At 35.0% G+C, this 144,179-nt stretch overlaps 1 pseudogene; it reads left to right on the top strand.

The window, feature by feature from the left end:
* The first annotated feature begins 49,815 nt into the window (after window positions 1–49,815).
* LOC123940609 lies at window positions 49,816–50,467 on the top strand (annotated as a pseudogene).
* The last annotated feature ends 93,712 nt before the right edge of the window (window positions 50,468–144,179 follow it).

Here is a 144,179-nt window from a genome sequence, read left to right as displayed (position 1 = left end):
ATTATTTGTTCCATTTTAATGGAATTTAGAAGTTATGATTTTAAATGTTCAAAACCATATAATCTATATTATTTTGAGAACTAAACTGCTTTCCTCCCCCCAGTCCCAGGGCAATTTTATATTCATAGCAACAGTCTGTGGAAGGTATAGAGATTTCTCATATACCCTCAGATCCCACAAAAAAAATGGCCTCTCACATTATCAACATCCCCCTCCAGAGTGGTACATTTAGTATAATCAATGAACCTACACTGACACATCAGCCCAAAGTCCAGTCTGCATTACTCTTCACTATTGGTGCTGTACATTTTATGGGTTTGGCTGAACGTACAATGACATGTATATACCATATGGTAACATACAGAGTAGTTTCACTGCCCTAAAAAATCCTTGGGTTCCACCTATTCAAACCTCTCTCTCCTCTAACTCCTGGCAACCACTGATCTTTTTACTGTTTTCATAGTTTTGCCTTTTCTAAAATGTTATATAGTTGAAATCTTGCACCATGTAGCCTTTTCAGATTGGCTTCTTACAATTAGTAATATGCATATAATGTCCCTCCATGTTTTCTTCGAGGTTTGACAGCTCATTTCTTTTTAGTGTTTAATAATATTCCAGGGTATGGAGGCCACAGTTTATTTATCCACTCATCTACCAAAGGACATCTTGGTTGCTTCCAAATTTTGGCAACTGTGAATAAAGCTGATATAAACATCTGTGTGTAAGTTTTCATAAGTTTTCAACTTTTTTGAGTAGATACCAAGGAACATGATTGCTGGTTTGTATCGTAAGATTAGGTTTAGTTTAAGAAGAGACTGTTAAACTATATTCCAAGTGTTTGTACCATTCGTACTTCTACCAGCTATGAATGAGAGTTCCTGTTGTTCTATATCCTGGCCTGTATTTGGTGCTGTTAAGATTTGGGATTTTGGCTATCTTAATCAATGCATAATGGTAACACATTGTGGTCTAATTTGTAATTCCTTAATGACATTTAATTTGGAAATCTTTTTATATGGTTACTTGTGATCTATATATCTTCTTCAGTTAGGCATCTACTGAGATCTTTGGCCCATTTTTTAATAAGGTTGTTTGTGTTTTTATTTTCATCTCTAAGACTTCTTTATATATTTCAGATAACAATTCTTTATCAAATATACCTTTTCAAAATACTTTTTTTTCCTAACCTGTGGTTTGTCTCTTTATCCTCTTGACATTGTTTATTACAGAGCAAAAATTTTTAATTTCAATGAAGTCTAGCTTATCAATTCTTCCTGTTATGGATCATGGTACCTTAAAATTATAGTATTTTAAAAATCATTGCCAGGGGTGCCTGTGTAGTTCAGCCATTAAGCATCTGCCTTTGGCTCAAGTCATGATCCCAGGGTGCTGGGATTGAACCTCACATCTGGCTTCCTACTGAGTGGGAAGCCTGCTCCCTCTGCCACTACCCATGCTTGTATTCCCTTTCTCACTGTCTCTCTCTGTCAAATAAATAAATAATATCTTTTTTTTTAATATTTTATTTATTTGACAGAGAGAAATCACAAGCAGGCAGAGAGGCAGGCAGGGAGAGAGGAGGAAGCAGGCTCCCTGCGGAGCAGAGAGCCCGATGCGGGGCTCGATCCCAGGACCCTGGGATCATGACCTGAGCCGAAGGCAGAGGCTTAATCCACTGAGCCACCCAGGCGCCCCAATAAATAATATCTTTAAAAAAAAAAGTCATTGCCATAAGCCAAGGTCACCTAAATTTTCCCTTTTGTTTTCTTCTAGGAGTTTTTTACTTTTGTCTCTTATACCTAGTTCTATGTCCATTATGATTTAATATTTGTGACAACTGTAAGGCTTGTGTCTAGGTTCATTTTTTTGCATGAGCATGTCCAGTTTTTCTAGTATTATTTATTAAAAAGACTATCTTTGCTTCATTGTCTTACCTTTGCCTCATTGCCAAAGATCAGTCAATTAAATTTATATGAGACCTTACATCTTTAATTTTTTTGAGTATAGTTGTCATGTAATATTATATTAGTTTCAGGTGTACAACAGAGTGATTTAACTTCTCTCTATGCTATGCTGTGCTCACCCCAAGTGTAGCTGCCATCAGTCACAATACAATTCTATTACTGTATCATCAACTATATTTTCTACACTGTACCTTTTATTTATATGGGACCTTACATTAAAACAAAAACAAAAATAAAAACAAAAGCAAAATAAGTTCTGGTGGTTGTCCTCCCCAAAGCATGTAATCACAACATTGACTTATGACATTTAAAACTTTATTTTAAACTTTAAAAATTTAAACATTTAAAAGGTAACATTTTGAACCATTTTTATATAAAATAACACATTTATTGAAGAAATATTATAAAATGTAGATTCAAGATTGAGGAAAAATGTTATGACACCCTCACCCAGAGATTATTTTGACATATGTTGGTACACATATTTCTTACCATTTTCCACTTATTTTGTCATTTATTTTTTCAAAAAATTAGGAACTAATCTTATGATCCTTTCACTAATATGCGTATTGGAATATCTTTCCATACAAATAAATATACTTCTGCAAAATGGTATTTGATGGCAGGCTATATTTAGTTTATTTTGATATTTTACTTCTTTAGTTAATTAATTTTAAGGCTAAATCTTTTTATAAGCATTTGATTATTTGATTTGATTATTCTTTTTTAATACTTTTTTTTAAAGATTTTATTTTTTATTTGTCAGAGAGAAAGAGAGAGGGAGCACAAGCAGATGGAGTAGCAGGCAGAGGGAGAAGCAGGCTCCCTACTGAGCAAGTAACCCAATGCAGGAATAGATCCCAGGACCCTGGGATCATGACCTGAGCTAAAGGAAACACTTAACCTACTGAGCCACCCAGGCATCCCATGATTTGATTCTTCTTTTTTTTTTTTTTTAAGATTTTATTTATTTATTTGACAGAGACAGAGAGAGATCACAAGTAGGCAGAGAGGCAGGCAGAGAGAGAGAGGAGAAGCAGGCTCCCTGTTGAGCAGAGAGCCCGATACGGGGCTCGATCCCAGGATCCTGTGATCATGACACAAGCCGAAGGCAGAGGCTTAACCACTGAGCCACCCAGGTGCCCCACCATGATTTGATTATTCCTAATATAAGATCTTCAAAATGACATCTTGGTTCAAATGCCCCTCTCTTTATGTCCTCATACTTTAGGGTTTAGTTGTGTCTATCTAAATTTCTTTCCTGAATCTCCAGGTCTGGATCATTAGAGAACTGGAAGCCTTTGGTGCCATACTGATTAAGGCAAATAAGATAACCAAAAGAGACCTCTGCAAATTATGTTGTCAGGTCACTTACCTATGATACTGAAAGACACTTCTTAACTAATTGCCAATGTGGTCTTTCTTTCTTCCTTTTTCTTTCTTTTTTAAGATTTTACTTATTTATTTGACAGAGAGAGAGAAAGCTCACAAGCAGGGGGAGCATCAGGCAGAGAGAAAGGGAGAAACAGGCTCACTGAGCAGAATGCCCGATGTGGGCTTTGGCTCATAACTTGAGCCGAAGGCAGTCCACCCAACTGAACCACGCAGGTGCCCTTGTGGTCCTTCTTTTCTACTTGAATTTGGACTCAATCATTAAAGTTAAGCTTCTCGGGATTTAAAACAAAAACAAAATGTACTTTCTCTCTCTCCTTTTATTTTTTTAATTTTAATTTTTTTTTTTTTTAATGCTTGTACCAACATAATACCATAGACTGGGAATTTATTTGCTTGCAGTTCTGGAGGCCAGAAGTCCAAGTTGAAGGTGCCAGGAGGGTTGGTTTCTTCTGGGAGGCGGCTCTCTCCTCCTTGTAAATGGCTGCCTTCTTCCAGTATCTTCACCTGGTCTTCCCTCAATGTCTATTTCCAAATTCCCTTTTCTTTTAAGGTCACCAGTCATATTGGATTAGAGCCCTCTCTAATGTCCTCATTTAACGTTCCCTCTCTAAAGACTCGGTCCCCAAAACCAGTGACATTCTGAGGTAGTGAGGGACAGAACTTCGGCATATGAATTGTGAGGGAATACAGTTCAGCCCATAACATTTACGTACTTTTATATCTTTTCTTCTAGAAAGAGAATAGTAATCTTCTTATTTTTCTAAGCTATAATGTTGAGGATTTAAGGCAACTGATGTTGCCAATCAGTAAACAAATCCTTCCTCATTTAATCATTAAGATTCATGACAGTTGGTACTAGGTCTGTCTTGTTCATCTTTATCCTCACTGACTAGTATGTTATCTAAAATAGAGCAGGTACATAGTAAAGATCTGTGGATTAGATGAATAAATGAAAGAAATATCCATTTACTTAAGAAACTGTGATAATTGGTGCTAGGAAAAGTCAAGGAAGTACTGTGCTGCTTTCAAAGAGTGTGTGATATCAAGGGAAGGATTATAACATTTGAAGTCTGAAAATAAAGCCATATTGCAAACTCAAATGCCCTCAAGTGTTAGGGAAGTAATTTAAATGTGTGAAGCAGCTACAAATAAGAAAATAAGCGAAGATACAGCCTTCTAAAAAAACAAAATCAATGCTAAACCTAATGCAAGTATACTTTCTTAAAACAACCACAACCATACTATGATACCAAACAAAATGTGTCTGAGGTTTATTTAGGACCACAGGATATCAGTTCTCCCTTCTTCTTTAGAATATGCAGTTGCATTATTTTATAGACTTATAAAAAGATAATTAAAAGTAAACAGCCAATGAATAGCATAGACTCTTCAATATACACGGTATGTACTCTCAAATCTGAAAAGCACTGTAGGCCTGATAATTCAATTTATACATCAAACCATTGCCAGACAGCAATATGATCTAGGCAATCTCTAAATGTCTTTACTGGTTTAAAATATGTAATTCCATAAAAATATGTAGAAATTTTTATCAATTTATAGTGTATATTAACTAATAATAATAAACTTAGTTTTTCCCAAGTATAGTAATATATGTTTCCTTGAATATATATGATCAGCTAATTGTATTTAGATTTTATTGAAACAATTTTTAAAATGAGTTTCTGTTGTTCTGCAGTGGCTTATAGGTTATTTACAGAGATTCTGCACAGATTCAAATCACTTTGGATTCATTCCCATGAAGTAATGTTATGTCTTTGTTTTTTTCATAACCACTATCAATTCCTTCCCTGTTGAGCTATTCACATGTCTCAAATAAAGGAGTATATTATCAAATCTTGAATGAATTCCTCTACCAAAACATATTCTCTCATAAAAAGAAAGTAAATGATGAGTATTTTATATTCTACATTAAGCCCAGCACTTGATTTAATCTAGAGCTATACGTACATATAAATTTTCATAGACACAGTTAATATGTTTCAATTTTTATAGCCCTCTCAAACTTTTCAGATAGAGGTGAAGGGCTGTTTAATCTCTTCTCTTTGATTTATGAACAGAATATACGTTTACAGAGCTTGACTTGCTGGTTCAACTGTTGGCTTTTTGTTGTTGTTTTGGAATCAGATATTAATTTGGGAAGACATTTTAAGATTTTAATAAATATTACATGTTGCTGTTTAACACAAGAGGGATTTTCTCTCTCTGAAGGAATTTAGTATTCCTGAAAGGTTTCTGTAGGGCATTCTTTGAGATGCAAAATTACAAGATGCAGCCAGAAGCAATGGAAACTTCTCTAAAACGCCCAGTTGAGCACCCTGCTGAGCTAAAATGTCTCCACACGTTTTCCTGCTCATATTTAGAAGAACTGTAAATCGCTGGAAACAGCTACTTCATTTCTGTTCTCCAGCCAGTGCTTGAGTCCTAGGAGACATTCCAGGGGATATGGGCTTGATAGCTTCAGCATATCCTGCAGAGAGCTCCCCACACAAAGCCCAGCTGAGGTGACCACCTTTGGAAAGGACATGTTTCCAGCCGGCAAGAAGACTGCATTATCTCTTCTCCCTACGGAGCAAGATCCCTTTTGATCAAGTTTGCAGTTACTTCAGGGTCAGAAAGGAGTACCTTGTACTAGTCTTGCTGGCTTCTTCCCAGCCTCTGACTGGAGTCCATCTGCTTTTCCCCAGCACGTGTTTAAACCTGAGCAGCGGCATTAAGAAGGGAGGGGTCAGGAGAGGGATAAAACTTAAAGAAATCCAGGTATACATTGGTGACCATATGTTTCAGTTAGAGGGGGAAATCCCACAATCTAGTTTGCGTTGCTGAACTACACTATCAGCACCCCAAGTTTTTGTGCTCTCTCAGATTTAGGGTTCATTAACGTCCCCCCCTTTAGAAGCACATTTGCAGGACAACAGGTGAAGGAAGTTTTCCTGCCTGATCAGATCAGAGTACTTTGCCTCCAGAAATAGTCTATCCATTATTAAAACAAATTTTAAACTACAACTTTGAATTCAGTTATCTTTAAAAGGAAAAAAAAGACTTTATTTTATAGGTATTTTTCTAATAGTGTGAAACCATATTCTATGAAGCACTTACTTTACCTATGGAAATTTGTTACATGTACATGTTCAAAGGTTTAACAAATCACCACACGGTGTCATAGGTGATTAGCAAAATAGTAGGTAATTGACTTTTAATTAGCAACAAAACTCCAAAATATTAGCAAATATGGATCTCATCACCTTTTTTTGAAGAGAATTTTTTTTTCCCCTTTGGTGAGTACCAGAGAGTTTCTCTAGATTCCAAAATGGGGTGTAGACATTACTGATGTTTGAGGATCGGCTAGAGGGAAATATTGCTGATTGTGGCCCAGAGGACAAAGGGGTGAGATTTAGGGAAGTTGAGTCTTCTAATCTGTCACTAACTGAATATATCAGCAACATGGAATGCATTGCCTTGCAGTAAATTAATGCTTGTGATTTCTTTTCTTCATCCCTACTCTGAGGGAACGTTGCTTCTCCAAGCGCGGGCTGCAGACCAGCAACCTCCAAACCACTCCAGAGTTTTTAGAAATGCAAGCTCAGAGTCCTGGCAACAGAATCATGAATTCAGAATCTGCATTTAACAGGTGTCCCCGTGTTTCATACATACATTAGAGAAGGCACCATGTGTAAATTAACTGCAAGGATCCCCTCTTCTATAATCCATGATTACATGGAATAAAAATCCCATATGGTGTTGATACTTCAGCATGGTTTCCAAATTTAGCTTAAAGGAAGATTCATGTCCTTGCCCTTTGCAGAACTGGAAAACAGGTGACCACTGTGGACATTTGTATTTTTTCATGTGAGCATATGTGTATGGTTTTTTTGTGTTTTAAGCTGGAAAGAAGGAAAGTCAAAGTCACCAGGGGACATCAAAGACAATGGAGGGAGTGAGACGATATTTGTTCTCCATCTGTCTTCATCTAGTTTTGAAATTCTAACAAAGAAGGCATATAGCCAGAAATTGAATAGCATCATTATAATTCATGATGATTTGGCCTTTGGCAACAATTCAGAGCAGAAGCACCCTTCCCCTTTTCTTCAGAAAGAGCCAGGAGCAGCACCCACGGGCATCATAGAGCAACAGAAGTTAACTGCTATGCCCAGAAGACTATTCAGGGAGTCATCATGGTTAGGGGATATGGCACTGGGAGTGAGCCTCCCTCAGATTGCCTTTAATTATCTTATGGATGTTATAGAAGAGATGAAAATGCATAGACTGCTTGGAAACCCATAAACACATTGGGGATGCCTAGAAATAATTGCCCTATAATCAAGATCTAAGAGTAAGCCCATCTTTCCCTTCACACCTGCTAATGTTTTAGTGGATCATACTCCTATCCAACCAATTGCTCAAGCCAGGAACTAGGAATAATCTTTGACTTCTTTCTCTACTATTTCCACATTAGTCAATGAGTAAGGATAATCAATTAAAAATCCTAAATATTCCTTACCTCTGGGTAGAGGGAAGAGAGAGCTTCCCTCTAATCTTACTGTTATACTTCCCCACTTGGGGCAACATCATGTCCCAGGACCAACCCTGCAACTAGCCTCCTTAAAATCTGTTTTCTTTTCTTCTAATCCATTTGTCATGGTTTGGAAGTCCATTTTTTATCTTGTCTCTGCATAGCTAACTAGTTCCATCTCCTTCCATTCCCCTACCACTTATGTACTATTTATGTATATGAATTTTAGTTTTCAGATGTAGTATGCTTTAGTTTCCATTCTTAGTCTTTCTACATGTTTTCCCCAGTTTGGTGGGCTATCCCTTTTCAATTGAGCCAAAGTATTACTCATCCTGCAAATGCTAACTTAGATTAAATCTAAATAAAATAATTGATTTAGACTCCTAAAATGTATAGATTCTTATGGATCACACAACAGGTGGAGGTTGCCTCCTTTCAGAGATCACAGGGAGGGTCCTGGAGGTTTACTGGGACCTTGTTTTTCACAGTAAACTAGCTAATGGATTTTAAAATTGACACTGCTCTATCAGAGCAATAAGTGGGCGATACATTTCCTTCACAGAACAATTCCTCAACAGCATCATCTCAACAACCGCTTTTGTTCTTTCAGGCAAACAGAACATAAGCTGGGACTAATTATAAGAAAATCTGAGTGACTAAACAGATGGACTATAATACTATTTCTAGTTAATCATGTTCCGTATAGTAATTGTGTATACATGGCTTTGAGCACATAATATCACAAAACAATAATCCCATTAAGAGTTATCAGGATGGCTTTGTATTAGCTATTTCTGGTTCTAGCGGACAGCTTTATGTCACAGAAAAAAGCATGGTGAATTATAGCAGCTTGGTTCTCCATGCTGATCCTCTTTACCACCCGTTACAGAACAAGTCTAGCAAGTGGATTAGTAGGCTTCTCTCCACCTTGCATTCTGGACTTTATTCTAAAAGGGAAACTTTTAACCCCCAGAGCTAAAGCTCTGCACAGATCCATGGTCTCACTTCACATAAGCTGCATGTGACCAGTTCTCTCTGATATTTATCACATGATTGTATACATAGACTTGTCTAAAGATCCAACAATACCACCAGAATGAAGTAAATTCCTCTGAGATAGCTGAAATTCTGTTCTTCCCACTCCAGGAAAAGTGTTATTTTTGTCCTTTTCAGGAACAAAATTATACCAGGGAGTACATGAGCAATTTAAAAGACTGTGAAAAAGACTTACAGACCTTCTGCAAAACATTCTCTCCCTCAGTGGACTCACAATTTGAATTATTTGAAGAAAGATAGGAAAAAAATGAAAAAGGCAATACAGAAATTCGGAGTACTACATCTGTAGTACTTTTGGGGTGGGGGTAGGGAGGATGGTCCTGATTGACTCCCAGGTGTGTTTTTACCATAAACAGATATCAATTCTAACTCTTCTAACATGCATACGGTTTTTAATACACAGGAAAATCTGAAGCGAAGCGAGCTTTTTCGTCTTTCTTCTGGTGAACATTTTACATAGCTATTGTAGATGGTGTCTTCAGGAATTCCTCTCTCTGAGATTCCTTTTACTGGACATAATATCCCTCCCAACTTGGAAATGTGAGCAGGCCTATATATTTCCCATTTCTTGACTGTTCTGGCAATTTTCTCTGAAAGGGAGGAAAAGCCCTATAAAATTTCTTTGGGCCTCCAAAGCAGAAACATCTGCTGGAGCCATGAGCAGCTTGTTGGCGCTGCTACTCAGTCCCAGCCTGGAGTTGATTATCTCCCTGTTTCACCAGTGTCCATGCACTCAGTGAGGAACGCAGAGAGAGGTTTCTGGGAAGACTCATTATAAATAATGAGAACACGGAAGAAGAAAGAGGGAAAAGGTTCAAGCTACTTTGGCCTATGCATTTTGTGAGTTTCACAAACTAAAATCATTAGACCACCAAACTATTCAATCAGGAATTGAGATTTAAGAAATCGGGCCATTGCTTTCTGTAAATACAGCTGCTTGGCAAACACAAAGAAAAAGAGTGACAGATTTTTTGCTTGATCCTTTTTCCTTCCAGAAAAGGGGAAAAAAAAATGTTAGTTATTTTAAGTGACACTCTGGGGAAAACACTGGTTTTTGACCTGTCTGGAAGTTGCCAGTTGCATGCTACCTCACAGTGGACCTGGCAGGGAGTAGCATTTTCTGTCTTGAGTGTGCAGGCATTTTTGTCCTTTGAAATAGTCTAACAGGTGCAAGTCAAGTCCTGCTAGAAATGCTTATGTATGGCAATGTACTGAGCTCTTCCCTAAATTAATTCACTCCATCCAATGTGCTATATAACTTGTTGCAAAATTTTTGGTGGGCTGTCAATTCAATCAGTTACTTAACAGATGAAAATAGCCCCAGTTCTTTGCATCTTCTAGCAACTGACAATTTTGTTACTTTTCTACCATCAGTTTTTCTAATGTTAACAACTGATAGGGTCAAAATGCTCTCTGTCATTCTGGTAGGATTTGCAGGGAAAGCCATGTGAACTTACTGGATTTTAAAAGATTCACATTTTAAGGTAGACCTAATAGGTACAGAAGGGAAGTTAAAATTGAGTGAGCTATGACTGTGGAGTCAAGTTCATTGGTTGTAAGTGCAGGTGACTTATTGTCTGAGACAGAAGTTCTCATACTTACCAGAAAACCCTGGTGGGCTTGTTAAGGCACATTGTGCTGAGTCCCACTCCAGAGTTTTTCATCCAGGAGGTCTTGGGTGGTGCATTTCTTATAGGTTGTCAGGTATAGGATGTGGAGCTGGCCTGGGGCCACACTTTGTGAACAAATGTTCTAAGAGACAGTGGGAGGAGCCAAGTCAAAATTCCGGGATGCGTATCTCTAAGAGTTAGGCTTCCCAGATTTCCAGGTAATGAATTACCAACCAGTTTTCAAGATCACAGGCTTACTTTCTTCTAACCTTGGGTGCCAAGTGTATCTTTACCGATAGTCCACCTAGTAAGGGTCTTATTTTCATGCTAGGATAGTCTAAGCTGATTATTTGACCCAAGCATTCTCCTTGTCACATCTATATGTCTATATGCTATATATATATATGCATAATTATTATTATATGTAATTATATATATATATATATAAAATTTTCTTCAGTTGTGGCTTTTGGACAATTAATTGTTGTGATAACATTGAATTTTAATTCTTTTCATATTAAAGTCAATTCTACCCCAAAACCCATCCCTCCCTCCCTCCGTAAACACCTAGAGTCATAAACACCACCAGCAAGTCTCTCCTTACAAATGAGTTTGATTTCCCATCACATACTGCTATCAACTACTACACCTGGAGGCAAATGTCAGCCTCCCCCATAGAGCAGAGTGCCCTCTGTCCTCTTCTCCACGGGTACTCACCTGCCTCTGAAACCTTCCCTTACAAATTCCTCGTTTCTCTACCTCTTTAGTAAACCTCTCTACTTCTTTTAATAAACCAACAGCTCTGCTCAACAGACACAACATACACAAACACCTGATTTGCCTGGAGTCTTTGTTAATGTAGTTTTGTTAATTTTTCACAGGATACCTTTTAAAACAATTTTCATGATAATGTTTTTGCTAATAAAGAAGTTTAACAAAAAGCATTTTTGAGAACTCAGGTCCACCCTAATAAACCCATATATAGTTTATTATAAATAAAGACCAAAAAGACTTTGAGATTTTTAAGATGTTGTAAACCAAATGGTTCCCAGGCTAAGACTGATATCTGAGGACTTGCATCTTTTAACTTTTAACATTTTATTTTGAACTCATTTCAGAGGCCTCCAGTGCCCACTGCATGCCTAACGGATACATGGAGGACAAAGCTCAAGCTTGTAGGGGCAATGCATGGGCACAGAGTTCTTTGTGCAGGTTGGGGGCAGCATTACTGCAAGTCCAGACTTCTACAGGCACCTTGTAGCTATAGCTCTGTACACTCCTGTCACCTCTCACCTGGGTGCCACGAGGAGGTGGGGCACTACTCAGGACAGGAGCTACTCAGCTCCTGCATCCTTACCACATGGATGGATCTCCCCTTCTGTCAGCTCCAGTCACTCTCTCTTCTCCTTCTCTGACTATCCCTTTTTATCTTCTCATTTTCACAAAACATCTCCCATCTTAAGGACCATTGAGATCTGTCTGTTTCAATAAACTAAAACATGAAGCTATTCCTTGTCTTCCAGGGTGTGGTTGGAGAATGATATGCTAACCTCAACACATTTTCTCCTTCATAACATAGTCCGTAATATGTATATCTTCAAAGCCTACAGTATAATATTAGGAATGTTAAGTATATTGAATTGCTTTAGTCCTTGATAGAGTCCATAAGTAAATACTTTGTAAAAAAAAAAAAAAAAAAAAAGTTCTGGGTACCTGGCTGTCTCATTTGGTAGAGCATGTAACTCTTGATCTCAGGGCCATGAGTTTGAGCCCTGCGCTGGGCAGAGAGAATACTTTGAAAAAAATTCTGAATTTAATATTATTAAAACTATATAGAAGGAAAAGAGAACTCATATTAAATTTCCAAACTTTTTGTTTGGGGTAAAGAGGGAAGAAGGAAAGCAGGCATGGTAGTATAGGAAGGGAAGTTAATATGGGTGTCACTATTGCAAAGATGATCAAATATTTAAAAAAATGAAGAAACCGTTCCCTATTGAATATTGCTGTGCATTATATTTAATAATGGTTTAATTTTATTGATAAGGCAGGTTCTAATTCATTTAAATCAGGTTTGGCAAATATATGAAACACTTGCAACCATTTTGTACTCATTTGCCATGACATATATGCTAAGTGATTACAGCAGTCTGTAGTCCTGAATCCTAAGAAATTCTCAGAACCTTTTACCATAATGCTCCAAACTTCTATCTGTGTACTGGAGTTAATAAATGGCCCTGCTGAATCTCCATGTTTGCTTTGGGGAAGGCTTTATCATTTTAGTCTATGTTTCATACGTTGGCATTGTGATACTTAAGTTAAATTGAAATGCTATAATAAATGCAGTAGATTTATATTATATATTAAATGAGGTAATAAATATAACACAAAAATTTGGGAATACATATTGCTGGAATGCAATGGGTGTTTGCTTTCTAGGTAACAGTCAAAGGTGTTTATTTCTGGTTCATAAGAGATGCATTAATATTAATATTAATATTCAATGACCCAGGCTCCTTACACCTTGAGGCTCCTTACACCTTGAGGCTCCTTACACCTTGAGTCTCCTTTTCAATTGCTCCATCCAGCCAGCAAAAGAGAAGAAAGGACATGGATGAGACAAACATTCATCTTAAAAGCCTTGCCTTGAAGGTGACTCATATCACTGCCTCTCTCATTCTATTGATGAGATCTAGTCTTATGGACTCATTGACCTTTAAGAGAGGCTGTAAAATGTATTTTTAGCCATGATCCCAACTGCAATCCAACCACTGTGGATGGTGAGGGTGGGTTTTGGTAAGGGCCAGCAATCCCTGAAACAGGTATCCCTGTCCTCTGATGGCAGTTGGTGGAATTACAAGCAGTGATTTCTCAAGACAGCAAGCCGACTCCATCTTCTTGAATGTATCATGAAAATGTAGATGTCAATTTGGACAGTCGGAAAGCAAGCACAGGGACATACTTGAAGACAGGCCAAAAAATAAGGATGAATTAAACTTTTAATGCACCTAAATATATCAATGTTCACTGGGTCAAAATCTCACACTTGAATATATGTGAACAACAATGATTTATTTTCTAAAAATTATATTGAAACTAAACTGCTAAATTTGCATTAGAATGTTTAGACACTTGCAAAAACTAGAAAAAGTGATGTTTTCCATGACTTCTAAAAGATTTTCTATTTTTATACATTCTAATAAATTGCTATATTTCATCTCATTACCTCCAATAACAGGAGTAAATCCAAAGAAAAAAATGATTTCATATTTATGTTAATGCATTCTAGAAACTCCAGAAGTAAAATATTGATTATTTTCCACTTTGAATCTCACATATTCTAATAGTTGCACCTCAGGATATTAGAATGATGTAGATGTAGTGATATTTCCAATGCCAAGAAAGCCATTATCTGAGAAACAATCTCATGGAAGTCCAAACATAATTACATAAATAAATGGGTCACCTGGCCTACATGGGAAGAAAAGGACTGGGAAGCAATATGGGAACGGAATATTATTTTTTTCAGGTTCATCGAGATCTCTGCAGTTTCGGGCTACACATGTGTGCACAGCATTATACATCATATGAATAACATCTCACAATGTCCCTTCTTGTTTTCTTCTCCCAGATCTTCTGTGAGTTTTATAAAATACAAAAACACATGGAAATACACACAGGAAAATGTGGTCCAAGTTTCACAACAGAATCAGAATGTACACTGGAAAATTCAGCTATGACTAATGGCTGGACATAGAACTAGACAACTACCAAAAACTTCCAAAATTGAACCCTGGCCTCTGTCTTCTATTTACCTATAACTATAAGAGGCTTCTTCATCCAATAAGATAATCAAATTAAACTTTTAAGTCTCCCAAGAAGAAAAAGGAACGGTGCCTGGGTGGCTCAGTGTGTTGGTTAAGTGTCTGCTTTAGGCTCCGGTCATGATCCTGGGGTCCTGGGTTCGAGCCCCACATCTGGAAGCTCGTTAGGCGACCTCCATCTCCCTCTCTCTCTCTGCTGCTCCCCCCACCTCCCAACTCATGCTCTTTCTCATACTCTTTGTTTCTCTCTATCTCTCAAATAAATAAAAGTAAAATCTTAAGAAGAAAAAGGGCAAACATTTTAAACATGTTATTCTTCCATATTTGATTAAAATTATAAACAATGGTAATATTGATTATAATAAAACGATCCACACAAAAGGACTGCTGTGAAAACTATATGTATATAAAAGCCTAGATCATATCTGGCTAGCATACAAAAAGGATCTGACAAATATCAACAACTGTTAAATATGGGGAAACATTTTTAAAAATTGAATGAATATATTTGTTTTTATTTTCAAAATCAGATGAGAAACCTAAAGACAAATCTTAATATTTGTTCACGGAAGAGCAACATGAATCATTACTCACAAGTGGTCCCCATATCTGATTGCTACACCATTGTCTCATTAGAAAATGAAACACATACACACCCTACACTTAGCACATGAGAACGCTGCCAGCATGAACACATTAAGCTTCATCAAAATGCTTTTGGAGTCCATGAAATGCTCTGCTCTACGGAAGCCACCAGAAGCAATTATTAAGTGACTGGGGAGATAAATGTAGCTATTAATACTGCACACCTGCCGTTCTCCCCTCTGCACTTTGATCTAACAGATGATGATTTGTAATGGCACAACCTCAACACCCGCCCACCTGTAGTTTATTAGGAAATCAGCCAAGTAACAGTATTGCTTAGTTACTAGGAGCAGGGAGCTAGACACACACCATGAATTTTTGTCATTTCATAGGTGATACTCTCCTCCCGAAATCGCCCTTAGCACCTGTGCTGCCCTTTGGCAAGTGATATGCAAATTAAATATCCCAGTGGGCATATATGCCTCTTCCTATTCAAAAATCTGGCTTTATGAATTATTGTATTGTTTTTAAAATAGATGTGAGTATATATTATTTTTGCAGTGTGTTTTCCCAGTTTATGCCCCAGGAAAGTAAACCACATTATGTATTTTTTCCTTGGTTAGTGTTTTTTTACACACTAGTGAAACTTCATCTACAGGTGCAGCCTTTAAAGATATTTTAAAACACGAGAATAACCACATAACTGCTTCATCAGCTGCAGGAGAAAAGCTATTAGGTTATTTTTGCATTGAACAGTATGGGAAAAAAATCGTTGCATGACAGAAAGTTCAGTTGTCATGGAGCCTTTGAATTGACTTGGCAGGTTGATCTATTGGATTATAGTTAGGTTTTATTTGCCTCAAAATACCCTCACCATAACAAGCACTGTAGAAGCAGAGGCTTTTATTTATGGCTTTATCTTTGATATTTTGTTATCATAGGATGAGCATAAGAATCCAGGAGCAATAGACAGAGAAACACCAGGAGCAACAGGAAACTAAGCCATTCCAAACCCAAAGACTTCAAAGCCCAGGTATGCCTGCTAACATTTTGTGAAAATTTATCACACACCTAATGTCTCAAGGATGAATAAAACAGATATAAACCAACTGATACTTTTTAAAAAGCATCTAAGATACATGTGATTGTATTTTTTGACATATCTTTTCATTTGTAGATATGCTCTTGTCATTATCATTAAAATTCTAAAATTGTGAGGTGAGTTATATTGTGGTGTGTATGGGTATATGTTTGAAAGACACTTCATCCAGATTTATTGCCAATGTCATTCGGAAACTTTTTTTTTTGGAAACTTTTAATACTTCTACATCTTTTTCTTCCTAGAGTCATTTAACTTTTTTTTCATTTAAAAAAGGCAATAATTCTTTAATCCACTTTACAAATGATTTATCTGGTCATTTCCCTTTTAATGTGAAGTTACTTAAGTGGCAAGTTCTTCATAACTTGGTATTTGTATGCTTCCATGGAAATCTCAATAGCTTCGTGGAAAAAAAAAAAAAACCTCTAAGTACAGGGATTTGAGTGATTTAGTCTGATTTGAGTGTGATCAACTTCACATATGAAATAAATCTACATAGTCTAAATTGAGTTTGGGAGAGTAATTTTTGATATATAATCACAATTCTCAGTCCCCAAGGAAACTATAACATTACAGTCGCTAAAGTAACATAAAGATTTATTTCTGCATGCCCATCACAGGTCAGCTGGGGTCCTATACTGAGCAATGTTTTTATCAGAGATCAAACGATCCGGGCAAGGAGGTGTAACTTTTCCTTAGGAAGGGTCTGTGAATGATGATAACCTTTACTAAATGTATTTGCTTTGCTACAGCTTCATAAAGAACAAATGCATATATTTATAAACAAATACATGGATTATTCCTATTTGAGAAACTTGCTAGTTGATCATTTAAAAACTCATCTAAATTATCTATAGAAAATGTACTAAGAATATGTAGTGCTGGGGCACCTGGGTGGCTCAGTGGATTAAGCCGCTGCCTTCGGCTCAGGTCATGATCTCAGGGTCCTGGGATCGAGCCCCACATCGGGCTCTCTGCTCCGCAGGGAGCCTGCTTCCTCCTCTCTCTCTGCCTACCTCTCTGCCTACTTGTGATCTCTCTGTCAAATGAATAAATAAAATCTTTAAAAAAAAAAATATGTAGTGCTGATGTACTTGTTCACTATAGAAATGATGTATTAAAAAGGCAGAGATAAATGCATTAAAAATTTTGAAAGAGCAGAAAAGTTTGTAAGTATATAAAGCAGTGAGAATATATGTATGAAATGATGGATTTAAATTAAAATAGCAATATAAAAAGTAAATTCCAATTTATGATTAATGTTTTTAAAATTCCAAGACACACTTGACTTTATATCCAAACATTTTCTTTAAATGTAACAATCAGCTATCTCCAATCTAGTCAATAAGGAGGTGGGAAGTTGCCACTCTGTCCTAAGAACAAATAAGAAGCTGAACAACTAAAACATCAACAACTCTTCTTAGATTGTCAGAGAAGTGACTGGTCAAGTTGTTTCCCCCAAAATCAGAGAGACAGAGAAGCAGATAGGGAGAAGCATGTCAAAGCAGAACCTCCCAAGCAGACACCACCACTGCAACCAATATGAGGTAACAAAACATGAACTATAGGAGCACCTGGGTGGCTCAGTCGGTTAAGCTTCTGCCTTCTGCTCAGGTTATGATCCCAGGGTCCTGGGATCAAGCCCTGCATTGGGTACTCTGCTCAGCAGGGAACTGCTTCCCCTGTCTCTCTGCCTGTTTTTCTGCCTACTTGTGATCTCTGTCAAATAAATAAATAAAATCTTAAAAAAAAAAGAAAACAAGCAAACAAACACACAAAACATGAACTAAAACTGATGAATTGCTGCAGGTTTAATGAGGACAAGATAGAGAGGTAAAAACCCCATGGAGACCCAAACGCAGGAGACCCCTCATGTTTTTGTAATTCTTACCTCCAGAATTTGGAACAGGTAATCGCAATGAATTTCAGAGGAAAAAAAAAATCCTTTCATGCTTCTGTTAGGGGGAGGAGAAAAAGAATCATTTTGAAGTACCCTAGAGCATTCTGTTATTAATAAGACCTGCCTTCAAGGACACTAGTTTGCCAGACACGAAACTCTTGGTTCTATCAAAGCCTAATTGACTTGAGGAAGGAAAATATCAAACTCCAGCCCACTCTACCATCTTGTCTCACTTAAAGGGTGGAAAAATGAGAAGCATTTGTGAACTTCACAATCCAGAGGCATGGGTTTACTAAAAAAACTAATTATAGGACTAGAGAGTGCTTTCCCTCCCTCCATACCTCACCACCACATTCCTTAAGGATTTTTTAGCACAGTACATTTTACCCAGTATATCATGTCTGGCCATTGAGAAAAAACTACATGCACACTAAAAGGCAAACAAACAAACAAACAAACAAAAACAAAAACAAAAAGCACAGTATGAAGAAACAGCGCATGCATCAGAATCAGACATGCTAGAGATATTAGAATTATAAGCCTGGGAATTTAAGGTAACTATGATGAATATGGTAAGGGCTCTATAGATAAAGAAGACAGAATAGAAGAACAAGTGGACAATGTAAAGAGAGAGAGAAATTCTAAGAAAATTAAAAAGAAGTACTGGAGGCGAACCATAAGAGACTATGGACTCTGAAAAACAACCTGAGGGTTTTGAATGGGCGGGGGTGGGAGGTTGGGGGAACCAGGTGATGGGTAATAGGGAGGGCACGTATTGCATGGAGCACTGGGTGTTGTGCAAAAACAATGAATACTGTTACGCTGAAAAAAATAAATAAATTAATTAAAAACAAAACAAAACAAAACAAAATAAAACAAAAAAACACAACTTCTGCAAAGCACCATACAGCAAAGGCAATCAAACAAGCTCTGCCTATAGTCTTAGCACTATTATTAGATCATTAATGTCCCTGCCAAAAGACATACAAAAAAAAAAAAAAAGAAGTACTGGAAATTAAAAGACATTGTAACAGAAATGAAAAAAAGCCTTTAATGCACTCATTAGTAGATTCAGTATGGCTGAAAAGGAATCTTTGAGCTTTAGAATATGTCAATAGAAACCCTCAAACTGAAAATTCAAATAGAACACATACTAAAAGAAACAGGAGATTATGTCCAGACATGTGGAAGAACTACAAAAGGTGGGTCATACATGTAACAGAAATGTCAGGAGAAATAAGAGAGGGAAGAAAAAAAGCAGAAGAAATATTTGAAACAATAATGATGAAGAATCCTCCTTTTTTCAATTAATGTCAGCCATGAAACCACAGTTCTGGTAGCTCAGAAACTTCAAGCAAGATAAATTCCAGAAAAACTACACCTAGGGATCCCATATGCAAACTGCAGAAGATCAAAGATTTATTAAACATCTTGAAAGAAACAAAAAGAAAAAAATTACTGATACAGATAAAAGATAAGAAATGTCTCTGACTGCTCAGAAACCATGAAAGCAAGCAAGCAAGAAGAAAGTTGACTGAAATATTTAAAGTGTTTAGAGGGAAAAACAACAATAACAACAACAACAACAATAAACCACCAACCTAGAATTCTGTATCCTGGGAAATTATCTTTGAAAAGTGGAGGATTAAAGACTTTCACACACAAAAATTGAAAGGATTTGTTGCCCGTAGACGCGCCTCACAAGAATGTTAAAAGAAGTTCTTTAGAGAGAAGAATGATACAGTTCAGAAATTCAGATCTATAAAAAGAAAGGAAGAGAATTGAAAAAAAAAAAGTGAATGTAAATTAATTTTTAATATTTCTCGTTCTTAATTGAGCTAACAAAGAAGACTGAAATAATAATAATACCAACAACATATCTGATTGTGTGTGTTTTTGTGTATTGTATACATATATACAGGTTTAAGTATATTTATTTGGAAGTGAAATGAATCACCAAGGAAGGGACAGAGGAATTAAGGTGTTTTGTTTTTTTTTTTTAATGATAAGGTACTCGTCCTACTTGTAATGTGCTACTGTGTTATTTGAATGTAGACTTGGATTAACGGTAAATATACACTGTAAACAATGAAGCAATCACTAGAAAAAAATTCTTTTAATAACATATAACTAGAAAGAAGAGAAAGGAAAGAAAATGGAACCACATAAAATACTTTATACAAATAAAGGCAGAAAAAATGAGTGGAAGGCAAAAATAGGAGTAAAAAATAGGGTAACAAATAGAAAACAGAGACAAATATGATACATATTAACCAAACTGTATCAAATAATCACTTTGAACACCAATGGACCAAAGGCACCAATTGAAAGAAATTGTTGGAGTGAATCAAAAAAGCAAGATCCAACTATATGTTATTTACAACAAACCCACTTTAAATATAAAGACATATATAGATTAGATGTAAATGGATGGAGAAAAATATACCATATTAACACTAATCAAAAGAGAGAAGGAGTGGCTATATCAAATTAAGAGAGAGCAGGCATCATCGGGGATAGTGGAGAGCAGGATGTAATAATTAAAAGGTCAATTCTCCAAGAAGACATAATAATCCCTAACAAGTAAGCACTTAACAAAAGAGTGTCAAACTATATGAGGGAAAAACTAATAGAACTGCTAGGAGAAACAGATGAATCCATTACCATTGTTGGAAACTTCAACACCCCTCTCTCAGAAATGGACATATTCAGGAGACAGAAAATCAGTAAGGGCATAGTTCAACTCAACACCACCATCAGTCAACTTGATATAAGTGAAATCTATAGACTTTCACACCCAACAATGGCAGAATACACATTTTCCCCCAAACTTACATGGAATATTCACTGAGATAGATCACAGTCTAGGCCATAAACCATACTTAACAAATTTAGAAAGATAAAAATCATACAATGTCTGCTCTCAGACCACAATAAAATTAAACCTGAACTCAACTACAGAAAGATAGGTGGAAAATCTCAGAATGTATGAGGATTAAACAACACACTCTTAAACAGCACATGAGTCAAAGATTTCAAGAGAAATTTAAAAATATTTTGAACTAAATATAAATGTAAATATAACTTATAAAAATTTGTGGGATGTAGTGAAAGTGGTACTTAGAGAAATAGTGATAGCATTGAATGCATGTCTTAGAAAGGAAGAAAGATGTAAAATCAATAATCTAAGTTTCCACCTTAGGTAACTAGAAAGAGAGCAAATTAAATACAAAGTAAGCCGAAAAAAATAAATAATAAAAATTAGTGAAAAAATTGATTTCTAACTTGATTTGTAAAAAAAAAGTCTATTTAAAAAAGTAATGATCACATACAGTTGTTTTCTAAAGAATTTGTAGATATTTCTAAAGGTAAAGACAAGACTCTTCTTATGTTTGATACAACTTTTTCATTTGAAAATCCAAAATACTCATTTAAATTAACTTTCATGTAGAAACGTTAAATTTAATATTTAAATACTAAGAAAAGCAATATAAGATATGTAAACCTTCTTCCTAAGATGTGTGATTTATGTCTAATTAAGTTTGGACATGATTAATATTTAAAATTAGAACTTGGTACAATTACATGTAAATATGCTTGATTTCATTCAGGTCTTGCTGCCTACCAATTCACCCCATGTTAATTTTCAAACCCCTCAGGAGCTTCCCAAGTATAATCTGAAGCCAGCTCCCTGACCCCATCATAGCTGGTCGGCAGAGAAAGATGGAAGAAAGAGGCAGACCAGTCCAGATTCATTGTTGGCATGTTTCATAAGCAAGGGAACTTACAGGTTCATCTTGGGTGGCCACAACATAAGAAGTTCTCTGCACTCACCTGTCAAATCTTGAGGCCTCATGACCTCATTCACATGCTTAGAAGCTTGTTATTGGCTGTCATCCTGGTTCTTCCATTTATTTCCATGTGGCTTGTCTCTGTGTTCTCATTCTCCAGGGCCTCTTTCTCCAAGAGGTTAGCCCATATATCTCAATATGAAAGCTCAAAGTAGCAGTAAGAAAAAGTGGAACCGACTGGGTCTCTTATTTGAGACTGGCACAATGTCACCTCTACCAAATTTTATTGACCAAAAGGAGACAAAAGTCCAGCTTAGAACAGAGTGGAAGGAAAGTTGTCCTCTTGATAGAGAAAGAGGCATGCACACACAGGCATGCACACACAGGAAGAGAAGGAATTAACAGCCTTGGCGTATAATAGTTATCATACATTGAATCTCAGACTGTCTTTGCTTTGCTCCAAGGACTCCTTACCCTGGACAAGAAAAGGACAAGTTGCGTTAGCTACTGACTTATAGTCTGCTGCTTAAATTGCAAAACTCCTCTAGCAGCATGTGGGTCTAACTTGTCTATACTGCTTAGGAATCTACAGAGATAGAGTTTACACCCAGTTAAACCTACTAAAACTGGTATGGTTATATGACCAGTGTGGTGTAAGAGACCCTGCTGGAAACTTTTGCCCAAGCTATCCTGAAACCAAGATTCCTCACAAATATCTCCATGGTTCACAATCGAGAGACAAAGTACATCCTGTGTGACCAAGGAGGGAACCTGGGAGCTGCACCTGGAAGTTTCTGGGGCCCCGGATGCGTGCCTGTGTTTTCTTCCCCCTTCTTTACCCTATTATTCATTTTTATTAAACTTTTACGTTAGTATACTCAGTGGAATCTTCTGAGTTCATTCAACTATCTAACCCTGTGTAATTGATTTCACCATTATTTAAGGCAATATATTAAAATTCACTCTAAAAAATTGAAACAATATATTCCTTCACTAAAATAAAACATACACAAAAAGTCCCCAGTGAACCATTTATAACCTAACAACAAATTTTTAATTTAAAACTAAACTTTTCATTTTCTATTAGATGGAAAGTACAGAAATACCTGCTTTTTTGTGAATAGCAGTTTTGCTCCTTCTGATAATAATAGTAATAATAATGCCTAAGATGTATTGTTTACCATAGGCCCAGCATTTAAATCCATTATATCATGTATTTGTCATGAAAATATTATTACAATCCCAATACTAGCATTATTTATAAAGTTCATATATATACACACAAATAGAGAGACACCTTACCTGGGCATATATTTATGAAGTTTGCAAACACATCAATTCTGGAACTACATTTTTCAGTATACCTATATTTGCTAACTATATTATCTCCTCACTTTCCTTTGATACTGTTTCCATTTATCAGCCTAAAAAACTTTGTAAACTTTTTTTCAGACCATGTTATGATGGGATATTTCTGAAACATGTTTCTTTATAGGCAGATTATAAGGGTAATTAAATTGTTCCTTAAGAATATATTTCTGCATAATTATTTCTTTCCAAAATATATTTCATCCTAAGTGTTTTCTTTCACATTTGTCATTAAGGAGTCTTCATTAGAATATTAATATTAAGTTATCAACTGATTTGGAGCCCTAATTTTATGAACACAAGGAAGGGTCCATATCTCTAGAAAATCAAATTCCCTTAGTTTCTATCCTTTCTTACCCAAGGGCTATCTCTCTTTTACATTGTCCTTAAACTAAAATCCTTATTTTCTTTCTTGATCATAAAAGGAATACTTTTATTACCCCATTTCTCAACACATTTTGAATTGAATCTGTGAAAAAGATTCATTCAGAGGTGCATATTTTTGCCTCCATTTGAACTCTCAGGCACTCTGTTTTCCATGACTTTATAGTAATAAGGGTTTTTTCTTATATTCCTGAGAGGCATTTGTGTATCCTGGAATTGACAACAATAGTCCCAACTCAAAAGTATATCAGAAAGAGCAGATCAGGTCACACATTACAGACATTACACAGAAAAAGCATGAAACTGAGGACTGAATCCATCAACAATAAGTCCAGATCAACGAAAGGAACAAGAGCTTCTTGGAGAAATAAATGGTTCTAGGACTAGGGCAAGGAATATATAGGACGAACCTGGAGCATCTTGCAGTGCCATAAAATAAGAAACTTTCAACACACACACCACATTCATGACGGTATGTCAAAAGGACACAGGAGCCAACTTCTCAGTTGGCTTTCTCAATGGCCAAAGCTGAAACAATGTGAGCAAAAAAACAAATAAATATGAATGTGTTTAAATAAATGATGAATGATGGACACCTAGGTGTCTCAGATGTTAAATGTTTGCCTTTGGCTCAGGTCATGATCCCAGGGTCCTGGAACTGATCTTCCACTGGGCTCCCTGCTCAGAGGGAAGCCTGCTTCTCCCTCTCCCACTCCCCCTGCTTGTGTTCCCTCTCTCGCTGTGTCTCTCTCTGTCAAGTAAATGAATAAAATCTTTAAAAAAATAAATGATGAATAAATACATAAAGGGAGAAGAGACAAATCTCACATGCAGACAAATTCCAAATAATTTATGTAGATACTCCATGCTCAAAGAGGTTGAGCATAACTTCCCACTTCTTAAATGTGGGCTATGTCAAAGTGTCATTTTTCAAAAGAATATAGTATGGAAATTTGGAGTGGAGGGTGATGGATAACTTTATAGTGGAGAAATCTGACAGATACTACCTTGGCTAAGAGACAAAGATTAAAATAAACGAGGGTAAGTTATAAGTCATGTTGATAACATGCACATAAGATGTGATAAAAATCACATTTCATTCATGGTCCTGCTTCCCCAAACCCATACCTCAATCTAAACATGAGAAAAACATCAATTGAATCTCAGTAGAAAGGGATTTTACAATATACCCATTCCATACTCTTCAAAACTATTTTTTTTACTTTTTTAAATTTTATTTTATTTTTTTCAGTGTTCCAAGATTCATTGTTTATGCACCACACCCAGTGCTTCATGCAATACATGCCCTCCTTAATACCCACCAGCAGGCTCACTCATCCCTCCTAGCCCCTCCCTTCCAAAACTGTCAGTTTGTTCCTCAGAGTTCACAGTCTCTCATGGTTCATCTCTCCCTCTGATTACCCCCAATTCGCTTTTCCTTTCTTTCTTTTAATGTCCTCCTAAGTGAAACCACATGATAATGGACTTTCTCTGCTTGACTTATTTCACTCCACATAATCTCCTCCAGTCCCATCCATGTTAAGGCAAAAGTTGGGTATTCTTCCTTTCTGATGCAGGCATAATACTCCATTGTATATATGGACCGTATTTTCTTTATCCGTTCATCTGTTGACGGGAGTCTTGGCTCTTTCCACAGTTTGGTGACTGTGGCCATTGCTGCTATGAACAATGGGGTACAGATGGCCCTTCTTTTCACTACATCTGTATCTTTGGGGTAAATACCCAGTAGTGCAATTGCAGGGTAGCTCTACTTTTAATTTCTTAAGGTATCTCCACACTGTTTTCCAAAGTGGCTGCACCAACTTGCAATCCCACCAACAGTGTAAAAGGGTTCCCCTTTCTCCAAATCCTCTCCGACACTTGTTTCCTGTCTTGTTAATTTTGGCCATTCTAACTGGTGTAAGGTGGTATCTCAATGTGGTTTTGATTTGAATCTCCCTGATGGCTAATGATGAGAAACAGTTTTTCATGTGTCCATTAGCCATTTGTATATCTTCTTTGTAGAAGTGTCTGTTCATGTCTTCTGCCTCTTTTTTGATGTGATTATCTGTTTTTTGAGTGTTGAGTTCGAGGAGGAAGGCTTTATAGATTTTGGATATCAGCCCTTTGTCTGTAGTGTTATTTGTGAATATCTTTTCCCATTCCGTGGGTTGCCTCTGCTTTGTTGACTGTTTCCTTTGTGTGCAGAAGCTTTTGATCTTGATGAAGTCCCAAAAGTTCAATTTTCACTTTTGTTCCCTTTGCCTTTGGAGACATGTCTTGAAAGAAGTTGCTGAGGCCAATGTCAAAGAGGTTACTGTTGATGTTCTCCCCTAGGATTTTGATTCCTACCTCACAATGAGGTCTTTTATCCATTTCAAGTTTATCTTTGTGTATTGTGTAAAATGGTCAAGTTTCATTCCTCTATACATAGCTGTCCAATTTTCCCAGCACCATTTATTGAAGAGACTGTCTTCTTTCCACTGGATATTTTTCCGGCTTTTTTGAAGATTATTTGACCAGAGTTGTTGGTCTATATCTGGACTCTCTACTCTGTTCCACTGTCTATGTGTCTGTCTATGTACCAGTGCCATGGTGTCTTGGTGATCACACTTGGTAGTAAAGCTTGAAATTGGGCAATGTGATGCCCTCAGTTTTGTTTTTCTTTTCCAACATTTTCCATTTCATTTTTCAACATTTCCTTAGCAATTTGGGATCTTTTCTGGTTCCATACAAATTTTAGGATTGTTTGTTCCAGCACTTTGAAAAATTTCAGTGGAATTTTGATCGAGATGGCATTAAAAGCATCGATTGCTCTGGGCAGTATAGATATTTTAACAATGTTTATTCTTCTGATCCATGAGCATGGAATGGTCTTACATCTTTTTATGTCTTCTTCAACTACTTTCATGAGTGTTCTGCAGTTCCTTGAGTATAGATCCTTTACCTATTTGGTTAGGTTAATTCCAAAACTACTAATGTCATGAAAATCAAGGAAAGTTGGAGAAATTCTCATGGCCAAGAGTCATCTAAGAAATAAAGACAACATGTAAACATGCAATATCCTGGATGATATCCTGAAACGGAGAGGAATAGTAGGTAAAAATTAAGGAAATCTGAATAAAATATGGACTTTACCTAATTATAATGCATCAATATTGGTTTGTTAATTGTAATAAATATATCATACTAATATAAGATATTAATAGTAAGGGAAACCTCATGTAAAGATTATGGGAAGTCTGTACTATTTTTTCTGTAAAATTTAAAATATTCTAAAAATTTAAGTTTATTAAAAAGTCAAAACTCTAACACTGAAGTGCTTAGAACAGGAGAGAATCAATACATATTCCTAAAGACAAACTAAACAATGAATAAATAAAAAATCATAAGATTAATGCAAAATTAACAAGATCCAAAAGTATCTAACTATCTATGTCTGTGAATAAAAGTTTGGAGACATTTCAATTATTGTAGTCCATGACTTTGTGAATACTGCAACTCAAAACCCTGCCAATACTTATAAACAGTCAATAAATTTATAAAGAATTGTATTATGGTCATTATAAAACAGGGCTATTTCACTAAGACCTAGTAGTTAGGGTTAAGTGCCTTTTACTAGATGCATTTGAGGAAAAAAATGATTGCTAAAAAGGACATCAATTGCTTGAAAAAAATAAGAGTTTAAAAACATAAGCAACATGGAGGGGTAGGGGGATTGGAGAAGAATAAATGAAACAAGATGGGATTGGGAGGGAAACAAACCATAAATGACTCTTAATCTCACAAAACAAACTGGGGGTTGCTGGGGGGAGGTGGGATTGGGAGAAGGGGAGCGGGCTATGGACATTGGGGAGGGGAGGTGAACCATAAGAGACTATGGACTCTGAAAAACAACCTGAGGGTTTTGAAGGGTCAGGGGTGGGAGGTTGGGGCAACCTGAGGGTTTTGAAGGGTCAGGGGTGGGAGGTTGGGGGAACAGGTGGTGGGTAATGGGGAGGGCACGTTTTGCATGGAGCACTGGGTGTTGTGCAAAAAGAATGAATACTGTTACGCTGAAAAAATAAATAAAATGGGGGAAAAAAAAGAAAAAAAAAACATTGAATAAATAAAAATTCTCAAATCCATAGTAATATTTCGAGAGAACAATAAAAGGAAGGTAAAAAAGAAGGGAAGACATTGACATAAAAATCATATTATACAAAGACATAAAAATCATATTATATTAACAGTGAAACAGTTAAAGTAAAATGTGTGTGTATATATATATACTAGTATACATACTTGCATATATAAACTAAATACAGAAAAAATAAAATCCATTAAGCAAAAATTATTAGAAATCTAAGGGTGCATTAGTAGACAAAATAATAAAAAAAGTCTTAAAAATAAGTATGAGGTTATAGCACAACCTGCATAAAAACATTAAGACCACAGAAGACATAAATAGAAAAGCAATAACTAGTAAAATGTTATTGCAAAAATAAAAAAAAATCTAGAAAAGATTTTTAGAAAAATTGGTCATGGACTCAACCATAAAAACACAAAAATCATAAAAAACATTGTAATGTTCAAAGTCAATGATCATGCACAATAAAAAATAACAACAAAAGTATAAATGAGAAACTCACAGTTACTTCAAAATTTCAAAACAATTTTTCTTAATGTTTTTGAATCATGGTAAAATTTTAAAAACCCAAATCACTATACTCTGAAAATAACAAATTGTGAAGACTCACACAATTGATTTTGGTCAAAGTTGTATTTAGAGCTTAAGTGATAGCATTTACATGCCATAATTACTAAAAGTTAAAATTAATTAACTTTAGTTTTAGCATTTGAAAAAAACAAATAAAATGAAATAACCCACTAAAGTGAATTTCAAAACATAAAAACAAAAACAAATAAAAGATTTTAAAGGGAAACAAAAATTGATAACAAAATTCCCATACTGTTTTTTAATACATGATTAAAATAGATCTCATTATGCCATACTTTAAAAAAAGATATTTTTTATAAAACACACACTCAACATTTGTAAATTATAAGAACATAAATAACTTTATGCTTTAAAAAGCCCTCAATAAAAAGCACAATATATGGAAAAAGTAAAAAATAACAACATTCAGTTTCTTGTTAATAAAGTGGAAAATGTGAGCAGTAGGCACAGATAAAAATTTATCAAAGTATTGGGGCACTTGGGTAGCTCAGTTGGCTGAGCGCCCACCTCTTGCTTTCATGTCAGGTCATGATCTCAGAATCCTGAGATCCAGCACCCATAATGGGCTCTGGACCCAACATTGGAATCTTTCCTTCTCCCTCTTCCCTTCCTCCCATCTCAGGGTGTGCTCTTTCCCTCTAAAATAAATAAATAAACCTTTTAAAAATTATCAATGTATTAAGAGAAGAGACTTTGAATGTAAAGTACTTTACTCTTGAATTTGTATAAGCATTCAAGAAAAAAATTAATTCCTGTAATAAAAATCATGGGAAGTTTCTGAAATTATCTCATAAATCTATTTGAACCTACTATTTGTATATATAAATACAGTAGTTACATCAATATCTATTCTAAATACTTATGGTAACCCCCCGCAAAAAAAGAAATTCCATGTAGTAATTTTAAATGATTTTATATCCGGAAAACAAAGATGATTTTATTAGGAAATTAATAGATAATATTAAATTTAAGTTAAGAAAAAAATCCGATCATTCTAAATAAAAAATAAAAATCATAACGAGTAACTCATTGGATGCTAATAATGTGTTACAAATATAATCTATAAAATCTATATAATCTATAAAAATAATATAATCTACAAGATTTAGAGAAATTATTTATGCATTAAGATACAGAAATATTGTTAACATAACTCTCTCCAAAATCAATAACCAGCTTCATTCTTAGTACTTATCTCCATAATAAACCAAGATGCATTCATTTAACATTACTTAATATCATTCTATTAATTTTGATGACTAAATTAAGACTCCAAATAGATATACGGAATATGGATATTGGGAGAGTGGAGGAAAAGTTACCAATATTTGCAGATGTGATACATTTTGACAAAACTTGGCTTTTTAAAAGTCATCTCAAACTTAGTATCTACAAAACTGAATTCTTTCCTAGCATATGTTCTAAGTGTTTTTCCATGTCTTCCAAATTTAGGAAAATGATATCACATCTAGCCACTAGTTCAAACCGGAAACCAAGGAGGAATTTTGATTCCTTCATTTCCCTTATTATGTCATCCAATGCATTAAGTACTTGGGGACCTACTTGTCACTACATTCATCCTTTATCTCTTACTTGGTCATTATGATAATTTCCAAAATTGGTCTACCTACTTCTACCCTAAAATTCTTCCCTACTGAGCACTCCAGTGTTTTTTTCTTTTATGTGGATTTTTTTATTAAGTTTTTAAATTTTAATTCCAGTATAGTTAACATATAGTGTTATATTAGGTTTATGTGTACAGTATAGTTATTTAACAATTCTATGCTTCGTTATTTGGTGCTTATCACAATAAATGTACTCTTAATCTCCTTCACCTATTTCACCAATCCCCCCACCCATTTCCCTTCCCCTCTGATATGCTTGATTTTAAACTTGAAGTTCTAGTGATTTTTAAGTCAGTTATAAGTCACTCACTTAACACTCCCCATTGTATTTATAAGAACATATAAAACCCCAAGTACATAATATGGTCTGCCTTAATATTCCTTCACTGGATACATAATCTAGAGGAACACTTCTGGTTTAAGTTATTCTTGAACACAACAATCTGAAAGAATCTATTGAAAAAACATTGAATTAAATTAATTATACAAGGGGTGCCTGGGTGGCTCAGTGGGTTAAAGCATCTGTCTTTGGCTGGGGTCATGGTCCCAGGGTCCTGGGATCAAGACCCGCATGGGGTTCCCTGCTCAGTGGGGAGTCTGGTTCTCCCACTTCCTCTGCTCCCCTCCCACACTTGTGCTCTCTCTCTCTCTCAGATAAATAAAATATTTAGAAAGAAAATTCTTTAAATAACAGCAACTATGGAAATAGGATTACAAAACAGATACTATGTTCTAAGAACAATACAATAAGGGAAAGGTATTCTTTTTTTTTCCATTTTATTTATTTTTTCAGCGTAACAGTATTCATTCTTTTTGCACAACACCCAGTGCTCCATGCAAAACGTGCCCTCCCCATTACCCACCACCTGTTCCCCCAACCTCCCACCCCTGACCCTTCAAAACCCTCAGGTTGCCCCAACCTCCAAAACAACCTGAGGGTTTTGAAGGGTCAGGGGAGGGAAAGGTATTCTTAAATTCACAAGGACTTAGAGATAAAAATATAAATTTGAAAAATAAGAGTAATTTAAAATATAAACAAAAATGAATATATATAAACTACCAAAAAATTCTTACCTGATTTCAGATTACAAAAGTCTTTTAAAAAACATATTACCTAATGACTGAAAACAGCACCATAAATTGATCTACCTATTTTTTTTTTAAGATTTTATTTATTTATTTGACAGAGAGAGATCACAAGTAGGCAGAGAGGCAGGCAGAGAGAAAGGAGGAAGCAGGATCCCCACTGAGCAGAGAGCCAGATGTGGGGCTCGCTCCCAGGACCCTGGGGTCATGACCCGAGCCAAAGGCAGAGGCTTTAACCCACTGAGGCACCCAGGCGCCCCTGATCTACCTATTTTTAAAGTAAAATTTTGAAACACACTGAAGCCTTAAAATTGTCTAATTTTTGACTCAGTGAGTTAATTTTAAAATATTGATATTTGTCTTTAGGAAATAATCCTTAGTGAAATGGAAAAAATGTCTATGATACATTATCTTGATAAATTTTAGTAATGCAATATGTAACAATATAAACACTTTAAATAAATATGTAGTAATGAGGAAAAAAATCTTATAGTATCAAGAAGAAAGCTAAATAGAAAATCGTACTTTCAGAATGGTTATAAGGATCTATTAATCGTATGCATTTGAAAATGAAAGGCAACACCAGCAATTCAATAATTATTTTACACTGAAATTATCTGTTAGAGATTTTTTAAAATGTGCTTTTCTAAAACTTGTTAAATTTAAATATTTATTATATTCATATAAGGTAAGCAACCTTTAAAATCATCAGTATGACCTGATAATGTATATTTATGAATATAACCTAAAATAGTGCAGAAATTATTTAACTGACTTGCTCTTAAAAAAGGAAAATTTAAAGAAGAGTAAAAACCAAATTGAGCAAATCAAAGAAAAAAGATATTCTCCTAATTAGAAAAAATTCCTTTGTTCTTTTTTTTTTCTCACATACAATATAAAAATATGATGTCAGATTCTGGGTAAAAAAGGAAAAACTACAAATATTTCAGAAGCACAAAATAGTAAATCCATTTCTATCCCCTCAATCATACTCCAAAGAAAGGAAAAAAATGATGAAGTAGATACTGATCACTGAAAAAGGAATAATCCAGACTGGCATTACTCCAATATCCTAATAGAAAATTAAACTCCTAAAAGATTACTGCATTGAATGAGCATGCACCTGAAAATACTTGGACAAACATATAGTGATAATCAGTCAACAAGGAAATGTGTTTTCTAAGAATCATTTATAACTTGTTAAATACTCAAACTGAGGAATTAGTATGTATACAAATGAAGCAGTTTGAACAAGTTTTACTTCTGAAGATCATGCGCATGGATGAGTGGGTGGATGGATGGATGGACTGATGGATAGAGGGAGGAAGGAATGAATGGAGGGAAGGAGGGATGGATAGAAGGATGGAGATACAGATAATAGAAATAAAAAGAAAATATATTAATTGACATGGAAACAAGCGAGGGTTTCTTTTTAGAAAACAATATGTAACAGTCATCTTAAGAGTCACAAAGAAAACATCAAATCAGGGAAAAGCGTGTAAATAAATAACATTTTTTTCTTTGAGTTAAATATAGCAAAAATGAGAGTTGCAGACTAGAAAGGAAATTACATTTTTTCCTTGAAGAGTGTGTTATAACTTTTTCTTTTAAAACACCAATTTAGTTTTGCAAATTGCAGTGTACATAATAATACTAATGCAATAAAAAGTTCTATAGAAATTTCACATAGAAAATGTGAGAAAATGCAATTAGAACCAAATAGTAAAAGTGATAATAATATGAGGTTGTACTAATAAGAATACATGAAAGCAGGCTTGTACACCTGACTGTAATTACATCACTAACACCTGAGGAAATGAAAGTTGATTAATGAGAAACAGATGCTAATTTTGAAGCCTGCAAATTCAAATATGTTCAATAAGGTAAAAAAATGGTATGCAAATGAAGTATAGAATGCCTCATATACCATAAATTATTAAAAAAAATTTTTAAAAGAAGAAGTTTTAAAGATTTGTGTAAAATACAGCATAGATGGGAATATGGATTGAAACTAACATAAATTAAAATGTGGAAGGTTTTTTTAGTTGTTTGAATACTCTATAATGATGATAATTAAACTAACAATTTCATAGCTGTAAGAAATGTTATTGTGGTTCATTTTGTTATTTCCATTTTACTAATTACATATTTGTTCAAAAATTAATCTGAATCTTAGTCTATAAGCAGAAACTAAAGTAAGAAATATGAAATAAACATTTTTTAGAAAGTACATATTCTGCATGTGACTGAAGCTCCAATAAGCCACATCAACATTGATAGAAAAAAAAAAAAAAACATGTCTTAGTAATTCAACATTAATATAGTGAGAATTCCCATTTGGATTAAAGAAGACATCACGAGTTGATTTTCTTGATTTTTTAATCACTCAACAAAGTTGCTTTTTAAAGGCAAAGTCCCTCCACTTCTCCAAGATCTAGAGGTAGATGGCAGTGACCTACTTTTCAACCTCAGAATAACATCTGCAATTAAGATGTGAGTCTGCATCATCTCCATCATTACATTATGCAGATGAGCTTTCAGAATGCTAACAAGGATTTTACTCCTTGAGCACCTGCACTACAGTTTTATTCTTTGTATCAGGAATTGAAGCACCTGCACTTCAGTGAACCAATAGTATTTGAGAAAAACAGAACTACCAAATTATAATAATCCAGAAAAATCTCCAAAATTATGACATTTGGGAAATTTGACTCACTAAGACAGGAAATATTTCATCCTAATTGAGTCAACTAAAGGGAAAAACAGTGTTGAAAATGTGTTCAACTTGTCTAATGCATTGAGTGGTCAACCTCTATTAAAGAGCCAGAGACTGTCCTTCAAATCAAGGTCTTTGCTTTCCTGGAGGCAATAAAATACACAACACACAGGCATGATGAATTTCTGAGGCTCTTGGAAAACACCAAGTCCTTGTAGTCTGTTCACATTTTGTCCTTTAAAACATTAGCTCTGCGTTTATATCCATTTCCTTGAGAGCTTAGTGAGGCTATTAAAGAAAATCTGAAGTATTTAATATGAGACTAAAATAATAAAATATATTTCCTTGGAAAACAAGTTTAGTGATAGAAAGGGAGGCTTAGTCTATTAAGAATTTTTCAATCCAAAGGTTATTAGAAAAAAGCATGCTATTTACTTGGAAGAAATATGACTTTCAAGAAAATAAAAACAATTGCTTTATCAATAAATGTAGTTGCTTTATCCTTTTCTTTGGCCATTTGAAGTTTCATATACTTTTGCCCAGAGCAGTAGCATACATCAAGGATTTAAAAAATTGAATAAAAGTACAATATACCCAAACCAGTCCATTTCTACAAAGGCAATAAATATAAAAGGAAGTATAGTTTTTCTTTTTTCCTGACATCATAAAAGCAATGGACCGGTTTCTAATATACCAGGAAAAATTCTAAATGAATTTGCGTTTTCGAAATAAGGAAAAAAGGACTTTTAAAAATTAAATATATCATAAACAAGGCAGAAAAATATTTTTTCTGCAATTCCAACTGCTATACTAAATAAACAATCTAAGAATTTTAAGTGCTATAGAACACTGTCAGAATAATAACTGGAGATGGGAGTGCATGGGTCACGCCTGGGTGGTGCTGTCAATTAAGCACCGGGCTCTTGGTTTCCACTCTGCTATGATCTCAGATCAAGACCCACTTCAGGCTCCATGCTCAGTGCAGACTCTGTTTAAGACTCTCTCTCCTTCTCCCTCTGTCTCAGGTTAGCAGGATGTCAGGGATATACTGTAATCCTAGCCCTGACCTCTAAACTCTAATCCTAAACCTAACCCTCTGGAGAAGTATTTGAACAGCAGGATACCTGGCATTTACCCCTACTCTGGCCTTAACCCTTAGCCTAGTCCTAACTCTGGCCCTAAACCTAACAACCCTAGATTGGGGGTGAGATGGGGGAGCATATATAAAACTCAGCCATAAAAAAGAATAAAATCTTTCTATTTACAATAACGTGGATGGAGCTAGAGTGTATTATGCTAAGCAAAATAAGTCAGTCAGAAAAAGACAAATACTATATGATTTCAGTCATTGTGGAATTCAAGAAACAATATGAGCAAGGGGAAAAAAAGAGGCAAAACAAGAAATGGACTCTTAACTACAGAGAACAAGTGATCATTACCAGGGGGGAGGTTGGTTGGGGGATGGGTTTAATAGGTAATAGGAATTAAGGAGTGTACTTGTCATAATGAGCACTGGGTGATATATGAAAATGTTGAATCACTACGTTGTACACGTGAAACTAATATTACACTGTATGTTAATTAACTAGAATTTAAATTCAAACTTTAAAATAAAAGAATGATTTGGTCTAGTTGTCAGTTGACACAGAAATAAAATGGGCAGTAATTAAGTGTAAAGCACGGAGTTCATCAGTGGTGTCTTATCTGCCATTGTGCATCCTTAGTGTAAGAACCAATATCTACCTACACTTTTAACAGCATATATCGTATAGAAGATGAAAATAAATATTTCTGGATTGCAAAGTGAATGAATGAAGGAATTAGGGGCTAAAATATATAAAGTGTTTCCTTAAAAAAAGAATTAATAAGGGATGCATGAATGTGCATTCATTTTATGCACCTGCTTTTTTCTCCTATATTTGCTATGCCTTTGTCCTCTCAATTTCCAAAACTGATTCTCTTGAATATTCCCTGAGCTTCTAAAAATAGTTGAAGCAAGAGTAGAACTGAAGCCAGTAGTAATGACAAGTTTGAAATGTAAGTTGTTGTAGCTATATCCTTTTAGAAATTTTTCAAATAAATATTTTCATACAACAGTTTCCCTATGTTTTACATATATGTACTTAAAGAAGATTTCTTTTAAAAGGTTATTTAATTCACCAGATAATTATGAGTGAAATTTATAAATATGTAATAAGATAATGGGATATTCTCTCTCAAAAGAATTAAAAGACAAATTTGAATCTCTAAGATAGGCACAAGAATTTTTTTTTAAATTCAAACATTATTTTCCTTATAATGGAAATGACTAATCTATATTTCTGCTTGAAATACTTTAATTTGTCTGAATTACTTTTGTGTGCTCTGAGCTAATTTACATATAATGCCAATAAACCATGTTTATACAGAATGACATATCAGGAAAGGGATTATCTATCAGCACTTGCAAAGATTTTTAATGACTGCATACTTCCCTCAGTAAAGGATAATTGACATTTGATATCTAGACAATAAAATATCAAGCCTTAAGTATAACTATGAATGTAAAATAGAAACTTTAAGATCCATGTAGTAAAAAACGGTGTGTATATATATGAATCCCATTATCCTCTACTAGAAAGGAGATCTGGGAATGGTAACACCCTGGACACTACATTTTTAAAATTTTGTTTTATTTCTACTTACCTGCTTATCAAAATATTCATAATGCAATTAACAACACAGGAAACAATAGTTGTTAGTGAGGAGGCAGAGAAAGGGAATCCTCTTATGTAGTTGGTATGAATGCAAACTGGTAGAGCCACTCTGGAGAACATTATGGAGGTTCTTCAAAAAGTTAAAAATAGAACTACCCTAAAATCAAGCAATTAGACTACTAGGTATTACCAAAAGATACAAAATACTTATTTGAAGGGGCACATGTACCCTGATGTTTATAGCAGCAATGTCAATAATAGCTAAATTATGGAAAGATCCCAAATGTCCATTGACTGTTGAATGAATAAAGAAGTTGTTGTATATACATACATGGAATATTGGAATATTACTCAGCCATAAAAAAGAATGAAATCTTGCCATTTGCAATGATCTGGATGGAGCTAGAGAGTATTATGCTAAGTGAAATAAGTCAGTCAGAGAAAGATAAGTACTATATGATTTCTCTTATATGTGGAATTTAAGAAATGAAATAAATGAACAAGAGGTGCAAGAGAAAAAAGACAGAGGTGAACCATAAAACAGACTATTAGCTATAAAGAATGAACAGAAGGTTGCCAGAGGGAAGGTGGGCAATGGGCTAAATGGGATGGGCATTTAGGAGGGTACTTGTCCTGATAAACACTGGGTGTTATATGTAAGTGATGAATCACTGAATTCTAGATAAAACAGATATAAATCTTGAATCTTCAAAGAGTAGCAAAATACCTGTACATTCACAGCTTTTGCAGATGTAACTGTACTAAAGACCTATTTAGAGGAAAGAAAAGTTTGGGGGTTGTTTTCTATGTAATAATGATGCATACAAAATGAAAATATGCTTTACTCTTTTTTTTTTTCCAAATGTGTGCATACTATTTTAAAGCGAGTTTTAGAACAGACTGAGATACCATGGACTCCTAGATAGATTGTGCAGTAATACTGGGAAAGTTTAATTTACAGTTTATGAAATACACAAAGAAATGTTCAAAAGTCTAAAACACAGACAAAAGTATGTGTGATTTGATTGGTGCTGTCAGGAAATAATCTTTTGAAGAAGGTTAAGCTCAGATACAGTTTAATCAAAAAAAATATTGAACTAATTAGTACCACGAAGCTCAGATACAGAAAAAAATCTGCCATCATATCTTGCATGAACATCTACAGAAATTAGAGACTAGTATCTTTCTACTTGATTTCCTATCTTATTAATAGAACTCTGGCTGTTTTAAAAATTATTATGTTTTATCCAATTTTTTTGTAGCCCACATGGTTTTTTCCTATCTGCATTTTATAAAATTTTATTCTTTCCAGTTGGTTTTTAAAATACATATAGTACGTTGATAGGGTAGCAACAGTCAGTGAAATATATAATGGCTGCAAAGTTTCAGAACAGATACAAAACATGAATCTGCAGATTCAGGGAGGCTCAAAGAATTTCACTTAGAATAAAAAAAAGCAATCCATATCTAAATTTCTTGAAAATAAAATAGCTTATTACCAAAACAAAAAATAGATCTTTAAAGTAGCCAGAGGAAAAAAACAAATTTTTGCAAAGAAGCAACAATAAGACTGATTTGTTAACAACACTGAAGACAGAAGATTGGAAAACAACATTTTGAGTATGCTGGGGAAAACAAAAACAAAAACAAAAACACTGTACACCTAGAATATATTCTCATGGAAACGTCCTTTCAAAAATGGGGATGAAATAGAGGGTCACCTGGTGGCTCAGTCAGTTAAGCATTTCCCTTCCACTCAGGTCAGGATCCCAGAGTCCTGAGATTCAGCCCTGCATCAGGCTCCCTGTTCAGCGGGTAGTCTGCCTCTCCCTTTCTGTCTGCCCCTTCCCTCACCCGTGTGAGAGAGCTTGCATGCTCTCGTTCTCTCTCTCTCTCAAATAAAGAAATAAAAATCTTTAAAAAAAAAAAAAAACAAGGGTGAAATAGACATATTTTTAGACAAAAAAAAAAAAGGCAGCAAAATGCCTCACTAAGCAAAATTCTAAAGGATGTCCTTAAAACAGAAGAAAAATGACCAGGAAGGAAGGTCTGAGATATAAGACAAATGATAAGTAAAGAAACCGTTAAACCCCTGAGCAAATCTAAGCAAATATTAGATATAGATATTAGATATATCTAATATATATAATTATATAACATAAAATATATAATTATATAATAAAATATAATATAATAGTCTACACATTGGAAGGAATGTCATCTTAGTTACACTATTCCAAAGAAAAGAAAGGAAACTTGTTAATTTTAAGATTCATTTAAAATTTGTTAACATCATTAGACCCATTAAAATTTCTATGTTCTAAAATATTATAGAGACGCCTGGGTAGCTCAGGCAGTTGAGCATCAGACTCTTGATTTCAGCTCAGGTTCTGATCTCAGGGTCCTGAGAAAAAGCCCCACACCCAGCTCCCTGCTCAGCACAGAGTCTGCTTTTCCCTCTTTCTTTGCTCCTCTTCCTGCTCTCTCTTTCTCAAATAGATAAATGAATCTTTAAAAAGCCTTTAAAATAAAATATTATAAATATCATATATAATATCTAAACCAGCAGAGGAAAAACCTTGAAATAAAAGAAAAGTAAATAATACAGTTAATTCAAAATAAGGTAAAGAAGTAAAAGACATACAAAGAGCCCACAAAGAGCAGCACAAGAGAAAAACATGAAACAGTAAGTATGACTAAATTCAGTAAATATGATAAATGTAAATGAGTTACAACTTCAAATAAAATACAGGATTTAAGACAAGATGGGATTGGGAGGGAGACAAACCATAAATGACTCTTAATCTCACAAAACAAACTGGGGGTTGCTGGGGGGAGGTGGGATTGGGAGAGGGGGAGGGGGCTATGGACATTGGGGAGGGTAAGTGCTATCGTGAGTGCTGTGAAGTGTGTAAACCTGGCGATTCACAGACCTGTACCCCTGGGGATAAAAATACATTATATGTTTATTAAAAAAAAAAAAATTTGGAAGGGGAGGCGAACCATAAGAGACTATGGACTCTGAAAAACAACCTGAGGGTTTTGAAGGGTCAGGGGTGGGAGGTCGGGGGAACAGGTGGTGGGTAATGGGGAGGGCACGTTTTGCATGGAGCACTGGGTGTTGTGCAAAAAGAATGAATACTGTTACGCTGAAAAATAAAAAAAAAGATTATATACATGTATTTGATTAAATTTCTTTGTAGTATTAACAAAAAAAAAAAAAAAGACTGTAGTTGGTAAATCAGAAATACACTCATTACCTGAAACATGTCTACAATATAAAGATACAGACTTTTTTTTTTTAATTTTATTTATTTATTTGACAGAGATCACAAGTAGGGAGAGAGGCAGGCGTAGAGAGAGAGAGAGAGAGGAGGAGGAAGCAGGCCCCCTGCCAAGCAGAGAGCCCGATGCGGGGCTCGATCCCAGGATCCTGGGATCATGACCTGAGCGAAAGGCAGAGGCTTAACCCACTGAGCCACCCGGGCGCCCCAAGATACAGACTTTTTAAGATGGGAGAAAACATATACAATAAGTTCTAATAAAAAAATGATGGTATAATTATCTTACCAAAAGCATATATAATATTAAATTGTCTTTGTTTGATGTAAAGTCACTATAATGACTAATTATTAGAAAGTGAAGAAAAAAGTGAAGAACAAATAAAGTGGATTCCTACCTCACACTGTAAAAATTCTTCATGGATTAAGGATCTAAGTATAAAAACAAAAACATTAATCTTTCTAACCAATATAACTGTAAACTTTGGAGTAAAGGAAGATTTTCTACACAAAAAGTCTAAATTATAGAGGAAAGATTTATGAATTTGAATGTACTGAAACTATGGATTTCTATTAATTAAAGAACACCATAAAATATGAAAAAAAATCTTAAAAATGAGAAAATATTTGCAATACATAAAATTTACAAAGGAGTAAGTATCATATATATATGTATATGTGTATATACACACACACACACACACACACACACATATATGTTTTAGACTACTAAATTCATATAGAAAGAGACCAAAAAAATTAAAAGGTGAGTAGGCAAATAAATTTAATAAGCACTTCGTAAAAAAGAAAAAATAATGTACAATAAACATACCAAAAAGTACTCAAATGCAATAGAAACAAGGGAAAAGCAAAATGACTGAGATACAATTTTAATTTCATAAGAATAGCAAAAATTGAAGTCAGTATGAAATATTTGCAAAGGGTAAGCAATCAGAACTCACTTACGATTTATAGTGAGGAAACATTGATACAATAGGATATACATGTAATAAACCAAAAAGAAACATTTTTAAAATAATGGACCACTGATGAGAGAATTCTACACTAAGATGTAATCAACTATAATAACTGAGTGAACTTAAACTGTGTATGAAAAATCATAGAGTTGCTAAAGTATAAACTCTAGAAGAGAAATAAAATAAAAATAGGACTCTTATAATTTACACTCATACAAAAAAAAAAAAAACTACCTATTGTAAAATGATGAGTAGGTAAAGACGGTACAAATATTCATACCCTTACACAATTACAGCTATTATGAGCATTGGAAACCAAATTTGGTTTGAATGAAGGATGAAGGATGCAAAGATATCAATAGTCCAGTTAAGAAGAAAAACGATAAATTCTTTTTTTTTTTTTTTTTAAAGATTTTATTTATTTGACAGAGAGAGATCGCAAGTAGGCAGAGAGGCAGGCAGAGAGAGAGGAGGAAGCAAGCTCCCTGCTGAGCAGAGAGCCCGATGCGGGACTCGATCCCAGCACCCTGGGATCATGACCTGAGCTGAAGGCAGCGGCTTAACCCACTGAGCCACCCAGGCGCCCGATAAATTCTTAAATCGTCCTCAAAATCTTTCGTTCTGTTTCTATACTTTAAAACAGCTTCAGGAGAATAGGTACTATCTCTTCTTTGAATGTTTGGTAGAATTCCCCAGGGACTCCATCAGGTCCTGGACTCTTGTTTTTTAGGAGGTTTTTGATCACTGCTTCAACCTTCTTACTGGTTATTGGTCTATTCAGGCTATCAATTTCTTCCTGTTTCAGTGTTGGTAGTTTATGGGTTTCCAGGAATGCATCCATTTCTTCCAGGTTTCTTAATTTATTAGCATAGAGTTGTTGATAATAATCTCTGATAATTGTTCCTATTTCCCTAGTGTTAGTTGTGATCTCTCCCCTTTCATTCATAATTTTATTAATTTGGGTCTTCTCTCTTTTCTTTTGGATAAGTCTGACCAGTGGTTTATTGATATTATTAATTCTTTCAAAGAACCATCTTCCAGTTTTGTTTATCTGTATTTCTGGTTTCTAATTCATTGATCTCTGCTCTAATCTTAAGTATGTTTGTTCTCATGTATTGGTTAGGCTTAATTTGTTGTTGATTCTCCAGTTCTTTAAGGTGTAAAAATTGTTTGTGTAATCTGGATTTTTCTATTTTTTTGAGTGAGGCTTGTATGGTATATGGTATATTCCCCAGTTAGGACCACCTTTGCTATAACCCATAGGTTTTGGAGTGATGGATTTTCATTCTCATTGGTTTCCATGAATTGTTTAAATTCTTCTTTCATTTCCTGGCTGACTCAAACATTCTTGAGCAGGGTGGTCTTTAGTTTCCTACTGTTTGAATTTCTCCCAAACTTTTTCTTCTGATTGAGTTCCAGTTTCAAAGTATTGTGGTCTGAGAATATACAGGGAGTAATCTCAGTCTTTTAGTGTCAGTTGAGACCTGATTTGTGACCCAGTATGTGGTCTATTCTGAAGGAAGTTTTATGTGCACTCGAGAAGAATGAGTATTCTGGTGTTTTAGGGTAGAATGTCCTGTATATATCTATGAGGTCCATCCGGTCCAGCACGTCACTTAAAACTCTTGTTTCTTTGTTGGTTTTCTGCTTAGATGATCTGCCTACTGCTGAGGGTGGAGCGTTGAGGTCTCCTACTATTAAGGTATTATTATCAATATGTCTCTTTGTTTTGATTAACGGTTGGTTTATGTAGTTGGCTGCTCCCATATTGGGCTGATATCCAAGACCTGTAAAGAATTTCTCAAATTCAACACCCAAAAAACAAATAATCAAGTGAAAAAATGGGCAGAAGACATGAACAGACACTTATCAAAAGAAGACATACTAATGGCTAATATAGACACATGATAAAATGTTCATCATCATTAGACATCAGGGAAATTCAAATCAAAACCACATTGAGATATCACCTTACACCAGTCAGAATGGCAAAAATTGGCAAGACAAAAAATAACAAATGTTAGAGAGGTTGTGGAGCAAGGGGAACTTACACTATTGGTCGGAATGCAAGTTTGTGCAGCCACTTTGGAAAACAGCGTGGAGGTTCCTCAAAAAACTAAAAACAGAACTACCCTATGACCCGGCAAATGCACTACTGGGTATTTACCTCAAAAATACAGATGTAGTGAAAAGAAAGGCCATATGCATTCCAATATTCATAGCAGCCATGTCCACAATAACCAAACTGTGGAAAGAACCAAGATGCCCTTCAACAGATGAATGGATAAAGAGGATGTGGTCCATATGTACAATAAAATACTACTCAGCCATCAGAAAGGATGAATATCCAACTTTTGCATCAACATGAATGGGACTGGAGGAGATTATGCTAAGTGAAATAAGTCAAGCAGAAAAAATGGATTATCATATTGTTTCACTTATTTGTGGAACATAATAGATAGCATGGAGGACATTAGGAGAAGGAAAGGAAAAATGAAGAAGGGGGAATCAGAGGACAAGATGAACAATGAGAGACTCCAGACTCCAAAAAAAATCTGACAGTTTTAGAGGGGAGGTAGGCAGAGGGATGGGTTAGCCCAGTGATGGGTATTAAGGAGAGCATGGATTGCATGGAGCACTGGGTGTTATACACAAACAATGAACTATGGAACACTACATCAAAAGTTAACTATGTACTGTATGGTGACTAACATAACATAATTTTAAAAAATCAGCCTCAAAAGATGACTATGTTCCAGATGTTTTTGAAAGTATGGGTAAAAACCTATCCTGTAACTAAGTCTGTAAGTATTAATTAATAAGGAAGAAATGTTATTTTCCCCATTCAATAGGTTTCATATGTTTATTTTTACAGCTATGACTCTGACTATGCAGATCTTACTAATGAAGGTCTATGTCTCCATACAATTGTGAATATATATTATAGAATCCAAATTAACCTTAAATGGACATAAAAAACTTTTCCTTTAGTAAAATCGCTTAAGGTGCAATATATTGAAAAATCTTCAAAATTAACAATTAGTCATTTTATATGTGTCTTTCAAAAAAGATTTCAAGATTGTATCAAAATTTAAACATTTCAGAATTATTAGATATTTATCAATAGTTTACTTATGTTCAATTGTCGGTGACTATAACTTTAGCTTCTTATCTGTTCATTCTCTTCAGCAGTAAAACTCAGGTCTATTAGGTTTATGATACTAAAATATTGTCCTCCTCATCAAGTTATTATTTAATTATACATATTCTTGTCCACAATTATTTCCATATACTTGTACAGAAATATTAATGTGTAAAGTATATAGTGTTAATCAGCAATGAATTAATAACACAATTAGATCAAAGTTATATTAATTAAATAATGATATTTTTCACCAATTCTCTGGTTAATCATATTGATATAAGAGAACCATTATCCATGTCCCAAAATTAGAACTCCAGAAAGAAAGTGACCTAATATGACATGATTCTCAATAAGTCTGGCCAAAGTCAGGAATTATATAATATTATAAGAAATTTATATAAGAAAGACATGGTGACTATCACACAATTGAAAGAGTCTTGAGCTGGTGGAACCAGTCTTTGTAAGGATAGTGAGTATGAAGACTAGCAAGATGTACAAAGTACAATCAACATGATTTGGATAATATGAGAAGTATGAGAGAAGAGAAAGCTGTCAAGGTGATCCAAAGTTTTCTGATTTAAGAAGCTGGGTAAAGGGCGCTTGGATGGCTCAGTGGTTTGAGCTGCTGCCTTCAGCTCAGGTCATGATCTCAGGGTTCTGGGATCGAGTCCCACATCGGGCTCTCTGCTCAGCGGGGAGCCTGCTTCCGTCTCACTCTCTGTCTGCCTCTCTGCCTACTTATGATCTCTCTCTGTCAAATAAATAAAATCTTTAAAAAAAAAAAAAGAAGCTGGGTAAAAAGAAAACTTACAACATACCAAAGGAAGAAAACATTGGGGGATAAGAAAAATTATGAATTCATTTTTAGATTATGAATTCATTTACATATGAAGTTAAGATGTCAGAATATTATTTAAATCAACATGTCTAGTAGGCAACTAAATATATGGCATCAAAATGCAAAACAGAAATTGGAACCAGAAATACAAATTTTAATGGGATCTGAAGCCTCAGTGTTAAATCTGCTTGTGTGAGTAAACAAAACATTGATGGGAGCTAATAGAAAAGAGTGTGTCAAAGACAGAGTTATAAAAAATGACAAAATTTTAGAGGCAGGCAAAAGAAGACAATATATAAAAAGAGAGATCAGAGAAAACATTATGTCAGTTAGGCAAGAGGTAAATATTATTGCTATGGCCAGTGGTCCAGTTGGAATAGATTGACCAAAACTTATTAAGCATGAAATAGTGTGGATAGCCAAAAAGTCAGAATTCACAAGAGGAGGAAATCATGGCAGGCTGATATAGTTGAAAATGTCTTTATAAAAACCTAAAATATGGCTTGAATTTAACATAAACAATACATGACAAAGAACTGTAGAGGGAACAAAGAACAAAGAACTGTAGCAGGAATAAACATGGTTCTTATAATACAAGGAATACTACAGGTTTTCATTGTGTGAAAGTATTGGCTAGGTATGGGCTAGGTTGGAAGAAATGGGATGACTGGGAGAGAAAGTTTATAATTAACATCATGGAGAGGCACCTGGGTGGCTCAGTTGGTTAAAGTCACTGCCCTTGGCTCAGGTTATGACCCCGGAGTTCTGGGATGGAGTCCCGCGTTGGCCTTCCAGCTCCACGGGGAGTCTGATCCTCTCCCCTCTCACGCTCTCTCTCATTCTCTCAAATAAATAGATAAAATCTTTAAAAATAAAAAATAAAAAATAAATAAAATATGATTAACATCATGGAGAAAAGAAAAGTTAATGGAGGCTTTTGTGTAGGGAAGCAATGTATATAACTGGCATCCAATTATGGATTTTCTAGAAGTAATGAATAGATAGGAGTTCAAAAAGCAAGCTAGGGACCTACTCTTATAAACCAGGAATGAGTGGTAATGAGTTTGACTAGGGTGGTAGGACAAGAAAAAAAAGGAGAGTGAGCTCCAGAAACGGAAACATTTTAAAATAAAAAGTAAATAAACTTAGTGCCTGATCTCTATTTCCCAAAAATTATATGAAAGAAATGAATAAGTCAAAGATGATTCCAAGATTTAATCCTTAAGTGACTGGGAACTTAATCAGGAGAGGAGATCGGATATGAAGCACTAATTTAGAAAGGGAAGTATATGTTTGTTTTGGTATCTGTTAAGCTTATAGTGATGGAATCCATCCAAGAAAATAATGTTCATTGGGCAACTGGTGAAAGAGTTGGAACTCAAGTAAATGGACTTGAATTATATTATCAGAAATATAAACATGTGACAACTGATGATAGCTTGCTAAAATTTTATAGCCATTTGATTATTTTTATATATTTTAACCATTTTGAAAATATTATCAGGTATATAATAAAAATATGAAGATTCCAGGGAATATATTTATCTCTTTGTCATTTAAGCTATTTTTCTTTTTTTAAATTTAAATTCAATTAGCCAAGGTATAGTATGTCATTAGTTTTTGATATAATGTTTAATGATTCATTAGTTAAGTATATTATCCAGTGCTCATCACATCACATGTCATCTAATCTTTACAATAAAACTTCAGTCTAGATATTGTTGTTATTAACTGTACTGCAAATATGAAACCACTGTGAGATACAGAGCAGTTAAGTGACTTGAGCAAGTTCATATAGCAACTGAGTAGGAATAAACGTGGTTCTCTGAATACAGAGCTTGATTAATAGGCATCACACAGTATTTACGCAGATGCTAAGGGTAAAGAGGTTCCAAATATTCATAGAATGGAAATTAGTTGATTCTGCTGAAACTGAAGGACTGAATAATTTATTTCAAATTTATCTGGAAACACCATGAAATAAAATCTGTAAGATAATTGGCAAATAATGTATGATAAAATTGACTTTCTTCTTCCAGAAAGAGGAAACACTTCATTTCTCACTGTATATGCATTAAAGAAAATGTATCTTAAGCAAAAAGTATATAAATATTATCTGTGATTGTGTAGATTTAATTTTTATAAATTTTAGTAACTTCTTCATATGTTTTCAAAGACAAAAACAATGGTTTTAGCTTTGTATTGAACTATATGCAAATTTTCCAGTTACTGATTTAGAAGTAGTGTTTAAAAACTATACATCACCTGGAAATTTTGAATATAACAATCTGCCCTTTGTATATAATGGTTGTTATGACAAGACAGTACAACTGAAGATAAGGCTGCATAGTAACAGTGGATATTTGAAACTAGAAAAATGAGCTTTCTCAAGATAAATTTTTCAATACACTCCTACAATTCTGAAAGTAACTATGGGTCATGCACTATAATTATGTGTTATAGAAAATGAATAAAAGATGTTCTTCAAAAACAAATAAAAAGTAATATTAAAACTCCTTCTTTGTTCTAATTTGAGAAAAATGCTACCACACATTTAATCCAAAATAAATTTTACTTTATAGCATTCAGGATCATATGCAAATTAATATTAAAGCTCAAATGTATCACACACACACACACACACACACACACATAACACAATAAGATATGGCGTCAACTGGTCTTGATTTTTTTTTTAATTTTATAAGCAAAGTTAAACTGGGGCACCTGGGTGGCTCAGTGGGTTAAGCCTCTGCCTTCAGCCCAGGTCATGATCTCAGGGTCCTGGGACTGAGCCCAGCATTGGGCTCTTTGCTCCACAGGGAGCCTGCTTCCCCCTCTCTCTCTGCCTGCCTCTCTGCCTGCTTGTGCTCGCTCTCTCTCGCTCTCTCTCTGTCAAATGAATAAAATCTTTAAAAAAATAAGCAAAGTTAAACTAGCAATATTTTCTTCATTTTTTCTACTGTGGAAACAAGACTCATTTCAAATATTTATATCCTATAGGCAACATATTAGCAAATTCTCATAAAAAAGAAAAAGGCAAGACATTTTGTGCCTAGTAATGAATTCCAACTAGTCTTTTGTAAGGAAATTATATACTTTATTTCTTAAGGTATCTCTAATAAATAGTATGCTTTAAATATTTAAATTGAATAAATAGTAAATATGCTTTTGAAATAAAGATATTTATTTCTTAGATTAGCAGGATTTGTCCATAGGACTTAGCAAAAACTAGAGCAAAATCTATCAAAGATAAGATTCAGTTAGAAATTTAAATGAGTTTCTGGCATTGATAAATTGAATAGTCAGGGTAGTTGGTAGAAATGTGCATGCTGCTTACTGAAGATACTTTATTACTGCCTAGAAAAACTAAGGCTTGCTTATCCCTGACTAGATTAAAATAGAACCTGTAAGAGGTTAAATGCATACCTGAGACAGTAGCCATCATCTTACCTTTACTGGATTTAATATTAACTAAGTGCTGCTGGTCTTATCTCTAAGGAACTTCTGACCCTGATCCTGGAATGTAGGCCAGATTTAAAAAAGAAAAAAACAAAATCCAGTGTTATGCAATTAGATTTTTTTTTTTTTTAACTCTAGCATCCCAGCGGAGCTCCTAGATTAAAAATAATAGATTTGGGGCACCTGGGTGGCTCAGTGGGTTAAAGCCTCTGCCTTCAGCTCAGGTCATGATCCCAGGGTCCTGGGATCGAGCCCTACATAGGGCTTTCTACTCAGCAGGGAGCTTGCTTCCCCTTCTCTCTCTCTGCCTGCCTCTCTGCCTACTTGTTGTTTCTATCTGTCAAATAAACAAAATCTTAAAAAAAAATAATAGACTTAACAAAATCATTTCTCAACAATTTGGGTTAATATCAGTTTCTCTTGTCAAAGAAAAGTTGTCTACTTCTATACTAGTGATGTAGAAAATATTTTGGTCATTACATAGTTTCTTGGGTTAAACAAAAGGGCATTATGCATTATTTAATTAATAATTAATCTTTATCCAAACCCTCATAATTCAAAGTGAAAGATATACCAGCCAGGAAACTGAGTGATGTCATAACTACAAAACTTCTTTGCCCACCTTGCCTGAATTGGCACTATGTCCTGCTAAGTACACTTCTGAATACCAACATGAGAAAAATTTGTTCCTTTTCCCAACTACCCACCAAGCTACATAACACACTACTCTAATTCAGGCCTTCATTTTGTTTTACTTATTATAATATTATTTTAAAAGTTATTTTTATGGACAGCCTGTGTGACTCAGTCAGTTAAATTTCAACTCTTGATTTCGCCTCAGGTCATGATGTCAAGGTCATGAGATCAAGCCCCACCTTGCACTCTTCACTGGTCATGGGGCCTGCTTAAGATTCCCTTTCTCCCTTTCCCTCTGACCACCCCCCAACACATGTTTTCTCTTTCTCCCCCAAAAAGGAAAAAAAGTTATTTTTACTGATATATTTATTTGGGCTCATTATGTTTATTATTAAATATAATGTCTAAAACAAAAATAGGAAACCTCTTTATCTAATTCTCCAGAAAATGTAACCTGGTTTCATAACTTTATAGACATTTTCAATATAAGCACAAACATATATGTATTTGCATTCAAATTTTACAAAAATTAATCAATGCTTTATTCATTATTTTCTATTATGTGTGCATGCATGGGTGCATGTGTGGGTTGTTAATATTAGATTGTAATTTTATTATGGTCTTCGGATAAGTCTTTTTTTTTTTCGGATAAGTCTTTGTATCAGCACTCAGTGCTACAAAATTATAATCCTGTTTCCTATTTAGATATTCCTTAATAACTAAAATTATGGATTTATTTCTGAAATTTATTATATCCACTTAAAACAGATAATTTGGCAAATTGGATTTTGGATAAATTTTAAAGCAAATAATAAAACATTTGCATAAATTAAAATAAGCTACTTCTGCACACAAATTGACATTCTGTGGTATTATAAGATCACCACAGAAAATACACTTGAGGGGCACGTGGGTGGCTCAGATGGTTAAGCATCTGCCTTCAGCTTAGGTCATGATCCTAGGGTCCTGGGATCAAGCCCAAGGCTGGCTCCCAGCTCAGCAAGGATCCTGTCTCTGCCTCTGTCTGTCTGTCTCCCTCTCAAATGAATAAATAAAATCTTTAAAATATAAATACAAATATATATATATATATATACGACTTCATCTGGGCTGCCAACATGCCTACATGCCTTTCAGACTGAGGAAGACTTAGAAACTTCATGGCTATGTGAGCCACAGTCAGGGCTCCATCAGCAAGCATGGGAAATTCCTAGGAGGCTGAGGTAATGCTGGTGGCATTCATCACCACAGGATCGGCTTCAACAAACACCCAGGTTACTTTGGATAAGTTGATAGGAGACATTACCACCTAAAGAGGAACTAATGCTTCTACCCAACTGTCAACCTTGATAAACTGTGGACCTCAGTCAGTGAGCAGACACTGGGAAATTCCGCCAAAAACAAGACTGGAGTTGCTCCTATCATGGATGTGGTGCAATGGGGCTACTACAAACTTTTGGAAAAGGGAAAACTCCCCAAACAGCCTGTTATCAAGAAGGCTAAATCCTGGGGTGCCTGGGTGGCTCAGTGGGTTAAAGCCTCTGCCTTCAGCTCAGGTTATGATCCCAGGGACCTGGGATCGAGCCCCACATCAGGCTCTCTGCTCCGCGGGGAGCCTACTTCCTCCTCTCTCTCTCTGCCTGCCTCTCTGCCTAGTTGTGATTTCTCTCTGTCAAATAAATAAAATATTAAAAAAAAAAAAAAGGCCAAACCCTTCAGTAGAAGAGCAGAGGAGAAGATTAAGGGCATAGGGGGATGCCTGCGTTCTAGTGGCTTGAAACCATGGCGGGGGGGGGGGGGTGCTAATTAAATGTTAACGAGTGCTCCCCCCCACAAAAAAAAAGAAGAAAAGAAAAGAAAATATACTTGAAAATACTTTTGGGGGAGATGGATGTTCACCATTTATATCCTTTAACATGGAACATAGTTTTGTTGAAAACCAAAGGGAGACCATAACTGGTCTTCCTGGTTGGACCTGGGTGGAAACCAGGGTCAGGATCAATAATATTTTCTTATGTGTCCATGATGTATTTCAGACAGAGAAGTTCCCCAAAAACTAAATATCTAAGGACTGATAGCATGAAAAGCTTTTTACTTCCACCTGCCTGATGACATACAATATTATGTACATATTATGTATAATATTAAAATTCTTAAATATTATGGATATAGGAAAACTTTGAAGATATTGCAGGTTTATTTCCAGACCACCACAATACAGCAAATAATGCAATAAAGTGAGTCAAATTTTCCTGTTTCTCAACACATGAAAAAGTTAGATGTACACTATACTGTAGTCTATTAAGTGTACAATAGCATTATGGTTGAAAACAATGTACATATCTTAGTTAAAAAATACTTTTCCAAAAAGGGGGCTTTACTAAAGGCTGAGGTAGTCATGGCAATTTCTTAAAATAAGACAACAATGAAGTTTCCCATATAGATGGACTCTTCCTTTCACAAACGATTTCTATGTAGCACGTGCTGCTGTTTGATAGCTTTCTACCCAAGGTAAAATTTCTTTCAAAGTCGGAGTCAGTCCTCTTCAATCCTGCCACTGCTTCATCAGCTAAGCTTATGTAATATTCTTTTTTTTAATTTAATTTAATTTTATTTCTCTTCAGCTTTCCAGCATTCATTGTTTATGCACCACACCTAGTTCTCCATGCAATGCATACCCTCCATAATACCCACCACCAGGTTCATCTAACCGCCAAACCCCTCCCCTCCAAAACGCTCAGTTTGTTTCTCAGAGTCCACAGTCTCTCATGCTTTGTTTCCCCCTCTGATTTCCCCCAACTCACTTCTCCTCTCCATCTTCCAATGTCCTCCTTGTTATTCCTTATGCTCCACAAGTAAGTGAAACCACATAATAATTGACTGTCTCTGCTTGACTTATTTCACTCAGCATAATCTCTTCCGGTCCTGCCCATGTTGATACAAAAGTTGGGTGTTCATCCTTTCTGATGGAGGCATAATAGTTCATATTATATATGAACCATATCTTCCTTATACATTTGTCCGTTGAAGGGCATCTTGGTTCTTACCAGTTTGGCAACTGTGGCCATTGCTGCTATGAACATTGGGGTGCATATGGCCCTTCTTTTCACTACATCAGTATCTTTGGGGTAAATACCCAGTAGTGCAATTGCAAGGTCATAGGGAAGCTCTATTTTTAATTTCTTAAGGAATCTCCGCACTGTTTTCCAAAGTGGCTGCACCAACTTGCATTCCCACCAACAGTGTAAGAGAGTTCCCCTTTCTCTACATCCTCTCCAACACACGTTGTTTACTGTGGTGTTAATTTTGGCCATTCTAATTGGTATAAGGTGGTATCTCAATTTTTGATTTGAATCTCCGTGATGGTTAATGATGAGGAACATTTTTTCATGTGTCTGTTAGCCATTTGTAAGTCTTCTTTGGAGAAGTGTCTGTTCATGTCTTCTGCCCATTTTTTTGATGTGATTATCTGTTTTGTGTGTGTTGAGTTTGAGGAGTTCTTTATAGATCTTGGATATCAGCCCTTTGTCTGTAGTGTCATTTGCGAATATCTTCTCCCATTTTTCATTTCATGGGTTGCCTCTTTGTTTTGTTGACTGTTTCCTTTGCTGGGTAGGAACATTTGATCTTGATGAAGTCCCAAAAGGTCATTTTTGCTTTTGTTTCCTTTGCCTTTGGAGACATATCTTGAAAGAAGTTGCTGTAGCTGATGTTGAAGAGGTTACTGCTTATGTTCTCCTCTAGGATTTTGATAGATTTCTGCCTCACATTTATGTAATATTCTTAATACTTTACTGTCATCACTGCAATCTTTAGAGCATCTTCACCAGGAATAGATTCTATCTCAAGAAACTACTTTCTTTGCTCACCCATAAGAAAGAAATTCTCATCCATTAAAGTTTTATCATGCAAGTATAGTCACATATGTAGGCTCTACTTCTGATTCTAGTTCTCCCCCTATTCCCACCACATTTGTAGTTACCTCTTCCACTGAAGTCTTGAACCCTTCCAAGTCCTGAGGATTGGAATTCACTTCTTCCAAACTCTTGTGAATGTTGCTATTTTGACCTCTTTTCATGAATCACAAATATTTTTAATGGAATCTAGAATGGTGAATCCTTTCCAGAAGGTTTTCAGTTTACTTTTCCCAAATCCATAAGCAGAATCTGTATGGAAGCCGTAGCTTTACAAAATGTATTTCTTAAATAATGAGAGTTGAAAGTCAAAATTACTCCTGTATCCATGGGTTGCAGAATAGATGTCTTAGCAGGCATGAAAACAACATTCATCTTACTGTCCATCTCTATCAGAGCTCTTGAGTGACCAGGAGCATTATCAATAAGCAGTCATATTTTGAAAGGAATCTTTTCTTCTGAGTAATGGGTCTCAACAGTGAATTTAAAGTATTGAGTAAACCATGTTTTAAACAGATGTGCTGTGATCCAGACTTTGTTGTTCCATTTACAGAGCACAGGCAGAGTAGATATAATGTAATTCTTAAGGGCCAAGATCCAGAAAAGAACTTAACCTAGTTAACACCTTGAATTTAGTCTATGAGACTGTGAGTAGAGGACCTTGTAACCGTGACCACATGCTTGATCCATTAGAACTATGAGATTATAAATGTGTTTTACTCCACTAGGTATGTGGTAGTTTGTTGCACCGCAATAGAAAACTAATGCAGACACTGATGTCTTTTGTTCAGGACTATATTTTCCAGAATGACTGTCTGGAAAGTGGTGCTGGAATATTAGTCTCTCTGCATAAATTTGGAGACAGGGTTGCTTACTAACCAGTATAATTAATATCTCCTCTTGAGCAAAGGGCAAATTTACCTACTGACAATAATAAAATATTCAGGGTCCCTAAGCCCAGGATTCCTCAGCCATGATGCAAAGCCACTACCTATGAAGTGTCTACCTAGCCCCCTCCACGTCACCCCTGTGGGATATGGAGTACAAGGAAAACTAACTCATACATGAAGATCCTTCTTGCTGTTCTGTTAAGTATAAAGACTTCTGAACAGGAGGCTCATATCCTCTACCATTATCCATGAAACTGGCAGGCTGACTTATCAGTTTGTGCATAGGGTAAAATCTCAGAACCTTCACAGTTCGTGACAAGTTCTGCCTATTCACTTTTGTATTTCCAACCTCTAATACAAGGCCTTGCATAATGCCTAACATATAGCAGGAGAGCAACATAAAAAAATTAAAGTGATAAATTAACTAATGAATCCAATACAACTTCTATAGTATAAAGGAACTTTTCCTCATAAAATATTATGTCTTTTATAATCTGTATAATTTATTTAAAATTCAATTTTCTATAATACCTTTATTAATAAATTTTAAATAAGGAAATTTTATATTTGTTTTTTTATTCCCCAACAGATCATATGCTATTTGAGAACATAGATTTTTCCTAGTTTTTATATCTAGTGGCTACAAAATATATCATTTAATATATTGTAAGTATCTAATAAATGTATCCATTGAGGGGTACCTGGGTGGCTCAGTGGGTTAAAGCCTCTGCCTTCAGCTCAGGTCATGGTCCCAGGGTCCTGGGATCGAGCCCCACATTGGGCTTCCCTTCCTCTCTCTCTGCCTGCATCTCTGTCTACTTGTAATCTGTCTGTCAAATAAATAAATAAAATCTTTAAAAAAAATGTATCCATTGACTTATTAAATTTTATTTTTACTGTAGTCACACAATTTCAGAAGCAGATCTTTCCACATCATTTGCAACTGATTTCCTAACTAACCTGCCCATTTTAAAATAATGAATACAATGCAATCACTAGCTATTTGAATAATATTCAACCTTTTTAATATAAAGACTTCTGGTGCTAAGTGATTTCTTTGGAAGTATTTGGATTATCAATGTGAGGTCATTAATAATATCTTCATGCTTTACCTATGGTGAACAGGCCTGGGATGCTATATTCTCAAGAAGGCTAATATGACAATGCTACTATGTTAGAAAAAATTATAAAAAGTTTAAAAATACTTTTTCTCCCTTTGTGTGTATTGAATGTCATTCATATTAATTATCTAATATTCACTAGGTAAGATAAGTAATGTGCTGTGAAGGAGGAAAGTAAAACATATGAATTGCCTATGTTACACACAAACACACACACTAATGAAAGACTACTACTAAAATGTAGGTCTCTTGGGTCACTGCCCAGAGAATCTTTAGGTATGTTGTCTATTTTATAAGCTGCATGAGATAAAGGAGAACCCATGGAAATCTTAATTGCAAAGTTAGAGAAATATATACTTTGGCTTAAAAATCCCCAAGACTTTTCAGTTGGGCAAAATAAACTCTCTTGGATTTGGTAATGGTCTTGGTATTTTCTATCTTCATTTCAATAGTTCAGTTTAATTTGGAATCCCCTGAGATGAAGCTGTGAAGGAAAATTTGTTTCAGTATGCACCTGTCTCTACAGAAAATTCTCATCAGGCAAAAGACAGCCTAAGTATAGCAATTTGTCTAATTTGAAAGTTTCCTCTAATAAGTGCTTTTGTCATTTACACCTGATACTTAAAATTCAAAATTGAAGTTTCAGCAGCAGCTTGAAGCTACTAGAAAAATAAGAACCTGGGCATCTTTACCCTAACACCCCAATACTGCTATCCTAAAAGTATCCAGTGATAAACTTCAGGAGGCATTTGAATACCCTGAAATTTTGTGTAGGTGCTTATTTTGTATTATGAGCATATTTTTAAGAGGAAGTTTATACAGGTTTGGTCAGATTCTCATGGCCTAAGGAAAGAAATTGAAGAGATTATAAGCATAGACTGGTTATTCTAGAATCTAGATTAGTTTTAATGAATAGTTTTCATTCTTGTTATAAAACAGGGTGTAATTTATTATATCATTTTTCACTGAGAAAAACTTACTTATAAATCAAGTTATTTAATCAATAAGAAAGTGTCCATTCACCAATACTTTCCTAAGATTACACACTGTACTTTATTAATGATAACCATCTCCAAAACCTTGATTTCAGGCTTCCAATTCTTTCACTCATCCTCGGAGTACACTGAATACACTGCCTGTACTCTAAAAATTCTTCAGTTCTTCTGGATCTCCAATGCATATATTCACTCTCCATCTCCCACCTCATGTTCATGTTTCCCTTTGCAATCAATTCAATTCCATGGCCCATTATTATAACCATTTCTGTACATGTACTCACAACTCTTTTGCTCCTTTCTCTCATAATTTATATTTACTTGATCAAAGCCTCACCCCTGAAGATGCTAAAGCTCAAGATGCCTGTTTCAAGGATGGACTGTTTAAAAGTTATCTCAAGTCCACTCTCCCAATTGTGCATGATCCTGTCATCCGTCACCTCTCACCTAATCTAAGAATTTGTTCTTGAATTCTTCCCTTTCTCTCCTGTGTCATGGTTTTCCATATTTATTAGGTAATTTTTATATCTATATAGACATGCTTTGAAGTAATATTGGAGATTTTTCAGTAGAGGTATTTAGGATAGAGTGGAACAAGGGAAGAGCACATTTGTAAAAGGTACTTTCACTGGCGATACTTTAGTAGTATATCACAGATTATAAGCTGGCTAAGAAGGGAAACACAAAGGAGGAGCTTGTGCAGTGAAAAGGTGATAAAATCAAATGATCTCTACTCTTGATAAAGTTTGAAGAATTGTTGGATACTGTAAAAATGTAGAAGCATTGGAATTTGGTGGCCAGAGACTAGAATGACTAAAACTGAGATATGAGCTGGAATAGAATTATTTTTAATGTGAATATCTTGAGTTGTGAAGAAGTTGAGTGGAAGAAAAGCAACTGAGGGAATTAGAGTATTGGTGGATAATTAACATGATTACTACCGAAGACACTAAAAATCAAAGCAAGAGTATGATGGAAAGAAAGGCAATGATCTAGGCATTAAAACCTTGCATAAATGTGGTGTGAGGGTGAGAATAAGTAGATGGGGAAATAAGTAGATGACATCAACAAAAAGAGTTTAATTTGGAGGTTTAGTCCGATAGCATGAACTTCAGAGAAATACACATAATTTGGGAGACAAAGGAGCATTTGTTTGGAGAAACAGCAAATGGAAGCACGAAAGACACCACCCACCACAGGACATGAAGTCACATGTGAGAGAGAGAGAAAAAGAGAGAGAGGGAAAAACTTCCCCACTTGACAAAACTTTAGGGGAAGTGTGTCCTCAGGGAACAGTTAAATTTACAGAAGAAGAAATAGAAGGGACACTCAAAATTAGGTTGACAAAGACAAGATTACTAGTCCTCCAGATTTCAAGGTGCTCTGGGGGTTAAAGTGTCATGAAATCCTTGGGTGTTTATTAACATGAGCTATTCTAAGTGGATATTAAAATTATCCCTCATTTATATTCACTAGCCCCGGGAATATAGGCTAGTCTTTTTAGTGCATTCATAAACCATTTAATAATTTTACCTGATTAAATATATTTATGTTTGAATCTCAGCCAAGAGAGTGAATCAAAACTTATTCATTTGTGTGATAACACACTTACAAGGAAAATAGAGCTATCCTGTGGGTTCAGTTGGATTTATCCTTTATAGATTCAACATGAGGTTATTAAGTTTTTATCCAATCTGAATAACAAATCCAAAATATCATTATCAAAAATATGTAAAGGTTTTGCAGACTTGCTTTTGTCTTGAATAACTTACTAGTCGCTTAATAATAAACTTGAATCAAAAACAAATTTTTCATTGTTTCAAGAAATCTACTTAGCATTTCATGTACCAAAAATCTGTTTTATAATTGGTACCCAGCACTAGGAATCAAGAGTACTTAACCAAGGAAATGTGTAATTACCAATTCATGTTTTTTTACAACTGAAAAGTCATTTGTGAAATTGGTTAATGTCAGAAAGTGCAGGATGAATGAAGAACTGGAATAAATGGAACTATATATATATATATATATATATATTTTTTTTTTTTTTTTTTTGCATAACTGTGTCATTGCACTCTGGCAACCTTATGGCCATCTTCCCACAATAGTATGTATCTGTCAAGGGACTTTGAGTAAAAGGTTCAGCTGGTCAGTATGACTTCTAGTAATTTTATAGTTTAAGAAGGATAACAAAATAATGTCACTAAACAAAAGAAAATATTCTTAACTTAGTTTTGGTGAAAAAAGAAAAAAAACCCAAAGCCTATTAATTTTATGTTTATTTTTAGTTAAAACATTTCCTATGGCCAATGCCAACTTTTGATTCATCTAGAGAATGAGCATATAAAAAGATAAGAGTAAGAATAGTAAAAAATTGCATAGTAATAATAGAAAACTGTATTAATATATTTTCTAAGGGAGGAATTATTATCTCCTTTATTTTACACATGAGGATAAAGAGGAATAAAGAAATTAAGTTATTTGTTCAAAACCTTAATAGCCAATAACAAGCTTTTCTGATGCTATGCCTTCTCATATCATGAGAACTTAATGTTTATATATCTCACCCTACAGTTTTTCTTAAAGCCACTTATTTAAAATATTAATATGGTTCTTGAAAATGAGAGGCTAAATGTGATATATAAAAAATGAGAGATCAAAAAAGAGAAAGAAGACATTACACAAAAGGGTTTTTTAACAATGAGAGAAACTTGAAGAATGCATACTGGAGAAAACAGATTGGTTCAGTTTGAAAGCTATGCAAAGACAATGGGGTTTAAAAGGATTTAGTGGGATAAAGAAATTGTTTAGTGGAATAATCTGGAAAAGAAACATAAAGAGTAGCAAGAGGAAGCCAAAAGCTTTCTTTATTCTGTCAGTTTTTATTTTTGGCTGTGTAAAATTAGGGCTATGCTCTGCTGACTCACCTTGCATATGGGCTGACTTCATTTGGTACGTCCAGAAAGGACCTTCTGACTTTCAGCACTCAGTTCTGAAAGAACAATTCAAAAGCCAATAACTGGAGTTTTCCATTTTTTGACTGGCCATTTCATGTTTTTAATGGATTGAGCTGAAATAGAGCCAAGTAATTTCCAAATGACAAGTTATTTCCCTAGAAGAGAAATAATTTATTCTGAGGACAGGGCCTGGCAACTATGAATCTTAACAATAAAACCATTTTTCTTTTTTTTTAAATTGTCTTTCAAATGAGTTTTAGGGTTGAGAGGTTACTTTTCAGATTTTTTTAAAAGTAATACAAGTAGGAAAAATGAATAATTTATATTACGGGTTATAAAAAAACTTAATACATAGTTATCTGCCCTAGATTATTAGCTCAGCTTATGCTAAAAATAATTAAAGCATGTATAGAAAGCTTATTACAAACAATGTTATGTACCTATCTTGATATTAAGAGAAATTTATATTTTAAAAGACATATTCACATCTGAAAAGTATCGGATTTTGGATTAAATGATTGACAATAAATTCTGTAGCAATGAATTATGGAAGAAGTAATGTTCAAATTATTACTAAATAACAATGCTACAAAGATAGAGAGGACGTTTTGTAAAGTATAAAGTGTTCAGGTCAATGTTATTATTATCGCAATCAACTGTTCAGAAAATCACAGTTCAATTTAAGAAACAAATGCATATAAGAAAAAAAAAGAGAGTGAGGCAAATCAAGAAACAGACTCTTAACTCTAGAGAACAAACTGATGGTTGCCAGAGGGGAGATCGGAGGGGGGACAGATTAAATAGGTGATGGGGATTAAGGAGGGCACTTGTGATGAGCACCTGGTACTGTATGTTAAATATTGAATCACTAAATTGTACACCTGAAACTAATATTACATGGTATGTTAACTAACTGGAAGTTAAATAAAATAAATTTAAATAAATTTAAATAAATAAAATAAATTTTTAAAAATAAATAAATAAACATAAGTATAGTTTCATATTTGGGGGAGGGGAGACCACATTTCACTTATATTTATTTTTTCATTCTTAATATTTGAGGGTATACATCTTTTTCTGGTTTATTTTCTTAATACAGCAATAACATTTCTTAAAGTTTTATTTATATAACGATTTTTGTTTTACTTCTCAAGATTTATAATAGAAAAAGAATAGTTTTGTACCCATTAAGCCTAACTACCCAGGTAAATGCTTTAACAAAAGTCTATTGCATTGATTTGCTTTTTTGACACCTCAAACCTACATGAAAAATAGTAAATATAAAAAATCAGTAAAATATAATATTCTGTACTGAAGAGATGCAAATAGCTCAGAATTACTTTTCAAAAATTACCTATAATGAGTTAACCAAATATATTATTTAATGCAAACAAGTAGTTGATTGATAATTTTTTAAACTGATTAAACTACCACACATTCAAAGTTGGAACAGTGATTTTTGTCTGTCTGTTTTTTTTTTTTCTTTTGTGATCTACCAAGGATCCACAACTTTGTTTTGTATCATAGTCTCCAAAGTATTTAATTAGGCTTTTGGTTACAGTTTAGTAAGCAGCTAGAAAACTGTTTTAGAATTGCCCTTATGCAGTGATGCTTTTAGCTGTTTCATTTTTCTCATATATAAGAGAAAGCAAGAAAGTTTGTGTATGCATACATTTTCAGAAACTGCTTCAGAATATACACTATAATTGCTTTGCACAGGAAGAATTGACTGAATGTTTTGCTTTTGTTGTTATCCAAAAGACAGTTTTACTTTCTCCCTGTAAAACTTTAGATCTGAAATAATTGCAAAAATCTCTTTTGAAGTTGGTCAGTTCTGAGCTGAAGTAAGTTCTCCTGGGAAAAGACCAAAAAACAACACAAAACAAAACAAAACCCCTCCAGAATGATTTCTAGAATTGTTTTGTTTTGTTATATGCTCAGCATCCAAAATTCTATCCAATTTTTAATGATATTATTGACATGGAGATACTTTTGAAACTTTTATCAATTTAGATCCGTATTACATAGCTAGACCAAGTATTCATTAAAATATTTAGAAGGCCTAAACTTTGAAGATTATTAATATTTTGAGAATGGCTGTTCTGCCATTTACACAGCAAACCACAATCTCTGATAATCTTTGACATATTGCCAACCAGTATGTATTCTGCAAATTACTTCAATATGTTCACCCAAAATATGCATTTAACTGGAAATGTTGTAACACAGACAATACTTAGAACTATACGAAGTGAAAATGAGTTCTTTTTTCTTTACTGTTCATATGTAGAGAGAGTCATTAATTTGTACTATTGGTTGGTACAATCATATTGTTGATAAAATGTACAGTTACTCTCATATTTCCCTTCATTGTGAATCTTGAGCTTTATACTAGTGGTCATTTAAATAGAAGTAACAATTGTTTTCCCTGTTTATTGTGATGACTCTTCTTTTTTTCTTTCTTTCTTTTTTTTTTTTTTAACAGTGGCCCTTTTTTCCTTTTGAACTTCAGTGAATAAATACAAGAAACAATCTAAATGGAACAATTAATTTAATAGTAACGTCATCTAGGCATTAGATCTTTTTGCTCTGTTGAATAGGAAGTACACATTAAAGGCAAATGAACACGAAAATACTGTATCATCATTCTGTTTGACCCTAGAGGTACTAAAGGTAATAAACCAAGGGGGAAAGAGATGGAATCAAAATGTACAAGTGACTGTAGTATTTTTTTATGTCCCTTTGCTCTTTGGCGGTTCTGCTTATGCTCAGAGAGAGCGAATTCTTTCAAAGCATGAAAGTTGAGCTTTATTTTGTGATATTGTTTTAATGGGGACTCTTCTAACAAAGCATACTAGACTTTCAAACTATTGAAGTTGCTTTAAAAAGCAATAGGGTTTATCCTGGGGCCAACAGGTAAAAATCTATAAAGACAAGCTAAAAAAGATTAAGTGCCCTCTTGGGAAGAACATAATTAAGAAAGATTTCACTGAATTACACAGAACTGAACATGATAGAAATAATGTCAAGCAGACTATTTTCCACTTAAAGAAGATAACAAGATGAGGGTTCAAGAATGGGACTGGGGGAAAAAGGAAATTCAAGGCAGATGTCAGGAAGTACTTTTTCATAAAATGGATCACAAGTACTTGGGAAAGAAGTCTAAATGGAAAAACTAAAGGTATAGTGAAATTGCCTGTAGGGGTTGAAGAAACTTTAATACACATTTTAAATGTAGAATATAAAATAAGAGAATACGTAATTATTTTTATAGTTTGACACACTTATTTTTAACTTCAGTTAAACAGATCCAAAATAAAGTCATGCAAATCAAACTAATAAAAAATTATTAAAAAGCAAAAAAAAAAAGGCAACACTAGTTTTACTAAATAAACTCTTTGACCTACTACATGTAAATCATTAACTCATCAAAGTGACTGGATTTGACACTGTCCTTTTTATTTCAAATGATTATGACAGTGCCTCTCATCAGGCATCAAAGTTCTGAGTTTTCTTAAATATAATCATTTAGAGTCACAGAATCATACTTTTGAGAACTGTCAGTATCATAAAGATCATTATATCTAATTCTTTATATTCTTTATTAAATATTTATGGAAATTTAATGAATACAAATTACACTGCAGAGCTAGTGTTCAAAATCAGAACTTCTAACAACTCCTTATAATTTCACATCCGCGGGAACTCAGAAACAACAGGTCCAAGGCTCTTTTCTTCCTTCCTCTCCCAGTCTTGATGTACTATTTTGCACATTTCTATCCCCAGACCCAGAATCTTCAGTTGTTCCTGGAAGCCCTTGTTCTCTTCCATGCAGAAGAGTTTATTTTTTTTCTCTCTCTTTATAATTAATTTACAATGTGATATTGGCTTCAGGTGTACAACATATTGATCCAACAATTCTATGCATTACTCAGTGTTCATGTGATAAATGGAGTCACTGTGTGTCACCATACAACATGATTACAATATTATTGACTATACTTCCTGTGTTGTACTTTGGGGAATAATTTTTGCAAAACATAATCTGGGTTTTCTCATTAGACAGAATTAGAAACTATTAATTTTAAAAAATTATGAAATCATGCTGGACTTCCTTTTCATAATAAATATCATATAATCATTTTGATTTTGAGATTATATCTCTTTTTTTACACTAAAAAATTTGGTTCCTGACAATATTAGCAAAATTATTTATATGCTTTTTTCTCATCACACACACACAAATTTTCAAAGGAAAAATATCAATATTGCAGCTAACAATGAGTCTTTTTTTTTTTTTTAGAATACATTCCATTAACTATGAGTTATTTTCTCTATGCAGTATGTCAACACCTCGAGAAATATACATTTTTCCAGTTGGCTTACTACTTTTAGGAAATTTCTTCCAAGGAATTATCCTTTTCCATTCCATTTAATTTTTTGAATATTTAGAATGTTTTATTATATGAAAGTCAATATTAAATAACAAGAAATAGAGAAATTTTCCCATCCTGCTTTCTCTCCCATGATCTCTCTTTACAAGGATAATGATTTATATTAATTAATTTCTACTTAAATGTATTTGAAAACTATATGTATTTGTGGAAATATATAAAGTTTGTGGAAATATATATTTGTGGAAACACATATAGTATTGTGGTAACTCTACCTATCGGGTTGTGAAAACCTGAAACCAGAGAATCATTTTGTCCTCTTGTTTTGGTTTCTTCTCACAGATTTTTTAAAATCTTTTCTCTCTAAAATGTATGCAATAGTGGGTTTTTTCACATCTAACAGCCATCAAACTATTATCCTAGCAACAATCATTTCTGTTTCCAAAACATCATCCATAGAACCTAAAGTCATTTTTTTATTCAAATACGTACTGTGATACCTTTCATTAATTCCACATTGCCTCCAGAGCTAGGATTTAAATTCAGATTTTCACACCAAAATTAAAATCTTTTTTCTATTACAAATAATTGCCTAAGTCTAGGATCTCTATTTTTTAATTAATAAATTAATTAGATTTTGATGATTAACATACAGTGTAATATTGGTTTCTGGAGAATTCAGTGGTTTATCACTTACATATAACATTCAGTGCTCATCACAACAAATGCTCTCTGTAATACCCGTCATCCTTCTAGCCCATACCCCACCTGCCTACCTCCATCAACCCTGTTTGTTTTCTTTTATTAAGAGTCTCTTATGACTTGTTTCCTTCTCTTCTCCTTTTTTTCTTTCCCCTTTTCCATATGTTCATCTGTTTTCTTTCTTAAATTCTACACAGGAGTGAGATTATATGGTATTAGTCTTTCTCTGACTGACTTATTTTGCTCAGCATAATACATTCTAGCTCCATCCATTGTCATTGCAAATGGCAAAATTTCATTATTTTTAATGGCTGAGTAATATTCCTGTGTGTGTGTGTGTGTGTGTGTGTGTGTGTGTGTGTGTGTACACACTACATCTTCTTTATCCATTCATCAGTTGATGGACATTTGGGCTCTCTCCATAGTTTGACTATTATTGATAATGCTGTTATAAACATTAGAATGCATGTATCCCTTTAAACCTGTATTTTTGTATCCTTTGGGTAAATACCTCTAGTAGTACAATTGCAGGATCACAGGGTAGTTCCATTTTTAATATTTTGAGGAAACCCCATGGTGTTCTCGAAAGTGGCTGTATCAGTTTTCAAACCCACTGACAGTGCAAGTTTCCCCTTCCTCTGCATCCTTGCCAATACCTATTGTTTCTTGTGTTGTTAATTTTATCCATCCTGATAGGTGTGAGATGGTATCTCATCATGGTTTTGATTTGTATTTCTCTGATGATGCATGACATTGAGCATATTTTCATGTGTCTGTTAACCATCTGGATGTCTTTTTGGGGAAAGCATTATTCAGTTTTTTCTGCCCATTTCTTAACTAAATTATTTGTTTTTTGGTGTTGAGTGTGATAAGTTCTTTGTAGATTTTGGATACTAACTATCAAATATGTTGATTTACAAATATCTTCTCCCATTGCATAGAGTACCTATTAGTTTTGTTGATTTTTTCCTTTGCTGAGCAAAAGTTTTGTCTTTTATTTTTTTTTTTCATCTTGATGAAGTTTGTATGGAACCACAAAAGACCCTGAATAGCTAAAGCAATTCTGAAAAAAAAGAAAAACAAAACTAGAGACATCACAAGTTCAGATTTTGAGGTATATTACAAAGCTGTAGTCATCAAGAGAGTATGGTACTGGCACAAAACAGATATATGGACCAGTGGAACAGAACAGAGAACCCAAAAATGGACTCACAACTATATGGCCAGCTGATCTTTAACAAAGCAAGAAAGAATGTCCAATGGAAAAAGATAGTCTTTTCAACAAATGGTGTTGGGAAAACTGGACAGTACCATGCAGTAGAATGAAACTGGACCACTTTCTTACACCATACACAAAAATTCAGAATGGATGAAGGACCTTAATACCTTCATGTGAGACAGGAAACCATCAAAATCTTGGAGTGGAACACAGGCAGAAACCTCTTTGACCATGTCTGTAGCAACTCCTTACTAGACACATCACCACAGGCAAAGGAAACAAAAGCAAAAATGAACTAAAGATGTCTTAATGCATTTCTAAATCACCTTCCTTTACTACCAGTCTACCTGTATTCATAAAAGACTTTCATACTACATAAAATTACATAATTATGAGCCTCAATAAAGTGATTTTTAAATGTGCATTGTGTAATACATATTTAATGATAAGCCCCCCAAATTCAGCATTATTTGTTAGCCACTGGTCTACAGAGCTGTCTAAATCCCTAGTATAGCACATTTTAATTCAGATGCTTTGGATTCTAGATCGAATACCTTAAGCAACATTCAGAAAACCTGAACTTTCAGGTAAAGGTAGAGATATATAATAGGATACATGGAATTCAGCAAGAAACATCTTCCTGTGAATCGCCAGGTTTACACACTTCACAGCACTCACGAGGGTTTTGAAGGGTCAGGGGTGGGAGGTTGGGGGAACAGGTGGTGGGTAATGGGGAGGGCACGTTTTGCATGGAGCACTGGGTGTTGTGCAAAAAGAATGAATACTGTTATGCTGAAAAAATAAATAAAATGGAAAAAAAAAAGAAACATCTTCCTACAAACTTCCTACGTACTCCTTTATATATTTCATGCCTTGTCATTGAAGACTTTTTTTAAAGGTTTCATTGTTTTAAGTAAACTCTGCACCCAACATGGGGCTCATACTCACAACCCCAAGATCAAAAGTCATGTGTTCCACCTACTGAGCCAGCCAGGCACCCCTTGTCATTGAAGTTTTGAACAAGGGGTTTCCTAGTGAGCAGAACTATCAGTGATTTCATATAACTGTTCTGATCCATAAAACCAAATATTTGTGGATCCTTGCTTTAAGGTTTTAGCCTAAAGCAATGTCTTTAATGGGGCATAATTAAGTTTGATTATTTGTGGTATGTTTATCTTCCTAATACTCATTTTATTATTAATGAAACTTCCAAATTGAAACACAGGATATACACACTTAGCCTAAAATAAAAAACCTATTGATATTTTATTCTAACTGTACTAACTTGGCAAATAAAAACCCTTGGACAACAATCTAGTTATGTACCAATTTCCCTCTGTAAGTACAAACCATGTTCATCTAATGTATTTTTGGCTTATAAAAAGTAGTAAAGTGCCTACATTGAAATCATATTACACACTTGGTGAATGTGCAATAATGAGGTTAATTACGTACTTAAAATTTATTCATTCATAAAGGGTTTTACTAACCATTAAATTCACATAATTATGCCAGGCCATGGGGAATGAGGGCATCAAAATGAGTAAAACTTGCATTACTATTCCTTTTTGTTTGTTTGTTTGCTTTACTATTCTTAAGGAGTTTATAATACAGAAAGGGAGAAAGCGTAATAGTAACTGTTCTGTAAAATAGTATAAAACAAATACTATAAAATTGCTTTTCCCCTCCCTACTAAGAACCAACACCAAGGAGGAGAAAACAAAATCACTAAGAGTTTTGTGGTGGGATTTTAGTTCTTAGAAGGGAGAGCTTGCGAGAAGCAACATAGGTAACAGTGTCCAAGGGAAGGCTAAAGGATGGTGGAGGGATTGCTAAGTCTGGATAACAATGTAATGGGAGGGGATTGCAGGTCAAAGGGACTTATGCCAAGGATAATGATTGTGGGTGACTGGAGTTTAAATGGTACAGTTAATAGAATAAGAGATGTTTTGGGGTAAAATGTTAACTTAGAGAGTAGACTAATTATGGGTCAACCAGTCTTTATATCTCACGTGAAATCTCAATATGTTATTCTGGGTCTTATTAAAGATTGAATCAAATGAGAATGTTTACTGATTGATGAGCCTCTCAGAACTAAAGTGCATCAGTAACTGTGAAGGGTCTGAGATTTATCTTATTTGCAAGTTAACAATTTAGCCTGGCACAGTTTCATGGATTCTGACAGAAAACACAGGACTCCGTGGCCAAAGACAAAAGACATTATGATTCCCTGTAATAGCAGTAGGAAGAGTGTCAGTATTTCCTTGAATTGGTTTCTCAAACCCTAATTCCTACTGGAAGATCAAACTTTTAGTAATTGAGTGTTTGGATCCAAGATGATACCTATCAAAGAAATCTCAGCACTAAGTCCAATTATGTGTATTGAGAAAAAAGTCCCACAGATAATTTTGATTTACATTCTTTGCTAAAAATAATTTAATAAAGGGTAAATTTGAAAAATGTTTATAAGCTTAAATAGCATTGCAAATAAATCAATTCATAGTCAAGACTTTATTGTAAGTAAACTTTGTATGTGTCCAACACCATACCAGAAATAGAAAAAGAAATCTTAAGTGAAGCCTGTGTTTTCTAAGAATTTATACCTTAACTTGGAATATGAAAATATAAGTCATAAATAAATTAGATAATTGTAATATAGATAAAAAGTTTAGTAAGTATATAAAGAGAAAAATTTCAAAATAATATATCAAATTATGGTTTATTATTAAGAATTGGGGGCGCCTGGGTGGCTCAATGGGTTAAGCCTCCACTTTCAGCACAGGTCATGATCTCAGGGTCCTGGGATCAAGCCCCGTGTTGCGCTCTCTGCTCAGCAGGGAGCCTGCTTCCCTCTCTCTCTCTCTGCCTACTTGTGATCTCTGTTTGTCAAATAAATAAATAAAATCTTAAAAAAAAAAGAATTGGTTACCATATGTGAAAAAGAAACTATTTCAACATTCAATATTTATGTATTTCAACCCTACATGTAATGAAAGGCAATAGACATAGTCATTAACAATATGCACCCCAGAATCAAAGCACATTAATTGTAATCCACCTTTTTGTCCCTAGGCCTCCCTAGGCCTTTAAGTCCTCATTCATAAAATGAGTATAATAATTGCATCAAAATTCATGGACTGATATCAAGATTAAAATGTTAAAGTTTTTATTTATTTTTTTAAAGATTTTATTTATTTATTTGACAGACAGAAATTACAAGTGGGCAGAGAGGCAGACAGAGAGAGAGAGGGAAGCAGACTTCCTGTCGAGTAGAGAGCCCATCGAGGGGCTCAATCCCAGGACCCTGAGACCATGACCTGAGCCGAAGGCAGAGGCTTACCCACTGAGCCACCCAGACACCCCAATGTTAAAGCTTTTAATATATCTTCCTTCTCCAGAAGATATATAAATAGCCAATAAACACATGAGAAGATGCTCAAAGTTATTAATCACTAGGGAAATGCAAATCAAACCCATAATGAGACACCAGTTCTTCACACCATTCAGATGACTATTATTAAAAAAGCATAAAGTAGCAAGTATTGAGGAGGATGTGGAGAAATGGGAACTTTCATACATTGCTAGTGGGAATGTAAACAATACCACCACTCTGAAAAAGCGTTGGCAGTACTTCAAAATATTATACCTGAGGTTGCTGTATAACCTAGCATTTTCACTACAAGGATGTGCATGTGAAATTTATTTTATTTTTAAAGATTTTATTTATTTATTTGAGAGAGAGGGAATGAGAGAGAGAGAGCATGAGAAGGGGAAGGTCAGAGAGAGGAGCAGACTCCCTGCTGAGCAAGGAACCGAATGCGGGATTTGATCCCAGAACCCCAGGATCATGACCTGAGCTGAAGGCAGTCGCTTAACCAACTGAGCCACCCAGGTGCCCTGTACATGTAAAATTTATGAAAGCTTATACACACACACACACACACACACACAACTTAATACATGAGTAGTGGAAACAATCCAGGGCGCCTGGGTGGCTCAGTGGTTTAAGCCGCTGCCTTCGGCTCAGGTCATGATCTCAGGGTCCTGGGATCGAGTCCCACGTCGGGCTCTCTGCACTGAAGGGAGCCTGCTTCCCTCTCACTCTCTCTGCCTGCCTCTCTGCCTACTTGTGATCTCTCTCTGTCAAAATTAATAATAAAAAAAAAAAAAAAAAGAGGAAACAATCCAAATGTTTATTAACTGATCAAAGAACAAAATGTGATTTATCTATAAGATGCAATATTTGGCAATAACATAGAATTAAATACTGACACATGCTATAAGGATGAATGTTGAAATTGTTGTGTTAACTGAAGAAAGCCAGACAAAAAAAAAGGATACATATTGTATGATTCCATTTATATGAAATGTCCAGAAGAACCCACAGAAATTGAAAGTAGATTCATGGTTGCCAAGGACTGAGGTAAGATGTGAGGCAGTAAGGAGTAAAGAGTGACTATTTGTGGGTATAGAGTTTCCTCTTGGCATGAGGAAAAATTCTAAAGTTAGTTTTTGGTGATGTTTTCACAATTTTATAAATACAATAAAAATCATTGAACTGCTTGTACATTTTAAGTGAGGGAAATTTATAATATGTAAATTTCATATCAATAAAGGTTTTTATGAAGATTAGAAAGTAAGTATAAGGAAAATTCTTATACGTGTCTGTGACACAGTAACTAGTCAGTATATCTTAGCTTTCAGGGTTATTGCTAAGTACTAAGTGCTTGTCCCCTATAAGACACACATAAATAATTGCTCATTTACTTGACTCTATTTCTGGTGAGATGGTAAATACCATTAGATTAGGTATGATATTGGATTTATCATATATGCAATATCCACACAACTAAGATCTATCATAGCTATGTTATAGTTACTTTAAAAGAGTGGGTGAGGGGAGGACAGAGGGAAAGGAATGGAGGAAGGCAGGCAGGAAAGCAAGAGAATTCCAAAAAGAGCAAATGAAAATTGTCCCTTCCCTTAAAAAATTCACATTTCACCAGGGAAAGAGCTATGCATGCTTTAATTAAAATACAGTTGAAACATTTTGTTGAGGAGTAATAAGGGGAGATAAATATTGAAGAAGGAGAGGTTTACAGACTTCTGGGGAGGTCATAGCGGGGAGAGTATTCTGTGCAAAGGAAATAGCAAAAACAAAAACATAGATGTCGAAATGTTAAAAAGCATAGAATCTATAAGGAAAAATATGTCACTGAGGCCTCAGTATTTCGTTCATGAAGAAAACTGAACAACATGAACCTGTAGTGGGAAATTCAATTCAGATTTAGTGAAGACTTAGTATGTCATTATATTTTTTATATCAAACGAGATGAACTCAAGTTTCTTTCTTTCTGTTTTTGTTTTATTGTTGTTATTGTTTTTATTTATTTACATATATATCTTACATGTCGGGCATTTTTACAGTTGTTGGGAGGAAAAAGAAAGATAAAAGACTTTGCTTTAATTTTTCTAGCTTTGGTGATTTGGTATGGTGGCTATTTGTGTAAAAATGATGGCGTGTAACATGTTTAATCACTCTGCTCTGGGAAATCTGAGCCAGTGTCCATGCTATAAGGCCCTCTGAATAATTAAGACATAGAACTGAGATTCAGTAAATCACATGCTAGCTCCTGGGTTGGAAAGGGCCTTGGGTTTTTCTACCCCCATCAGTATTGAATCCCCTCTACAACATCGCCACCAAGTGGTCATCATAGTCCTGCAGGAGGAGCTGGTCCGGGTTTACAAATAAAACTAGGTGAGCTAAGTCTTAATCAGTAAAACAGCATGTTTAGGTTAAAACACGGACGGTACCTAAATTCAATGCCCCCAATTTTTAAAGAAGACTCATCTCTTTCCCAGGTAGAGAATATTTGAAATAGCTGCTTTCTGTTAAAAATACTCATTTTTAAGTATTTCAGTGTGTTTTGGACGGAAGACAGGAAAGAAAAAGAAGCCAGGAATTAATGAACACGGACGGAAGTACAACACAAGGAAAACAGGAAAGAAGGAAAATGAACAGACAACACACTGAAAGTGGCATAGTGTCCTCTTCTATTTGCCTTTGCATTTGATTTTTACTTAAGGGACCGAGCACACTGTATTATAAAAGATTTATTTATTCTTCTCCTATCCCCCTACCCCCCCATGTTGCTTCTCCATGTCCTCATATCAGGGAGATCATATGATAGTTGTCTTTCTCCGATTGACTTATTTCACTAAGCATGATACGCTCTAGTTCCATCCACGTCGTCGCAAATGGCAAGATTTCATTTCTTTTGATGGCTGCATAGTATTGGGAGGGAGACAAACCATAAATGACTCTTAATCTCACAAAACAAACTGGGGGTTGCTGGGGGGAGGTGGGATTGGGAGAGGGGGAGCGGGCTATGGACATTGGGGAGGGGAGGCGAACCATAAGAGACTATGGACTCTGAAAAACAACCTGAGGGTTTTGAAGGGTCAGGGGTGGGAGGTTGGGGGAACAGGTGGTGGGTAATGGGGAGGGCACGTTTTGCATGGAGCACTGGGTGTTGTGCAAAAAGAATGAATACTGTTACACTGAAAAAATAAATAAAATGGAAAAAAAAAAGATTTATTAGTGTCACAAATAATGTTAGATCAGCTAGTGTTCTTATCAATCCAAGAAATCAACATTTCAAAGTTTAAAACACTTGGCAGGACAGAGGCAGAGTTTGAAATGAGTTGAAAGGAACAATCACAAGCAATGAGGTATGTTCTGCTTGCTCCTAAACATAGAGAGTTCTGGCTTCTTCTGCCAACTCAGTGTTTGGGAGGTGACTGTGTTAAGCCAATGCTACAAATCCTTATTTCTTCGTAAAAGAACTATGATGGCAAAAACAAAAGTAAATAAAATACCTGACCCATTTCTGAACCAAAACACAACTTTCTGTGGAAAAAAAGAATATAAACCCTTTACCCTATGAGAATAGCAGGTAACAGTACTCATTCCTTATCTCAATAAAGACAAAATTATTTATGAATCAAAAGTAATATTCCCTTTCACTGAATAATGTACAGAATTGTTGAATCACTATCTTGTACACCTGAAACTAATATATCACTGTATATGAACTACACTGGAATTGAAATTTTTAAAAAATTGAGAGTCTGTAACTCTACATCCCTCATTTCTAAAGTAATTCTGCTATTCAAGGGGAAACCATCATACTCTAGGTAACATAAATGTGGCAGCAAGATAGGTCATGTCCACATACTAGTGCCAAAATTTTATTCCTTTACACATTGTAACATTATTTCTGTTCGTTTATATATTTTTAATTCTGCTTTGTTCCAAACACGTGCCCTAAAAGGATTTAGTGCATAGTCGAGTGACTTAGACTGAAGAGAAAATAGGAGAAGGGAAATTATAAAACTGGGCCAACAAACCATACCAGGTGGTCCAGCGAAGTTGCTAAAAGCAAGAGATGACCATTACATAAACCTAAAAATAGCCCTAAAACCTTTCTTCTCAGCCTCATTGGACCATAATTATTGTCATTTCAAAACTGCTCATCACATTGACAGTGTCTCCACTCTCCGTGGCTGCCATCCGATGTCATTAAGAGTCTTTTACAGCAGTTTGTCAGAATTATTGAACCTTGCTCTTGGGTACCCCTGCTGATGGGGAAAGCCAGTATAGCTTTTAGGACTGGGTGTGGGAAAGTGCCCTGAAAATGATTGACTCATGTTTCCCTTTGAAACTAGGTAAAGAATATATCTCCTATCACAGCCTTCTCTCTGGAAAACCAGTCTTCATCTGAAGTTAGTGAGTTCAGCACCCCAACTTTCACAGCTGCCTTCGAAGCATTCCTTTGTCTTTTGGTGGGGTGGGATCTTCATTTTTATAACTCGATTAGCATGCATTCTGGGATATTACTACACAACTACAAACCAGTTCAGTTTTGTTTTGTTTTGTTTTGTGTCATTATAGTCAAGGACTAGAGCAGATACTCAACCAAATAGAATGAAAAGAAAATTTGAAATATAAATCCCCCCATGCAATTTTCAACTCACTTGATTAAATGGAAAGGTATTTTAAATGTAGCCTGTGGTTAAACACGATTGAAGATTTGCTAAAATTTATCAAAAACAAAAAATGCAGTCTTCTCCATATGACAGGAATCACAGCACCTCATCTAAATATAGTTCCTAAAAATACCTACAAAGAGTAAACACCTACAAATCGTAAAAGTCAACTATACAGCATGTACATCTGCATAGCACTTACATTATGCTGTTTGAGAAGGGTAGACAGAATAATCCATTTGCTCTTGCAAAGACCTTGAGATAGGAATTATCCTTAAGTGACAAATGAGGAAACTGAGGCACAGAAAAATTAAGTAACTTGCCTAGAGTCACACACTTGGTTAATGGCAGAGCCATCATCCACATATACCCTGAACTCTGGTTCCCAAGCCCCTGATCTTGTCGCCTAGACTATTCTGCCTCTTAGGTATGAAGTTTCTGTGCTGACTTATCTTCCAGCATGGTTTTGTCTTATCATGATTTATTTGACTGCCGAGCAAGACCACCATAACTTTACTTGGATAGCATTTAGATAATCTGAGATTATTTGGGTAGACTGACAAAACAATAAACCAGAATTAATCTGGGTGCTGTATGTCTCTTTCATAGAATTAGTGAAGCCATTTTAACATTCTGTGGACTGTTTTTTCATTTATAAAGTTAGAGTTTTGCATAATATGTTTTCCAATCATAAATGGAAACTGAGCATGAATGTGATTATATAAGCCAAGAAAGTTCAACTCCCTGCAAGATCAGTGTTGTATGAAGTGGTACTCGAATTGGTAGGACATGTCCCTAAGGATTCAGCTTAATTTATTCTCAACTAATATAGTACATAGACCATGGGTATAGGATCCCCTGGGATGCTTGCAAAAATGTGATTATGGGATTTTCACTGAGACATACTCTATCAAAATTTCTGGAAGTTTAGCACCAGAATACACATTTTATTAAACTCTCATGTGATTCTTATATACTAGAATTTGTTAATCATTATTCTTGAATAAGCCTTGTTCTCCAATGCCTGGCACGTTTAATTCACTGGGGAGCTTTGAAAAAGTTAAACCAAATGAATCAGAATCTTAGGTAGGCATGGGACCTGAGCACCTGATATCGTTAAAGGTTGCCAGCTCCTCGGGGCCACAGGCACTCAGCCTAAGAAAGACACCTGCCTTCAAGTTCATAGAAAGCAATGGAAAGAGAAGCACACCCTTTCTGATTTCAATAATCTAGAAATTATTATTAAATCACTAACTCTTTAAAAATGAACATCTTTTCCAGACTATTCTTTCCAATTTGTGAAGATATTAATGTCGAAATGCATATTCCAACCTTACTTTCACAAGAATAAGTGACCCGGAAGCTACTGTATTGATTTCCTTTTTTACTATTACAGTGGGAGTCTCCATGGTCCAAAGAGATCGTGTAATGGTAGGCTTGATTACATGGCTTTTGGGGTTGTTTATAATTGTGTTTGTGGAGTTTCCTGCCCTGACAGTATATGAACATACTAGGGAATGAAATGCTTTTATAGACCCTAATCTTCAAGCCCAGCTATGCTCTTGAGACTATTCATGAGTGATGCTATACAGCCCGTTAAATCTCCTCACTCTTTCCATATGGAAATGCTTTGCTTGAAACTGTTCCCTAGGGACAGAGCGGGGGAAAAAAGACATTATTTTTAAAAATATGTTGGGATTTTTACAGGGTCATGCTATATACTGCATACTCAAGTGACAATTCTGAATGGACCATGATGACCCAAGACTTTAATTTTGTGATTTAGTCTGACATTAACATCTTAACTTCCCAGTTCAACAAATTCAAGTTCAACGGCATAATGAAGGTGGATGCCACACTTAATGCTGCTTTCAGAATGTACTTTAGGGAAATTGATTTAGGCCCTTTTTATCCTTGGGAAATATGATTTTATGCTCCTAACTTTGAAAATGAAAACAATATGTAATAAGATGAACACAGAAATACACAACAAAATGAATGGGGCTTAAGAACCAATTGACTAGAGACAAGTGCCTGAGTCACTCAGGTTAGCAAGAGCAATAGATTTCTAGAAAGAAAAGCTGATGATCAATAGAGAAAAGTAAATATGGCATTGCGTAGAGAAATATCACTGCAGTTTCTGATAGTTGTCTTAGCTTAAAAGCTTTAAGAAACATGTCATACTTCATGATAAGCCAGAGGAGGAGTTGCATTGCCTTGCGCACAACTGAGGACAAATCAAGTTTTCTTAGCCAACAGAGACACCCATGGATTTGAAAAGGCTTGCAGATGGTGTTCACAAATGACACCTCGGAGATGATGACATCAGCTTTATAGGCGAGGTAAAAATCCAGTGGCTGGGATTTTGACAACATGTGTTCAATTTAATGACAACAAAACAACTTTACATACTGTATTGCACATTGTACTTACTATTCTGTGAGAAATAATATGATATAGGAAACAAACAAACCACGTATGGTTAGACAATGATACGTTTCCAGGAGCTCCTGGGTGCCTCAGTTGGATGAGCATCTGCCTTCAGCTCAGGCTATGATCCCAGGGTTCTGGGATTGAGCCCTTCTTCGGGGCTCCTTGCTTAGCAGGAAATCCCTTCTCCCTTTCCTGCACCCCTGCTTGGGCTCTCTCTCTCTCCATCTGTCAAATAAATAAATAAATCTTTTTATAAAGACGATATGTCTCCAAACACTTTGATGTTAATTTTTCTTCATTTAAATTACATTACGTTGTTCCATGCCACCTAGTATGAACCTATCTAACACTAATAAATCAGTGATTTCTGCGATGACCAATTTCTGCAATGAACTGATATCTTATCTAATTACCCCACTCCCAACAAGCAGAAGCTTTCAATAGTGACTATATTAGACTCACAGTCTAATAAAACTACACTGGACACAACAATGTAGAATCAATTTCGCCATCATATTTTAGAACTGTACAACTCAAAAGGTGCTGGTCCATGATGCCATAAGGAGCTTGCTCTAGAAAATAAATCAGTATACAATTTCTGTCATCAAAAAAATCTTTTCCAAAAAATGTGAGCTGAATCTATTGGTGTGCTCTGTAACAAAGTTGATGGGCTTCCTGGTGTGAGCTCCTTCTCTTGTTGCAGACCAATAGCAAATAGTTTACAAACTTGGTAGCCATCTGAGGACTAGGTCTTGAGAAGCATTGTTTAAAATACCTATTTACGTCTATTATGTCTGTTGTGAGTTGAATGATAGAGCCCTCAAAGTTATGTCCATATCCTATCCCCCAGACCTGTGAAAATGTCACCTTATTTGGAAAAAGGACTTTTGCAAATGCAATTAATTATCTCAAGATGAGGTCATGCTGGATTACCTAGGTGGGTCCTAAATTCATTGTCAAGTGTCCTTATAAGAGACACAGGAGGAGAAAACACAGGAAGAAATTGAAGAAGATGACATGATAGATGAAGGCAGAAATTCGATTGTTGCTGCCCTGAGCCAAAAAATACCAAGAAGCCGAAAGAAGCAAGAAAGGATTTTCCCCTAGTGACTTTGGAGGGCATGTGGCCTCCAATACATTTCTGCTATTTTTAAGCCACCCAGTTTGTGGTAATTTTTTACAGTAGCCCTAGGAAACTAATACAATGCCATAGCTTTTATTGTTATATTACATTAGCCTCTAAAAATATCATTATGTGCATTCTTTACGAATACATTTTTTATAAATATAAGATGTATATATATATATACACACACACTTATATACACATATAAATACATGTAAATTCATATATGCATTATAAATATATATATCTATCAAGGACAGTGATTTGATAAGTAATTAAATCTAATGGTTGTAACTCATATTTTTTAAACTTCTTGTGATTAATCAAGGAATCTCTCCTACTTAACTCAAGTACATTTAGTTATCTACTAAGCATGAGAATTAAATTAGCCACTTGTCACAAATATCTCTACCTTATTCTTATAAGTAGGAGGGACATTTTTTTAAGTGGAAGGAATATTTTCTTTCCCACAGAAATGTCATGCCATGAATTACAATAATAAGGAATTAGACAAGGAATTTATGGTATGGGTCCTGTATTTCCGAGTTTCACAGTTTTTTTCTGATTTTTACACACCCATGTAAATATACATAAACATGTAGAAATATAAATACATACACTGCTATCACTGGGGCAAAAGTTGGGAAGATATTAAAGATTTGCGTGTAAGAAATATCCTCGTTATTTTACTTCCAAGTGAAAATTGATTTGGAAAATGATTACAAGGATAGGCTATAATTAGTCCAGCCATTTTATTTTTTGTTCCCTCTTTTCAACAGAGAAGGAGCAGTTTGAATCACATCAGCGCAAACCACGGTGAACAGGCTCTGGATTTCTAATCCATCAGGAATAAAACCCTTTCAGGGATCTCTCACCAATATCACTTTTCTCGTTCTCAAAGCATTTATCCTACAATTCACCACGTACAGTTGCACCTGCATGGTACATTCACATTCACTGCTGGACCTGCCAAAAAGTGACTTGCAGTCACCATGTTTCTGTTCAAATGAGCTGGGCTCTCTCTGTCTGTGAAACATCTGCTTTGAGTGATACTGTAGCAGCTGTGATGATCTAATAGTAAGCTAAGCACTTTAGTATTCAATTGTACAAAAGGGGCTTTGAGGAGAATGATAAATGACCTAAATTAGATGACGATTTTTAAGTACCTAATTTTAACCTTTGCCATAATGAATGCTTTTTCCTCAAGCTTCTTTGCACCTGTCGCTCTTGGAAAGCGAATAAAATACGCCTTCTTGTTGTTTAGTTCAAGTTGCATTCTCAACAGATTGTTAAGCAATGCCTGAAATAGTGAAACGAGCCACCACATTGTGCCTTTTAAGAGCTTTCTCTCTCTCACTCTCTGTTTTTTGTTTTTTGTTTTTTTTTTTTTTAGCTTCCTTTAATTTCCTACGGTCTTAAAAGGCAGAACTTTCTCCAGAGATGCATATGCACCATAGAAATAAATATTATATAAGCCTACATTTCATCCTTAAGAAATTCTTTCATATTTTTAACATATTTTATCCTAGACTAATAAGGTGTTTTTCCTTTAAAAGATTTTATATACAGACAAATAATGTTTTGATTTAATTTTGATCAATAAAATCAGGTTTGATTTCATATTAACAGGTCTACAATATTAGGTAAATATGAGCACTAAAATAGTACATGATTATTAAAAAGGTACTTATCCATTTCCCTAAAATTATAAAAGTAATTGGGTTCTACTTTTCAAACCAGTCCCTCCTACCCCCCCAACTCCCATCATTCTTCATAAACACATTGGAAAGAGAATAATGAAGTCATCCTTGCCACCTTGAAAACAATGGAGTAGTAATACCCTGTTTACAAAATGCTTCCAGAACAGGGCTGTCTGGGTGGCTTGGTCGGGTGAGCATCTGACTCTTGACTTCAGCTGAGGTCATGTTTTCAGGGTTGGCGGATTGAACTCTGTGTGGGACTCCATGTGGTGCTCTGCACAGGGCCTGGAGCTTGCTCGAGATTCTCTCCCTCTTCCTCTATCCCATTCCCCCTGAGCTCGCTCTCTCTCTCTAAAATAAATAACTAAATCCTTAAAAATACTTCCAGAACAACATAGTATCTCTTTCATTCCTCACAATGGGATCATTGAGGTAAGTTTTACCTGTGACGGATTCAGATTGTTTAATTGTACACAACAAGTGAAGTCTGAACTCATGTACAGGTTTGCTTCTGTTTTGTATTTATTTATTTTATTACATGCTCTTCCCACTACATAAAGTTGGTAAAGGAAAGGAGTCTGAAAACATGGTTTCTACATTCATCAAAATGCTTTGACTTCTATGTGTGAAAGGCATAAACTCCAGCATTATTTTATGAATTTTCTTTATCAAATAACTTTTCCAAAATTGTCATGGTAATACTTGCACACAAGAACTGGTAAAATAATACAAAGCTAATATATACTCTTCTCAAACCTTTCCCACTAACATCCCTGTCTCCACTAGATTATCAATATGTCAAATCGTCTTTGCCTTACTCTAAAACATACACAAATGTCTATATACATCTATAGGGATTTATTGTTCGTGTATCTTTTTACAAAAATGTATTGATATTGTATTATTTACTCTTCAGCTTGCTTTTCTTTCTTAATAATACATCATTGGCATATCTTGGGCAAATAAAGAACATAACCTAAAACATAATCTCAATTTAGGCCATCAGTGGCATTTCCTGCAGCCCATAGTGAAGGAGACATTCTGGCCAACTGGTGCCTTGACCCCTTCCTTCTCAATGTATTTTCATGCTTCTTCCTGTTATCAGTCCAGGTCAAAACACCGACAGGTCCCTGGTGTATGCCAGAGAGAGGGAGTTCTACTTACTATTGTACGTTTTCATATTTTCTTGTTTGCATGATTACCAATTCCAAAGCATATACTTCGGTTTCACCTTACCTTCTGGCATCCCATCTTAAAGAATGTCTCTGTCCTGGGTATGTATCTTACTCATTAATAGACTAGTCACAGTGTTTCCAGATTTTTTCCAAAAAGGATGAGTATAAGAAACGTATTTAACATGACATAATAGGAAATGTGGGTACACATACTCATTCTTTAACTTTCATAAGAATGGAACTATCAAATTCATGTCAGCATTTATGAATATACCTTTTTGATCCAGACCTACCAGATAAACATTACTGCTTTTACAATTTTTGTCATTCTTACAGAAAATTTTTGTCTCATTTTTACTTTGATTTGCATTAACCTGACTACTAATATGTACCATTTAGATTTGCTCTTCTGTGACTTTCCTACTCATATCATCTCTTCATTTTCTTTGTTCTTGGATTTTGTTCTTTCATCAACATTACAGATAGCAATCCTCTGTGCTGCAAAAATAGATCTATATAGCTTTTTTTTTAATCTGTTGACATTTAAAACAAAGTTTCTACAATTTAGTAATTTTATCTGTGTGGGGTTTTTGGGGGTTCTTTTTTTGTTTTTTGTTTTTTGGTTTTTTTTGGCTTACAAATTTCTGGTCTTGTTTTAGAATTCTTTCCTGCCATATGTTTAGTGTCTTTTAGATTTATTGAAATATTTCAAGGGGTGCCTGGGTGGTTCAGTCAGATAAGCATCTTACTCTTGATTTCAGCTGGGGTCATGATCTCAGAGCTGTGAGAGGGAGCCCTGCAGCTGGCTCCACGATCAGCAGGGAGTCTGTTTCATTTCCCTCTCCCTCTGCCCCTCCCCTCACTCACATGTGCATGTTCTCTCCTTCTTTCTTTCTCTCTCTCTGAAGTAAATAAATATATATTTTTTTCTTTTTAATTTTTTTCTTTTTATTAACATATAATGTATTAGCCCCAGGGGTGCAGGTCTGTGAGTCTGTGCAGGTCTGTGCAGGTTAAAGTAAATAAATATTTTTTTTTTAAAAAGAAATACTTCAACTATTTCAGTGTATACATAACTTATTATAGAATGCAGTATTTTGGAGTCTGTTTTTATTTTCTCCTGAGGGACCTTAGCGTTCTTAATGAGTTTGTTGAAATCTCTGATATATTTGTGTGTGTGTGTGTGTGTGTATTCATATACATTTGGCCCTGAGCATCCCTCTATACTCTTTCTTTTTATTTTTTCCCCCAAGGTTTTCTTTAAATTCCAGTTGGTTAACATATAACGCAATATTAGTTTCAGTGTAGAATTTACTGATTCATCACTTACATACAACACCCAGTGTGCATCATTGTTAAGTGTCCTCCTTAGTACCCATGATCTGTTTAAACCCCAGCTCACTTCCCCTCTCTTGACCATCAGTTTGTTCTTTATAACTAAGAGTCTGTTTCTTGTTTTACCTCTTTTTTTCTCCAAGTTCCTTTGTTTTGTTTCTTAAATTCCACATATGAGTGAAATCATATGGTATTTGTCTTTCTTTGACTGATTTATTTTACTTAGTATTATACTCTCTAGCTTCATCCATGTTGTTGCAAATGCCAAGATTTCATTCTTTTTTTTTTAAGATTTTATTTATTATTTATTTGACAGAGAGATCACCAGTAGGCAGAGAGGCAGGCAGAGAGAGAGAGAGAGGGAACCAGGCTCCCTGCTGAGCAGAGAGCCTGATGTGTGGCTTGATCCCAGAACCCTGAGATCATGACCTGAGCCAAAGGCAGAGGCTTAACCCACTGAGCTACCAAGGTGCCTCAAGATTTCATTCTTCTTGATGGTTGAATAATATTCCATCATGTGCTGTTGTTGGTATGTGTGTGTATGTGTGTGTGTGTGTGTGTGTGTGTGTGTGTGACCACTTCTTTATCCATTCATCAGTCAATGGACATTTGCATTGCTGTATATTCTTGCTGAATGTGCTAAGAATGAAAGGCTCTCACTGCTCTGATCCAGATAATTTTCCAGGCTGCATTTGCAGCCAGCAACCTGGTAGAATGAGGTCCTCACTCCCTCTGAGACAAAGAGCATGTTTACTTGCTTCTCACTATAAAAGTGGTGGATTCCTCAAGCGCAATCTTCCTTCTCTATAATACAACCCATTGCAAAGGCAGGCATGCAACTGAGCCATCCATTTTGCACATATAAAGACTTGGTAAATAAAAAGAAATGATGCAAACATGCTCATGTTCTTTGCTGTGACATCAGAAACAATCCTTTTTCTCTCATCCAGGAGTCCCATGTATTCTGCCCATATCCATTTAACAGTAACAGGCTAACTTAGCTTGTAACTAGAGTAAAATCCCACATGCAGCAGCAACAATACAGATAAATGTACACATCCATACACAACCATATATATACATATATATATAAAATACACACACACACCATATATATATATACACCATATATATGTATGTATGTATATATACACACATATATATGTATGTATATATGTAAATTTAATTATTATATTTCAAGATCTTATATATTTTTTAAGTTTCTTTTTTAATTCCAGTTAGTTAGCATTCAGGGTTATATTAGTCAGTTGTACAATATAGTGATTCAGCAATTCCATATGTCACCCGGTGCTCATCACAAGTGCCTCTTTAATCCCCATCACCTATTTCACCCATGCCCCTACCCACCTTCCCTCTGGAAACCACCAGTTTGTTCTCTCTAATTAAAAGTTTGTTTCTCAATCTCTCCCTCTCTCTCTCTCTTTCTCCCTTTGTTCATTTGTTTTGTTTCTTAAATTCCACATATGAGTAAAATCATATGGTATTTGTTTTTCTCTGACTTACTTTGCTTAGTAACAAACTCTCTGTCTCCATCCATGTCATTGCAAATGGCAAGATTTCACTCTTTTTTTATGGTGGAGTAATATGCCACTGTGTATACATACCACCTCTTCTTTATCCATTCATCCAGTCAATGGACACTTGGGCTGTTTCCATAATTTGGCTATTATAAATATACTTCTATAAACATCAGGGTGCTTGTATCCCTTTGAATTAGTATTTGTGGGTAAATACCTAGTAGTGCCATTGCTGGATCACAGGGCAGTTCTCTTTTCAACTTCATGAGAAAACTCCATGCTGTTTCCCACAGCAGTTGTACCCATGTGCAGTCCCACAAACAAAGCACAAGTGTTCCTTTTCTGCACCTCCTTGCCAACACCTGCTATTTCTTGTGTTGTTGATTTTATCCCTTCTGACAGGTATGTGGTGGTATCTCATTGTAGTTTTGATTTACACTTCCCTGATGGTGATGATGAACATCTTTCCATGTGTTCCAGTTGTTGGTTATCTGTATGGCTTCTTTAGAGAAGTGTCTGCTCATGTCTTCTGCCCATTTTTAATTGGATTATTTGTTTTGGAGGTGTTGAGTTTTATAAGTTCTTTATATATTTTGGATACTAACCCTTTTTCAGGTATGCCATTTGTGAATCATCTCCTATTCCATAGGTTGCCTTTTAGTTCTGTTGATTGTTTCCTTTGTTGCGCAGTTGTTTTTTTTTTTTCCATTTTATTTATTTTTTCAGCGTAACAGTATTCATTCTTTTTGCACAACACCCAGTGCTCCATGCAAAACGTGCCCTCCCCATTACCCACCACCTGTTCCCCCAACCTCCCACCCCTGACCCTTCAAAACCCTCAGGTTGTTTTTCAGAGTCCATAGTCTCTTATGGTTTGCCTCCCCAGTTTTTTATTTTGTTGTGGTTCCAATAGTTTATTTTTGCTTTGTTTCCCTTGCCTCAGGAGACATATTCAGAAAAGTGTAGCTATGGCCAACATCAAAGAGGTTATTGCCTGCATTCTCTTCTAGGACTTTATGGTTTCAGGTCTCACATTTAGGTCTTTAATCCATTTTGAATTTTTTCCTGTGTATAGTGTAAGAAGGTGGTCCAGTTTCTTTCTTTTACATGTTGCTGTCCAGTTTTCCTAACACTGCTGAAAAGTCTGTCCTTTTCCCATTGGATATTCTTTCCTGTTTTGTGCAGATTAATTGGCCATATCGTTGTGGGTTTATTTGTGGGTTTTCTATTCTGTTCTATTCAAGATCTTATGTCCTTGATTATTTTTAATCTATTGATCTAATTTTGAGAATTTGTATAATAATGTATGTTTAAAACTGTGCTTAATCAACTTCTTCTTGGATTTTGCTTTATACATTCGATTGCTAGATTGTTTCAACCGCAATGTTCTATGACCCTATCATTTGTTTTGTGAGTGTATCTTTTACCATGAAATAACTCATATTTTCTTCCTCAGCAGTTTTGATATCAAACTACTCTTTGTCATTAATCTATTACCTTCAGTTTCCATTTTGTTTGCATTTTCCTTTTATAAATTACTTATTCCTTAATTTTGAAACCACTGTTTACACTTCAATTCGGGTGTATCTCCCAATAATTGCATCACTGGCATTTTTAAAATCAAAATTAATAATCATTATTTGTTGCAGTCACCATGAGTGAATTACTTATTTTTTAGTTCCATTTTAAATTATTTTTATCCTAATTTGTTTACTACTTTTACTAATATATACTGTTTTGCTCTGTTTTCTTTCCTTACATGTTATGGCTTGAATGAATTTTTACATAGATTATTTATTTTTCAAAATGATACTTGCTAAGTATGAAACTTTTATCGCTGAAAGGGTATATTGTACTTCTGACATTAGCACAACTTCTTCTACAGCTTCCCCCATGCTGGAGAGGGGAAGCCAGGAACATTACCAAATCCCCTTCCTCATTTTGTTCTAGGTTAGAGCCATCACATTGGGAGTTATATCTGCAACATATAAATTTGGGGAGAGACACACTTCAGCCCATAACCTATTACTTTTCTATTTCTTGTACTCATATCTAAAACTAATTTTTTTTCTAATAGCTATATGGAAATAAATTTAAAATAACATCTCAATTATGATGCTTTATTTGCATGGGCACTGGTGTGGTGCATAAACAATGAATTCTAGAACACTGAAAAGAAATTTAAAAAATAAATAAAAATTTTAAAAAAATAATTTTTTTAAAAAGATGCTTTATTTATCTATGACATTCCAAACCCACTTGTAAGAAGCCTTTAGAATACTTTTTATTTCCCCATTCTCCTACATTTCGCCTTTCAAATATTTGATTTTATAGCTTTTGTTGAGATAATTCTTAATTCTCAACTCTTGAGATTTGCATTTGCAGTGTGCCTCTTCTGTTTTATTATCTTTATCCTTAAAAGTGTAAAATCTCAGTCATAATATCATCCACTTAAGTTTAACTACACATAAAAGAGACAGTGCTTATTACTGACTATTAAATTTAAGTTTAGAATATCCTTCAAGCATTTTCCAAGGGTAAAGTGATGTTTTTTATGAATTTGTGCTCATATTTCTTTTGCACTGTTCTATAAGTGATTTTCAAATAAAAAAGTCAATATGTTTAATGGCGAATCTGAAAAAAGATTCAGCTTCTTTCTGTCTGAGACACCTTGGAGTATACCTGAGTTTCTTCGTTTATAAGTTTAACATAATAATATATTTCTAAGGATTCATATATATAGTACCTTAAATACATAAAGCAATGCTTAGCATATTAAGTACAATATGTTAGCTTATATTAACTGGGTATTAAACTTTTTTTTTTTTTTGAAGGGGAAGAGACAAAGAGAGAGGAGGAGAGAGAATCTTAAGTCCCAAGCTGGGACCCTCCTCACTGCCATGTGGGGCTCCATCTCACAACCCTGATATCATGACCTGAGCTGAAATCAAGAGTTAGATTCTTAACCAACGGAGTCACCCAACTCCCCTGAGTATTAAACTTTATAACATTTTCTAACAGTGTGTGATATTATTCTTCCATCATATACAAACAAACCTCATTTTATTGTGCTTCGTTTTACTGCACTTCAAAGATATTGCATAGAAGTTACAAATCGAGATTTTGTAACTGAAGTCACAAAACTCATTACAAATTGAAGTTTTGTAACTGAAGTTCAGAGCTGTATTGAGCAAATCTGTGGTGCCACTTTTCCAACAACATTTGCTTACATCAGGTCTCTGTGTCACATTTTGGTAAATCTTGCAGAATTTTAATATTCTTCATTATTATTATATTTATTATGATTATGTTCAGTGATTATGACTCACTGAAAGCTCAACGGATGATTAGCATTTTTTAGTAATAAAGTATTTTTAATTAAGGTATCTACATTGTTTATTTAAACATAATGCTGTGTCTTAATATTCTACAGAATAGTGTGAATGTAACTTTATATACAATAGGAAATAAAAAAATCCATTTGACTTGCTCTGTTACAGTGGTCTGGAAGCCAACACACAAATCCTCAAGATGCACCTGCAATTTCCAGAAACACAGAAGTTGATGATAAGCTGATTCCTTTTTATATTGTATTATTTAAAATGTTATCTTTAGACTTAGAATTTAGGATTTTATGAATAATTATAATTTTTTAAACTTAATCTTGTCTTGTGTTTGGAAAGTTTTTAAAGATTGCAGATCCATGTCTGCAAGAGAGAACATCCGCTCTTTTGTTTAATTATATGAGTTACATAAAAATTTGTTTTTTAATTTCTAATGTATTTGCTACAATTTTTTAACCATCATTTTGTAATTAGTTTCTAGGGTAATTGCATATTGATCAGAAAAACAACCTGTATCACACTGATTCAAATATTAACATTTCCCTGTGGATCAGTATGGAGTCCATTTCTATAAAAATTCCATGTATAAATAGCCTGTATTTTAGTAGAGAGGACAAGTTTCTATATATTTATTAGCTCAAATTTGCCAATGTGCTCTTTTATGTTATCAAGAATTATTTCTTTAATTTTTTGATTAATGAATTTTTGAAGAAATTATATTAAATCTCCCAAGATGACAGTGGATTTAGCTAAATTTTCCATTTCATATTTTTCTGTTTTTCTATATATCTAACAAAAAGATTTTTTTTAATTTATTTATTTTTTCAGCATAACAGTATTCATTGTTTTTCCACAACACCCAGTGCTCCATGCAAAATGTGCCCTCCCTATTACCCACCACCTGTTCCCCCAATCTCCCACCCCTGACCCTTCAAAACCCTCAGTTGTTTTTCAGAGTCTGTAGTCTCTTATGGTTCGCCTCTCCTTCCAATTTTTTTTTTTTTTATAAACATATAATGTATTTTTATCCCCAGGGGTACAGGTCTGTGAATCGCCAGGTTTACACACTTCACAGCACTCACGATAGCACATACCCTCCCCAATGTCCATAACCCCTTCCCCCTCTCCCAACCCCACCTCCCCCCAGCAACCCCCAGTTTGTTTTGTGAGATTAAGAGTCATTTATGGTTTGTCTCCCTCCCAATCCCATCTTGTTTCATTTATTCTTCTCCTATCCCCCTAACCCCCCATGTTGCTTCTCCATGTCCTCATATCAGGGAGATCAAAAAGATTTTTATTCATAAATACTACATGGGGTTATTTATTATTTTTCCAATATATAGTATCTCCTTGTAGCCTAATTGATTTTTCATTTTAAATTCTATTCTATCAGATATTGATATTGTAACAATAACATCTTTTAGCAATCTCTTTATTTCTACATTTTCTGTGCAGATTTCAATGTGAATGCTTCAATATTATCTTCCTATTAACTACCAGCTCTTCAACTAAGTCCAGTAAAGCAATTATTCTATTACAGATTTTTAATAAGTCCTTATTATTCTTTTTCCTGCTTCTTTAAGTTTATATTCCCCTACTTCTGTTTATTAATTTCATTTGTTTTCTTTGAGAATCTTAAATAAATCTTGCTGTATACTTTTCAGACTACTATTATAATATTTGAATTTTTTTTAAAAGCACATTCTTCCATTTATTGCACTTATTGCCTATGTTTTGTGAAATCAAAATTCCTCCACCTCCTCTGGAACTGTAGTTTGAAAGGTTACCTCCTTCAGTAGTGTTTTTTGTTGTTGTTGTTGTTGTTTTGTTTTGTTCTTTTAATTAATTTATTTATTTTTTCAGAGTAACAGCATTCATTGTTTTTGCACAACACCCAGTGCTCCATGCAATACGTGCCGTCCCTATTACCCACCACCTGGTTCCCCCAACCTCCCACCCCCGCCCCTTCAAAACCCTCGGGTTGTTTTTCAGAGTCCATAGTCTCTTATGGTTCGCCTCCCCTTTCAATTTCCCTCAACTTCCTTCTCCTCTCCATCTCCCAATCTCTTCCATGTATATCCGTATACATTTAAATAAAAACACTACTGAATTTAAATAAAAACACTACTGAATTTTTTAAATTCAGTAGTGTTTTTATTTAAATGTATACGGATATACACTGTGTGTGCGTGTGTGTGTGTGTGTGTTTTATCTCCCTACACTCCCATTTTCCAGTTTGGTAGTTTGACAGTTCTTCAACTGGCCTAACATGGTCCCCAGTACAGATCTAGATGTAATGGTAGTAACTTGAGGATGTTCACCTACAAAAACAAAGCAGGTCCACTCAGGAGCTGGGGTATGGGGTAGCCCAGATCCTATTGTGTAGCCATATATCTCTCTGCTCTCTCTTGCCATCTCTCTTGCCAAGTAGAACAGTATCACAGCACTGAGCCCTGGTTGTAGCTTATTTTAGCCCTCCAACCTGGGAAAGGGAGCTCTCACACTCTGCTTTCAGGTACTGAATATGGCTTCTGACTCTCACCATGTTAGAAGAGTGTCCATCCCTGTTACCACAAAAGAAGAGAATCTTGACAACCACTGACATTTATGCCCAGAACAAGGCATTTTCAACCCTGTTTGTTTTTTGTGTATGTCTTGTCCACAGAAATGTTTTGACTGTTCTAAAACATGGCTTTATCTTCTTTTTTAATATAAATAAATTGCAGTGGGAGAGAGTTTAGAACTTTAAGAGTTTCAATGTTATTTTAACATTTAATTAACTTCTATTCTACCTTGAGGGTATATATTTACAAGTGTCCTTCATCCTTTCTTCCTCCGCTTTGAACATGTCAGAGATATAAATAGTGCAAGATATTTTGGTGTTACTCCTAAAAATACCTTGATGACTCCAAAATGTACCTTCATTCCAAATGGAAATATATAACACACTCTACCACATACATTTCACTTTTTGCTTCAAAACATTCATCTTTATTTTTCAAATTTATTTTTATTGAAGTACTGTTGACATGCAATATCATATTAGGTTCACGTGTACAGCATAGTGATTTGACATTTCTATACATTATAAATTATTACAAATAACTCTAGTTACCATCAGTCACCATACACAGTTATTACAATATTATTGACTCTATTCCCTATGCAGTGCTTTGCATCCCTGTGACTTATTTATTTTATAACTGGAAGTTTGTATTTTGATCTCCTTCACCTATTTTGCCCATCCTGCTGCCCCCTAAAATTCATCTTTAAATATACCACAGCCTCTAGCATAGGTAGTAATTTTAAAACTAATTTTGGAGGATCATATGGTTATCCTCATTAGACAAAATACATAGCTAAGCAGTTATTCAAAGGATTTGTCAGTATAGGCAGATTTGGCCATTCAAATTAACACTTTTTTTTAAAGATTTTGTTTATTTATTTGACAAAGATCACAAGTAGGCAGAGAGGCAGGCAGAAAGAGGAGGAAGCAGGCTCTCTGCTGAGCAGAGAGCCAGATGCAGGGCTCAATCACAGGACCCTGAGTTCATGACCTGAGCTGAAGGCAGAGGCTTAACCCACTGAGCTACCCAGGCACCCACAAATTAACACTTTTTATAAAGAATACAATTTGGTCAGTGTTTAAACATCTAAAACTTTAACAGAGAATATTAATACCTAGTATAGTAATATAAGAGACAAATCTGGGGAGGCAATAGTAATCATCTATCCACCTTCTTTTTGCTAATCCATAAACACTTTCTCCTTTTTGAGTTGGAGCAGATACATATTCTCATCAAGATATCAAAAATAATGGGCTATTATCAAAAGAAATGAAATCTTGCCATTTGCGACAACATGGATGGAACTAGAGGGTATTATGCTTAGTGAAATAAGTCAGTTGGAGAAAGACAACTGTCATATGATCTCCCTGATATGAGGAAGTGGAGATGCAACGTGGGCGGTTTGGGGGATAGGAAAAAAATAAATCAAACAAGATGGGATTGGGAGGGAGACAAACCATAAGTGACTCTTAATCTCACAAAACAAACTGAGGGTTGCTGGGGGGAGGGGGGCTGGGAAAAGGGGGTGGGGTTATGGACACTGGGGAGGGTATGTGCTATGGTGAGTACTGTGAAGTGTGTAAACCTGGCTATTCACAGATGTGTACCCCTGGGGCTAAAAATACATTATATGTTTATAAAAAATTTAAAAAAAAATTTTAAAGCAAACTAAAAAAATTTAAAAATTTAAAAAATAATGGGCTATTTACCAACATAATATAAAAGTGGATCAAAATTTCTTGCCATTTAGCATATTACATTTATTACACATGAGATAAAAATCTTAAAATAATATCTGATCTTCAGCCTGAGAAAAAAATTCCTGTATTTCACTAAAGGGTCTTACTTTTTAGAAATGTATTTTCTGAGTCATTGAACAGAAGATGTTTTCAAAGAAAATGTCATATAGGTCTACAATGAGATGAGAAAATACAATGGTGTTTGATGACAAATAATTTATTAATTTATAAGTTGTAGAGCCTTGTAGTAGAATGTGTAGGAGAACAGCCTCATAGGCCAGACTGCCAGGTTACATCTTGGCTCTCCCACTTAGTAGCAATGTGACTTTGGGAGAGTTATTCCACTTTTTCTGCTTACATTTCCTTATATTTCAATAGCATAATAGGGAGGTTGGGGAAACCAGGTGGTGGGTAATAGAGAGGGCACGTATTGCATGGAGCACTGGGTGTTGTGCAAAAACAATGAATACTGTTATGCTGAAAAAAAATAAATTAATTAAATAGCTAATAATAATAATAATAATAGTTACCTCATACAGCTATTGCTAGAAAAAACGGAATAAATATATTTTAAAAGCTTAGAACAATACTTTGCCTATAGTAAACATTATGTAATCATTAATATCTTCATGGAAACATGAAAATTCTTTACATTTCCAAAATCAAGTTTGTTACTACATAATATGGAATTTTCTTACCAGAGAGATCTTACTCTGTAATATTTCCTTGCAACCTGAAATATCCATTTCCCACAGTGTGTTTGTTTTGACTTCTATCTTACTTTGTTAGAGATAATTTGAGGCCTTTAACTTGTAAAGTGAAAAGTAGAAATTATCGTTAATCAACTCAATTATTTTTGCCTGTTTTCAAAGGCGACAATATATTTCCTTTTATTCAAAACATGAAATAATAAAGATAATCAAGGAATGTCTCTCAGTTACTTCATTTTCCACTAGTCACTAAGGAAATATTAGTGTAAATGCCATAGTAGAATAAACACACAAATATAATAATTACCTAAGATGAAAATCCTATAAAACTATGTTAGTACTCCTTATCGACAGAGGACACATTCCAAGACCTCCAGTGGATTTCTGAAACTATAAATAGTACTGAACCCTACATATGGTATGTGTTTTTCTATACTTATGATAAATTTTAATTAATAAATTAGGCACATAATAATTAATAATATAGAATAATCATCACAAAAACTGTAATAAAAATTATGTGACTATGGGCCCTTCCTCTTTTTTAAGATATCTTTGTACAATATCTATCATACTGTACTCACCCTTCTTGTGTTGATGTAAGTTGATAAAATGCCTGCATGATGAGATGAAGTAAGGTGAATGGCATAGCTATTATGACATAGTTCTAGGCTGCAACTGATCTTCTGATAATATGTCAGAAGGAGAATCATCTGGAAACAGTGGTTGACCATGGGTAACTGAAACTGTGGAAAGCAAAACTGCACATAAGGAGGGAACACTGTATTTTGATTGGGGTGGTATTTATCCAATGGACAGCTTATGCAAAATATAAATTTCCAGCCTTGTAATAATCACCCACCTCTTTATACTATGCTTACTTTTTTAAATAGCTTATGTAATTTAATGGCATCCTGTAGGGTAATTTTAAACAGATGTCCCATAAGGGTTAGTTATGTGTGTTAACTTGACCAGGCTTTCCATTCCCAGGTATCTGGCTAAACATTATTTCTGGCTGCATTTGGGAGGATGTTTCCAGAAGGGATTAATAGTTGAGTGAGTAGACTGAGTAAAGAAAATAGCTGTCCCCGATATGTATGGCCATCATCTAATCAATCCACTGAGCCTGAATAGTACAAAAAAGGGGGAGAAAACTTGAATTCACTCTCTATCAAACTGGGAGATCAGTTTTCTCACTCTGCCTTTCCTGATTCTGAAATCTTCAAACTCAGCCTGAAATCTACACCATCAACTCTGGATCTCAAACCTCCAAAATATAACACTGGTTTTCTTGGGTCACCAGCAAATGGTAGACTATGGGACTTCTTGGTGTCCATAGTCAGTGAGCCAGTTCCTTATAATAAATCTCAAAATTGAAGAAGTGCTCAAAGTTTTATGGAACATATCGAAAAGATACAGAAGCCGGTTTGAAGGAGCTCACCAGGCAAGTCTATGAGTTGGCCAACAAAATACACAACAAATTTACAAAACTTCATCTAACTGTGTATTTAAAAGTAGTTAGATAGAAGGTAGATGATAGATAGACATTTAGTAGATTGATAGTAGGTAGATAGATAATAGGTAGATATTGTAAGTTAATAAATATAATACAGTTTCATGTGTTCACACTGATAAAACAACTAGTAAGTAAGAAAGAGAAGAAAAATCTCCCCTGTATAGTAGGATAACAAAAAACTTAAAAGAATGAATGGTGGAACTGGATAATTACCATTTGGCACCAATTTTTACTAGCATTAATCATAATAATTATTTCAAAATCTTCAATAAAATTAATAAATAAAAATTTGATAAAATTTAATAAAATTAAAAATTAAATGAAATATTTACATAATCTCAAGCTTTTTACCCACAAATTACTCATTAATAAGAATGAAGAAAAATAACATATAAAAAGGTTATTTTATCATACAGAAACTTGGTGATCATTTTTTAATCAAATCTACTTTCTCCACCACCTGATGGGACACAGTCAGAACACAACATTAAATCCTATGCTATCCTTGTCCTCAACTGTATGGCTATGAGAAAATATCAGACAAATATAAATTGAGGGATATTCCCAAAATGCCTGACTCACATTTTCAAAAATGTCAAGGTCATGAAAGTCAAGGAAAGATGAACAACTAAGAGACTAGAGACAAGTAACAAGTGAGTACTCTGCATGTTCCAGGATTGGTTCCATTACAGCATCGGGCAACTGACAAAACATGAATGAGACTATCTGGGTGAGTTGTGTGCAGTTCTTTGCGTTATTTCTGCAAATATTTTATAAGCTGAAATTGTTCCAAAATGTATTTCTTTAAGAAATCAATGAAAAAAAGCATGAAAATGAGAATTATCTGCATTGTTGGGGTAGGGAGCAGCATATATGTATGTGGGAAAGGGACTTCTAGAAGCTAGAATTCTCTGCATATCCTATGTATGTCAATTTGATTTGGAACCTTAAACATTTAGAAAACAAAATTACATTTTTATAAATTATCCATAAAAATTAAAAACAAAATGAAATGAATGAACCAAGTTGCATATCAAGTTAGTAGTATAATCATACAATGACTTCGAATCACAGAGATTTAACTATAGATATACCCTAAAAAGAAAAAGAACTTCAAGGAGACATTAACCTCTTTTCTGTGGTATGTTTTTTATGGTAGCACTGTTAATTTGATTCTGAGTCTGGTGCATAGATGTGTATATGCTGTGGAATAAAACAAATGAGTAATTGTGTTAGTGTCATTGAGAACACAAAGAAGGAGTTATAAATGTAAGATGGATGAGTTTAATAACATCTTTTTGCTCCTAATTTGAATTTGAAGTAATAGTAAGAGCTCATGATCTATTTTCTCTTAAAATATTCATATTTTGTAGCTCAAACCGCTGAAATAAACATCTACCCACTATTTCCCACTAATAAAAATTGGGATCTGTGGAGAACTGTGAGACCAGTTATGAGTCAGAAATGTCCAAAATGATCTGGAAACATATCATCATAGCAGAAAATAAGGAAGTTATCAAAACTATTTCAAATGGATTCAAGAGCCAAAGTTTGAATTTTTTCCCTTATAAGTATTTGAAAAAAAAAATCTTTTATATAAGAAAGTGGGCTTTTTCAATTAATAGAATTATTTTCCTAACTTTTTAGTATAAACCCAATATTTTCTGGATTAATCTTCTTAGTGGTTTTAAAACAGTATGATGTTTTCTTCTCCAATGTTCAAATACTTTATCTTTAAAATATAATTATGATTTAAAGTAATTTATACAAATTTAGAAATGGGCTGTGTGTGTGTACAACTGTGTGTGTGTGTGTGTGTGTGTGTGTGTGTGTGTTGCACAGGGGTAAGATGTGTCCCTGAATAGTGTTCAGAAGAGGAACATAGTTGGGATCCTCTTTGCAATATCCACCTAGAGAAAGATCTGTCCCCAGCTTCTGAGATCACAGTAAGTATAAGTAGGTAGGTGCATCTTAACAAGACAGCAGCCATGCATGTAAGTAGGCAAATAGTGAGACTTCTTTGAAAACCTTGTGATTCAAAACATATAGTTAGGCTTTGCCAAGAATAAGCACAATTAAAAACTCTAGAGTCTAATTGTATCAAGAAAATCTCTTTTCCTGAAAATAGTAAGTCATTATCTGAGACTACATGCATCTAATATTTATGGCAAATGTGTCTGAACTACAAAATCATGTCTTTGAATAAAAATCTGCATTTTAGCACCAGGGATTTAATGAAACTAAAAGTGTCCATTTTCTTTACCCAAAATAAAGATATTTATAATATCGTAGTACAAGTTTCAGGGGAAAGAGTGAGAACTGAAGCCAAAAACCAGGGAATTGTGCCATGAATGGCAGTGAAAAAGTAGGGACACAAAGGAAGTAAGAATTTTTAAGGGGTTTGGAGAGGGCTAGAATAGGCCCTGGAGGTGTAAGATGACACCAAACAAAATGGTAAATATCAGGGATATGAGCTTATGGAAATATTTACAAGAAGAATAAAGTAGAGAGAGAACTTGAAGATACAGAGGGTAAATGGGTAATAGGTAGTGTGGTCACTTAGAAGCAGAAGGTAGTTAGTTTTGGTGGCCTGGGGGAAATCTATCACATTGTATGTATATTTTGCCCTAAAGTCATGTAAAAGACTTACTTTCTGGCCTGAATTAATGATTACTTAAAGATAATATTTGTAAATGTGTAACAATTTTTTCTTTGGCATGATACTCAGTGTTATATTCTTATAATTTGTGTGCTATATTTAGAATATAAAAAAACTTCATTTTAATCTCATACTGTATAGAGTTGGTACAAACCTCATACAATTCAGAGGAAGGAAGGAAGGGAGGGAGGAAGGAAAGAAGGAAAGAAGGAAGGAAAGAAGGAAAGAAAATATCTATTTTATTTTTAGTAACTAATTTGATGATCTTCAAAATTTCCTGCCCATAATTTACTGGAGGTGGGGAAAAACTTTTAATCTTAGATTTCAAATGTGGTGCAATCTTGTGACCTAGAATTTTCTGATAGGCCTTGTTCAGTGTATTATGGAAAGCATAATAATAAATAATATTATTATTTATTAATAAATAATATTATTATTTATTAATAAATAAATGTTCAGCCATTCAGTCTCCTTACATAGCTTCCTATGTAATGTTTATCTCTCCTAAATGGCAGGTAGAAGTAAGGAGTAAAGAAGGTGTATTTACTTTCATTACAACAGAAGAGAGGGGGGCCTCTACCTCTCTGTCTCCTCCTGCTGTCCCTGTCCACCTGAGTTACTCTGTGCAGCTAAAATCTCTAGTTGTTGTAACTCTGACCTGGTTATGAACTTTGCCAATCAAAGCCAGAGGGCCTTCCTCAAAACCTTGCTCTTGCAAATGCCACAGACCTCTGGAATCTGGCTGCCACTCTCCTCCGCCCTAGCTCTCGTGGTCAGCTCTGTGGATGCAGGCACAGAGTCAACTCACCTCATCATCACACCCTTACTTGGAATCTCCTGAGCCAAAATGCCTGCTACTCCTTGTCTAAAACCTATGAAATGAAAGGAGACAGGGAATTGCTAAACCTCAAGGTTTCCCTCTGCCATCAGTAATACACCTTAAATGTGGTAACCCCACTTCCAAAGCTGATAGAGGAGTTACTTTGTGATCATATCTTTTCAGAATTCTTAGAATCAAGTGGGGACACAAGCCTTCAACTCCATCACTTGTCTAACACAATTCTGTCTTGTTTGGGGCAAAATCAGGACACATATCTGATCATTTTGCCCTCCAGAATTTTTCTTCCCCACCTCCTTGTCTCTCTGACCATACTACAGGTCAGCCCATTGCCCTTGCAACAAATCCTCTTTTAATCAGGTACCTTAATCATGGAGAGGGGTCTCTTTAAGGTCAGATAGAGATATAAAAGTTGGGGGAGAAATTTTCTTTACATGGTATCCTAGCTTGAAACTTTCTATCCAGTCTTATAATCTAAATTTGAATATGAAAAACACATTTACTAGTAGTTTTTCTCTTAGCTTGATGCTTTCTATCCAGTCTTATAATCTAAATTTGAATACGAAAAACACATTTACTAGTAGTTTTTCTCTGTTTCACCAAGTCCTTGTTTCTCCTTAGTTACCTCAAGCTACTAGAATAAAGGTCTTATGTATAAAAAGGTTAGAAGAGAAAAGCACAACAAAATATGAAATTGTTAATCCTTTTCTCTTGTTTATTATAATACAGTTTTTGAACACTATTTGTTAGGTACAGCAGGGGAGTAGTGATTTAGTATTTCACTGTGACAATTTGGAGTTCTTATTTTTTGCCACAGTGATTTATGAGTAGACAATAAAATGTTGTTTGTCTCTTGTCTAGCACATAGCATAAACATCTTTTAATGGCTAAAGTTCTTTTCCTGTAATCAAATATCTTAAAAGATTATTTTTTTCTAAATTTTATGTTTAGCATATTGAAGAGAAATTTCAAAAATCAGAGAACCATGGAAATTTTAGAGCTGACAGAGACCTAAGGCATAATTATATTTAATCTCCCTCCTAAATATTTATTTATTATCATGTAAAGAACATGAAGAAATTTCTGAATTGTTAGCCAGAACTTTATTTTTAAGATTTATATATGCCAGACCTTTTAAAATGTAAGCCTGAAGAATATTCACAAACAACTGATTAGCCAGCTATACTGAATGAGAGATTTCCTTTACTATTTTGCTGTAACAATAGACTACATAGAATATGTGATTAATTGTAATTAATCACATTAACTGTAATTAATCAGTAAGATTAATTGAAAATGGAATAAAGAAAAATTAATATAAAGTAACATTGAAAGAAATGCACTGACCTGATTTCTTTTTTTTTTTAATTTAAAGATTTTATTTATTTATTTGACAGAGATTACAAGTAGGCAAAGAGTCAGGCAGAGAGGTGGGGGGGGAGCAGGCCCCGCTGAGCACACAGCCCATTGTGGGGATCCATCCCAGGACCCTGAGATCATGACCTGAGCTGAAGGCAGAGGCTTTAACCACTGAGCCAACCAGGCGCCCCCTGATCTGATTTCTTTTTTTTTTTTTTTAAGATTTTATGCATTTATTTGATAGAGATCACAAGAAGGCAGAGAGGCAGGCGGGGGGTGGTGGGGAAGCAGGCTTCTGCAGAGCAGAGAGCCCGATGCAGGGCTTGATCCCAGGACCTTGGGATCATGACCTGAGCCGAAGGCAGAGGCTTTAACCCACTGAGCCACGCAGGCGCCCCCAACCTGATTTCTTTTAAGAATACCTCTGATGAGCACTGGGTGTTATATGCAGCTAATGACTCATTGAACACTACATCAAAAACTAATGATATAGGGGCGCCTGGGTGGCTCAGTGGGTTAAAGCCTCTGCCTTCAGCTCAGGTCATGATCCCAGGGTCCTGGGATCAAGCCCCACATCGGGCTCTCTGCTCAGCGGGGAGCCTGCTTCCCTTCCTCTCTCTGCCTGCCTCTCTGCCTACTTGTGATCTCTGTCTGTCAAATAAATAAATAAAATCTTAAAAAAAAAAAACAAAAAAAAACTAATGATATACTATATGTTGGCTAATTGAACATCATAAAATTTCTTTTTTTCAGTTAAAAAAAGAGAACATCTCTGTATTGGGATGCCTGGGTGGCTCAGTCGCTTAAGTGTCTGCCTTGCTCAGTGGGAAGACTGCTTCTTCCCCTATCTGCCACTTGCCTGCTTATGAGCTCTCTCTCTTTTGCTCTATCTCTCTCTCTCTGGCAAATAAAAAATAAAATCTTAAAAAAAAAAGAACATCTCTGAATTTTGTTATGGCAGTGAAAAAATTTTCAGTTGTACTAGTTCAAAATCTAAACTACTGTCATTCCATAAAACATGTGATCACTTACAATTGTGGGTGAAAAAAGGACAAAATTCTGGAAAGAGTCCTAATCATTGGAAAACGAAGGAAAGGACAGTTAGCAATAAAAGATAATCATATATCATAGGTTGATTGTACCACATTTGCAATAAAAGAAATTATAAGGGAGTTACTTTCCATTTTCCTATAAATTATAAAGTATATACTGTAACTGAATTCTAAGCCTTTATCTAAGTCATAATTGCAAATCATAAATATGAAAAGAAATTTGATAATGAATTCAGTTTTAAATTCTATAATGTTGCTTTCAATAGAAAAAAGTACAGAAAACCATGTCAATATTATATCTCCAAGCATTATATCTATGTTATGTATTATATACTTTAATATATTCTGAATATAGATTATGTAATGACAACACAATTTGCAAATCTCATTGATCAAGTCAATAATGTTATTTAATCGGATTCTTAAATTCATAGTGTTTGTCATAAATTGTACTAAGACCTAGGTCTAGATCTCATAGACATTTTACTATTTCAGATTATATATTTATATATTATATCATATATTATATATGTTATATATTATATTATATTTTATAGCATATTATATATTATATATTATTCATATTATGAAATAGTAATAGTGCACTGTAATAAGTATACTGAGAAGTTAATCATTTAAACTAAAGATCTACCTAAAATGTTATCTTTGAAATCTCAGTGTTACATCGCTAAGAAAATAATTTAAATTAGCTAAAAAGTTGGACAAAATCAAATAGGCTATACCACGACATTTTTTTTAAATGAAAGTAAGTGTATCAAATCATCACATTATACACTTTAAATATGTACAATTTTGTTTGTCAATTTTATGTCAGTAAAGCTGAGAAAAAATAAAATAACATTTCTGTGATAAGAGTTTCACTGATGGTTTCACTGATGCTTTCTATTCTTTTCTCATGATTGCTGCTTTAAATTCTCCATCAGACATTTTCCTTATATCTGTTTCACTTAGATCTCGGCTGCGGCTTTATCTTATTCTTTTAAACCCAAAAATGAATAGTTCAATTAAAAAATGGGCAGAAGACATGAATAGACATTTTTCCAAAGAAGGTATACAGATAGCCAATAGGCACATCACTCATCATTAGGGAAATACAAATCAAATCAAAACTACGATGAGATATCACCTCATACCTGTCAGAATGGCTAAACTCAATATGCAAGAAACAACAGGTGTTGGCAGGTGTTGGGAACAGGTGTTGGGAATGCAAACTGGTCCAGCCACTCTGGACCTATGGAGATTCCCCCAAAAGTTAAAAATAGAACTACCCTGTAATCCAACAATTGCAGTACTAGATATTTACCCAAAGAATACAAAAATACTAATTCAAAGAGTTACATGCACCCCAATGTTTATAGCAGCACAACAGCCAAACTGTGGAAACAACCCATGTCCATCAATTGATGAATAGATAAAGAAGAGGTGGTAGGTATGTAAATGGAATATTACTCAGCCTTAAAAAAGAATGACATCTTGCCATTTACAACAACATAGATGGAGCTGGAGAGTATTATGCTAAGTGAAATAAGTGAATCAGAGAAAGACAAATTACCATATGATTTCCCTCATATGTGGAATTTAAGAAACAAAACAAACAAGTACAGGAAAAGAAAAGAGAGAGAGAGAGGCAAACCAAGAAACAGACTCTTAACTATAGAGAACAAACTGATGGTTATCAGAAGGGAGGTGGCTGGAGAAATGGGTTAAACAGGTGATGGAAATTAAGAGAGTACTTGTGATGAGCACTGGGTATTCTATGGAAATGCTGAATCACTATATTGTGCATCTGAAATTAATATTACACTGTGTGTTAACTAACTGGAATTTAAATAAAAACTTTTTTTTAAAGAAGTATTAAGGGTGTTCCTTAACTCTGTCTATGGTGTTATATGAAGAGGTACCAGGTACAAGGAAGGATAAGGCTCTCAGAAACATGTTCCACATGCATTTCAGCAAGATGCCATATTATATTATTTCCCACCCTTAAGACATAAAATATTACATAAGAATACAAAAAAAAAAAAAAAAAACAGCACCTGCTTTCTGCTGGAATCCTATTTGCAATAAATCTGAATCTGACAGATGAAGACTAAGGACAAGTGTAAAGTCTCCAGGAAATATGAACCACCAGATGTGCTGTTTGCCAACCCTTCTATCCCACAAACCTACTCTGACTGCTGAAATCATCAGCTTCTGAAAATAATGGCTCACTAAGCATCTACTTGGAAATTAAAATTATAATCAAATATTACTTATTCAAGTCTTCTAAATGTTGAGAAATTAATGGACTGACAACTGTTCAAATATAACTATATATTATCACTGTAAGAGAGTTCTGTAGATGAAAGGTGAAAAAGTTTGATTTCTACAATTATAGACATGATCTCAGGAAGTTTAATTTTTGAATATTCTTGCTATTTAAAAATCACTGGTTAGATCTTAAACCCTAAATTTGTTGTTACATTACTAGTTCTCCATTTGTAAGTTCACTTTTTGGTATAGAATTAAAAATTCTAATAGGTAGTAATGTGATATGAAAGATGATACTGCTTGGAATTTCTCAGGTAAACAAATGCTGAAGGTTTTGCTGATACTGGTATTCAGTCCTTTACTTTTTCTTATGTGATTATTCAAATAAATGTAAAACAAAAGTTAAGTCAATACTTTAGGTCTTTATTAAGAATATCTAAAATGGGACATATTCTGTATTGACTGCAGAAAAACTGTAATTGATTTACATCTTGACGTTCATATTGAAAAAACTTTCTTTTCTAATGTTATATGATAGAGTGTTGAACATGAACCTCTCTTGGAGAGACATAACTATTTCCATATGTAACATACATCTGGTTAGGAAATAGAATATTCCTATGCACATTTATCAAGACTGAGGCCTTCTATCGACTGGCTCCTGAATTTTTCCAAGTTCATCTCTCATTACCACCCAACATGTCCATTGTCTTCTATTTACTATTCAACCAGAGAGAATGTGTAGTTGCTGGGTATGATTGACTGGGGCTTGGCCTATGGCTGTAAGGCGTGTTATATTTGTGATGATTTGCCTGCCCTCGTTTCCTCTTGGGAATAAATGCTAGAGAACAAAATTAGCCTAAGAGCACTGTGACTATGTGATTCAGAGTACAGTTCTGCCTTTCAAGAAACTTGTTTAGGAGTCCAATTTCTTAAAATTTTCACACCCTACAATTTTTTTGTATTTTCAGCTGTTTTAGCAGTATCTGATACTGAGAAATTATATTAACCACTTCCAGACTCACACAGGACTACGTTAGTTTAGCATCTGAAACAGGAAATAACTACAATAATACTACCATTAAATATTTCTGCATGATCATAATATATCAGACACCATGCTAAGATCTTTAAGTACATTTTATTTTTATAATGTATATGTGAATTAGGTAATGATTGCTTGCATATTATATGGAAGGAAACATGCAAAACTGATGTAATAAATGTATAAACAGTTTAATTAAGGGTACATTGTCCCAAAACAGAAATACCCAGATACAACCTCAGATTTTTCTGTCATCAAATCCATACTTTAATCATTTTTCTATACTACCATCACTACCTTTTAACCTTCATCTCAAACCCAGCATATTAGAATTGCATTTTCTGATGCTTATATAAAAGTTATTCATTGCTAGTTAACATTATTTTAATATTTTAGAAGGTTTTTAGTGTCTTGAGTGTTATATTTTCATTTTCTATTGCATTAATTTTTTTTAAGATTTTACTTAATTATTTGACAGATAGAGACAGTAAGAGAGGGAACACAAGCAGGGGGAGTGAGAGAAGGAGAAGCAGACTTCCCGCCAAGCAGGGAGCCCGATGAGGGCCTCGATCCCAGCACCCTGGGATCATGACCTGAGCTGAAGGCAGACACTTTATGACGGAGCTACCCAGGAGCCCTGTATTAATTTTTTATTTTTTCCTTATTTCTCTCTATACTAGAATTCTATTGTGCCATTATTACCGAGACTTAGTAAATGTCTTAGCTAATACCAAGAACCATAAGATACCCGGGAATAAACCTAACCAAAGAGGTAAAGGATCTGTACTCACGGAACTACAGAACACTCATGAAAGAAATTGAAGACACAAAAAGATGGAAGACCATTCCGTGCTCTTGGATCAGAAGAATAAACATTGTTAAAACGTCTATACTGCCTAGAGAAATATGTACTTTCAATGACATCCCGATCAAAATTCCATTGCTATTTTTCAAAGAGCTGGAGCAAATAATCCTAAAATTTGTATGGAATCAGAAGAGACCCCGAATTGCTAAGGAAATGTTGAAAAAGAGAAACAAAACTGGGGGCATCATGTTACCTGATTTCATGCTTTACTACAAAGCTGTGATCACCACGATAGCTTGGTACTGGCACAAAAACAGACACATGACCAGTGGTACAGAGTAGAGAGCCCAGATATGGACCCTCAACTCTATGGTCAAATAATCTTTGACAAAGCAGGAAAAAATATGCAGTGGAAAAAAGACAGTCTCTTCAATAAATGGTGCTGGGAAAATTGGACAGCTATATGTAGAAGAATGAAACTCGAACATTCTCTTACATAGTACACAAAGATAAACCCGAAATGGATAAAAGACCTCAACATGAGGCAGGAATCCATCAGAATCCTAGAGGATAACATAGGCAGTAACTTCTTCAACATCAGCCACAGCAACTTCTTTCAAGATATGTCTCCAAATGCAAAGGAAGCAAAAGCAAAAATGAAATTATCAAACTGGGACTTCATCAATATCAAAAGCTTCTGCACAGCAAAGGAAACAGTCAACAAAACAAAGAGGCAACCCATGGAATGGGAGAAGACATTTGCAAATGACAGTACAGACAAAAGGTTGATATCCAGGGTCTATAAAGAACTTCTCAAACTCAGCACCCACAAAACAGATAATCATGTCAAAAAATGGGCAGAAGACATGAACAGACACTTCTCCAATGAAGACATACAAATGGCTATCAGACACATGAAAAAATGTTCATCATCACTAGCCATCAGGGAGATTCAAATTAAAACCACATTGAGATAGATACCACCTTACACCAGTTAGAATGGCCAAAATTAGCAAGACAGAAAACAACGTGTGTTGGAGAAGATGTGGAGAAAGGGGAACCCTCTTACACTGTTGGTGGGAATGCAAGTTGGTGCAGTTTGGAGAACAGTGTGGAGATTCCTTAAGAAATTAAAAATAGAGCTTCCCTATAACACTGCAATTGCACTACTGGGTATTTACCCCAAAGATACAGATGCAGTGAAAAGAAGGGCCATCTGTACCCCAATGTTTATAGCAGCAATGGGCATGGTCGCCAAACTGTGGAAAGAACCAAGATGCCCTTCAACAGGTGAATGGATAAAGAAGATGTAGTCCATATATACTATGTAGTATTATGCCTCCATCAGAAAGGATGAATACCCAACTTTTGTATCAACATGGACAGGGCTGGAAGAGATTATGCTGAGTGAAATAAGTCAAGTGGAGAGAGTCAGTTATCACATGGTTTCACTTATTTGTGGAGCTTAACAAATAACATGGAGGACATAGGGAGATGGAGAGGAGAAGTGAGTTGAGGGAAACTGGAAGGGGCAATGAACCATGAAAGACTATGGACTCTGAAAAACAATCTGAGGGTTTTGAAGGGGCAGTGAGTTGGAAGTTGGGGGAGCAAGGTGGTGGGTATTAGGGAGGGCATGTATTGCATGGAGCACTGGGTGAGGGGCATAAACAATGAATTCTGTTATGCTGAAAAGAAATTTTTAAAAATGTCTTAGCTAATACATTTTACTTCTACTTACTTTTATATTTTAATCTTTTTATATTTAATAATTCAATTAATTTAGCTTCAGTTTGATAATTGCATTATCTTTCCTGGTGATTTGAGATAATTAATGACTATCAGGTAATGGACACACTAAAAAGGGTGATGACTTTACCAATGTATCTGTTCAATTATTATCCACAAAGCCCAGGTAAACTAATAATAATTATTTCAGCTTTATAAATTCTTTAACAAAAAGTTGTTATAACTTGTTGAATATTTAGAAGTATTAATTATACCAAAGGGCTTTATTTTTTGAGTCCATTGTTTACAATTCAATAGTCATTAAGTATTAACAACCCAGTTACCATATGAGGAAAGAAGGGGCCATAGCATTTATTAATGCTCATGACTCATCCAAAGTCATTTAACCAGTAAGGACTTGAGCTAGAATTGAACCCAGATGGTCTTAACTACAAAATGTATATCTTTTCCAATACATGGAACTGTCATCCAGGTATTACAATAGGCGATATTTTCTACATGGAAAGATTTAAACTTTCAGGCTAAGAAGGTACAAAATTTCAAGAAGCTGTCTGTCGCTTTCTAGAAGTCATTCTGATACCTGATATTATTGACATCTTCAGTTTAATTCTAAATATTAACAAATTATGATATTACAAAATCTGACCACAAGTATTCAAAGGTGTTATAATGTATGCAATAATGCATCACTATTCAGATGGTACCTCAGGCAAAAGAGGCTCTAACTTATATCTGTATTAGGAAGTGAGAACTTCTTTGAAATTGACATCAGCAATCCTAAAGACCGGCTAAAGATACCTCATTCTTTTCTTTGGTGTATGAGACCATTTGAAAACCCATGACACAAAATAACAAAGTGAAAAAGCCATCAAAAATTCCCTGAATTTCACAAATCACAAGGATAATCTCAAGACAATAAAAAAATGGCAGAAAAATAAATTTTGTTATCTTATAAGTATCAAACTGTCCTGATGTTCATATTGATGGTATTGCCCTGGAACTTACAAATAAATAATAAATATGAAAATGTCGTGAAAAGAAGGGGCACATGCACCCCAATGTTCATAGTGGCAATGTCCACAACAGCCAAACTGTGGAAGGAGCTGAGATGTCCTTCAACAGATGAATGAATAAAGAAGATGTGGTTCACATATAAAATTGAATATTACTCAGCCATCAGAAAGGATGAATATCTACCATTTTCCCTGACATGGATGGAACTAGAGGGTATTACGCTAAGTGAAGTAAGTCAATCAGAGAAACACAGTTATCATTTGGTTTCACTCAAATGTGGAATATAAGGAATAGTACAGAGAACAATAGGGGTAGGGAGGAAAGTGAATGGGAAGAAATCAGAGAAGGAGAAAAACCATAGAGACTCTTGATGCTGGGAAACAAACTGAGGGATGTGAAAAAGGAGGTAGGTGGAGGGATGGAGTAACTGGGTGATGGGCATTAAGGAGGGCATGTGATGTAATGAGCACTGGGTGTTATACTGAATCGATGAATCATTGAACATTTTATCAGAAACCAATGATGTACTATACCTTAGCTAATTGAACTTTAATTAAAAAATAAAATAATAATAATAATAAAAAGAAAATGGTGTACAATAGTTGCCCATATAAAACTGAAGGCAAAGAGCATTTTCATTTTTCTCCCTAAAAGAAAAAAAATTAAATAATTTTTAATATTATTTATCTGTCTGTAACTATAAAAGGTAGTAAATTAATAAGCTAATAAAGAACCCTCCTCCACTGTTGGTGGGAATGCAAGCTGGTGCAACCACTCTGGAAAACAGCATGGAGGTTCCTCAAAATGTTGAAAATAGAACTACCCTATGACCCAGCAATTGCACTACTGGGTATTTACCCTAAAGATACAAACATAGTGATCCGAAGGGGCACGTGTACCCGAATGTTTATAGCAGCAATGTCTACAATAGCCAGACTATGGAAAGAACCTAGATGCCCATCAACAGATGAATGGATCAAGAAGATGTAGTATATATACACAATGGAATACTATGCAGCCATCAAAAGAAATGAAATCTTGCCATTTGCGACGACGTGGATGGAACTAGAGCGTATCATGCTTAGTGAAATAAGTCAATCGGAGAAAGACAACTATCATATGATCTCCCTGATATGAGGACATGGAGAAGCAACATGGGGGGGTAGGAGATAGGAGAAGAATAAATGAAACAAGATGGGATTGGGAGGGAGACAAACCATAAATGACTCTTAATCTCAAAAAACAAACTGGGGGTTGCTGCGGGGAGGTGGGATTGGGGGAGGGGGAGCGGGCTATGGACATTGGGGAGGGGAAGCGAACCATAAGAGACTATGGACTCTGAAAAACAACCTGAGGGTTTTGAAGGGTCAGGGGTGGGAGGTTGGGGCAACCTGAGGGTTTTGAAGGGTCAGGGGTGGGAGGTTGGGGGAACAGGTGGTGGGTAATGGGGAGGGCACGTTTTGCATGGAGCACTGGGTGTTGTGCAAAAAGAATGAATACTGTTACGCTGAAAAAATAAATAAAATGAGAAAAAAAAAAAAAGAAATAGAAACAGTTGCTCAATTAAAATCATATATATCCACTGTATAATTGTTAGAATGGCTTAAAGCTGAAACACAACACCTAATGCTGACGAGAATGTTGAGTAACAGGAACTCTCATTCATTGTTAGTAGGCATGCAAATTATACAGCCACTTTGCAAGACAGTTTGCCAATTTCTTACAAAATCAGACACACTTTTAGCTTATAATACAACAATTGTGCTTCTTCATATTTACCCAAATTAGTTGAAAACTTAGGTCCACACAAAACACAAAAAAAACGTGCACAGGATGTTTATAGCAGCTTTATTCATAACTACCAACATTTAAAAGTAATCAATATGTCCTTAAATAAATGGATAAATAACTCTGGTATATCCATACAATCAGTATATAACTCAGAGTTAAAAAGGAATGAGCTATTAAGTCATAGAAAGACATGGAGGAAATTTAAATGAATATTACTATGTGGAGGAAGCCAATCCTAAGAGCTGCATGCTGTATGATTTCAGCTATTTGACACTGGAAAAAGCAAATTAAGGAAGGCAGTAAAAAAGATCAATAGTTGCCATGGGTTGGGGGATTGAGTGGGAGGAGGGATAAATAAGTGAAACACAGGACATTTTTAGGGCAGCGAAACTATTCTGTATGACAGTATAATGATGGATACATGTCATTATACATTTGTCAAAGCCTGTAAAATGTAAAACACAAGTAGTGAACCCCAGTGTAAACTGGATTTTGATAATGGGTCAATGTTGATTCATCAGATTGTAACAAATATGCCACACTAGCTCAGGATGTTGATGTGAGGAAGGCTATCTGTGTTTGGGGAACTCTCCACACTTCTTAATCAATCTTGCTATGAACCCAAAGCTGTTCCAAAATATAAAGTCTATTAATTTGGGGGTACCTGGATGGCTCAGTAGGTTAAGCATCTGCTTTCGGCTCAGGTCATGACCCCAGGGTCCTGGGATTGAGCCCCATGTTGGGCTCCCTGCTCAGCAGAGAGTTTGCTTCTCCCTCAGCCCCCTCACCCAGCCATGAGCTCTCTCTTTCAAATAATTAAACAAAATCTTCAATAATAATAATAATAATAATAATTCCAGGGTGCCTAAGTGGCTCAGTCAGTTAAGTGGCTGCCTTTGGCTCAGGTCATGATCTCAGCAGTGTCCTGGGATAAAGCCACAAGTCCAGCTCCCCACTCAGCCAGGAGTCTGCTTCTCCCTCTCCCTCTGCCCCTCCCCCCACTTGTGCACACTCACACACTCTCTCTCTCTCTCTCCTCTCTCTCAAATAAATAAATAAAAAATCTTGAAAAACAAGTGAACAAACCTCTAAATTAGTGCTCAAAACAAATGCTATCACCACAGATAGAGTTTCATTCATAATGATATCGAAGACATAACAATCCTAAATGTTTATACTTGTAAAACAAAATACTATTAGAAAAACAAGGAGAAATGGACAAAATTTCAATTCCAGTAGGGAGATTTTCAATAATTTAAATTTTCAATAATTTAAAGAACAATTAAAGACAAGGCTAGCACTGGGATTTATTCACAACTAATGAATCACTGAACACTACACCAAAAAATTAATGATATACTTACATGTGCTTCTTGAATTTAAATTAAAAAAAAGAAAAAGAAAAGATACAGAAGCTTTGAACACCATTGTCAACCAACTTGACCTAAGTGACATTTACAAACCACGCCATACAATAGCAGAACATAGATTAATATAGATTAACAAAGATTAAAATATTAAGTGTGCATGGAACATACATCAGAAAAGACTATTATGTGTCATAAAACAAGTGTCAGCAGATTTAAAAGCTTCAATCATATAAAGTATTTCTTCATACAAAACATTTTTACTGTAGAATTAAATTAGAAATCAGTAACAGGGAGCTTTGTGGAACTGTACAAATATTTAAAAACTAAATAACACACTCTTATAAACCATGGGTTGAAAAGACACCAAAATAAAATTAGAAACCACTATGAGGTGAATGAAAATGAAAACACAACATGTCAAAATTTGTTGGATACAACAGAAACGGAGGAAAACTAATAACTTTAAATACTTATATTAGGGAAAAAATGCTTATATTAGGAAAGGAAAAGGTGTCAAATCAAGGACCTCAGCTTCCATGTTAAAAATTAGAATAAGAAAAGTAAAAAAAAGTTCAAAGTAACCTTCAGATAAGAAGGGAATGGTAAGATATGACAGGAGGAAAATATGAATTATGAAACTGAAATAGAAATCGAAACAAATAGAAAAAACTAATGAATCAAAAGGTGATTCTTTGTAATGATCTATGAAACTGATAAATCCATAGCCCGACTAATCAGAAAGAAAGAAATAGACATCAATTTTCAATTTTAGAAATGAGAGAAATGGCATAATGTCTTATTTTCCAGATATTTAAAGTATAGGAGGTTATCATGAACAACTTGAAACCATTAAATTCTACAACTTTGATGAAATGAACAAGTTCCTCAAAGGACACATACTACAAAAGCTCATTCAAGAAGAAATATGTTAATAGCCCTATATAGATACAATACAACTGAATTTATAGTTTAAAAACCTTTCTACAAAGTTATGTCCAGGCCCAGATGACTTCACTTTTGAATTTTACCAAACAATTAGGGAAAAAAATAAAAGTTTTGTGCACCAAAAAACAAACACAAAACGAAACACTTAGATCTATACCTCCCTTCACCAAATTTAACTCAAAATGTATCATAAACTTAACTGTAAAACTGCAAAACTTCCAGGAGAAAATCTTTATGACTTTAGGTTAGGCAAATCTTCTTAGATATAACATCAAAAGACTAATCCTTAAAAGAAAAAAGTGATAAATTGGAGTTTATGAAAATCAAGAACTTCTGCTTTTCAAAAGAATAATCTATCTAGAGAATAAAAAGAGAGGCTACAAACCTGGAGTATAAATTTACAAATAACATAATAGGACTTGCATCCAGAATACACAAAGAACTCTCAAAATTAAAAACAAGAAAATAAACAGCATAATTTAAAAATGAACAAAATATAAGAGCATATATTTTGCCAAAGAAGATATATGCCTGGCAAATAAGCACATAAAAATGTTTGACATCATTGATAATTGGGAAATGTATATAAAAATCACAGTGAGTTGCCACTCTACGTCTACTTAGAATATCTAAAATTATAAACATTTAAAAATCAACTATATGTGAAGATGAGGAGCAACTAGAAATCTCAAAACATGCTGGTAGGAATATAAAATAGTACAATCACCTTGGAAAACTATTTGGTGTTTTCTTAAAAAGCTAGACATTGATGTGCCAGTCAGTCAACTACCCAACTCTTGGTTTCAGCTCAGTCATGATCTCAGGGTCATAAGATCGAACCCCACATCGAACTCTGTGCTCAACATGGAGTCTGCGTATGATTTCTCTCTCCCTTTTCCTCTGCCCTTCTTCTCTCTCTTTCTCTCTCTCTCAAATAAATAAATAAATCTTTTAAAAATAGCTTAACATATACCAAACATATGAGTCATCCATTTCACTCATTTATCCAAGATTCATGAAAACATATGCCCATGAAAAGACTTATATAGAAATGTTTATAGCAGCTATCTGTAATAAATGAACCTAGAAACAACTCAAATGTTCATCCTCAGGAAAATTAATTAACAAATTGTAGTATATCTAATCAACAGCATACTCCTCAGCAATAAAAAGGAAAGAATTATCAAGATACTCAATATTGTGGGTGAATTTAAAAAAAAAAAACTAAAGCAAAACACTGGAAATAGAGGAAGTAAAGCCAGTTTATAAAGAAAACCTTTCAAGAATTTTGCTATAAAAAATTGTATAAATGGAGAAGTGGGTATACAGGAAATAAAGACTAAAAGTTTATTTTTACAGTAAGAGGAAAAAAGTCTAGATTGATGCATGACACTTTGAAAGAATCTGCAGTGGGGGAAATACTATTGATGCAGGAGACAGAAAGTAGCCTTTCTCAGCCACTTTCAGAGCAAGTGATGCAATTGGCTTTAGGAAAAGACAAAAGATTCATCCATAATACAGGGAGGTTAGACAGAGTATAGGAGTACATGTTGCTAGCAGATACGTAGAAAAGGTGGTTAGGGATTTTAAAATGTCTCTTCTGATTTTGGTTTTTTCCTCACAGAAATTAGAAAGATGGTTCTCAAGTAAGAGTGAGGAAGGAGAGAAAAAGAAGAGGGGTGTTAGATTTTGAAAAGAGAAGAAGTAGGGAGTGGGAGAGTGGATAGACTAGATACAATAATTGTCAGGAGTTCAAGGAACTGAGAGGCCATCGCTTTGGAAGACTTGGCCTTGTGTACTCAAATCTCCAAGAGGAAGTTTTAGAATGACAGTAAATCAGAAGCAAAAGCTTTAAAAAAAATACAGAAGTAGTTGGAGTGGAAATGGTAGGTTATGACCTAACAGTAGCTACATTGTTACAACAATGAAAGTAAAGGAGAGTATTGTTTGGTACATGAACTTTGAAGTTAATGAGTCTTAGGGAAGAAGAAAGGAGAATGGTCTAGAAAACAGCAATGTATATCACTGAGGATGCTTGCCTCACTTCCAGGCTCAGTGTTATGAAATAGGACTATGAAGTAGCAGTGCTCTCAAAGGAGATTTGAATTTCTGTTAGAGCAGGAATTAAAGGAACTGTTCAGAAAAAGCTTGATGATAGAGGGTATTTTCTTTTCTAGTACTGTTCTACGTATTCCAGAAGACTCAGTGGAAGACTTTCAGAAGTTGGCGGTGGGGGATCTGAGAGCGAATTGCCAATGTGCAGAGTCTTTGTGACTTTGAGTCACAAGAAGATAGAAGTCCTAGAAGAACAGGATGGCTCGGGAATCTAGGATCTCATGCCCACTTGTGTGATCAGGATAGAGATATGTTCGTATTATTTCTAGTAACCTGAAGACAACAATTGGAGGTGAGGCCATGATACTTAAAGAAAAAAAATCTGAGATTAATAGAGGCCAGGGGGCCTCCTCTCCATTCTTGTAGGAAAAAAACAGAATAACTAGAGAAAAGATGTAAAAATTAATAAAGGAAAACTTATTTAAAATGGAGTCAGGAGGTCAACAGGGGGCACTCTTATGCCCCACACTGCTCGTGATCCAATAAGAGAAGGGATATCTTGCTAATAGATGCTACCTATTTTATCTACTGGTTTATTCCCTTAGCGGGAGGAAGAGAAGTTTTCTCCTCCCCCAGCAGTACCAGAGCTAAAGAGAGATTGTCACAGCTCAACCAATGAAAACCCACTCTACTTCAGATTCCCAGTTCATCCCAAGGAACCTTTTGTTCGGAAAAGCTCTCTGCACTCTCCACTTTGCTTTATAAAAGAGTATGTTCCTTTTATCTGTTTTCTGGACTTGCCCATGACTTTGGTTTAACTTGCTTGTTCTGAATCGCAATTCTCTGCTCTTCTTGCATTTTTGCTGGTAAAATAACTGGCAGTTTTATTTGTAAGGTTAATAGGGGAAATCATGTCTGGAAGCTTTCCTTGACTCCTATGGATGGAAGCTTAGAGGTCTGGATAGAGACCTTCTTACTTTCTACTTCTATGGATAAGATTAATTTCCCTAAGTGACTTCAGTACCACTGCCTAAATGCATGATGTGCTATCTAAATGGTTCTTTTTCATCTCCAGCGACCAAGTGGTAGAGCCAGGATTTCTGTTAGCTCCACTCAGCCATTATAACACAATTAAAAGTTGTCCTAGAATATGTAGGATTATTTTTTCATTATACAATTTTCTTTATACTAATGTAATAATGCTATCATCTTTTACTTTTACAATGCCAAAAAAAAAAAAATGACCATCTAAATTCAATGACTATTCAGCAAAATACTCTAAGCTGGCTGACATCTTTCCAAGACAGTGCTCTCAGGTAGAATCAAAGACCAAATCAGTATACCATGTTTTCATCTCTGCTGAATGGAATATAATTGTGTGGGTATCAGTGAATGGTAAGTGATTTTTAAAGATATAATCCCTTAAACATGAGAATGGTACCTATATACATTTATTTAATTCAATGACAATATTACCACCAATACCTATATGAAGCACATTGTAGTTTATACTGTAATTTCATGTTTGAATGTCCCATAATATTGTGTACTGTTATTTTTACTGCTTTGTAGGTAAAAAAAAAAAAGGATTCCAAAGAGGTTAAAGGTACATAGGTTGGCTGTGCTGAACTTCAAGCTTTCTTATTACACTGTTCTTCCCTTTTCAGAATAGTCAGTACGTTGAAAGAAGAACCAGAACTAGGGTTTGAATCTTTGTAATCCTAGTCATGAGTCCTTAACTTACATATCTGTAGGCAAAGGACAATTTGAAACATTTAAATTACTGTTTTCCTTTTGGCTTAAGTGGGCCAGATATATAATATTCTCTCTCTCTCTCTTTTTTTCTCTTCTCTCTATTCCTCCCCAGTCAATCTTTTTCCTGTTATGTTTATTTCTGCCTACTATATTCTATTATTTTTATTTTAAATGGCAATCTATGGGTATGAACAGGAATAGACAGAGGGACTCTGTTTCTCAATGCTTCTAGAAATTAATTTAAAAATCTCTGGAGTGACTGATTTGGTTCATCACACTGAACTCATAATGTTAGTCATACTTGTCTCAAAGGGTGAATACAATTTAGAAAATGTTGACATGAAATTTGCATATAGACAGTATTTGGATACTAAATACACTTAATTACATTCCATGGATATATCCCCATTTCACTTTACTTGTGGCAAGAATGTGATTATTCTTGTACTGAGCACAAAGAAGCTAATCCCCTTTTTAAAAAATTTTACATTACTGCAAATGGAGGAGAAATATATTTAAATATACTTATCAATGAGTTAGATAAAAAGGAAAATAAAATTTTATGATATGGTGGAGAAATATATTTAAATATACTAATCAATGAGTTAGATAAAAAGGAAAATAAAATTTTATGATAAAATTTCCTGGCTTTATCTTGATGTAAAAGTTGCAAATGTATGACTATTGCAAATTTTGACAACACTGACATCCCTATTAAATATTAAGCGGAGTACCAGGAAAAGGTTCATGGTAGTAACCTGCAAAGAAAAGGAATACATTAAACAGGAGTATCATATCATGGCTTTTTTTTTTTCTCATAAAACTGTAAAACTAACTCATTTGCACTTAAGTAATGGGTAAGTTATTCATGAATAGGGACTTAAAGCTCACTCCAACCTGAATATTTGGGAAATAAATTAACACGTAAACTATCGCTAAATCAGAGATCATTAGTTATGGAGGAATTTTAATTCCAAAAGGTGAGAAATACATGTAAAGTGTACCAGCTCTTGATATTCTTTTTTTTTTTAAGATTTTATTTATTTATTTGACACAGAGAGAGAGATCACAGGTAGGCAGAGAGACAGGCAGAGAGAGAGGGAAGCAGGCTCCCTGTTGAGCAGAGAGCCCGATGCGGGGCTTGATCCCAGGACCCTGGGATCATGACTTGAGCCAAAGGCAGAGGCTTAACCCACTGAGCCACCCAGGTGCCCCAGCTCTTGATATTCTTAATTTTTGTTTCAAATCCAATGGGGCTTTCGAGTCCCGTTAGACTATTGTTTTGGTAGTAAAAATATATAGAATCTCCACTTTCTCAAATATTTCATTTCCATAGCTATATCAGGGATCACAAGCATTAGATTCAACCAATGGGGAGACAGAGTTTTCACTGGCTATCCATTTGGATATATTACTCATATAGAAAAGGTATCACTTTTTCTTCTTATTTGGGAATATGAACTTTTTTGGAACACTCTTCTGACTGCTTTTCCTACCACTTAACTGGTCACCTTAAAATAAGCCTAATAGAATGAGTAATAATCCCCCTTGAGACAATGGGTTTACAGTATGTATATAACCATCCACAAGGAGGGATATGATGTCTGCTGTTTAGCAACAAGCCAAAGATGGTAATAAAATCGTTAGTTCTGTCAATATAAATGCTAATAGAAAAGGAAAATTGGATCTATGCCTGGTATCACATTTTCTCTGATAGGAAATTAGAGCAGAGAAATCCAATCTGACAAATCTTAACATTTATAGACCAACATCAAAATTGTAGTCTAGAGTACACAATAAATGGCAGAATACTTCTTAATTAAACTGTGCTTTTGTTAGATTAGGATGAATAGCTTCTGCTTGGCCAACAAAGTGATCCACAGCCTCCCAGAGGGATCCTTAAAAAAATATAGTACAAAATAAAGGCCATAATGTTAGCAAAAATCAAGCTGACAAGCTTGCACTAATTATCTTTGGTATTACAACACTGCTAATAGAGCTGCAGTCTGAAAGATAATAGAGGTGAACTCATTAGCAGTGCCTTGAACTAATGTTTTAAAGGGAGCATTTATTATCTGCTAGTCCTTGCATAGTTCAACAGTTTACAGCAGCATATTAAACAGGAATCTAACTTGATTTGTGAGCATTTTTTAACCTCTTGGTATAAATGACTTCATTTGGGAAGAAAAAAAATTCAGTAAATTGGGGAGTCTATAAGACTTTAAGGGCAAAGATCAGGCAGTTGATGAAAGAAATACATTTAAAATGTTTCACATTTGATAAAGGACTTAGAGGATATCCAAAGTCAGCCATGGAAATCTTCCCGATTAAACTTTACCTATATAAATGGGGGTGGGGGGGAAGTCTGTAAAAGATATAAAGATATATTTCAGCATTTTCTACAATTTGATTAATTTTAGTGAAATTTTTTTTCTTTTTTTTTTTTCCATTTTATTTATTTTTTCAGCGTAACAGTATTCATTCTTTTTGCACAACACCCAGTGCTCCATGCAAAACGTGCCCTCCCCATTACCCACCACCTGTTCCCCCAACCTCCCACCCCTGATCCTTCAAAACCCTCAGGTTGTTTTTCAGAGTCCATAGTCTTTATTTTAGTACTACTAGTGAAAATTATTTCCACTGTTTTACAAGGAGAAGTGTGTGACTTTTGTGCTTGGAAAATAACAGTGGAATAACCAGTGCAACTACGCTTTTTGGTTATTTTAATTTAGTTCGCTTGCTTATTTGAGTGTAGGGGTATGATTGAATTAACTAGGGAAACAATCTTTTCTACTTCTATTTGACAATATCTATTATCTAACATTTTCCCTTCACTTGCCCCTCCATATAAACCTATCCTCCTATGTAAGATTAAGAGTCTGTATGTATCTACCAAATGCCCCATCACTTTGAATAGCCACCATTTGCAATGACTGTGTAATGTCACTCCAATAATTGTTTATTTCACGAATGTTTCAGGTATAGGGCTCTCTGTACTTGCCTGCAGTAGTTTCCCGTAGAGATTTTATTCAGCCAATTCTTATTTTATTCAAACTACAGTTTTAACTAAGGAATTAAACCAAGTTACAAGTTTTCTCTCTCTGAAATTACATTTCAGTGTCCATTTTCATATAGTAAATTTTTGTCAGAAATATTTAATTTTAAAGACCCTCATGCTATCAAGTGTCCCACAAAGGAGAAACACATGTTACCCTCAGGTAATTATCTTTAGGTAATTTTCAATTTCTATATATTTCTCAAAAATAAAATAAATGTGTGCTTTTTAGAAATAATATGATTTATATTGCATGGATATTAAGGAAAGCTAGCTATGTGTATAAAATGTAGTATGCTTCTTTAAAATTGTCGTCAAGTGACTCCTGGGGGTCTCAGGTGGTTAAGTATCGGCCTTCAGCTCAGATCATGATCCGGGGGTCCTGGGATCGAACCCCACATCTGGCTCTCTGCTAAGCAGGAGCCTGTTTCTCCCTCTCCCTCTGCCTCCCACTCCTCCTGCTTCTGCTCTCTCTGTCAAATAAATAAATAAAATCTTAAAATAAAATAAAATTGTCCTCAAATCATATTGTTTAAATTAATCCCCACTCATTTCAAATGTATTTTCCCACTAGCCATTTAGTATCTAATACAAATGTTAATATGCATCCACAAAAACAAGCAAAACAAATATTATAAATATATAATTTTATATAAAAGATAATGTAGAAATTTAGTACCTGTTTTTCAGAGCATTACATATGTGTGTTTTTATTTTTATGTTTTGGGTTTTTGTGTATGTCATATCTGTATTCACGTATGTACCTGAACTTAAACATTTTGTAAATGAATAGTTAAAATTTTGGTTATATATTTAAGAATTTTGTAGACGGGTAGAATTCATATATCTGAAGTTACACAAAGTCTGAGTTGAAAGAACTGGAAAATGAAAGCAAGAAAAGTTACATAACTTCTTCCTAGTTGATTAGTAAAATTATAATGACCTTAAAATAAATGTAGAAGTTTAGGGTGAGAATCTAAGAGAATTATGACCTTGAAAAAGTACATTGCATTACCCATCCTACTCCTATTACTCCAAACCTAATGAGAGCAGCCAGATGAATCTAGCCTCCACAAGACCCAATGGTTTTCTCTGACATATGACCTTGAAATGCTCTGAGAACAGCTTATCTGTTTTCCACTGTGTGAAAGAGTGTGTCCACCTCCAAGGAGAAGTTTTTCTATGTCTCAATACTATCTTCTTTAACATAGATCTTTAAAAAGAAATTTTAATTTACTAATTTCTTCTGTAAATGGATGGCTTTATTATAGTTCATTTAGTAGATTTAATTGTTTCTTTTTTTTTAATTTCCTTCAATATATTTCAAACTCTTTAGGTGGCTTCTGATGACTAGAGAAATTGAAAGTAGAAGCAGTAACCAAATACTGAGGAATACTGCTAGTACATATAACATACACATAAACACACATACACAAATACACATGTGCAAACTTTCCTTCAGCTGCTCCAGGAAAAAAACATGTTGAGTGCCTCTGTCATAGTCCACATTTAAATACATTAGTAAAACTGAAACAGTAAGAACAAACAGCAGCAACTTCTTTTTTTAACTTTATTTTTATTTTTTCAGTGTTCCAAGATTCATTGTTTATGTTCCATATCCAGTGCTCCATACAATACGTGCCCTGCTTAATACCCACCACCAGGCTCTCCCAACCCCCAACCTGCCTCCTCTCCAAAACCCTCAGTTTGTTTCTGAGTCCACTGTCTCTCATGGTTTGTCTCCTCCTCTGATTTCCCATAACAACCTTCTCTTCTCCTTCTCCCAATATCCTCCATGTTTGATTCCTTATGCTCCACAAGTAAGTGAAACCACATAATAATTGACTTTCTCTGCTTGACTTATTTCACTCAGCATAATCTCCTCCGGTCCCAACCATGTTGATACAAAAGTTGGGTATTCATCCTTTCTGATGGAGGCATAATACACCATTGTATATATATCTTTTTATCCATTCATCTGTTGAAGGGCATCTTAGCTCTTTCCACAGCTTGGCAACTGTGACCATTGCTGCCATGAACATTGGGGTACATAGCCCTTCTTTTCACTACATCTGTATCCTTGGAGTAAATAACCAGTGGTGTATTTGTAGGGTCATCGGGTAGCTCTATTTTTAATTTCTTAAGGATCCTCCACACTGTTTTGTAAAGTGGCTGCACCAATTTGCATTCCCACAAACAGTGTAAGAAGGTTCCCCTTTCCTCACATCCACTCCAACACTTGTTGTTTCCTGTCTTGCTAATTTTGGCCATTCTAACTGGTGTAAGGTGGTATCTCAATGTGATTTTTTTTTTCTTCATTTTATTTATTTTTTCAGTGTAACAGTATTCATTCTTTTTGCACAACACCCAGTGCTCCATGCAAAACGTGCCCTCCCCATTACCCACCACCTGTTCCCCCAACCTCCCACCCCTGACCCTTCAAAACCCTCAGGTTGCCCCAACCTCCCACCCCTGACCCTTCAAAACCCTCAGGTTGTTTTTCAGAGTCCATAGTCTCTTATGGTTCGCCTCCCCTCCCCAATGTCCATAGCCCGCTCCCCCTCTCCCAATCCCACCTCCCCCCAGCAACCCCCAGTTTGTTTTGTGAGATTAAGAGTCATTTATGGTTTGTCTCCCTCCCAATCCCATCTTGTTTCATTTACTCTTCTCCTATCCCCCTACCCCCCCATGTTGCTTCTCCATGTCCTCATATCAGGGAGATCATATGATAGTTGTCTTTCTCCGATTGACTTATTTCACTAAGCATGATACGCTCTAGTTCCATCCACGTCATCGCAAATGGCATGATTTCATTTCTTTTGATGGCTGCATAGTATTCCATTGTGTATATATACCACATCTTCTTGATCCATTCATCTGTTGATGGACATCTAGGTTCTTTCCATAGTCTGGCTATTGTAGACATTGCTGCTATAAACATTCGGGTACACGTGCCCCTTCGGATCACTATGTTTGTATCTTTAGGGTAAATACCCAGTAGTGCAATTGCTGGGTCATAGGGTAGTTCTATTTTCAACATTTTGAGGAACCTCCATGCTGTTTTCCAGAGTGGTTGCACCAGCTTGCATTCCCACCAACAGTGGGGGAGGGTTCCCCTTTCTCCACATCCTCGCCAGCATCTGTCATTTCCTGACTTGTTAATTTTAGCCATTCTGACTGGTGTGAGGTGATATCTCATTGTGGTTTTGATTTGTATTTCCCTGATGCCAAGTGACGTGGAGCACTTTTTCATGTGTCTGTTGGCCATCTGGATGTCTTCTTTGCAGAAATGTCTGTTCATGTCCTCTGCCCATTTCTTGATTGGATTGTTTGTTCTTTGGGTGTTGAGTTTGCTAAGTTCCTTATAGATTTTGGATACTAGCCCTTTATCTGATATGTCGTTTGCAAATATCTTCTCCCATTCTGTCAGCTGTCTTTTGGTTTTGTTAACTGTTTCCTTTGCTGTGCAAAAGCTTTTGATCTTGATGAAATCCCAATAGTTCATTTTTGCCCTTGCTTCCCTTGCCTTTGCCGTTGTTCCTAGGAAGATGTTGCTACGGCTGAGGTCGAAGAGGTTGCTGCCTGCATTCTCCTCAAGGATTTTGATGGATTCCTTTCTCACATTGAGGTCCTTCATCCATTTGGAGTCTATTTTCGTGTGTGGTGTAAGGAAGTGGTCCAATTTCATTTTTCTGCATGTGGCTGTCCAATTTTCCCAGCACCATTTATTGAAGAGGCTGTCTTTTTTCCATTGGACATTCTTTCCTGCTTTGTCGAAGATTAGTTGACCATAGAGTTGAGGGTCGATTTCTGGGCTCTCTATTCTGTTCCACTGATCTATGTGTCTGTTTTTGTGCCAGTACCATGCTGTCTTGATGATGACAGCTTTGTAATAGAGCTTGAAGTCCGGAATTGTGATGCCACCAACTTTGGCTTTGTTCTTCAATATTCCTTTGGCTATTCGAGGTCTTTTCTGGTTCCATATAAATTTTAGGATTATTTGTTCCATTTCTTTGAAAAAAATGGATGGTATTTTGATAGGGATTGCATTAAATGTGTAGATTGCTTTAGGTAGCATAGACATTTTCACAATATTTATTCTTCCAATCCAGGAGCATGGAACATTTTTCCATTTTTTTGTGTCTTCCTCAATTTCTTTCATGAGTACTTTATAATTTTCTGTGTATAGATTCTTAGTCTCTTTGGTTAGGTTTATTCCTAGGTATCTTATAGTTTTGGATACAATTGTAAATGGGATTGACTCCTTAATTTCTCTTTCTTCAGTCTTGTTGTTGGTGTACAGAAATGCAACTGATTTCTGTGCATTGATTTTATATCCTGACACTTTGCTGAATTCCTGTATAAGTTCTAGCAGTTTTGGAGTGGAGTATTTTGGGTTTTCCACATATAGTATCATATCATCTGCAAAGAGTGATAGTTTGACTTCTTCTTTACCAATTTGGATGCCTTTAATTTCTTTTTGTTGTCTGATTGCTGAGGCTAGGACTTCTAGTACTATGTTGAATAGCAGTGGTGATAATGGACGGAAAACTTCCAAACTCATTTTATGAGGCCAGCATCACCTTGATCCCAAAACCAGACAAGGATCCCACCAAAAAAGAGAACTACAGACCAATATCCTTGATGAACACAGATGCAAAAATTCTCGCCAAAATACTAGCCAATAGGATTCAACAGTACATTAAAAGGATTATTCACCACAATCAAGTGGGATTTATTCCAGGGCTGCAGGGTTGGTTCAACATCCGCAAATCAATCAATGTGATAGAACACATTAATAAAAGAAAGAACAAGAACCATATGATACTCTCAATAGATGCTGAAAAAGCATTTGACAAAGTACAGCATCCCTTCCTGATCAAAACTCTTCAAAGTGTGGGGATAGAGGGCACATACCTCAATATTATCAAAGCCATCTATGAAAAACCCACCGCAAATATCATTCTCAATGGAGAAAAACTGAAAGCTTTTCCGTTAAGGTCTCAATGTGATTTTAATTTGAATCTCCCTGATGGCTAATGATGAGGAACATTTTTTCATGTGTCTGTTAGCCATTTGTATGTCTTCTTTGGAGAAGAGTCTGTTCATGTCTTCTGCCCATTTTTTGATGTGATTATCTGTTTTGTGTATGTTGTGTTTGAGGAGTTCTTTATAGATCTTGGATATCAGCCCTTTTTCTGTAGTGTCATTTGCAAATATCTTCTCTCATTCTGTGGGTTGCCTCTTTGTTTTGTTGACTGTTTCCTTTGCTGTGCAAAAGCTTTTGATCTTGATGAATTCCCAAAAGTTCATTTTTGCATTTGTTTCCCTTGCCTTTGGAGACATGTCTTGAAAGAGGTTGCCGTGGCCAATATCAAAGAGGTTACTGCCTATGTTCTCCTCTAGGATTTTGATAGATTCCTGACTCATGTTGAGATCTTTTATCCATTTCGAGTTTATCTTTGTGTATGGGGTAAGAGAATGGTCAAGCTTCATTCTTCTATACATAGCTGTCCAATTTTCCCAGCACCATTTATTGGAGAGACTGTCTTTTTTCCACTGTATATTATTTCTTGCTTTGTCGAAGATTATTTGACCTTAGAGTTGTGGGTCCATATGTGGGCTCTCTACTCTGTCCCACTGGTCTATGTGTCTGTTTTTGTGCCAGTACCACCTGTCTTGGTGATCACTTTATAGTAGATTTACTTTGTAATAAAGCTTGAAATCAGGCAACTGATGCCCCTAGTTTTGTTTTTCTTTTTCAATATTTCCTTAGCAATTTGAGGTCTTTTCTGGTTCCATACAAATTTTAGGGTTTTTCATTCCAGCACTTTGAAAAATGCTGGTGGAGTTTTGATCGGGATGTCATTGAAAGTATATATTGCGGTTGGCAGTATAGACATTTTAACAATGTTTATTCTTCCAATCCATGAATATGGAATGGTCTTCCATCTTTTTGTGTCTTCAATTTCTTTCATGAGTGTTCTGTAGTTCCTCAAGTACAGATCCTTTACCTCTTTGGTGAGGTTTATTCCCAGGTATCTTATGGTTCTTGGTGCTATAGTAAATGGAATCAATTCTCTAATTTCCCTTTCTATATTTTCACTGTTAGTGTATAAGAAAGCAACTAATTTCTGTACATTGATTTTTTTATCCTGCCACATTACTGAATTGCTGTATGAGTTCTAGTAGTTTGGGGGTGGAGTCTTTTGGGTTTTCCATATAAAGTATCATGTCGTCTGCGAAAAGAGAGAGTTTGACTTCTTCTTGGCCAATTCGAATATGTTTTATTTCTTTTTGTTGTCTGATTGCTGGGCAACTTCTTTTTAAAATAAAATAAAAACAGAACTTGAATTTCTAGTCTTTGCAAGTCAAATATTTTATTTTGCCCAAGTACCTAAATTTTCACTTGTAATTATCTCACGTGAGTGAAAAAAGGAAAACACTGACACTATCTAACAAGTTTGCTGAATAGATTAATGCAAAGTAACTAAAGCATTTTGAAAACATGGCATGTCTTATGAGTACATATGAATAGCCAAGATGTCACTAATTAATAACATGCAAACTGGTTATTTTTCGTTTAGGAAATAAAATCACCAGACATTCAGTATATTGCAAAGCAAAAGAAAATTTAAGTCGTGTTTACTTTTGGCAAAACTTTAAAGATTACTGGTTCAAACAGAAATAGTTATTATCTGTTGGAATCTAAGAAAACTCACAGAGTTCTCTCAGAAAAATTTTCAGTTGACTAAGTGGTCACCACATTTTTTTGTTTCTTTGTGTGTGTGTGTTTTGTACACAGAAAACATACACCTCATTTTTACCACTGAGACAGAATAATTTAAGATCGATATAACAGAACCATCAGTACAACACAGAGATCCTCCAGACCCCCATAAGGGCATGTGAAAGGACAGAGGAAAGGAGGGAAGACTGGCTAGGAGGGTACAATACAGGTCTGTTTGTTTTTTTGTTTTTTCCAAAGTTGTCTTGGCCCAGTTTGAGGTGTTGGCCAGAAAGTTGTCAGTGCCCCTTCCTGAGCTCCTAAGTCTATACCCAGACCCTTTCCATTATTGAGCTTTCACGAACTGGCTTCTACACACTATGCATCTTCCTTAATACAACCAGGACCAGGAACCATGAAACTGGGGTTAGCCTCGAAGCCCACAAAATTATGCAACTTAGCCAATCTGTGGGGATCCTGGAAATCTGCCTATCCCACCTCACTTGCCATGCTTACAGTACCCCTTACAACTCCAACCTGCTGGTCTCCTGTCCCTGGGGGCAATCATCCATATGGCCCTACTTGACAGCCACTTCTATTTTAGAACTGCAAAAAACAAAGAGTTCTGCCTTTCATCTCTCCTGGTGTCAGTGTTGTTTCCTGCCATCATAAGGATCTATATCATAAAATGAGGAGTCTCTGATGTTGCCCATTAAGGATCCCTGACATCTAAACACAGCAAAAATTAGCCTGCACTGGGGTCATTGTCTTGGTGTCACCTAAAGGAGCATGACCTTTGAACAAATGAAATGGTGAATACAGAAAAGTGGCAACGAGTTCTTTTGAAGGAGATGGAAGTTTCCCATCTCACAAGGGTGATCCCAACCCTATTCTTAAGGTAGATTTTCAGTTAATCTCTGCATGACATTCCTCTGTGACTATTATTGATGCAGGAGTAGACTTGTGATTCCAAATGGAATCACAACTTCATCAGACTTCATCAGACTGAAGAAAAGAGGGGTAGTCCATGTCTGTGGTGGAGTGTCTCCTCTCTCCTTCCAACCATCAACGAAAACACATGTATTCTCAATTGTCTAATAGGCAACTATTAACCACGAAAGGAACCAGCATCAGGATGATGCCCATGCTTTGTGGTGCCAGTATGGCCACGAAACTGACACTGAGACTCTGATTGCTTCTGGACTTCAAAGTACGTGTAGTCAGAGTCTGGATATTTTTCAGTCCTCTACATCAGGAAACAACTTACAGAATTTCATTTTTAATACTTTGCTCATATAGGTGCATGCTTTCACCCATATAAGGTAAAAGTACCTGAATGCTCAAAGCAATCTAGTGGGTGAAAGCTCAACAAAACTTCTGTATGGCATTTTTCTCTCTCGACAAATACACTTCAACCAGTTTTATTTGTCCCTAGATGGGTTGAGGAGACAAACAGCAATGAAATACATTAAGAACAAAACTTACAAAGAACTCTGACCTAACAAGCTCTTCTAATCACTCCTGCAAATATCGGCATAGTTTGACATTGTCGTTTTAATAAATGCAAGAATCTGCTACAGCTGATTACTGCATTGCATTTGAAAAGTGTATCGATCACTTGACTTGAATTAACGATGCAAGTTTCTTAATTGGACAATCAGGATCAGGAAGCTGGATATATGTTCAAGAAGAGCTTCTCTTTTATTGACTTCCTCATAGGAACTAATGAGATTATCATTTAGGGTAATTTTGCTTCTTCTACTGATTGAAATATTATGATTATACAATATTGACTTTCCTTGATAATAAAATACAATTGGATTATTAAAACTCATTTTAATGACTTGGGATTTGATTCTTGATTATTTTAAGAAACTATATTCTTTTCAATTCCTGAAAACTTTATTTTCTTCATAGAGTGATCTGAATCACCTTGGCTTTTTTCATAAAGTCAAGACATTTAAAACTTAAATTATACAAGACACTGAATTCAAAGCTTTAGACCTTCTTTTAAAAAGGAAATTCCAAAGATTTCCGGAAAACTATGATGGTTAACTTCAAGGTCTTGATGTCCTGAGGAAATTAGAAACCTTAGTACCTTGGACTATGCTTTCCCAGAATTTCTACTCCTACTTCTCCTACTTTCCCCTCCTTTTCATCATTTTTATAATCTATAGCATTCCTGATTGCATATGCATTTTCAAAAGCTCCACCTGTCTTATTTCATTTGTATTCTAATTTGATACAGGTGTTATTTCCCAAATCTTATAAATAAAAACATTGAATTCGTATAGTTTGATAATTGTTCTAAGTTAAAAACGTGGTTCAGGACAGTCACAGAATTAGAATCTATTGCTCTTTTGCTCCCTAGATTGCTTCATGGTTCAACCCAGACTCAGACTACAAATTAAACAGAAAATTATTAATGTGCTGGTTTGTATATGCATAATGTGTAACATATTTGTATGATAAATTAAGAAATAAATATTGTTATTACTATTACTAGTTGATTTTTCCAATGCATTTTAATTTATATTCATTGGTCTGGGCTTCTCACACCCAGCATTTACTTTCAGATATTATTTGAAACAAGTAGATAGAAATAAGGTTTTCCAGGGTGACGGAGTGGCACAGTCGGTTAAGTTCCAAATTTTGGTTTCAACTCAGGTCATGATCTTAGGGCCCTGATTTCAGGGTCATGAGATTGAGCCCTGTGTCAGGCTGGCTTAGCACTCAGTGTGGAGTCTTCCTGAAATTCTCTCTCTCTCTTCCTCTGCCCCTCCCACTCATGTACTCACTCTCTTTCTCTCTAAAATAAACAAATAAATCTCAAAAAGAAAAGAAATAAGGTTTGCTATATATCACTTAAGTAGGGCCACCATTATGGAATCCTAAATTAAATGCCTTCTCCAAATAATCTTTTCATTTCTTTTTCTTTTTTGTCATTTGTTTTCATTTTTAATACAACCATAGCTACAATATCTGGCACCAAAGGTGAAATGAGGATTTGTCATATATTCTGGTATCCTAGGGTCCAGCACCTGTTCCCACAGCATAGGGCAGATAGGAAATTAGTTCATTACTTATTTTGTATGTGCTTCCTAGGAAGCTGAAGGATCTACAGGAATCCTGGACTTTTCTAATTGCTTTGTAGTCTTTACTGTTTACTAGGTAATAATTATTCCTACAAAACATGCATTTATTGAGTCACAGAAATTATTTCAGGGGACTCATGATGGGGACCAATCAACAATGACCTCACTGATTTCTTTCCAGAAGCAACTAGGTAAGTTAATGAATATTCCTAAAACACAGAGTAGCAATCTCTGAATCCAACTTCAGTATCTGAAGTCTTTATAGTCTGTCAGTTATCCCAAATGGGATGAAAAGTAGCCCCAAATAAAATATTAGTATAATTCTGTCCCAAATTCAGAAAGAGTTTATTCAGACAAGGTATCTTCTATAGTGTCTGCCAATAAATATGTGATTTCCCGGGATAGGAAAGGAAAACAACAAGCTCATTTTTTTTTCTGTAAACCACATATTAAAGATGCAAATGTGGACAGCAGCATTCTCCCTCTTTGACAATCTAAATGATAAGAGGGAATAAAAAACATAGATTTTCTCATTTGGAGAAAATCTGAATCATCTTCTGTTTCCTTCTGCTTAATGTGTCATCTGTATATTAGTCACATTAAAATTTTGCCAGTTATAATTTCTTTAATTCTTTGTATAAATGATTCATAAGATGGAGCTCCCAGATGTTGATTATCTATAAGCAACGCAGTGACCAAAGGACTGCTACCTTAATAGAAAATCATCTTCTATGTTGTCATAAAAAGCCAAAGTCAACTTATCATGGGATAACATGGTTTATTAGAGATACTTAAATATTCTAGAGATTAAATGCCAGTTCCATTTCTTTCTTTTCTTTTCTTTTTTTTTAAGATTTTGTTTATTTATTTATTTATTTATTTGAGAGTCAAAGAGCAAGAACATGAGGTGGGAGGGAGAGGGACAAATAGGGTCTGCACTGAGCCAGGAGCCTGATATGGGGCTCAATCTCATGACCCTGAGATCATGACCTGAGCTGAAATCAAGAGTCAGATGCTTAAATGACTGGGCCACTCAAATACCCCTATTCCTTTATTTTCCTATTTAACAAATAGTTATTGAATGGCTACTCTGTTCAGCTATTACTTGAGATTAACAATTGAATAAAACAAAGATTTTTCCTCCTTTTATGTGAATTTCTACAGACTAGCAAATTCATGTGGGATAAATCTAAAAATTTCATGCTGACAAAAAGGTGGTATGCATACCATCACCTTGTCCTCTCTGAAAGCCCCTATATAGCCATAAATAGGGAATTTCTAGGTAGTGAAGAGTAGGTATAGATAATGGAAGGTAGAATAAAGTGTCTTTCAGATGTCTCAAAAGGAAGATTGCATAAATACAGTGTGTCAAGAATTTCAAGACTTGAAAACCCCCAGATATCTGGACCTTCTTGACTGTACTTCCCGAGTAGCAGTATAATTACCACTTTATATAGCATAGATTTTTTTTCATGTGTGATGACATGACTGTTCCAGCTAGTGTGAGGATAACCATTTGTTCAGAGTTTCTCAGACTGGAAATTTACTCACCCTACATGGCTTGATGACCACTAGCATATTCATCTGAGAGACAGAGAACAGACTCAGAAAATCTGCTCTTATTCATGAATGCCATTAATAATGGCTTAATAAGGGGCGCCTGGGTGGCTCAGTGGGTTAAGCCTCTGCCTTCAGCTCAGGTCATGATCCCAGGGTCCTGGGATCGAGCCCCGCATCAGGCTCTCTGCTCAGTGGGGAGCCTGCTTCCTCCTCTCTCTCTGACTGCCTCTCTGCCTACTTGTGATCTCTGTCTGTCAAGTAAATAAAAAAAAAATAATAATGGCTTAATAATGTCTATACATGGAACTAATTGAATCTAGAAATTTCTTTGCCACCATCCTCAAACCCATTCCCAATCTTCTTGGACCCTTTGCATAAACCGTAGTGTTAGTCCATCCTCCGGTTCTAATGTTGTGTAAGGAAGATGTCTAGAGATATTTCTTCCCTTGACTTCTTTGCTCTATTTTCCTTTTATTTCTGGACCTGAGTGCCATTTTGGCCAGTATACTCCAAAATGTAATCATTATCCATACATTTCCATTGGAAATATAATTATTTCCATTCCATATTATATAACATATAATTATATATTTTATTCCATATTATATATTTTATTCCATATTATATAAAATATAATCATTTCCTCTGTATTGCTATGAGTCTTGTGCTTTATTTGCCTTTCATGTTCTTTAAAGAATTGGATTCTGTTTGATTACAAATAAAATTTCATACAAAGAACTTTCAAACGGGGTGCTTCATATTTCTCAGATAATAATGGAATCTTTATTATTAATAATAAAGAATGGACTAGAGAAATTCCCACAAATGAAAGAACAAGATCATAAGAAAAATAAATGGTAAATTTTAATATAACTGTCACAAAGGAGTTATTCTTTTTTAATGGTTCAGAAGCAAAGCCCACCAAATAGGCCTCATACTCTCATTGCATTGTGATCTACCTTCATAATTTTCCTATATTAAACCCAAAATGATATTGAGATAATTCTTCTCTTTTCAAGCTTTTAGGATAATGAATTTGTTTTGAATTTCAATTCAAAGGGAATCTGCACAATTCCCATTGAAGCAATCTTGCTGATCAGCAACATTTGGTGCAAATAGTAATCAAGCTTCAAAATTATGCAAAACATTCCTTATTTCTCAAGAATTTCACTGAATTATTTAAAACTCAGTGTTGGAAACAAGCACCAGCTGTGGTGTGAAGGGGGTGGGGATTTGCAACTATGCACAAAGGATTGGAATGTCAGTAGGCATGATTCACATAGCTGCATGTCCTTCTTCTGGCTGGACTGCGGTGAAATCACACTGAAACCTAACTGCACAACATGCATCATTTACCCAAGGAGGAATTTTTTTCTGTGTATTCAATTAAAGAGTGTTTTGTCACAATACCTTGCCATCTGTTTAAAACTTTCAAGAAAAGTTACATAACAAGTTTAGTGGTATAGGCTGTGTATTACTATGATATTAATTATATAATGTGCTACTCGCTGAAATGTATTGCAAAGACATAACTCCAAAAGGCACCAGAACAAGGATAAACATCATTGTCTTCCCAAAAGTTGTCACTTCCTGGATAACAGTGATAATTTGGTCAATAAAAATAAAGTCATAATAAAGACTAAAGCAAAAACAAAAATATAAAACCAAGGTATTATTGAACAAACAACTAAATACTACTTTCAGTTATACTTCGAACATACTGGAGATGGCAGAGACTTTGTTGTCTTGGTACGTCTGCATTATATAGCAATATACGAACAAATTCTGTAAGTCAAAACTGCAGCTGTTGTGGTACTTCTATCTTTGATTCTATCAAAACACCAAGAAGAAAAGGAGGAAGAGTAGGAATGCATTATTGAACTGTTTGCTGCAATAATATTACCTTATTAACCTTTGATCTAGAGACCACCTATCAATTACACTTTAAACTGGACAATAATAGGCTAACATTCTTGATCTTTCTTCCCCTTGGTCATTGCATTCTCTTACCAAAAGTAAATATTATTTCTATGATTCACATCTTTCTCTTGAGTTAAGAGATAAGATAAACTTAATTCAATGTATATTTATCAGACTTCTATTATGAATGCTTAAAATTTTGGGATATCCAGAAGGATAAAAATGATCCCTGTCCAGAAAGAATTTAAAATGTTATTAGTTAATAAGTGTGATGTACCTATCTAGGCATCTGAAGCTATTGACCTTTAAAGAATGCCCATATTATGAATTTCATAATAATAAATAAGTATCTTAAAAATTAAACTTCTGAGGGCACCTGGTAGGTTCTGTCAGTAAAGCATGCAACTCTTGATCTCCGGGTTTTAAGTTCAAGCCCTGTTAGGTATAGAGATTACTTAAGAATAAAAAATCTCAAAAAATTAAACTTCTAAGTAATATATATTAAAATAAATATGAGAAAATATATCTTTCTTGTTGATACATTAAGAAATTTATTCCTCCGTGAATAGGTATAAACCTGTCCAAAGAGGTGATGAATGTTTTCAGATTTCTTTGTACACTGGGGACCACGAGAGGAAAGAATAGTCAAGCTTAGGATATTACTCAATTAATTTGAAGACAATTGTTTTTCCTGGCCTGAGTAGGACTTGCCAAAGCAACTTCCTGCTTTGGTCTTCTTTCCCTCAATGGAGGAGACAAGAAAAATGAGAAGTTGTGAGGAAGACTGAGGAAAAAATCTTTATTGGAAAAAAAAGTAGGCACCTCGGACATATTAAATGAAAAAAAAGGGGGGCGGGGCAGGAAGATCTGTTAGCAAAGAGAGTTTGGGACATATCCTAAACATTGGAAGATATGAGTTCAATGGTAACTTAATTACCTCGAGTCCAAAGACTGTCGGTTAAATAAAGAAACTCTTAGGATACATTTTTTTTCCCTTTCATGCAATGAAAGGAAATGACTCTATTATATGTTGCTTTGCAGAGCATGCATTTAGTCATATTCTGAGTAATTTTGCTTGAAATAATGTGGCTTTATTGAAAACATGAGCAGGAAACAAGAAGTGTTTATGTCTCAGATGAGGATTGTCATGAACGTTTTGCACAATTTCACTGTACAACGTGTCCATACTAAGCGTATGTGACATTCTAAACTGCCTGTGGGAAAGCATGAAACCAAAGAGAAATTAAAGTAATTCCTAAACTAGAGGAAAGAACTAAGCCTTCACTCACTTTATTTTAGTATCATGAATAAAATTGTGTTGCTGTGTCAATAAATACAAAGTTATCCAAAGCAAGAGGGATCTGAGCATATTTATTTTATACCATTGTACATTTAAAGTGTACTTTTTTTCAACTTTTGAAAAAAAAAAAGAACGGACTTCTGTGGGCAAAATTGTGAAAAAAAATTAAATTGATATAGTATGTTAACATATGCAGATTCTTTTTACACTCATAAAGTAGTTTAATCTTTATAACCACCTGGTAAATGGGTATCGATGTCTTAGTTTTACAGAAAATTGAAGAGATTAAATGATTTTTTTTCAAAGAAACATAACTAGAGATTGGCAAATTCAATATGCAGCTCAGGGCTCCTGATTTTTTGTTCAGTACTCTTTTCCCACCGCAAATGTGTACTGTGTTGCTCTCTTTTCTTCTTTATTTTCTCTCCTGTCTTTTAAGCAAATGGGACTTCTGTTAACTGTTTTCTTCCTCAGTCTTTGCAGACTTTACCCTCTTGTGTCAGGCTAAGTCATTTAATAACAGATAATTTGAATACTCCGACCCTTGCCTAACTCAAACATGGTACTACTAGAGGAACCCTGTGCCTTTATTGAGGACTTAATACCTTTAACATTAATTACCTAAGAATGCCAAAAGAGGCCTGACCAGCTAGCTGTCTGGCTACAAGAACTCCATGTTCCCCAAGGAGATACGTACTAGTGGGAGAGGCAAGACTTCAATTCTAAAGGCTTCAGTGTGGCTAGTCACACCTATACAGAGCTGTAAACTTCCCTCTGTATTATTTCTTCTTATTCTCCCTAGTTTCCTGCACAGTCCCTCCAGATGGTATTTTTCCACCTTCCTAACACTTTTTTTTTTTTTTTTTTTTTTTTTTTTTGAAATTCAAACATGTTTATTTAATTTATATCATTTTTATTATTTACAAAGAGAATGTATGCTGTTATAAAACTTCATATTCCGCAGATATCTATAAAGTAGAAATTGAAAAACTGGGGGTAATCCCACTCTCCAGAGACAACTAACACTTTTGATCCTCATTTTTCCCCAGAAACCAGTTTTTTTTTCTGTTTTTAATCTGTTTCTGAACTATAACTTCACATAATAATATAGTATATTCTCATTGGCTTTTTTTTAATAAATTTTTTATTTATTTCTTATTTTTTTATAAACATATAATGTATTTGTATCCCCAGGGGTACAGGTCTGTGAATCGCCAGGTTTACACACGTCACAGCACTCACCATAGCACATACCCTCCCCAATGTCCATAGCCCCCTCCCCCTCTCCCAATCCCACCTCCTCCCAGCAACCCCCAGTTTGTTTTGTCCAGTTTGTTTTGTGAGATTAACAGTCACTTATCTCATTGGCTTTTGATTACACTCTTTTCTCCAATCATTGATTTAGCAAATATTTGCTATGTAGCAGACAGAATATGGGCTATGTAGTGGGGGACAAAAATATGCCATCTTTTAAAGACCTTTTAACAAGACAACTTTGTCCAAGTTAAAGAGAAATATAAGTACAAGCTGTGCAATCTCTTAATTAACAATTAAAAAAAATCTCTCATTTAACAATTCAAAAAAAAAAAACCTTCAGGAACACAGTAATGGTAAGAACATGGTGAGAGGGTGGGTGTGGATGGGATGTTAGGAGAGTTAATATTCGAACTGATTTTAAGGGTAGAATCAGGAGACTGAAAACACCATGGCATTCCAGACAGAGATTGCACAACATGTAAATCACAGGATATGAAATTGCATTATGATTTTTGAAGGAAGACTGGACTGTAGATGCATTTTTGTAAGTAAGTAAAGTAAGGTAAAGTCAAAAGGGGAGATAAGACTCAGATTGCAAAGAACCCTTAAGGGCACATCAAGGAGCATATCTTCCCTTACCAGGAGCAGGGACCTACTCAACAATTTTTAAAAGGAGAATAATGTAATCAGCTGCGTGTTTTTAAAAAGGCATTCTGGTGACAGTGCAGAAGATGAATTGGCGAGAGGAAAAGATAAGAAGTGGGGGAAAGAGGAAGAAATTATACACATCCAATTATGTCATGATGAGAATCTTAACTATGACAGAATCTAAACATGAAGCGCTAGATCAAAGCCATAAAAAGAGAACAGAAGTGTGTGCAATATATGTAAATGACACAGAAGATAGGTTTGCTGATTCTGTCCACTAAAAGGATGGGTTCAAAGGGAAAGTCCCAAACTATAGCAAATTTATAACTTAGTGGGATTGTCAAAGTGAATGATGGCCACTGAATGGCATTACAGTGGTGAAGAAAATGTGATAAAGCTGTTCTGAAGTGGGAGGTGTCATATGTCATCTAGGAGAATGCAATTGAGGAAGGTGAAGCTTGCAGGTGGTAAAACAATGGTGAGTCAGAAATTCTTGGTTTCTGGACGAAAATGTCTCATTAGACAGAGAATGCTGTCTTTTGTGGAATTCTCAGACCCAAAGGGAATCTGACATCTCCTCACTGTCTCAGAGGCACCCTCTGGCCTCAACGCATTTGCTAATGCATTGGAGCTCAGGGCACCATCAGCTAAGTTTCCAAGAGTTAGGATTGCTCAGAGTTCTCCCCTAAAGAGAGATGCAAGTTTGCACCTTCCTTTACACAGGAACCACAGAACATAAATTATTCATTTAAGAACAAGACTGAACATAGAAATTAGAAAGACACTTGAGCAGATGATTTAATTCAGGAATCTTAACCCCCATAAAAGTAGTCTCTCAAGAGTCACTAACAGAAAAATCTGTAAAATATCTTAAAGCATTTTAGGAGGTAGCTGCCAGTATAGGAGCTAAAAATGAGATTGCTGGGATAATCATGTCAAGAAGTAGGCTCCTGCAGAGAACCCACTGAGGCAAAAGCAAAACAGATGTGTTTGACAGGTTGGAAAATGGCAGCAAAAGAATGAAACATTGAATTTGTAAATTTATTAAAAAAAAAAATCAGCTTCCCTAAGGGTTTTTCCTCAGGGACCTCTGAGTAAAGTAAAAGAACTTGTTAGAAAGAAAAAATGTCATGGTATTTTTAAGGGCTTAAGAAAAAAATGATTAAATAAATGAAGCCAGTTTAAAATCATAGACTTTGGGTAATTAGATGTTTCACTAGCATCACTGAGTCCTCCAATATGGAGCCCATATGACAAAAAGAAAAAAATTAAATGGGTCAGGGGAGAAAGTTGATATGTATTAAATAGCTACTACAGCCTAAACAGTTTTCTGGATGTTTTCCTTGTGTTTTCTCATTTAATCTTCATAAAAGTCCGATGAAATAGGAATTACTCTCCCTATCACAAAGGGAATGTGATATCTGATGCCAAGAGAGTTTAGGTAAATGTATTTATTTAAACAGTTTCCAGAAAAAATACTTCCGGGATAGGAGAATGACTAAAGATACCTATGATGTGACAAAAATAATAATAATAATAATTTTAAAGTGGATGAGACAGATGCCAAAAAAGAAAAGTAGTGTAATACAGAGCAAAGAGTATATAAAACTACAGTCCTTATTAAATCGAAAAGTGGCTTAGCTGGACACATTTCTGTGACACTTAATAAAGAAATGTGATACTTCCTCTTCTTGTGTTCCTCATGCTCTCAAGAGAATTATTTTTCAAGATTTCTGGAAGGTTACATTAGTGGGTGTAACTCCTCCTGTCCCTTGTTCATGAAGTTCTTGTGGGGACCCTGGATTCAGTAGGAAAGTCACAGAAGTACTATAGGACTGGTTACTACTTAATCATGCACATAAAGAAAGCTGCCTTTAAGTAAAATTTTGACTGGATTCTTGAGAAGTCTATGGTTGAGAGGTGGATAGAAATAATATTTGGCTTTAGGGCAATAAAATTTTTTTTGGAATAGACAGAATTCCTGTCTAGAACAGAAATATTAAGGGAAAAAAACTCACTGGTAATTTTAGGAGATATTTGTGTCTGATCTCTATGGAGAATAATGGACTATGAATAAAGGGAATAGTAAATAGTTTGTAAGACTGGTTTACATATATATATATATATATATATATATATATGTGTGTGTGTGTGTATATATATATATATATATATACAGAGAGAGAGAGAATTTGGAATTGTATGTCAAAGTCAAGAACTCAGTATTGTGACTCTAAAATCATGAAAGAAGGAGTTCAAAAAATGACTCTATGTGAAGGGCTGCATGGGAAGTGCCAGTGTTTTTAAAAAAAAGCCTTACAGGGACAAAATTGGGAGCATAAATGAGCTAAACCTGAGAGAGAGAATTAGAAAGTGGTGGGTGTTAGTTAATGGGAGGAGGTGCACTTGGCTGGCTGCCTCTAACAAGATTTAGCCAATAATTGCCTGGAGAGATCTCATACCACGGATAAAATAGAGACAAAGCTCTTCAACTTATCATTTACAATGTGTAGGGTATATTTAAAAATTTACTAAACATCTGAAGAAATACAACAAAATTAAATTAGAATTCAACAGCAATATTAAAATCTTCAAATATTTGGATCAAGCAACATACTTCTAAATAATCCAAGGGTGAAAGAAGAATTCATATGGGATATTAGAAAATACTTTGAACTGAATGACAATATAAACACAACATATCAAAAAAGATGGGAGACCACTAAAGCAGGACTAGAGGAAAAATCATAATTAAAATTCTGTATTAGGAAAGAAAAAAGTGTTTAAATAGAGTGTTTAAACTTCTATCTTAAGAGTCTAGTAAAAAAAAGAAAAGCAAATCAAATCCAAAGTAAGTAAAAGAAAGGTAAAACAAACAAACAAACAAACAAAGCAAACACAACCAGGAAAAGAATAAAATTGGAAACCAGTTAGAAAAATCAACAAATCAAAAATTGGTTCTTTGAAAATATTAATTTAATTGATAAACCTCTAGATAGATTATTCAAAAAAAAGAAAAAAATGCACAAATTGCCACAATCAAGAATAATGGAAGTGACATCATTACAAATCTTAATGACATTAAAGAGGGAATATTATGAAATATTTTATGCAATAAATTCAACATTGTAGATGAAATGGTCAAATCCTCAAGAAAGAAACTTACCATAAATAATTAAAAATCTTCACTGAAAGAAATCAAACCACATGGCTTCACTAATATATTCTATCAAACACCTAAGGAGGAAATAATGTTGATCTTATGCAAACTTCTTATATAAACTCTTTTGGAAAATCTAAGAGGCAGGAATACTTCCCAACTTGTTTTATGAGGCAAATAAAACCTGACAAACACATTAAAAGAAAATCAATTAACAACAATATCAATTAAAAACATAGAGGCAAAAATCTTAGGAAAACACTAGCAAAACAAAACAATTCATTAAAAAAAAAAATAAAAGACCCAAATCAAGTGAGGTTAATTACAAGAGAGCAAGATTGGTTCAATTTTCATAAATCAATCAGTGTATAACCACATTAAAAATGAAAAGAAAAATTTTATGATAATCTTAGTATTAAGCACCCAGTGTAAAGAAATAATTTTTAAGTTAGGAAATGATGCATTCAAAGGGTATGTGAGAAAGATACTTCTGTCAGAATTCAACAGTTGATTGGCTACAAAAAAGATAATGGTAATTATGAGAACTGAAGGAAAGAGTAGAGATCTGAGGGAGAAGGGCTTCATAATCCAAATGGAACGAAAGATACAAGAAAATCTAACAATGATGGAGGTGGCAATTAATATGAAGAAGGCTCCATGGCTGAAAGTGTTCAAGCAAACTGAAAATGTTAAAGGTACACGTGCATGATAACAGAAAGCTAAAAACATGGCTTATTTTATCAAAAGAAAGAGAATGTTGACATTTTATTATTTCAAAAGCAAAAATGTAAAAAAGCAAATCAAAACAGGGACACTTTTTTCTTCTAATGTCCTCTTTAAAGCTCTAAATTTATTATTTATATTATTGTTGAATATAAAATGAAAAACTTATCTTCTTATCTATAATAACATGAACATGTAGGACATGCCTAATAAATGTGTGGGGTGATTTTTTTAAGGTTTTTAAAGTCAGATTTAAGGTGGTTTTTTTGGTTCAAACTGACCTAAAGCAAAATTTACATTACAAATGAAGAACCAAATACATTATGATATAAACACTAGGAGTTACATGAAAGCTAAATTTGTGGGCAAAGGGCCTCGTCCCAATCACATTCTGGGCTAATGAGCAACTCTGCGGGAAAAGTTAGACTCTCCATTTGTGTATGGTCCACTCTGGTAATGAGATTTAGAATTTTTTTATGGTAAGCTTGATAGTATAAGTTTAGAACTTTAAAGCATAATTAAAATATATTGAGCAGGTTTTTATCCTTGGAAAAATATATATATGTGTGTGTACATGTATATATGTAACAATTTTAGAATTTTATAAACTTTAAAATTTATAATACATACACACAGACATACAAACATGTAAGTGTATATATATTTTCTCTGCTTTTGAAGAATGATTGAAATACAATGCTGTATTACTTTCCACTATATAACATAGGAATTCAATATTCATATAATTAGATATGGACACCATAATAAGCCTAGTTACCATCTGTCACCATTCAAAGATGTTACAATTGCATATACTTTATTTCCAATACCTTATTTGCCTCAAATTTTTTTTTAAATTTTTTATTTTATTTTATTTATTTGACAGAGAGAAATCACAACTAGGCAGAGAGGCAGGTAGAGAGAGAGGAGGAAGCAGGCTCCCTGCAGAGCAGAGAGCCCGATGTGGGGCTCGATCCCAGGACCCTGGGATCATGACCTGAGCCAAAGGCAGAAGCTTTAACCCACTGAGCCAGCCAGGCGCCCCATTTGCCTCAAATTTAAATTTGTTATTTGTATGTACATTTTGTACGAAGTAAATGTACGTTTTGATAAAAATATGTATGGTTATTGTGAACCTCCATGCTTCCTCTTACTATTTTAATAAGATTTATTTCATTGCTTTTTTTTTTAAAGATTTTTATTTATTTGGTATATAGAGAGAGATCACAAGTAGATAGAGAGGCAAGTAGAGAGAGAGGGGGAAGCAGGCTCCCTGCTGAGCAGCGAGCCCCATGTGGGGCTCGATCCGAGGACCCTGAGATCGTGACCCGAGCCGAAGGCAGAGGCTTAACCCACTGAGCCACTCAGGCGCCCCTATTTCATTGCTTTTTATGTAAAATAAAGAAGAAATACAAACTTGCGTCACTAAGAATTTTTTATTACAAACCATTTAAGGCTTTAGTCCCGAAGGGAATCTGTAAATTCATATTCACTCCACTCCAGTGTAAACTTCATCTCCTCCAATACACAAACACATGTGCAAACAACATAACTTCTATGAAGAGAGGATCTTCGCTGTTCTAGTTTCCCAGAACTGTTCCTAAAACATAGTGATACATAATAAATTGATACGTTAATAAATTAAATATTAAAGCATTAAAATAGCTTAGACCATACATCTGCCATTAGAATTCCAACCACCTTATAATATGCAAACTTTGTTTTCTGTTGGGAGGTCAGTTTTGTCCATGGAGATGCAGCCTAAATGGTGAGTCAAGAAAGGAGTTTAGAAAATCCCTGATAGAGATGTTCTTTTAATTGTTCTATTTGTTTAAAAGAACTAAAAAAAAGTAAATGACCAAATAACATAAACTTGGGTTATTAAACAGTTAGGGATAGAGGAGGGAAGGAAGATAGTGGAAAGTCAAGAAGATAAAGGTAACAGAGAAATTTATTAGTCTCCTCGGAGAATGTAATTATAGTTTGTTGCTATACCTTTCATATTTAGGCCTTCTGGGTTTGCTATTAAAGAGTTTCTCTGGAGAGGTAGAGTCATTACTCTCTTCTGTTTATGAAAATAATATAAAGTTTTATTAGATATGTCCAAAAGAGGCTGCAGAAGACATACACATTTATTTACACACATGAAATATCCATGCTCTCCAATAGAAAGTTTTGCAAGCTGGAAATGCTTTAGATTGCCTAATATGATAGCTACTAACTACATGTGGCTATTGAGCACCTTAGATATAGCTAGTATGGCTGAGGAAATGAATTGTTGATTTTACCTTAATAATTTAAATTTAAATAGCCACACCTGGCTAAAGGCTACCAAATTGGACAGAGGAGCTTTAGATGATCGAAACAAGGCAAATCTATTTTATTTTCACCATAGTCCAATACAATATCATCATAAGGCAGAGTGTGAAAGATTTCTTCCAACCAGCCAGTCATTGTAAGTTTAGCCTCTGGAATGACCACAGACTCCAAAATGAAATGAGTGTCACAAGAAACTGGAAATGCAGTCATCAAGTGGGAACACGAGAATAAATTGGCAGAGGCGGATAGAAGTAGATATAATAGCGGGATAAAGAGAATCATTATTTTCATAATACAATAAATTGTGTCATACAGCAATGGGTCAAAATAAATGATTTGCTCGCAAAAAATTAAATATGATTTTTTTTTTCATTTTTTCATTTTATTTATTTTTTCAGTGTAACAGTATTCATTCTTTTTGCACAACACCCAGTGCTCCATGCAAAACGTGCCCTCCCCATTACCCACCACCTGTTCCCCCAACCTCCCACCCCTGACCCTTCAAAACCCTCAGGTTGCCCCAACCTCCCACCCCTGACCCTTCAAAACCCTCAGGTTGTTTTCAGAGTCCATAGTCTCTTATGGTTCGCCTCCCCTCCCCAATGCTATGGACATTAAATATGATTTTTGATAAAACTTTCATGTTAATTTTAGTAATTGTTTTACCTAAAGCCTATAAGGTTTTTCTTGAGAAACCTACCCTAATACTGAAGTTTAATATAAGCTTTCACTTCAGAGTGTAACATTAAGAACTTTATTATTAATTGATGAATATGATGCTTTTCATTCTTTTAATTTTGCAAAATTAAATTTTGACCACATTACTATGATTTAGATGATTATTCATGCTAGTAAATGTGTATTTACAATGCATATTTACTTTGAAAACCTTATATTGTGAAATGGATGCTTCAAATCCAAATGGATTCTACTTTATATTTACTTGCAAAGTCCTTCTTATGAGTAAAGTGGTACACAAAAATCTTTGACCTCATTGAAGATAAAGCCATCTGCATAGTGACATCACAGATCCCTCACATTTCTGGTAAATATTTTAACATTGAACCATTGCTGCTGACAATCAGTTTGACTGTAACTCAGGTATGTTTTTTAAAGCATGATTGTTTGGGGTATAAACAGCCATGAATCGATGCCAATAAAATCTATATACCTCATTATATCGCTAACGTTCCCAAATGGGAAGAAGAATTGTCTCCTCATAAAATTTGAAGACTTAGTATTGGGAATAGAATCCACTGGAAGAAAGCATACCTGAGCATTCCCTAAAGGCATAATATGCAGGCTGTTTGCCATTTTCATATACTGCACTTCTTATAACTTCAATCCACTTCAATCACGGAGATTAGTTTCAGGATGGGCAGGATCAGGAAGGAATAATTCCATCCTGCCTCTATACAACCTATTAGTTATGACAAGAATTGTTCTTTATTGTTGACATATTCCAGTGTTCTTCCCCAAACCAGAGGGTTTTATATAAGAAAGATATTAGGATGTTGGGAGGAAGGAGGGAATCAAGGAACCACATTCTGAAACTGTTTTTAGATCATAATCTTCTGTATTTCTAAGGAGAAAATCATCTTGGGGTGGTTTCAAGAACTCTTTGAAACAAATACATTTCAGAAGTCATCAGGGAAAAACATTGCTACACAGCATTGTTTCTTCTTCCTTTTTTTTTTTTCTTTCCCTGGCTAATTTTTACTTTCTTCCCTGGAAGAAAAGCAATATGTAACAGCTGTATGATTTATGCAATAATTGATGCAAAACTACATTGAATCCCCAGGTCATTCACCATATCGTTTGCCAATTAATATCAGTAAAAGCATTGTGACTTGGTTTCTCAAACATGCAAGTGAGATCACTTTCACTGCACTGGAATGCCAAGTAAAACCACAGACTGGTATTTCTGCATTGCCTCTTGGAGTCTGAAACCAGGGAACCGTTGCTATTTCTTTTTCATCACAATGGCAGCAAAATTTCACTGGTCTGTTGTCTGTGCATAAGTATCATACATTTTCCTGATTCTTGCCAGGAATTAGATGATCCTTTCAGGCTAGAGGACAGGTTGAAATCTATTGCTAATGTGAACAGTATTTATTTTTTTTTTAATTTTATTTATTTGACAGAGAGAAATCACAACTAGGCAGAGAGGCAGGCAGAGAGAGAGGAGGAAGCAGGCTCCCTGCGGAGCAGAGAGCCCGATGTAGGGCTCCATCCCAGGACCCTGGGATCATGACCTGAGCCGAAGGCAGAGGCTTTAATCCACTGAGCCACCCAGGCGCCCCTGTGAACAGTATTTAAAATGAGACTCTTCCCCAAGGCCGGAAGGCAGCTATAGTTTAAGGGTTTTGAGATGGCTTCTCGTGGCCCACCACAACTGATGCTTCTAGTAGGCCAACGCTTCCTTGATTCTGGACTTATAATGTCCTCTCCCCTCAGCATTCATAATCAGACTATCTTCAACCACCGCTGTAAACTCTCAAATATCCTGGAAAATCTCTTTATGTTAAACTCACTTTCCCCAATTAACAAACAACTGAAAAAATGTTTAGCACCTGCTAGACCTTAAGAATTATTTATCTTTTCAACAGTTAAATTGTAAAGGGGTACACTTGTGTTTCATAATTGGCTCTGGGAAGTGTTCCCAGGCAAGTTTCCCAATAAAAAGCAATCATTGTCCCTGCACCCGGCATGCAAATCTATGGTGAAATCCATAGTCCACAAAGCATTCAGGGACAGTCTCAGCATAGCCAGGCAAACCTTGAGGTACTTGTGAAATTAGAAGAATTGCTGTCACCACCACCACCCTCCCAGCAATTCCAGAGGTGACTACATATATGAACTAAGGCAAATGAGACTATAAGCAAACACCTCATGATTTGAGACAAACAAAAGATATTGTTAATTATCAGTGTGTACCATACGATTTCACTCAGATGTGGAGTATAAGAAATGAAATAGATGAACATCGCGGGTGAAAAAGAGATAGAGACAAACCATAAAAGGGACTCTTAACTATATAAAACTCACTGAAGATAGCTGGAGGGGAGGTGGGTGGGGATAGACTATAAATGAGTGACAGGGATTAAAGAAGCACTTGTGATGAGCGCTAGGTGTTGCATGTAAATGGCTAATCACAAAATTCTAGTACCAAATCTAATATTACACTGTATGTTAACTAACTGGACCAAAAAAATGTAAAAAAGAAAAAAGTCAGTGTATTCTCTTTGCTCCATTGCAGAGAACTCGGTGCTAGCCGTATTTTATCCAGAAAGAGAATGTTTAAAAAGCTTTAAAGGACAATTTTTATAATGAGCATTCCGCTGTTGAAAAGCATTTTACTCAGTCTTCTTTTGAAAGCAAGAAATACTCTAGAATAGAGCAAGCTTCTGTGTCTCTAGCATTTTAAGTTAATGCCTTTGATAAATTCAGAATTGATAAAAAGGGAAAGAAACAGAAATAAGAAAACAAGAAATAACAAAAAAATGTAAATGGAAAAAATAGAAAGTATTTAATCAGTTGTTCCAGATTCCCCACTTTTCAACCTTGAATAGCTTCTACCAACACTACGGATATTTTGCAAGTGTCGTTGTTCAAAATAAATAAAACTTAAAGCCAAATGCTCTTCAAATATGAAGAGGATTACATAATTATTGTGTTGGAGCAAACAACACTTATGATTATAGTTTAGTCTTGAATCACAAACCATATTAAATATTATATATTCTGCTTTAGGATATTCAATACATTAAACATCCGGATTTAGAAGAAAATGTCACAGAAAATTAGAGATAAGAGGGACTTCAAATATCATTGAATACAATCTGCTACTTCTGTGAATAAAGAAATGGAAACCATTGAAATCTGAGGACTCTGTTTACTTGTTTCAGCATTCTAGTTTCAACAGAGCTGGAGAAGCTGTGAGTCATCAGAAAGGAATTTAAAGGAGAAATTAATCAAGGTTTACTCTTTTTTCAAAGGGCATGCTGTATTTCAGGTATTTGGGGATTATTCTTGTTTTTTTCTAGAGGTTAAATGAAGGTCTTGGTCAAATAGTGAGCAACAAAGTAATTAATTTTATCATTTAATTTATTAAAAGATTTATTAGAGGTAACTTTTAAATATGAGCTTGTCAAGTGAAAACATACTTAAATTTATAAGCCTTTTTGCCCACAACTTTTCAGGAATGCATCTGTAATATGAAATGTAGTATGTCTCTAAAGCCTCATTATACAATGACCACCATCTTAACAACACCCTTGCTAAATACAATATAAGGAACTTGGGCTATTTTCTTATATCATTCTGAAATCAGTGCCTATGGTTATTACCTCCAAATGCAGTTCACAAAAGTAAAGTTTAGGTGATCAGTTAAGAGACAAAAATAGTGCAAGTATGGCATTTGGTATTTATTTAATAGACAAGTAGATTGTAAATTATCGGGAGCATGAAATTTTAACCTGTAGTTCATAGACAGAATTAACAGGCACATGAACCCACTAGGTATGCATACTGTTATTTGCTTTTAGAAGGTGCCTGAGACTAAAGAATCTGTAGTAGAATAGTGATATCCACAGAAATATAAGGTAAGTCACAAATGTGAGCTACCTATGTCATTTTAAATTTTATAGTAGCCACATTTTTTTAAAAAGAAAAAATAATTTTAAAGTTTGATTCAACCTAATCCAACCAAAATATTCTCATTTCAACTTGTAGTAGATATAAAAATTATTGATGAGCCATTTTACATTTTGTATTTGTACCAAGTCTTCAAAAATCTGGTGTGTATTTAAGACCTACAGTACATTTCTGTTTGGACTTGCCACATGTCAGTGCTCAAATGTGGCTAGTGGCTACCACATAGGACAATGTAGTCTAGAGAGAAGACGTTCAGTACGCATCAGGCAGCACAGCATGAATAATATTTCTTTATATTGCCCTATTGACAATAAAAAAAAATTAAATTATATTGCCCTATTGACAAGTATTTAGTGGCACTGAATTTGAGATGATCTTCGGATAATTACTAGTATTTCTGCGTTGCCGATTAAGTGATAATACAAAATATTTAATGCTTAAGTCGATCTGGAACACAATTTTCATCTTCTGAAAATGTTATCCTAAGAAAGAAGGGTGCTGAAAGAACCACCCAATCTCCTGCAAGCCCTGAGGGAGAAACACATAAAGAGATTGAGAAGATTTTCATTGTTGAAATGACCCTTGTTTTCACAGGAAGGTCATCACATGACAAAATATCCTCATGTGACTGAGTATCCTTTGGATATATTTAAAAGAGAGCATTCAAGAGTTTGTGGAATTGTAGTAAGTAAGTAAGAAATGCTCTTCTTTAAAATGACATAACAGACATTTAAATTAAATTTTGTTGAAATGCAATTGAACTGATGTACATGTAATTTGTTGTGTATGTGACAAAAGCCAGAAATTGTTAGTGATTTCCCCTGAATGTCTCATCTTGTTATAATCAACTCTCTCAAAAGTTAACCTTCTTCAAAACTTAATGGATCTTCTTACTTCATAGTCGTGGTGAATGGAGGCTCTTAGAGAATCTGATGACA

This window comes from Meles meles, chromosome 4, assembly GCF_922984935.1.
Source record: "Meles meles chromosome 4, mMelMel3.1 paternal haplotype, whole genome shotgun sequence".
NCBI lineage: Eukaryota > Metazoa > Chordata > Mammalia > Carnivora > Mustelidae > Meles > Meles meles.
Note: the sequence above shows the minus strand (reverse complement) of the source record. Positions and strands in the feature narration are given on the sequence as shown.